Raw genomic sequence first — 119,742 nt, 5'->3', positions numbered from 1 at the left:
ATCAAAGCAAACAAAAGAAAACACTGTTGCAAGGTTTGCAAGAACACTTCGGTATGTCTGTATGTACAGTAATAATAGAAGTAATTATAATGCATAGTATTACATTATCATTAAATGAAATGTCCAAAATGTGATGAAAATCAGAATATGCAATCTCCAAAAACAAATTAAAGGTGTTTTTGTGCCCATGAGCTTGTCAAGAGATATTGTGTTGAGAAGAATACATGTCAAAATAGATGTTAAAATATTATTAGTTCTTTTAAATTTTGCAAATCTTTTACGTTGTATTCCTAGAGAAAAGGATTAGTATCAGCCATGAGCAGTAGAGACAGAAACACAGTGAAGCCCATTAGGAGGACCCGGTTTCCCCTACTTCACTTCTCTCTGTTCAAACAGAGCGTTCAGGAGGAGAAGCTTCAACTCAACATTTATGGGCTTTTGAAAGCTCATAATAAAAACATTCAGGGATTGCTGATACTGATAACCAAAGGTTTTTGCTCATGCTAAATTGCAGTGCCAGCATTATCCAGAAAAAAGATACGATGTCTGTGAGACAGTATGAGGAACATGAATCCTCTATTTGAATAAAGATCATTAGTAGTAGTATAACACTGCATGCTAGATGAAAGATAACATGTTTTATATTCTACTATATAATTATCCCCCATGACTTCAGCACCACACCCTGGGTGGGGTTGGTGAAAAGATCTTTCTGTGTGGAGTTTGCATGTTCTCCCCGTGTTCCCTTGGGTAGCTAATGTGAGCTACCCTCACAAAAACATGCAACAGTCCTGGGCTATACATGCCCCCTCTGGCCAACCGGGGAACAGATGGGTTGGGAAACCCCACCCTGTCTGGTGAAAAGAAGCGGCCTGCTCACTCCTCAGGTTAAGGAGGAGACCTGAGCTCAGTGCAGGGCCCTCCCGGGGTTGGTAGAGGATGGCAATGCCCAGGACTGTCTTAGGTAGGAGCACTGGGTGATAAAATGGGAAAAAATCAGGGATAAAAATATATAAATAATAATAAATGTATTCATATTGATATGAAAAATAATTGTTTCGAATTTTTTTAAATAAAAAAATATAAGTGTTTTTGATTAATTAAAGCTGCAAGCAGCGATGAACGGTCCTCCACCCTTGTGCACGTTCAGGCTGCAGTGGAAGTTTGTATGACTTGATGTAGATTCTTCAGACCTGGACATTTAGTGGATGACACCACCCACGACTCTCTATATCAAACCATTCAAAAGTTATTGCAGAAAGTAGGAACTATCAGACATCGACCAATCAGAAGAAGGGGCGGGGCTAATCTGCACCAATTCAGGTGAAGGAGTCAAAACCGAGTCCGATGACACCACCCACGAGATGTTCATAAACCTGGTGCTGAGGAGAGAATTAAAAAGGGATCTAGACGGAGATAAGGAACGACCAGATCTACCAGACACTCCAGACAGTTTCTTCTCAGCCGCTCGCGGCTCCAGCTGATTTTCTCATCAGCGCCGACACAAACAAATGTGTTGCGCAATCGAGTACGTCACAGCAGCTTCACCCCAACCTGCCCACTTCTCCCCTGGGTGTTTAAAAACAAACGAGGACGAGGCGCGCCGAGTCGAGGCGTGCTGAGTAGGTCCTAGTGGAAAAGTGCCATTAGAACCTCGGCAGAATAGTTACAGAAAAAGTATCTACTCGGCACACCTCCACCCGCTTCCACCCCTAGTGGAGAAGAACCAAACCGGGGCGAGGCGAATGGAGTCGGGCTGAGTAGGTTCTAGTGGAAAAGCTCCATAAAAAGAGAGTCTTGGTAGCCACCACGGAGCGCTACCGAGCCCTGCTCTCATGGAAACTACCAAGCCCCGACCTTTGACATCTCTGTTTACGCATAGCCAACCAGTCCCATTCCTGATCTGCTTGTATTGACTCTGGTGCTGATATAGGATGTATTGATGAGAGACTGGTCCAGAAACTCTCAGTCCCCTGGTCTGAACTTCAGTCCTCGGTCCAGGTAACAGCCGTGATAATCATATCATCCATTTCTGTTCTATAGGCACGCTGTTCCAGTAATCATGTCGATAAAAAAACACCAAGAAGAAATCCAGTTCCACATCATTAATTCACCTCATCTTCCATTGGTGCTTGGAGCCGCCTGGCTGAGAGGACACAACCCTTATACTGAGGGGTTTTCTGTTAAGATCCTGGGCTGAGGACCTAACTGTCTAGTTTCATATCTGCGAGATTGTAGCACCCTATAATGTAATAATTTCCTATAATGTAATAATTTCCTATAATGTAATAATTTCCTATAATGTAATAATTTCCTGAAAATGTAATAACGCATGAAAATATAATAAAATTTACACTTAACTCAATCGAAAATGTATTAAAACCCAATAATGTAATAAAATATCCTGACTGATATTGTAAAAACATTTTTACCAATAATGTAATATCTTATTTCATTATTGGGAATTTATTACATTTTCAGGTGGGTCTTTTTTTTTTCTTCCAAAACTGATAATGTAATACTTGACAAATAATGTAATATATATGTTCATTTTCAGTCCAGAGTTCTACATTTTGTGTTTTAAGTATCTAAGAATGTTATATACACTGGATTTGAAACACCAGAATGACTATTGCACTGCAAAAACTCAAAATCTTACCAGGAATATTTGTCTTATTTCTAGTTAAAATGTCAAATTTTTAGTCAAAAAATCTCATTACACTTAAAACAAGAGTCATTACCAGAAAAATAACTTGTTATTTGACAATTTCCACCTGTTTCAAGTAGATTTTCACTTGAAATAAGTAGTAAAATCTGCCAGTGGGACAAGATTTATCTTCTCATTACAAGCAAAAAAAATCTTGTTCCACTGGCAGATTTTTCTACTTATTTCAAGTGAAAATCTACTTGAAACAGGTGAAAATTGTTGTTTTTTCAAGTAATGAGTCTTGTTTTAAGTGTAATGAGATTTTCTTGGCTAAAAATGAGACATTTTAACTAGAAATAAGACAAATATTCTTGTTAAGATTTTGAGTTTTTGCAGTGTGGATTAAATTGCAGACTTTGAATACCATGTAATAAATTCCCAATAATGTAATAAGGTATTACATTATCGGTAAAAATGTTATTACAATATCAGTCAGGATATTCTATTACATTATTGGGTTTTATTACATTTTTGATTGAGTTAAGTGCAAATTTAATTACATTTTCAGGCGTTATTACATTTTCGGGAAATTATTATTATTATAGGATGAAATTATTACATTATAGGAAATGATTACATTATAGGGTGCTACATAGGTCCTCAGACCCACATAGTGTTCCCGGTAATGGGGACTTCCTGGATTTATCTTTAGGTCCAGAAGTCTATATGGACTTAAAACAGGTATTGAGTAAATCCAGAGCAACCTTCTGACCACATCACTGTTCCTACGACTGCACTATTGACCTACCTCCTGGCATTTTCTTTGTGGGGAAGCAGGACAGAGGTTTGAGGCCATGTATTGACTACCAGGGACTCAATCAGATTACAATCAAGAACAGATACCCCTTACATCTTATCTTCTCCGCTTTTAGGTTGATTCAAGGAGCCAGCATTCTCACCAAGCTTGACCTTCGGAATGCTTACCATGTGATGAATGGAAAACAGCTTTCAACACTCCCCCTGGACATTTAGGGCCCGATTTACTAAGATCCTAAATAAAGAGTACTAAATTGCGTGTGCACTGAAAAAGTTTGCACGTGCTGTTGTGTGTTTTGCGGGTGATCAACTAAGAATGCGTGCGCAATTGATAACAGGTGCAAACCGCAGTATTTAAATGAGGTGTTGCGTGTCTTACGGTTTGCGCCATGGAGAGTCTGGATGGAAAGCAGGATAGTCGCAAGCGCAAAATGAAATTTGACGAGTTGGAGTTAGAGATATTAGTGGAAGAGGCAAATAAACACATTCATGAACTACAGCAAATAAATTTAAACATTACCAAAAGAAACGCAATATGGGAGAAAATCTGCAATAGAATAAATGCAGTTGGTAAGACAAAAAGAACGGCAGATGAGGTTAAAAGAAGGTGGCAAGATATAAGGCGAAGAACTAAAGAAAAAGTGGCCTTTAATAAAACTTCGGCAAACAAGACAGGTGGAGGGCCTGCGGAAGAGATGCCTCTAACCAGCATTGAGCAGCAGCAGGTGCAGCTCACCTTCTGCGAGGAGCAGATAACTGGGATACCGGGGTATGACACGCTAGAGCCAACTGCAGAACAAGGTATAGGCGCACAATAAGAAACACTTTTTTCTCCATGAAAACACGTGGTTTATTTATTATCACTGTTGTGCCGGATTCAGCACCCCTGCCGTGAAAAGCACCCCCTCGTCGTACACACAATGACAAAAATGATATTCTCATTCCACACACTCACATGAACACATACTTAGGAGTTTATATTCAATGATAAGTAGACCAAGAAAAAAAACAACACACTGACACTTCAATATATTTATATATACACACTCACACAAACACATACTTAGGAGTTTATATTATATATATTTACAAATATTATGGAAGACAACACAGTAAGCAGGCTATTAATTAATGGCATCAATAACCATTTACCCGATTTTTGTTATCTGTGACTGTGATTGTGGGAAAGTATGACTATTGTGGAATCCATGAGCGCATTTAAACATGAATCATTAACATAAAACTGGGCGCTAAACAGTGTGTACGACGAGGGGGTGCTTTTCACGGCAGGGGTGCTGAATCCGGCACAACACCCACAAATTAAAAAAATTAATGTGCCTCCTGTGGCAACCTTTTGCTGAATAATACTCGATTTAACATTCAAATAAAACCCAGCAACTGCATAAAATCCGTGTTTGACATCATTCAGTGCGTCCCGAGTGGATGGGAACCGTATGTGCCTGCTCATCCTGCGTAACAGAGCGTTGAGGACAGTGGACAGCACACCTGAAAAACTGCTTTGGGAGAGCCCAGCAGAAATGGCTACAGTGCGCTGGAATGACCCTGATGCGAGCAAATGAAGAGTTGAGAGCAGTTTCGGCAAGGCAGGTATGGCGTTACTCCTGCTTGTGACCGGCTCCAAATCAGCCCTTAACTCATTCAACAGCTCCAAGATGGAAGCGCTAGATAGTCGATATGTTTCAACTATCTGGTTTTCATTCATTCCAAACAAATTTACACGAGTCCCAAAGACTCTCTCTCTGCGTATTCTTTGATTTTGGCGATGTCGCCTCCTTGCCACAATAACAGCAGCCATCGGTGCGTAATGCTGGGCAGATTAGCACCTTCCTTTCGAACGTATTAAATACAGACGCAATCACAATCCCCGCAAAAACTTTCAGGCTTGGTAAATCTCATTGCGCGTGGTAAATGAACCTATTTGCATTTTCCCCTCCCAGTATTTAGCGATTTCTGGCGGGTACGCCCCATATTGATTATTCATCAGAGCAAAAGTACTAAATGAATAGCGTGTGCTATTTTGCTCATTTGAGAGACGCAGTCCTCTTTGCACGCTGTTAGTAGATCAGCTTGCACATTGGTTTGCGTGGGTGATGTCAAGTTTGCACAGGTTTTTACGCACGCAAACCTTTAGTAAATCAGGCCCTTAGGGTACTTGGTGATGCCATTTGTGTTCAGTAATGCACCTGCCATCTTCCAGAACTTGGTCAATAATGTGTTGGAAGTTTGTTTTGATGACATTTTGATTTACTCCCGCTTTGAGACCAAACATGTCCAGCATGACCTGGCTGGACCTTCCGTGATCAGTCTGGATCTGTCTGGATCAGTCTGGATCAGTCTGGATCTTTCTGGTTCTGTCCGGATCTGTCTGGATCAGTCTGGATCTGTGTGGATCTGTCTGGATCTGTCTGGATCTGTGTGGAACTGTGTGGATCTGTCTGGATCAGTCTGGATCTGTCTGGATCTGTCCGGATCAGTCTGGATCTTTCTGGATCTGTCCGGATCTGTCTGGATCAGTCTGGATCTGTGTGGATCTGTCTGGATCAGTCTGGATCTGTGTGGATCAGTCTGGATCTGTCTGGATCTGTGTGGAACTGTGTGGATCTGTCTGGATCAGTCTGGATCTGTCTGGATCTGTCCGGATCTGTCTGGATCAGTCTGGATCTGTGTGGATCTGTGTGGATCTGGATCAGTCTGGATCAGTCCGGATCAGTCCGGATCAGTCTGGATCAGTCTGGATCATCTGTCTGGATCAGTCTGGATCAGTCTGGATCCGTCTGGATCCGTCTGGATCCGTCTGGATCAGTCTGGATCAGTCTGGATCAGTCTGGATCTGTCTGGATCAGTCTGGATCAGTCTGGATCAGTCTGGATCAGTCTGGATCAGTCTGGACCTATCTGGATCAGTCTGGATCAGTCTGGATCTGTCTGGATCAGTCTGGATCTGTGTGGATCTGTGTGGATCAGTCTGGATCAGTCTGGACCTATCTGGATCAGTCTGGATCTGTCTGGATCTGTCTGGATCAGTCTGGATCAGTCTGGATCAGTCTGGATCTGTGTGGATCTGTGTGGATCAGTCTGGATCAGTCTGGACCTATCTGGATCAGTCTGGATCAGTCTGGATCAGTCTGGATCAGTCTGGATTAGTCTGGATCTGTCTGTATCTGTCTGTATCTGTCTGTATCCGTCTGGATCAGTCTGGATCTGTCTGGATCTGTCTGGATCTGTCCGGATCTGTCTGGATCAGTCTGGATCTGTGTGGATCTGTGTGGATCTGGATCAGTCTGGATCAGTCCGGATCAGTCCGGATCAGTCTGGATCAGTCTGGATCATCTGTCTGGATCAGTCTGGATCAGTCTGGATCCGTCTGGATCCGTCTGGATCCGTCTGGATCAGTCTGGATCAGTCTGGATCAGTCTGGATCTGTCTGGATCAGTCTGGATCAGTCTGGATCAGTCTGGATCAGTCTGGATCAGTCTGGACCTATCTGGATCAGTCTGGATCAGTCTGGATCTGTCTGGATCAGTCTGGATCTGTGTGGATCTGTGTGGATCAGTCTGGATCAGTCTGGACCTATCTGGATCAGTCTGGATCTGTCTGGATCTGTCTGGATCAGTCTGGATCAGTCTGGATCAGTCTGGATCTGTGTGGATCTGTGTGGATCAGTCTGGATCAGTCTGGACCTATCTGGATCAGTCTGGATCAGTCTGGATCAGTCTGGATCAGTCTGGATTAGTCTGGATCTGTCTGTATCTGTCTGTATCTGTCTGTATCTGTCTGTATCTGTCTGTATCTGTCTGTATCTGTCTGTATCTGTCTGTATCTGTCTGTATCTGTCTGTATCCGTCTGGATCTGTCTGGATCTGTCTGGATCTGTCTGGATCTGTCTGGATTAGTCTGGATCTGTCTGGATCTGTCTGTATCTGTCTGGATCTGTCTGGATCAGTCTGGATCAGTCTGGATCTGTGTGGATCTGTGTGGATCAGTCTGGATCAGTCTGGACCTATCTGGATCAGTCTGGATCAGTCTGGATCAGTCTGGATCTGTGTGGATCTGTGTGGATCAGTCTGGATCAGTCTGGATCTGTGTGGATCAGTCTGGATCAGTCTGGACCTATCTGGATCAGTCTGGATCAGTCTGGATCTGTCTGGATCTGTCTGTATCTGTCTGGATCAGTCTGGATCAGTCTGGATCAGTCTGGATCTGTCTGGATCAGTCTGGATCAGTCTGGATCAGTCTGGATCAGTCTGGATCAGTCTGGATTAGTCTGGATCTGTCTGGATCTGTCTGTATCTGTCTGGATCTGTCTGGATCTGTCTGGATTAGTCTGGATCTGTCTGGATCAGTCTGGATCTGTGTGGATCTGTGTGGATCAGTCTGGATCAGTCTGGACCTATCTGGATCAGTCTGGATCTGTCTGGATCTGTCTGGATCAGTCTGGATCAGTCTGGATCAGTCTGGATCTGTGTGGATCTGTGTGGATCAGTCTGGATCAGTCTGGACCTATCTGGATCAGTCTGGATCAGTCTGGATCAGTCTGGATCAGTCTGGATCTGTCTGTATCTGTCTGTATCTGTCTGTATCTGTCTGTATCTGTCTGTATCTGTCTGTATCTGTCTGTATCTGTCTGTATCTGTCTGTATCTGTCTGTATCCGTCTGGATCTGTCTGGATCTGTCTGGATCTGTCTGGATCTGTCTGGATTAGTCTGGATCTGTCTGGATCTGTCTGTATCTGTCTGGATCTGTCTGGATCAGTCTGGATCAGTCTGGATCTGTGTGGATCTGTGTGGATCAGTCTGGATCAGTCTGGACCTATCTGGATCAGTCTGGATCAGTCTGGATCAGTCTGGATCTGTGTGGATCTGTGTGGATCAGTCTGGATCAGTCTGGATCTGTGTGGATCAGTCTGGATCAGTCTGGACCTATCTGGATCAGTCTGGATCAGTCTGGATCTGTCTGGATCTGTCTGTATCTGTCTGGATCAGTCTGGATCAGTCTGGATCAGTCTGGATCTGTCTGGATCAGTCTGGATCAGTCTGGATCAGTCTGGATCAGTCTGGATTAGTCTGGATCTGTCTGGATCTGTCTGTATCTGTCTGGATCTGTCTGGATCTGTCTGGATTAGTCTGGATCTGTCTGGATCAGTCTGGATCTGTGTGGATCTGTGTGGATCAGTCTGGATCAGTCTGGATCTGTCTGGATCAGTCTGGATCAGTCTGGATCAGTCTGGATCTGTCTGGATCAGTCCGGATCTGTCTGGATCTGTCTGGATCTGTCTGTATCAGTCTGGATCAGTCTGGATCAGTCTGGATCTGTGTGGATCAGTCTGGATCTGTCTGGATCAGTCTGGATCCGTCTGGATCAGTCTGGATCAGTCTGGATCAGTCTGGATCAGTCTGAACTTCTTGGAACCTGTCTGGATCAGTCTGGATCAGTCTGGATCAGTCTGAACTTCTTGGAACCTGTCTGGATCAGTCTGGATCAGTCTGGATCTGTCTGAACTTCTTGGAACCTGCCTGGATCTGTCCTCCCCCTCTCCTGGATTCAGCTCTCGGTCTATAAGCCACATTCATTGCTCCTCACTCCACGTCCAGCCCTGAGTACGTTATTTTCAGTCATGTTGGGTCCATTGGACCTGCTTATTTATCAGTATTTCTTACCATACCTGCCTCACTCACCTGCCAGCTCCGTCTCCTCATGTCACTAGGGTTTCTCCATCCTTCCCCCCCTGCTCCACATCTGCAGTCAGCCCTGGGCTTCTACTTAAGCACTCCACTCCCAGCCAGTCACTGACTACGTTTACATGCAGTCAAAAGTCCGGTTAAGGTCAATATTCCGTTACTGAAACATTCAGAATATTCCGTTTCCATGCGTGAGCAAGCAGGGTTATCCCTGTATACATGGTAATTGTAATCATTTGGTGGTAAGGAATAATTTGGGATATCTTGATCGTTGTGCTGCATTTGGGTCCACCACACCCCCATGTCAAACCCTACAGTCTGGCCCAGGGCTCGCCAACCCGCGGCTCTTTAGCGCCGCCCTAGTGGCTCCTGGAGCTTTTTCAAAAATGTTTGACCTTTTTTTTTTCCCTTTTTTCTTCCTTTTTTTCTTTTTTTTTTTTCTTCTTTTGTTCTCTTTTTTCTTCCTTTCTCCTTTCCTTTTTAATCTTGACATTTCGACTTTTTTCTTGCCATTTCAACTTTTTTTTTCGACATTTCAACTTTTTTTCAAGATTGTACTTCAACATTAATCTTGACATTTTGACTTTTTTCTCGAAATTTCAACTTTTTTCTCGACATTTCGACTTTTTTCTCGAAGTGCATAATGAAAGAAAAAATCTTCCCCCAGTTCTAACTAATATAGAAACATTCAGCATGTGTTGCCTTCATTCTAAGGCTTATATATAAGACTTGTTTTTTGTGTTTTTGGTCCAATATGGCTCTTTCAACATTTTGGGTTGCCAACTGTTCTGGCCTATTCCAAATATCCTCGTTACCATAGATATCTTTTAACAACCCTCACAGACAAGCAGCAAAATGATTTAAATAAAGCACAGAGGGCATACGCCAAAGAGTCTGACTACATATAGTATTTTATTTTATACTGAAGCAGAAATTTGAGCCTCTTTCCTTTCAGAGCATCACTTGTTTAACAACCCCCACTTGCAACGCTCATGTTTAATAGTGATCAGAATTCCATTAAAGATGAAACACTGTGAAGAAAATGAACACGACAGTACAGAAGTACATACAGTACAGTGTAAGATTAAACCTTATTCTTCTGTATGTTCTGGGTACGTCCCAGCACGGTAGTGATGTGGATGGAGCTCAGCAAGGCATAGAAGTGTGGAAGGTGGTTAAACTCTAGCTATTATGCCATTATTCTAAATTAGACTCCGAAGTTAATGTTTCCATTTCTGTTTTTCTTAAATGATGCATAAAACAACAAGAAAATGTATTCATTTAATTACTACTAAATATTTCTTTACCCATATAGCTCAGTATCGATGCATCTTTGCACAAAAAGGAACAAAAAAACAACTGTACGTGGATGTGCCAGAATTTTTGTCAGATAAATGAAGACAAGTCAGAAACAATAGTGTTTGGATCCAAGGAAAAAAGATTAAACATCAGCACTCGACATGTTTTAAAGTTTGAAGGTGAACATTGTGAGAGCACTAGATGGGGATTTATGACATGTTTCTCTGTGTTAGACTAACATTTTTGTTCCGGGTTCAGTTCAAGGTGCCCATTGCTTGAAATTACTCTCCATCTCATCTTTGTGGTTCTTTTCCCATCTCGCTCAAATTTGCACAACTTTTCTTTGTAAGACTTATCAAGGAGACTAACTGCCAGTACTGGAGTTGAGGGGGGATGAGGGGGGATGGCATCCCCCCCTGAAATAAAAACGGTCCAAATCATCCCCCCCGAAATAAAAACGGTCCAAATCATCCCCCCCCGAAATAAAAACGGTCCAAATCATCCCCCCTGTAAAACTGCCATCCCTCCTATCCATCCCTTATGTCATTTCATCAGTGAATGTGGTTTTACTGCTATTTCAACATTTAGAGTCATCACCAGAAAAATAACACCAGAAAAATAAGTTATTTGACAATTTTCAGCTGTTTCAAGTAAATTTTCACTTTAAATAAGTAGAAAAATCTGCCAGTGGAACAAGATTTATCTTCTTGTTACAAGCAAAAAAAGTCTTGTTCCACTGGCAGATTTTTCTACTTATTTCAAGTGAAAATCTACTTGAAACAGGTGAAAATTGTTAAAATTGTTGTTTTTTCAAGTGACGAGTCTTGTTTTAAGTGTAATGAGATTTTTTTTTTACTAAAATGAGACATCTTAACTAGAAATAAGACAAATATTCTTGTTAAGATTGTGAGTTTTTGCAGTGATCCATGTTACTTATCCTGTGAAGGACAGAGTCATATTGATAAGTTCAGAAAAGTGTTTTTTATTGTTGTGTTTTGATGTATTTGATGTAAGCCCAGTGGATATTTAAAGCTTACAGAAGGCTGCATTTAACTGCTGCTATGTCATTCCTGCAGTATTTCTGCAGCTGTTTTGGTCACTGCTATTATTTGTAATATATTATATTATTTGTAATCAGCACAAATTATCTGTCCCCATATGATCAAATCCACCATCCCCCCTGATTTTATTTTACAACAAAAGTACTGCTAACTGCTGGAACCTCAGCTCAGCCAGTCATATAAGTGTGCAAGGTGGTTTAAACTCTAGCTATTAAGCCATTATTCTAAATTAGACTCCTTGTCAAGTTCAGTTATCAAGATTGACAAATTAGTATTGGAACTCTGTTTAAGGGATTCTGGGGAAAACAAATTATGTTGAGCCTCAGTATTCAACCAAACCTCCGCTCACGTTTGATGTGTTTCTCTAAGACGTGGCATTCCGTCAAAATAAGGTCCAAATAAACTTCTTTGAAGTTAATGTTTCCATTTCTGTTTTTCTTAACTGATGCATGAAACAACAACAAAAATGAATTAATTTAATTACTACTAAATATTTTTTTACCCATATAGCTCAGTATCGATGCATCTTTGCACAAAAAGGAACAAAAAAACAACTGTACGTGGATGTGCCAGAATTTTTGTCAGATAAATGAAGACAAGTCAGAAACAATAGTGTTTGGATCCAAGAAAGAAATATTAAATGTTAGCACTGAGATTCAAGTAGTGGAGCTGAAAACTAAAAACCAAGCCAGAAATCTGGGACTGGTTCTCACTGAGACCAGAGTCTTCACTGAGACCAGGAGACCAGAGTCTTCACTGAGACCAGGAGACTGGACCATATAAGTCCAGTTCTTAGATCTCTAAACCAGTTTCCTGTCCGTCCCAGAACAGACGTTAAATCCAACTGCTGGTTCATAAATCTCTGAAAGTTCTCGGACCAAAATCCATCTGTGATCTGGTCCATGATGAACCAACCAGAACCCTCAGGTCGTCATGGTAACGCCTACATTCTGTTGCCACAGCTACGCCGTAGGGTACGCTGTTGCCTACGCCGTAGCCACGGCGTAGCCGTGGCTCTAGAGCCTGCAGCGCACCGCAGCGCACCGCAGCGCACCGCAGCGCACCGCAGCGCACCGCAGCGCACCGCAGCGCACCGCGCCGCACCGCCAGCCGCACCGCCAGCCGCACCTGCGCTCTCCACTCTCGCCGGGATGGAAACGCCGGTGGGCAGGATGCACGTTTGGGTGGGCACAGCTGCCAGGAACATAAGGCACTATCAGGTATTGCAAATAATGCAGAGCTAAGCCATTTTGGGCTTTATATGCAAGTAATACAATTTTTAATTGAATTCTGAATTTTACAGGTAGCCAATGGAGCGATGCTAACACTGGAGAGACGTGGTCTCTCCTGCTGATTCCTGTCAGCACTCGTGCTGCTGCATTCTGGATCAGCTGGAGCCTATTCAGCAAATTACTTGGACATCCTGCTAACAACACATTACAGTAATCCAGTCTAGAAGATACAAACGCATGAACTAGTTTTTCCTGCATCACTCTGCGAGAGGATTTTCCTAATCTTTGCAATATTACGGAGATGGAAAAATGCTATTTACAAACCTGATTAACATATGGTTTAAATGACAAATCCTGATCGCAAACAACACCAAGGTTTCTCACAGTTGCACTGGAAGCCATCGCAACACCATCTAATCCCTTCCTAAGATGCTCTGGACCAAGAATGATAACCTCTGTTTTATCTGAATTTAGAAGCAGGAAATTTCTGGACATCCAGTCCTTGATGTCCCTAAGACATGCCTGAAGTTTAACTAACGGTTCTGTTTCATCCGGCTTCATAGACAAATAGAGCTGTGTATCATCAGCATAACAATGAAAGTGTATGCCGTGATTCTGGATTATACTTCCCATATTATTTCAGTAATCTCCCACAATTCACTGCAACTTTTATTTCTTTCATCTCATTTTTTCTACTTATATGTGTCTGTCTTTAATTTCTGCTTTTAAAGTATTTTAATGTTTAATGTATTGTTTTAAAATATTTTTATTTAAACCACTTTGTATTGTCTTGTATATGAAATGTGCTACACAAATAAACTTGCCTTACATGTTTTAAAGTTTGAAGGTGAACATTGTGAGAGCACTAGATGGGGATTCATGACATGTTTCTCTGTGTTAGAAAAATGAAAAAGCAATAAAAAAGTAACATGCTAGAAAACAATCCCATTATCTCCAACTTTATAGAATAAGGAACTTTAAAGGAGCTTGAGGCAGGATTGAGGCAGGATTTATGAAAAAAAATCCGTATACATTTTAAGTTTTCTAGTAATAATGTCAGATGAAGCGTTCCAAATCAATAAGAATGAGCCCTCTAGTGTATCTCTCCTTTGCCTTGAACAGGCTGTGTGCTGCAAAATATGCTGCAATTCGGGCCCAAATTTCCCGCGCTGTCCTGCGGATGTGACGTCACATGATGCTGCATGCGCGTTCTCCCCGTTCTCCCGTACCGGCTTCATTGTTGGCTGCAGTACCCCCGACGGCCGTCGTGGTGAAGGGTGGCGCTATAGAGTCTCATTTCTTAAAAGGAGCCTCAAGCTCCTTTAAATTCACATAATGGAGCATAGAATAGGAGAGGAATTATTAAATGAGAATAACAAAAAACGAGCAATGTCTAGACTTATTTTACTTGCATTTTTGTTTTCTACTCTTTTGAGACATGTGAAAAAAAATCTTAAAATCGTTAATAAAACCCCGGAAGGAGGGTTTACAATTTCTCCATTTGGCACAATGAATATGGTACTTACCCAGTAACAAAATTATATTAATAATATCAGAAACAGAAAATTCAAAATCATCCATGAAGAAAATAATATGGCTTAATTCAAAAGGTGGAACATTATTCATTTTAAGATATCCAATTGTGTATGTCTGTCTAGAAACAATGAGACAAAGTATTGATTTGTAAGTGAGTTATTGATAAGTGAGTTCTTGATAAGTGAGTTGTGTGTGAACTATCATGTGAACGGACGTCTTGCGGAACCTTTGTCCTTTAGTTCCGGTCCCACCCCGGGACGTTAACGCGGACGGACTGCAGGATGACATAATGGTAAACAGAGTAAGGTGAGTCTGGATGTGTTTTTACCTCAACTGCTACGGTTCTCTGGTTTTATCACCGGAATATGGCGGTGAAGTGTCAGTGTACCATGATGGTTTGGTTTCCAGTGAAGTTGTTGTTTTAGGTTTTATTAAAACGACATTGATGAGTGATGAAGAGCCGCTAACGTTAGCCTTTAGCCGCACAGCCCCGGCTCTCATCCATCAGCTGGAGCAACACGGGCCTCATTCTGTCCGTTTATGCTCCAGAAACGCAGCTTTATGTGTCGAGGTGGTGTGGCTGTGTGTTGTGATACATAGGACACAATTATCTCACGTTGTCAGTGAATAAAAGAGCCGTCTAGGCTGACCCTGGCGTCACCTTCCCCTGTTTACTGCTGGAGGAAGGAGATGAAGTCCTGCAGCTGCAGCTGATTAAAGTCCTGCAGCTGATTAAAGTCCTGCAGCTGATCTAAAGTTCTGCAGCTGATTTAAAGCTGTGCTTGCTTTGGATAAGTACAGTGCTACACTTTTTGCAGATGATACAACTATATATTATGCATCAAATAATATGACAGAGTTAAGGAACACACTTCAATCAGAACTACAACTAATACTTCAATGGATATGTGTTTTGGGAGAAAATCTCACTTTTAAGGTTCTAGGAGTGGTCGGCTGTACCAAAATGAATCACACACACACACCTCGCTTTTGCTATAATGACATATGGATCTTTATTACCAGCAAGAAAAGCAAGCATTTTCATAGAAGACATCCACAAAACTACTCGTTTGCTAGGATCATTTGCCAAGTTATCCCCCGCAAATGGCAGAGCACACAAAATTACTCGTTTGCTAGGATAACGGGTCAAGTTATCCCCCGCAAATGGCAGAGCAATATTCCTCACACACAACTACAAAGGGTTTGAAGGCCTAACTCTTACCTCAACACGGGACTGGAGAGCCGGGGACAGTCCGGATATAGAGTAAGCCAAGGAAAAACCGCGCCGGGCATCCTGCATTGACCCACGGCAGACTCTAAAATCCGAACTTCCGGCTATCGCGTCTTTATACCTTTCCCTCAGCACCTTGCGGAGTTTAGTTTCGGCTCACACGGGACCCAAAATCCCGTGCGAACCAGGCTCTTTTTCACAGAAAAACAAGCATTTGTTATGATAAACAGCAGGTGCGTGGCTGACTAAAGACTAAAGCTGTGTTTTGGGAATCCAGGGCATTTTCAGGACACAAAATGTATTTTTTCTCCCTTCAATATGCGAGAATAAATTGGTTTTGAATGTGGCAAAGACTAAAAGCATCGTGTTTGGGGCCAAACATGCTGCTAATAATAACAATCAGTTGGTCTTATCATTCAAAGGTTCAGGTATTGAACAGGTTCAAGAGGCTAAACTGCTCGGTGTCACACGTGATGAGCAGCTGTCTTGGGAGAAACATATTGAGAATGTGGTCAAGAAAATGGGTAAAGGTGTAGCATGTATCGGAAGATGTTATGGTTTTCTTACTCCTGCCGCTAGAGTGCTGGTGATCCAAGCACTAGTGTTTTCTCACCTTGATTACTGCTCACCAGTTTGGTCGGGTGCAGCCAAAAAAGACCTCTCTAAGCTTCAAATTGCTCAGAATAAAGCTGCAAGGCTCGTATTGTGCTGTCCATCAGGTGTGAGACACAGTACTGAAAGTTTGCATGCCAGTCTCTCATGGCTCAGAGTCCAGGAGAGGTTGGCTTGCAGCTGCAGCTCAGTACCTTTACAGCTCAGCAGTTGCAGCTGCAGTTGCAACTAAACAACTCAGCACCTCAGCAGCGTCACTCGGCTCTGCGGCTCGGGAGTTGTCATCCCAGATAGCGATTATACTATATTACTCTAAATATACACCGGCTTCTTGGGAAAAGCTGTCTGACAAATGAAGTACAAACTACCTTGCGTAAGAAATGAGAACGGATAAAATATTCACATACGTAAGATTCTGGATTTTAAACAACCCAGGGCCTTTTATTAAGTCTTAAGGAGTGTCAACTTTTCTTTGGGACGAAACAGCGTGAATTGAAACAGTTTACTTGACTTTAATCACTTTTAACAGTTCATCATTCAGATTCTTGGTTAAACCGTCCTTGGAGAGCCTGGATGTTCCTGTACGATGGGGAATAATAATAATAATAATTAAAAGAAAAATCATGATCCCATAAAAGTGAACCCAGATGAGACCTGGGTCAGATATGCAGATTTTGGTCTTTTTTTTTCCATCAGGAAAGACACATTGTTGGCTTTTGAAAAACACACAATAGACCACATAAGTGTGTGTATATTTATGTCATGGCAAAAGTCCTGCTTATTTCAATGATATGGTTACATAATTATGGTAGTTGAATAAGGAATTTTGCTTGGTATCATATATTGCATTAATGCAAAATAGCTGATAACCACAAACACATTAAATGGAGTCTAAATGTCCTCCAGTTTACTTTTTGTAGGAGTCATATTATATATATATATATATATATATATATATATATATATATATATATATATATATCCTTTTACTTTGAAAATTGACTCAACTTCATGAGATCTTATTGAGAAGTCTGCGACATATTTTGGTTAAACTATAACAATGATAGTGTTTTGGCAAAAGTAAATGAAGACATTTGACTCAAGTGTAAAGGATTTGTGACATCTTTGTCTATGTATACAACTGATTACAGGTACTTTTAAAAAAAAAATTCCTCTTAAGACATTTGATCACGTCACAGTTATTTAAAAAAAAAAAATCAAAGTCAATTATTTTAAATTTCAAAAACATCAATAACAACACCTAAGTTATTCATTTTTGATCCTATGCAATAATGGACCATACTCTGTGTAATTATGGGTCATTTTATGTGTAATTTAGCATTTACAGTGTACTATCAAATAAAATATTATGTGGATATTATGTGCTCTGTGTTGGTTCCATCTTGGTCTAGCAGGAACTCCCGGGATAATTATTTCCCTCTTTGATACAAATAATTAGTCTGGTTCCTCTTGATTGGACTTTAAATGTCATTAAATGTCAGAACTGCAGCAAATGCAGTCAATAATGTGACAGTGATGATGAAATCACATAAGCAATGGCCATTAAATACTGAATATGTGAAGAAAAGTAAAAGAAGCTGAGCTATGGAAGAGAACAGAGTCAACAAGAGAGCATAAATGAGACAGAATTGTGTATGAGTTGAGTATGTGTGTTGAGTATCTGGAGTCAGCTGTTGGTCAGGCAGATAAATGGAAACCCCACCCAGGCCGGACTTATCTCTGCTCAGCCCGCTGGCGAGCAGCCGAGAGGGAAGTGGAGTGTGATTTCATCGGGACATGTAAGGGAGGACAGGCATTTGCATGTCCCTATGAAAGATGTGTGGAGAACAAAAAAAGCTCATCAAGCTTTTTTCCAACTGTTGTCTTAACAGAGCCTCTTATATACATAGAAGCACCTGGAATGATAGCAGGGTTTCTTTTTGTAGAAATGAATCACAGACTCGTGTCTGGCAGCTGTGTTTCTTTTCTTGGTGCTTGCTTGGCGTGCTTCCTCTTGACAGTTTCCTCTTTCTCTCTACTCTTCTGTTACAGTTGAAGCACAAACAGCATTCATTTGATGACCTCACTCACAGCCATTTATGTGGCGGAGCAATACAAAAAAAACCCCAAAGAAGTCTGCTGATTTCAGTCCCGGGACAACACAGATGGAGCTGAGCGTGTGTTCGGTTACGTGGTTTAGTTTTCAAGCCAACTGGATTGTATTTAAGAATCGCAGCCAGCATCGGTGCTAAGCTCTGGCATGAAGCTGCAGAGACTCTCCTTCCACCTAGAAGCTGCAGACTCTCTCCTTCCACCTAGAAGCTGCAGAGACTCTCTCCTTCCACCTAGAAGATACGAAGACTCTCCTTCCACCTAGAAGCTGCAGAGACTCTCTCCTTCCACCTAGAAGATACGAAGACTCTCCTTCCACCTAGAAGCTGCAGAGTCTCTCCTTCCACTTAGAAGTTGCACAGTCTCTCCTTCCCCCATCGCCCACAGGAGAACTCTAAAACTAGATGAAGCCTTGAAGAAGTGAAGAGCAGGACTTTGATTCGGACAACAGTTGCAGTCATTCTGAATGTTCTTAGCATTTGTCCTCATGGCTTCAAGTGTCTCTAGTTGGACATGTGGTTGCCGCTAACAAGACTTTTGTGCTTGGTTTGGGAGGGTGCAGCGTTGTGAGGATTCTTGTCCAAAGGGACCCCCCGTTCTGATCCGGAGATGGAGGGTCTGGAGCAGCTGGACATGGTCGGGGACATCAGCCCGGCCCTGGAGGCAACGGAAGATTTCATCCACTGCATGGATAGGATCCAAGGCCAGGCTCCGAGTCAGGCTCAGACGAGCAGCTGCCAGGCCTCCAGGCAGCCCAAGCAGCGTGGGGACGTGTCCAGCGCTGCGCTGGGGAAGCTGAGCTCCAGCGGGGTGTGGGGGCTGCTGGCCGGAGAGCAGCCGGAGGTGGGGCCACTGGGCCTGGCCTGGGCCGACAACTTCAGCGTGCTGGGGCTGGGCGTGGGCCCGCGGCACGGCAAGAGGAGCCGAGCGCGCTCCACCAACGACCTGGCCACGCAGAGCAAGGAGTGCACCAACAACGCCGGCAACGCCTCCTCCAAGTCTGTCTTCAAGAAGGGACACAACCGCTCTCGCTCGGACGTCAACTACCGGCCGTCCGCTTACACCGACAACGGACTGCCTGCTGTGGACGGAAACACCCTGAAGAACATGATCCTCAACCACCAGCAACTACGTGAGTTTAAATTTGATTTATTTAACCTTTATTTAACACAGGTCAGTCCCGTTGAGATACAATGACCACTTTTTCAAGGGAGGCCTGGCCAAGACAGCAGCCAGAGAAACATTAAAGTAGCACTATGTAACTTTTCCACCTTAATGTAATATTTCATCATCATCATTGTGATGGTACATCAACTTCCAACAGGTTTAATGAACCTCTGTCATGGTCTGAGGGGTCTGTATCACCTTCACTGGCACTATGTAACTTTGAGGTGCATGGTACAGTTGTGCAACAGGAGCTTAGCTGTCCAGTTATCGGAAGGTTATTAATAATCTTATTCAAGAATTATTAATAATTAATAAAGTCGACTATTTATCAAATTGAATTATCAAAATGATAATTCTCGTAGGGGCACCACCTGGGCCTTAACCAGGAAAATCATAACTTTTAACAGCAGAAAATCAGTCTCAGAAATTAGGGATTATTCTGCAGAATAGCAAATCTTACTATCACTTACAGAATAACAATTGAAGGCAATTAGTTCGGCGCTGGCTCTGTCAAACAATCAATGTGACCAAAATTGTATGAAACACAAACAACTCCTCATTAAAAATCAATCAGAATTTATTTACATACAGGTGTCAAAAAGATGGTAACGCAACACCCCAAATAAATCCTGATGGCACACTACATTAACATAAAACCACTAACTAACAAGAAAAACCACAATCAATAAAAATTAAACATAAATGCATGGAATGTAAAAGAAAACACAACAATAATTAACGCGATCCAACGGTTGTGTACGGTTCAAAACATTTAAAGAGGGCGGGGCTTCTGTGGTATTTAAAGATGGACGCGCCCTCGCAAGGCCACGTGCAATCGGATGACAAATACGGCGTTTAAAAATGTGAATAACTGGCGGAAAATGGCGCCCCAGAATAAACTAACGCAATAATGATAATGCACAGTAACGTGTATACAGTAACTTAATTAAAACACAAATGTAGCTGTGGATGCTCTAAGTGATCTGATCGCCCAAAGCACAGCCTCACGTCTCCTCTGGGTTCTGGATCTGGGCTGCGGGCTCTGTCGGTGGTGACCCGGTTCCTGCCGGGGGTTCCCGGTGTCGGAGAGTTCAGGTTCAGCTTTGATCCCACCGCCGATCGCTTCTGGCGGGGATGCTCCGAAAGCGAGCAGTTCCTCAGTCTCTGTCCTGCTCCTAACTTCAAAAAGAAAAGGGCAACAGTTGCTGCAGCGGTGCCTCACGCCGGCTCTCTGGTCCTGACCGCGGCCTCAACAACGGCCTCGTTGCGCACGGGGGGCCGGTTCCTCCCTCGGAACGTCGGCTCGTCCCATGTCTGTCGCCGGGCTGCGGGAGGGGGTGGCGGAGCAGTCGTCCTGGACGGCACGGCCCCTGGTGTGGGGAAAGTGCTCGAAGGAAGAAAGGAGTTAGCAGACAGAGAGAGTTGAGAGCGCAGCGCTCTGGTATCGGATTTTACGCCCGGCCTGTTAATGCAGGTCCTGAACGGCTCCCTCCCCGCCCCAGGCTCTCGGGGAAAAGGTGAGTAGATGCGCCAGCGGCTGCACCGTTGGCAGGAACGTCCGTTCGGTCCGCTGGCTGAGGGAGAGAGAGCGTCTTTTTGGCCGGAGTCAGATTCGTACTCCGCGGGTTGGGTGACGTCATCAGTCCCTGGCCCGTGATTGGGTGCGCGCCGCTTTTAGGCGCCGCCCCCCCACGCAAAGCACGCTGGGTCTTGTAGTTTTCAACAAGGCGGCCATTTTAGGAGGCTGGTTCAAGCTGATTTCAGGCTTGGGGTTGACCAGGGTTTCAAAGTTTGAACATACATTCACAAAATGTTCATAAACATTTATAACATGATCACTGGATGTGGTCCAGTAGGAACCCTTCCACACTAAAAAACTACACATTTTTACGGCTTTGACTGCTTTACGGCATACGTCACTTCCCCCTCCTTCCCGATTCGTAGTTGAGACGAAAGCTGGGCGGGGCGTGGAGCGCAGAGCTCAGCAGAAGCTGGTGTCATGGCCGACGCAGCGGAAAAACCCCAAAAAATAAAAGTTTTATCGGAGGAGGCGGAAAAAAGAAAGCGGGAGAGTAACAAGCTGAATGCCCGGACAAGAATAAACATTGTCCCGGCGTTCACTCGCTGGCGTGAGCTGAAAGACGAGGAGGGATGTCCGACAAGAGAGACAGAATTGTTATGATACAAATGTAAATGTAGAGTTGTATGTTCAATAAGAATCACAATTAGAATGTTTTCACATACAGGGGATTCGTCTTGGGTTCTAGTATTTTTCCTGAGAACTGTAAAATTGTGCAGGGTGATTCACTAATAAAACCAAGTTGAACTTAGTGATTTTCAACATCGTCATATTATATTGTTTAGCCAAAAATAGATACATTACCTCTTCACTATCCATCTTGCAAACAACCGCTGAAAACAGAAAAGTAGTTTTGAAAGTCCGTCCCGTCTTCTCTCATCAAAACAAATGCAGCGACGGGGACAGGAGTTTTCCGGCAGTACGCGCTGGTGCTCATGGGAAATGTAGTGTTCAGTGTTTCCCCTAGAATTTTTTTCAGGCCCGGTGGTACCCACCGAAAAAATCCTAAACAGACGAGGCGCGTGGGACGGCATATTGGACATGTAGCAATATAACAAAGTTTTACATTAAAAATCATTGTAGGCCTATATTGCTGAATGATATCACTTCAATGAAATAATAAGATTGAATCTAACCTTTAACCAAAGTGTCATGGGCCTGAAAGGTCTGACCCCATATGAGCATTGAGCACATCTTTTCTATATATTTCAGAGGGATCTCTATGAAAACCCTCTGGGATGGTCCTCTTTTAACGGCTGCTTGTGCTGACGGCATATGCCACAAAACATCCCTATTCACAATTGAGATTATATCAGTTATAAATAATTTAAACATTTGTTTTACCAGTTTGGTTATAACAGAGTTACATGCATTTGACTGGGGAAAAAATGAACCTTTAGTGGTTCTAGTGGAAAGACAATCTATTGTCTGTGTTGTTTTCATCATTATTGCTTACCAAAAAAAGAAGCTCAATCAGAACAAAAATGTAAGCTAAACAACAAATTGGAAATGTACCATGGGGAGTGTGTTACAACCAAGGGCTGTATTTATGGTTATTAAGCCATTAGGGATCCCAGCCAGATGTTTAAATGCGTTGTTTTTTACTGGGTCACCAGTCGGACCGGTGTCAGCGACGGTAAAGGCTGATTTATGGTCCGCGGTACACCAACGCAGAGCCTACGGCGTAGGGTACACGGCGACGCGCACGTACGGTGCGTGTCGCCGCGTACCCTACACCGTTGGTGTACCGCAGAACCATAAATCAGCCTAGACGCTCATACGTGGCTGGCGCTAGGACCCCGCGGACGCCTGGTGCGTCGTCGAGCTGTGTTTTCCTTAATGCTTCCCTGTAGCGTCTCATGCAAACACAAACACACGGACCTGCAGAAACATTTCTTTATATCATGTTGTCTGTCGCCCGCGATATTTTTTCTTTTTTTTTGACTAGCTACAAACTCTATACATCCCATAATATATGATAATATGCCCGCGCTCTCAGCAGCGTTACTAGGCAACGAAGCAGGTTGACTCCCGTTGCAGAACAGCTGCAGAGGCTCCTAAACGCAAATGATCATTGATTTTTTTTTTTTTTTTTTTTTTTTTTTTTTAGGCCTGGCGGGGGGTCTCGTTGGCCTGGCGGCCCCGCCAGGCCTATATAATGGTAGGGGAAACACTGGTGTTCTTTCTTTGAGCCAGGTCCTGGTCCAGGTTTCTTCCCTCCTAAAGGGGAGTTTTTCTTGCCACTGTTTGGTTTAAGGTTTTTCTCCCACTAGGGGAGTTTTTACCTGCCATTGTTTATGTAATAATTGCTCGGGGGTTCATGTTCTGGGTCTCTGGAAAGCTTCTAGAGACAACTTTTGTTGTATTAGACGCTATATAAATAAAATTGAATTGAAATTGAATTTCTGGTAAAGCACTACCGCTTTTGTCCAAAAGAGCCGCCAAACTCAACAAAAGCTGAAAGTTACATTGTGCTGCTTTAACTAGGTCAGTACCGTTGAGATACAATGACCTCTTTTTCAAGGGAGGCCTGGCCAAGACAGCTGCCAGAAAAACATTAAAAAGTGCAAAAATTAAAATCAGACACTACCAACTCACTCAATAAAATACATAAATAAAATACTCCACACTCAACAAGATAAATAAAAATGTGTGTTAGGTTAAAATTTACATTAAAACAACAACAACTGTGAAAAGTAGCTGCTGCAAGATCCTTCATACGGCTTTTAAAATTTCCAACAGTGATGATCCTTCAGATTTAGGCCACGTTTAAATAAACGGATATTTCCCCCTCTACGTTTTGAAAAATCCCATCATTTCCAGGAACCTGCATAAATATCTGTTAAGGTGCTATGAACAGCCAAACCTACAGGGGGCAGTGTAACGAGAAGATAAAGTCATGCTAGCCAATAAGAATCCTGGAAAAAAACATCAACAAATGACACGAGTAACTTCCAGTTACTTCCAAGATGAACGAGAGTCTTTCGTTTGGAGTGACTTTTAAGTGTGACGTTAGAATATAAAACAAGTAAAATACAAGAAAATATTGACGGTGGCCAAACTAATTGTAAACACAGGTGTCACTCATGACGCTGGTGACGTTTCTGTCTCATAATGTGACGTTCTGAAGCCTAAATGTCCGTTTCTCTCCGTTTACAAGCAAACGTGAAGACGGGGTTTTTGCAAATCTCCACTTTGGCCGGAGTTTTCGGAAATGATGGTTTTTGGAGACTTTGAGCTTCGTTTTCGTGTAAACGAACGGTCAAAACACATGAAAACACCACCGTTTTTGCTATGTGGAAACGGTGCCTTGGTGTCTTCTGTAGGGAGCTCCAGGCAGCAGGTGCAGAGAACTTAAAACAGTGTTTACCTTGTTCAGAATGCACCTTTGGCACATTTAGCAGATATAAATCATTGGAACATAAACCGTATTTGCTGTAGGTTCTGGAAATGTAGTTGCATAAATAATGTGGGAGTAGACCAAGGATTGCTTTCTAGATAAAACTGTACCAGTGGACGAGACGGCGCGTCGTCAGAGACAGACATTCACCTCTCTCATGTCAGGTGCAGTGGTGAGTGAGGGCTCTGCAACCAGGGATGAACCTGAAGGCACCACGGTTCACTGAATCCAGAGACTGCAAACAATTCGCCCAGGCATTCATATATAAAAGGTTGCTGTAATCAAGCATAGGGAGAAAAGTGGCAGAAACCAACTTTTTCCTGCCGGCAAAAGAAAAACAAGTTCTGTTCTGTTTTTTTTTTTTCACATATTCAGTACACCTAAACAATCTAGGTCAAATTTAATTGCATAATCCTAAAATTAATTGAAAAGGTAACACATTTAAAGTATCTGAGTACATACAGGACTGTCTCAGAAAATTAGAATATTGTGATTTTCTGTAATGCAATTACAAAAACAAAAATGTCATACATTCTGGACTCATTTCAAATCAACTGAAATATTGCAAGCCTTTTATTATTTTAATATTGCTGATCATGGCTTACAGTTTAAGAAAACTCAAATATCCTATCTCAAAAAATTTGAATATTCTGGGAATCTTAATCTTAAACTGTAAACCATAATCAGCAATATTAAAATAATAAAAGGCTTGCAATATTTCAGATGATTTGTAATGAATCCAGAATGTATGACATTTTTTTAATTGCATTACAGAAAATAAAGAACTTTATCACAATATTCAAATTTTCTGAGACAGTCCTGTAAATTGTAAAATAGCTTACTATTCACAATTATCACTTTTTTTAGAATAATATTCATTATATTTACCAGAGCATTCAGATTACACCGAGGATAATGGAAAGTTTCCTGGTTGGTGGTTTTGTAACCCTTATTTTGGCAGCGTCCTCTTGTGTTTGCTGCAGCATTTATTTATATATCTAAATTCATGTTTACACATGCAAAACCTCACCTGTGGTCATGTTTTTAGGAAAATCTTTTTTTTTAAAGTCAATAAAAAAGTATGAAACTGCATTGACAGTCAGTATTCTTCTGTAACAAGTAGACAAGTAGCTACATAAACACTATCATGTTCTCTTCATCTGCTGTGCTATTCTTATGCCAGCGTTTACACAGTTGTGCTCCTTTGCATATGTTTCCTCCTTTAACTGAACTGACCCTTTAATGACATTGAATTTGTCTAATTGGACATTGAGCTGTGTTGTTTGGCTGGATGAAGACTATGTTGTGCCCTCTGGTGACCAAGGCATTGAATTTGAATCGTCCTTAATTCTGGCCAGAAGGCTGGCCCTAACTTGCAAGAAGCATCCACTCCTCCTCCTCCTCTTCCTCCTACTCCTCCTCTGATTGACCGTCCATTCTCTGGAAAGCCGCCTGGGCTATTTGTGCTGCAGATCAGGGCGTGTGCTGTTGTTAGGCTGAAGCATTCTTGAAGAAAGCAATAATGACGGAAGATGATGATGACTTAAAATGACACAGCTGTGCTGTTGCAGTCCATATTCAGGCAGAGAGCAACTCTCTCTCTTTCTTTCTTCCTCTCTCCGTCACACACAGTGTGTTTGTTAGTGTGTTTCTGCTACCTGAAGGCCTAAGGAGATCCTCAGGGATCCCGAGGGATAATGGCTTCTAATCCTGTCAGCAAATGGCCTTAAATGAGGCAAGAGAAGAGGCAAGCCAATTACCCGGCCCCTGATACTGGCAGGATTACTTAGTATTAGCATATGTGTGAAAAGACATCAGACTGTTTAGATTGGCTTAATGTGTATTGAAAGAAGCGAGATAGGAAAAGGACTGTAATAAGCAGAAGGCAAAGTAATTTTGTGTGGCCACGCTATCGCTTCATTTATATACATTTTTTTATGTATTTATGTATTTATTTATTTTTTCTCTTGCCTGCACACATATTAATGGTTAATACCATGCTGGTAAGAACCTAAGGCATGTGCATTTTTAATATAAGATACATGTGATTTCTTTTTTTTTAATATTTCACATATATTTATCTTACATACATACATACATGCACGCACGCACGCACGCACGCACGCACGCACGCACGCACGCACGCACGCACGCACGCACGCACGCACGCACGCACGCACGCACGCACGCACGCACGCACGCACGCACGCACGCACGCACGCACGCACGCACGCACGCACGCACGCACGCACGCACGCACGCACGCACGCACACTTTCTTTTGGGGGGGTGACATCCACTGCTGATCCAGGACGCGACAACACACATGGAGGCGACGCCGAGCATTGGAAATCTTCAAAAAAAACAACAGACACGAAACGGGCACAGAACCGGTAGAAACACGAGCAGCAACCGGCCCAGGGCCCGAGACCCAATCACAACTAAGCTAAGCTACTGCGATTTAACTAACCCCAGAAACTACAGAGTGAGCATGCAGGTGAACGGGCCGGTGGGGGGGGGGGGCAACCCTGCCACCCGAGAGACCAGAGGCCGACAAGGAAGAACCTGGACCCCAGGCCACCAGCAACCCCACAGAGGGGAGAAGAGGGCGGGAGGAAACTCAACGCCAGCGAGCCCCCCCCCCCTCCCCCGGCGGCGGCCGAGGCCCCCACGACATGGGAAGAAGCAGCCAGGGATCCTGCGGCGGCGGACCGCGACCCAGGCGAACCCCGGCCACCCGGTCCGGGCCGGACACGTGGCCAGGAGGCCCTCACCCTCCAGACCAACGACCCCCACCCGGCGAGGGACCGGAGACGGGCCCGGAGAGAGGGAACCCCCCAACAGCGCGACACCCGCAGGGCGACACCCGGCGGAGGGCCCCAGACCCAGGCATCCCATTCATCCATCCGATTTCTATAATAATATAGTATAGTAACAATAATAATTCATTTATATAAATGACAACAAAGGGGCTTGTTTGCCCTTCTGTTTGTGACAGCAGCAGGGCTGGGTATTGTTAAGAACCTCACGATTCCATTCAATTTCGATTCTTTAGGTTTGGATTCGATTTCGATTCAATATTGATTTAAATGATTTGATATCGATTCAGAGGCGCTGCACGTCTACAGAGGAATACAGAGGAATACCCGCTTGGTGCCCAACTTCACATGCTTAATTCTCTCCTCAGCCACCAGGTTTATGAACATCTGCACCTCAGAGTTGGATCATGAAACAGACTTTTGCTGCCATTGCTGGTGGAATAAAATGAACAAGTCGCTCTTTCTCTGATTTCCTCCTCCTGACTCAGACGTCTGACTCCAACCCCCCGACCAATCGGTGTCCTGTAGTGTGATGATGTCAGATACAGCCGACTCAGCAGCTTAGAACCTCAGCAGAATAGATACAGAAAAGTATCTACTCGGTAGTTAGACCCCTAGTGGGAAAGAACCAAACCGAGTGGAGGAGAGTTGAGCTGAGTAGGTACTAGTGGAAAAGCGCCACTTGTGACTAGTCTGCCTTCTGGAAAACGGCATAAAAGGGAACCGAAGTAGAATGACAAAGAACTTGGTGACAAAGAGGACACTTGGTCATAACCACAGAATGATAAGTAAAAATGCTGTTTTGGTTTATTTATGACCAGAGTGTGCATCATTCTGTAGTCAGATATGAAGTGCTTGTATGTGATTGTCATTGCGGAGAGAACGATGGGATGATGAAGAAAGAGCAAGAGAAGGAAGAACCAGTGGAGAAGGTTCGAATCATTTCAATTAATATAACACCAAATCACAAGAAATGTCCTCTCAGTCACTGTCTTTTCAGTGAGAGCCGCTGGCTTTGAAAACAATTACAAAAATAACTTTGAAGGCCATCATGATTTAAAAAAAAAAAGAGACATGCTGTTTTATGAAAGCAGACACTGTACGGGCTGTTTCCATCACATTTGGTTTTTTGTAGTTGGCATAGAGCAAAACCTCAGTTATGAGTTCAGGGCACCTCTTCCCTGGTTCATGTCAGGTCATACTTGTTATATAAAAGTACTGTACTGTTAGCATCTGCTCTTCTGTGCCTTCGGTGTGAAAGCACCCTAAGTGACTTTGTTGTTCTATTAAGCAAGTTTTCAGACTGCTCCAGCAACTTTTCTTTTTCCCAAAAAGTGACTAGGAACAAATCATGTAACTTTTTTTTCAGATGTGATTACAGAGGGTTGCAAAAGTATTCACCCCCCTTGAACTTTATGACCTTTTGCCACATTTCAGGCTTCAAACATAAAGATATAAAACTGTAATTTTTTGTGAAGAATCAACATCAAGTGGGACACAATCATGAAGTGGAACGAAATGTATTGGATATTTCAAACTTCCAATCGGGCGTGCAAAATTATTCATCCCCCTTAAGTTAATACTTTGTAGCACCACCTTTTGCTGCGATTACAGCTGTAAGTCTTGGGGTTTGTCTCTATCAGTTTTGCACATCGAGAGACTGAAATTTTTGCCCATTCCTCCTTGCAAAACAGCTGGAGCTCAGTGAGGTTGGATGGAGAGCGTTTGTGAACAGCAGTTTTCAGTTGTTTCCACAAATTCTCCATTGGATTCAGGTCTGGACTTTGACTTGGCCATTCTAACCCCTGGATATATTTTTTGTGAACCATTCCATTGTAGATTTTGCTTTATATTTTGGATCATTGTCTTATTGGAAGACAAATCTCCATCCCAGTCTCAGGTCTTTTGCAGACTCCTTCAGGTTTTCTTCCAGAATAGTCCTGTATTTGCCTCCATCCATCTTCCCATCAATTTTAACCATCTTCCCTGTCCCTGCTGAAGAAAATCAGGCCCGAACCATGATGCTGCCACCACCATGTTTGACAGTGGGGATGGTGTGTTGAGGGGGATGAGCTGGGTTGCTTTTACGCCAAACATAACGTCTTGCATTGTTGCCAAAAAGTTCGATTTTGGTCTGATCTGACCAGAGCACCTTCTTCCACATGTTTGTGTCTCCCCGGTGGCTTGTGGCAAACTTTAAACAACACTTTATATGGATATCTTTAAGAAATGGCTGTCTTCTTGCCACTCTTCCATAAAGGCCAGAATTGTGCAGTACACGACTGATTGTTGTCGTATGGACAGAGTCTCCCACCTCAGCTGTAGAGCTCTGCAGTTCATCCAGAGTGATCATGGGCCTCTTGGCTGCATCTCTGATCAGTCTTCTCCTTGTATGAGCTGAAAGTGTAGAGGGACGACCAGGTCTTGGTAGATTTGCAGTGGTTTGATACTCCTTCCATTTCAATATTATCACTTGAACAGTGCTCCTTGGGATGTTTAAAGCTTGGGAAATCTTTTTGTATCCAAATCCAGCTTTAAACTTCTCCACAACAATATCTTGGACCTGCCTGGTGTGTTCCTTGTTCTTCATGATGCTCTCTGCGCTTTAAACGGACCTCTGAGACGATCACAGTGCAGGTGCATTTATACGGAGACGTGATTACACACTGGTGGATTCCATTTATCATCATTAGTCATTTAGGTCAACACTGGATCATTCAGAATCCTCACTGAACTTCTGGACAGAGTTTGCTGCACTGAAAGCAAAGGGGCTGAATCATTTTGCACACCCACTTTTTCAGTTTTTTATTTGTTAAAAAAGTTTGAAATTTCCAATACATTTCGTTCCACTTCATGATTGTGTCCCACTTGATGTTGATTATTCACAAAAAATTACAGTTTTATATCTTTATGTTTGAAGCCTGAAATGTGGCAAAAGGTCACAAAGTTCAAGGGGGGTGAATACTTTTGCAACCCTGTAAATATTGGTGTAGACCAGGGCTCTTCAACCGGGGGTCCGCGACCCCCTAGGGGGGCCGCGCAGGCAGGGCTGGGCGGTATATATCGAGATTTTAATATATATCGATATATTTTCAGACGTGATATGGTACGATCGTTATATATCGATACAGCTTATTTTGTGACAAATTGACTGTACATCAACGCTGACCCTTCGCGCTGGCAAAAAAGTACCTTTGTGTGCTGAAACAGACAGTGTTGACAGGTTAGTTTTCCTGGAACAAAATCTGTAAAATGTACAGTAGTTGACTTGTTGTAATTATTTCAGATTTGCTCAAAGAGATGCAATATCTGTTTACATGTTTTATTTGAAATTTGCACAAATGTTTTGTTATTTGCACAACTGTCAACCTCAGTGGAAAAGTCTGCCTGTTACTTTCTACATTGTATTAATTGCACAGTGTAATTTAATTTAATTGTTATGCAGGAAAGGGATATTTGTTTTATTTTATTCAAGAAGCATTTTTATTCTATATATGCAGGCAGTTTATTTTTATTTCATTTGTTTTATACATTTTTATATTGTGCAGACCTCTGTTAATAACCTGTGTGACATTTGGCACGAGGCTTTGTATTAAAACTGTTTTTTAAGGGTTTGCCTCAGAAAAAAATGAAGCTAACAGAGATGCTAACAGAGATGCTATGCTATAATGCTTTGGGGGAAACCCCAATTATGTCACAGAAAAAATATCGAGATATATATCGAGTGTCGCCATTCAGCTAGAAAATATCGAGATATGACTTTTGGTCCATATCGCCCAGCCCTACGTGGAGGAATGCAGAAATAAAGGCAATTTTAACCAAAATAATAAAAAAAAAAAAAAATAATATATATGATTGAGAAAACTCCATTAACAAGCGATAATAATTTATTTTGACAATAACTATTTAGTCTACAACTCTACATAAATGATTCCCATGACGTGAGTCATGTGACTAATGTCAACTTTAGAGTGGAGAAACGATTTAGCTAGCTGTTTAAGAGAAGAACATTTGTTGCAAAATTGACTTGGCTATTTCATATTTAACGCTAGTTAGACCTGAAGGATAAATTAGTGACAATAATGAAGCCTAAAGCTGGAGATTGTAACGTTACAGCTTGGCCTAAGATCGTCAGGCACAGAAGATCGTCGGCCGCCCCCTGCCCTCCCTAAATGACATTGCAGACTCTCAGGGGCTGAAAAGGGCAAAAAGGATTTTACAGGACCCATCTCACCCCGGGTACAGTCTTTTTGACCTGCTGCCCTCCGGCAGGAGGTACAGAGTCCTGAAGCAGCGGATAAATAGACTCAAAAACACCTACTATCCCTGGGCCATTAGACTGTTAAATAATACACAACATAGCATAACATAGCACAACAATACATAACATAACATAATACATAACACATAACGTAGCACAACAATACATAACATAACATAACATAACATAAAACATAACATAGCACAACAATACATAACATAACATAATACATAACACATAACATGTGAGGGGGTCGTCCTGGGGGTGGTTCTGGCCTGGATGGTTGTGGAGCTCTGCACCACGGCTTCACCGCTGTGGTGTGGACTCCTCTATCCGTCCGGGCCGGGATGGTCTCTGTGGGCCCCCCCCCCCTTGTAGCTGCGGGCTATGAGACCTCCTGCCGTGGACGGCTCCCTGTTACCGTTTCCTCACCTGGATCCTCTGTGCCTAGCCATGTCTACACCATGTGTCTGCGTGCGTGTCTGTGTGTGTAATTTAGGAATTTAGGTGAATTGTAGTGTGCTTTTGTCTGCGGGGAGGGGGGGGCATTAATAAGTTTTATGTTTATTTGTTTTTTCTTGTTTTTTTTTTTTTTTTCTGTTAAGCACTTTGTGTTTCATTATTTGTAGGAAAAGTGCTATATAAATAAAGTTTGATTTGATTTGAACATAGCACAACAATACATAACATAACATAATACATAACACATAACATAGCACAACAATACATAACATAACATAACATAAAACATAACAGAACAGGTGTATTTTCTGAACGATGTGGGAGTGATGTTTGGGTCACAGTTTGTTGCACTTTATCCATTCATTGTTTTTATTGCTTTTATGTTTTTATACTGTGGTTTTTATACCTATTTTGATTGCTTCCTTTGCACTTTGGTGGGAACATCCTAACCAATGTCGTTGTAACCTGAGCACAATGACAATGAAGTCTATTCTAACGTTACTCCTTCCACGTCTGACGAGGCCAAAGTTTCATCAACCATAAACGCATGTAGGCTAATAACCCAGTCAGGAACTGGTTAACAAGGTGATATAAGCAGAATAAAACGCATTCAAAAGTTATTATAAGCCAGGCTTAAAACTTGGCACATTTATAAATAAAAAAAAAAAAAAAAAGCGAAAAAATAAGTATTCCAGGCTCTGTTATTCCCTGCTCTGTTTTTCTCTCATCCAATGATCCCTGGGCTGAAAAAGCCTTGAAGCCCCCTGGTGTCGACTGTAAGGCTCACATGGCTGTCTCTTCTCAGCGAGCAGCCCGTGCTGCTGTAGGCCCCTCTTCCGTAACGAACGGCTCTTTCATTCATGAATAATTTCAATTAATGTAATTATTAAAATAGATATTCAATTGTGCTGCACTGGCCTGTAGTCAGTAAAGGAAGTTCAGTTGTAGCTCTAAACAGAGGCTCCCTTTTTATCTTTCGCACTACTTTATTCCTCTCTCCTACAGCATCCATTGCAATTATATGCAAATTTTGAAGCCACCAGCTACTTTCCCGAGGAGTTGGCAACACTGGCCGACACAAACATAGAGCAAACTTGAAGCGGGTTCTTGGCATTTCAGAAATGTCTGCAATTTGAAAATATTTCAACTTGGCCCGTGAATGCAGCGCTGCAGCTGGTTTCTCAGAAAGGACTGCTTCTCTTTTGCTTTCTTCTTTTTATGGATTTCCAATCTATCAGATCAGGACTCGGTATCGGCTAATACATATTAAACACTAAATGACAGTAACCTGAATGTAACTTATTTCATTGCCACTAGAAGCGTAAAAAGTAAGCTGTTAATTGTGGTGGAAGCGTTAGACTGTTACTCTGGGACGTCAGACCCTACCAGGTAGACATGAAGGCTAATTTAACAAAGCAGCTTTCCTCGCCACAATGCCTAATTCTAATTTCAAGCCTCCCAAGCGTGAAGACCGACAATCAGCTCGACTTGATTCCAGTTTAGCTTATTTGCATGTTCATTTGTTCCTTTAGCAAGAGGTTTGTTAACATGCAAAGTCCTTGACCTGGAGTGACACCGTGTCTGCCGCTGTTTTGATAAGATTGATGAGGCTCTGGACTCGCCACTCTCATGTTAACCAGCGCACCCAGGGATTTAGTCGCTCTTTTATTCTAGGGGAGTGATCCAGTACATTAAAGAAACCAAATTCAATTTCTGCCAATTAGGCTGCATATGGTTGGGGTTTCCAATTAAAGTTTGTTTTTTTTAGATTGGTTTAGGCGTTGACTCCAATAGTAAGATTTAAACTGACTTTTAAGTGTGTGCTTGTAGTCTCATTGTTTTTAGTCATACAGGAAATATATAACCATAGTTGATACACTGTTTTACTCCGAGTGCTGTAACTATATGTTGAAATATAAAAACACAAACATTAAACGGAAAGTGGAGATCAAACAAAGCATCACATTCTTTTGTCTTAACACAAACACAAATACAGTTCTTATTATTATATATGCAAGACAAATGAAACCACCAGCCAAACTCTGTAAGATTACTCAGAAGCTACAAATGCACATTTCCTACAACTACAACCCCAGCAGATTTGGATCCCTTTTGTTGCAACTGCAAAAGTTATTGTTCATATTATGCATTATTTTTTTTTTAAATAATGAGAGAGCCAGGGCTGGGGATCGATTTAAATGTCAAGAATCGATTCGATTCCGATTCTTAAGATTCAGAATCGATTATCAAGATTTGGTTCGATTCGATTCCGATATTGATTTGGGTTAGTGTTATTACAACTGTCTTTTTGAGCTGTTGCATGAATTATATGACTGTAGTTCTGCAACATATTAATACTAGTATTATAATGAGATTCAACAGCAAGTATTGCAGCTAATGATTCTGTAAGGACCAATCACCTCCCAGAATGCTGATAGAACTGCAAACAGAAACATTGTGGGTCAGAATTATCAAACAGATCCAGGGAGGAAACAGAGACGGATGAAATCGGTTTTACTCTTTCCCAGATTCCTCTCTTATTTTTTCCATTTTCGGTCTTTTTCGGGTTTTTAATTTTGGAGAATTTGGTTTTTAGCATTTTATGCAAATGTAACCCGAAGACAGTATATAAAGTAATGAAATATAGACAATTTATGCAATTATAACTGAAAACTTTAATGTTTTCATACCTTTTTAAACATATTTAAAGGGAAAAACATTGTGCCCAACAACACCTTTTTTGGGCGTAAACACAAAAATACCAAAAGTTGTAATGTAATGATGAAAAAAAAAAATCGATCTTTAGACATACCAATCGATTTTTAGGAATTAATATGAGAATCGATTTAGAATTGGAAAATCGATTTTTTTTCGACACAGGCCTAGAGAGAGCAGTTATTTCCAGACGGACGGCTATGTAAGCATTTACAAAATTCATACAAAGGTTACGGAGCAGTTTTTTTCTTTTTTCTCGACATTTTGACTTTTTTCTCGACATTTTGACTTTTTTCTACTTTTTTCTCGACATTTTGACTTTTTTCTCGACATTTTGACTTTTTTCTCAACTTTTTTCTCGACAATTCGACTTTTTTCTCAACATTTTGACTTTTTTCTCGACATTTTGACTTTTTCCTCGACATTGTACTTCAACATTAATCTTGACATTTCTACTTTTTTCTTGAAATTTTGACTTTGCATAATTAAAAAATAATCTCCCCCCAGTTATAACTAATATAGATACATGTGTTGCCTTGATTCTAAAGCTGATACAAGACTTTTTTTTTCATGTTTTGCGGTTCCAGACATATTTGTTTTTTGTGTTTTTGGTCCAATACGGCTCTTTCAACATTTTGGGTTGCCGACCCCTGCTCTACAGCATCCGTACCTGGCTGACCAGTGGGATTAACATAAGGTAGCACATGAATGTCTGTCTCATTGGTTGTTTTCTGTTTTCTCTACAGCTGATAAGAGCAGCAGCAGCAGCGTGGTGAAGCAGGGCGAGCTGGAGCAGCGGGAGGGGCCCCGGGGCCGCTGGACGCCCTGCTACGTGGAGCTGACGCCCTGCGAGCTGCGGCTCTACACCCTGGACAGCAGCGCCAACCGCCAGCTGGGCACGGCCTACTCCCTGTCCCACTGCCAGAGCGTCATCTCCCCGGCTCCCTGCAGCCAGTCCGCTCAGGCCGGCCAGCCCGCCGACCAGCGCACGCTGCAGGCCGTGTTCTTCAACAGCACGCGCCTCCAGCTGAGGGTCACCAACCAACGGGAGGCCGTGGAGTGGAGACAGGTGATGTGGGAGAAGGTGCAAGCAACCAGACCTGCGAGCCAGAAAAAACAGCAACGTAAGAACGGAGAAAATCAGCAGATTTCCCAGTTTCCTGCAGCCATGTCACCCTCCTCGTCTCCCTCTCCGTCAGGTCTGGACACCAGACCTGATACCGACACCCCCACGTCAGCAGAGGTGTCTAGTTCCGGGGTCCTGAGCAGGCCCACCACCTTGCCCCTGTTCACCCGCTGCACCCAGGACGTGCTCAAAGCTGGCCTTCTCCACCAGCTGGTGGACCAGAACAACTGGCGGGCCTTTACGTTTGTCCTGACCCGGTCTGCTCTGCAGGCCTTCCCCACCGAGGGCCGGGGATCCGTGACCCAGCCCGTCCTCCATTACTCCCTGGCATCCTGCGCGGCTGTGCAGCAGGACCAGGAGCCGGAGAACGGGGTCCCCTGGGCCACTAAAGGACATTTCTTTCAGGCCGTTTTTCCCAAAGAGGTGGTTAAACTGCGGGCGGATGATTCCCTCAAGGCCCAGGAGTGGGTGCAGGCTCTGCACGGGGCCATCATCGCACAGAGGCCCGCACAAGAGGAAGTGTCTGCAGAGGAACCTCAGGGAGTTTTACTGAGATCCAAACCCTCCAGGGACAGGAAGCAGAGGGAAGGACAGAGGGCCAAGCGGCAGTCCGTCACCACCAGCTTCCTCAGCATCCTCACCTGCCTGGCGGTGGAGAAAGGGCTCACTGCTCAGAGCTTCAAGTGTGCAGGTGAGTGCTCTCTGCAAACACGCAACACACACATGCAAACTTAAGGCTGAATTATGGTTCTGCGTCAAATCGACGCCGTGCCTACGCCGTCACCGTGACGCCGTCGTGAACCTTCAGACTTCTCCGTCACTCCATTTCTAAACAGTGCAGTTCCCCCCGTGACCTGTAATTCGCGATCTTTTCCGGTCACAGTGAATCAAAGAGATAAGGACAACTATTGGGCAAAAAAACAAAACAGAAAAAAAATCACACATACACGAAGAAAAGAGCGCTGAAAGTTCACGACTGCTTCAAACCAGAAACCAGAAACGCGTTGCTACCAAGCGAACCAATAACAGCTGTAATTTGCACATCTTTGAAGGCACCATTACTCTTACTATATATACTATATATACACAAGCTTGCTTCTTTCAGCAAGACTAAGCTAAACAACATTCTGTACACATTCTGCATCGGTGGCAAGGCAAGGCAAATTTATTTATATAGCACAATTCAACACAAGGTAATTCAAAGTGCTTTACATTGACATTAAAAGCGGCAAGACATAATTAGACAGTAAATAACAAATAGGTAAGAATAAGAAAAGAAGTAAAATAATAAAAAAAAGCACAAGCTGTTTAAAAATAAGGGCAATAGAGGTGCCTCACCTTGCTTGGTTCTTGTTCTTGTTCTCTTGTTCAACAAACCAGATCCAGATGAACCTCAGGCAGGGTGTCAAACTCATTTTAATGTAAGGCCATATCAAGATCATGAATGATCATGATCATGAACGATTCTGGCAGTGAGGTTGCTGCATGATGGAGAGCGGCTGCTTTGATTTGACAATTATGACTTCTAATCTCTAGAGGGCCACATAAATTGTTATGGTGAGCTGAAACCGTGAGTTTGACACATTAGGTCCTCAGGGGTCTGGGAGCTTCATAGGAACTAACAGATCAACCATGTATTTTGGTCCAAGTCCATTCAGGTCTTTGTAGACCAGCAGGAAGATTTTAAACTCTGGAAGCCAGTATAGTGATTTCATGACCGGTGTAATATGGTCCAGTTTCCTGGTGTAATGTGGTCCAGTTTCCTGGTGTAATGTGGTCCAGTTTCCTGGTGTAATTTGGTCCAGTTTCCTGGTGTAATATGGTCCAGTTTCCTGGTGTAATATGGTCCAGTTTCCTGGTGTAATATGGTCCAGTTTCCTGGTGTAATATGGTCCAGTTTCCTGGTGTAATATGGTCCAGTTTCCTGGTGTAATATGGTCCAGTTTCCTGGTGTAATATGGTCCAGTTTCCTGGTGTAATGTGGTCCAGTTTCCTGGTGTAATGTGGTCCAGTTTCCTGGTGTAATATGGTCCAGTTTCCTGGTGTAATATGGTCCAGTTTCCTGGTGTAATATGGTCCAGTTTCCTGGTGTAATATGGTCCAGTTTCCTGGTGTAATGTGGTCCAGTTTCCTGGTGTAATATGGTCCAGTTTCCTGGTGTAATATGGTCCAGTTTCCTGGTGTAATATGGTCCAGTTTCCTGGTGTAATATGGTCCAGTTTCCTGGTGTAATATGGTCCAGTTTCCTGGTGTAATGTGGTCCAGTTTCCTGGTGTAATGTGGTCCAGTTTCCTGGTGTAATATGGTCCAGTTTCCTGGTGTAATATAGTCCAGTTTCCTGGTGTAATGTGGTCCAGTTTCCTGGTGTAATATGGTCCAGTTTCCTGGTGTAATATGGTCCAGTTTCCTGGTGTAATATGGTCCAGTTTCCTGGTGTAATGTGGTGCAGTTTCCTGGTGTAATGTGGTCCAGTTTCCTGGTGTAATGTGGTCCAGTTTCCTGGTGTAATGTGGTCCAGTTTCCTGGTGTAATATGGTCCAGTTTCCTGGTGTAATATGGTCCAGTTTCCTGGTGTAATATGGTCCAGTTTCCTGGTGTAATGTGGTCCAGTTTCCTGGTGTAATATGGTCCAGTTTCCTGGTGTAATATGGTCCAGTTTCCTGGTGTAATGTGGTGCAGTTTCCTGGTGTAATGTGGTCCAGTTTCCTGGTGTAATGTGGTCCAGTTTCCTGGTGTAATGTGGTCCAGTTTCCTGGTGTAATATGGTCCAGTTTCCTGGTGTAATATGGTCCAGTTTCCTGGTGTAATATGGTCCAGTTTCCTGGTGTAATATGGTCCAGTTTCCTGGTGTAATGTGGTCCAGTTTCCTGGTGTAATATGGTCCAGTTTCCTGGTGTAATATGGTCCAGTTTCCTGGTCCAGTTTCCTGGTGTAATATGGTCCAGTTTCCTGGTGTAATATGGTCCAGTTTCCTGGTGTAATATGGTCCAGTTTCCTGGTGTATTATGGTCCAGTTTCCTGGTGTAATATGGTCCAGTTTCCTGGTGTAATATGGTCCAGTTTCCTGGTGTAATGTGGTCCAGTTTCCTGGTGTAATATGGTCCAGTTTCCTGGTCCAGTTTCCTGGTGTAATATGGTCCAGTTTCCTGGTGTAATATGGTCCAGTTTCCTGGTGTAATATGGTCCAGTTTCCTGGTGTAATATGGTCCAGTTTCCTGGTGTAATATGGTCCAGTTTCCTGGTGTAATATGGTCCAGTTTCCTGGTGTAATGTGGTCCAGTTTCCTGGTGTAATGTGGTCCAGTTCCCTGGTGTAATGTGGTCCAGTTCCCTGGTGTAATGTGGTCCAGTTTCCTGGTGTAATGTGGTCCAGTTTCCTGGTGTAATGTGGTCCAGTTTCCTGGTGTAATGTGGTCCAGTTTCCTGGTGTAATATGGTCCAGTTTCCTGGTGTAATATGGTCCAGTTTCCTGGTGTAATGTGGTCCAGTTTCCTGGTGTAATCTGGTCCAGTTTCCTGGTGTAATATGGTCCAGTTTCCTGGTGTAATATGGTCCAGTTTCCTGGTGTAATATGGTCCAGTTTCCTGGTGTAATGTGGTCCAGTTTCCTGGTGTAATGTGGTCCAGTTTCCTGGTGTAATGTGGTCCAGTTTCCTGGTGTAATGTGGTCCAGTTTCCTGGTGTAATATGGTCCAGTTTCCTGGTGTAATATGGTCCAGTTTCCTGGTGTAATATGGTCCAGTTTCCTGGTGTAATATGGTCCAGTTTCCTGGTGTAATGTGGTCCAGTTTCCTGGTGTAATATGGTCCAGTTTCCTGGTGTAATGTGGTCCAGTTTCCCGGTGTAATATGGTCCAGTTTCCCGGTGTAATATGGTCCAGTTTCCTGGTGTAATATGGTCCAGTTTCCTGGTGTAATATGGTCTAGTTTCCTGGTGTAATATGGTCCAGTTTCCTGGTGTAATGTGGTCCAGTTTCCTGGTGTAATGTGGTCCAGTTTCCTGGTGTAATATGGTCCAGTTTCCTGGTGTAATGTGGTCCAGTTTCCTGGTGTAATGTGGTCCAGTTTCCTGGTGTAATATGGTCCAGTTTCCTGGTGTAATATGGTCCAGTTTCCTGGTGTAATATGGTCCAGTTTCCTGGTGTAATGTGGTCCAGTTTCCTGGTGTAATGTGGTCCAGTTTCCTGGTGTAATGTGGTCCAGTTTCCTGGTGTAATGTGGTCCAGTTTCCTGGTGTAATGTGGTCCAGTTTCCTGGTGTAATATGGTCCAGTTTCCTGGTGTAATGTGGTCCAGTTTCCTGGTGTAATATGGTCCAGTTTCCTGGTGTTTGTAGGGACTCTCCAGCATTCTGGATCAGCTGCAGCTGCCTGATAGATTTCTTAAGGCCTGTAAAGATGCCATTGCAATAATCCAACCTACTGAAAATGAATGCATGAATAAGTTTTTCCATGTCTTGTTTAGACAGAAACCCCTTAATTCTAGCAATGTTTTCAGGTGGTAATATGCAGATTTAGTGATAAACTTTAGATGGCTGTTGAAGTTCAGGTCTGAGTCAATAATTACACCTAGATTTCTGGCTTGATTTGTAGCTGTCAATGACATGGAGCCAAGGTGAGCGCTGATCTTTTCCCTTTCATTTTTAGGGCCAAAAATGATCACCTCTGTCTTTTCTGCATTTAGCTGGAGAAAATTCTGGCACATCCACTCATTGATTTGGTGAATACAGTTACTCAGTGAGATCAGGGGACTGTAGTCATGTGGTGACACTGAAATATAAAGCTGTGTGTCATCAGCACAAGTATGGTAGGAAATGTTGTGATGTTCCATAATCTGAGCTAGGGGTAACATATAGATGTTGAATAGAAGCGGTCCGAGTATAGACCCTTGAGGAACCCCACATGTGATCTTGGTTCTCTCAGACTCATGGTTTCCAATTGACACAAAAAAGGCCCTATCTTGTAAGTTTTCAATTCAATTCAATTTTATTTATATAGCGTCTAATACAACAGAGTTGTCTCTAGACGCTTTACAGAGACCCATACCCAGAACATAAACCCCCGAGCAGTTATTACATAAACAATGGCAGGTAAAAACTCCCCTAGTGGGAGAAAAACCTTAAGCCAAACAGTGGCAAGGAAAAACTCCCCTTTAGGAGGGAAGAAACCTTGAGCAGGACCAGGCTCATAAGGGGGGACCCTCCTAAGTAAGATTTAAACCATTGAAGCACAGTGCCGGTAAGTCCCACCCACTTTTCCAATCTGCTGAGAAGAATGTTATGATCAAGCTAAAATCTGCCGTCTTACACTCTTTTCCACTACAGCTATCAGACTGTTATCTTTACTGGACGAGGTGCGAGTTCTTAAATACTGTTGGTTGTCTTTCATGAGCAGCTACAGTCAATGAAATATCTAATTCTCAATGATTGAACCCATTCTCTCTAGTTTTATTGTTGTATTTGGGTGTTTAATCGTAGCTCTTTATAGGACCAGGACCCCTGCAGCCCCTTCCTCCTTTATGAAGGTTCCTGTTCTCCTTGGAGAAGGCCGTAAACGGCAGGCGGAGCTTTTCCTCTCCCTGGGTGTGAAACATGGGCTTCCTCTCAGGAGGGCTTTGAATAATCACCCCTCACCTCCCTTTTTATTTGTAACAACTGGCTTATTAATGCAGCGCTGTTTGAAAGGACAGCTGAAACAGGAACAAGGACGGAGGCCGTCTGGGGGCAACTGATGATAATTGGTGGGCTTAGAGAGAAACAGATGAATGAATGAGAGCAAATGAAAGCAGCGCGGGGACGCTGCAGCGGTCAGCTGGGAGCGGAGTGGTTTTCCGGGGTTTCAGGGGAGAGCTGCACGGACGGGGACAGCTGGAGACGTCCATTCTCTTCCCCCGGTCCACTTCTTTCCCTCCTGTCCTCCCTTTCTCTCTTTTCCTTTCACCACTCCCTAAAACACTCACAGCCTTTTCATCCTTTTTGTCTCCGTTTCTACTGCTGTCCCTCTCATTTATTTGACAGTGTCCTTTCTTCTCATCCTCCAGGGTTAGTTTGCTGGTCCCTACCGTCTATTAAACCATCCAAATACAAAGCTGTAAATAATGTAAATAATGTACACCACGTTGCCATAAAATGACTTGGTAAAAAGGAAAGTATAGCGTTTCCAGGTTTTAATCACTTCCCTACAGCTGGTGCACTTCAAGTTTTCCACCTTTTTATATTTAAGACTCATCTTAAGTCTGAGAATGGAAAAGTAAAACTATGATTGTATTTAATTTAATACAGCAAATAAATAAATAAGACTGAAATATCCCATTCACGTAAATATTTAGGTGAAATATTGGGCCCTGACCATCACTTCAATTGAAGCGATGATTGATTGATTGATTGATTGAATTTATTTTGTACATGTAAAAGACAACAATTAAAAGAGAAGATAAGAAAACAAAACAAAAAAAAAAAACAAAAAAAAAACAAAGAATTTCATACTTTTACTTTTACTTAATATCTTAATTAACATGTGGAAAAAGGAGTAGGAAGAAGTGTGAACTTATTTAATCCTACCCCCATTCACTAATCATTTATAAGTATTTAGAATAACTAACTATAATTATACTCACAAACTTACCTATACATACACATAGGTACTACACGTATTACACATATTATATATTTGTACACACATGCCCATATAAATAGTTATATAAATATACTTATTTACACCATACGAACATACCTATACACACATATATACATATACACATTATATCAGGCCCCTAAAAGCCGCTAAACCCCCTCCTCTTTGTACCTCGTGAAAATCATGTTTTTATATTTGTTTTTAAACTGGTTAATGTTTGGACATTGTTTTAATTCTGAATCCATTCTGTTCTATAGTTTAACTCCACTGACTGATATAGAAAATCTTTTCATTGTTGTTCTACGGGTCCTAAAATTTAGAGTTAAACTATACCTCCCCTCTCTGTCATAAAACATTTCCTGTAAGTGAGATGGTAATAAGTTGTTCCTAGCTTTATACATGAATTGTGCTGTTTGGAACTCCACTATGTCAAACAATTTGATTATTTTAGAATTGAAAAATAATGAATTGGTGTGTTCACAAAAATGCACGTTTCTGCCAAGAGCAGTAGAATAAAAATCCTAGTGAGTGTTGTGCTGCAGGGACATGAAGGCCCACTGTGATCCTGTATATACCGGTGGCTTGAACAGAGTAGTGGAGTCGGGTGACTTCAACATCAACTCATTGAAGTGGCTTTTTGTCTTTTTAAAAAAAAAAAATGTATTGATTTTTAGAAAAAAGAAAGTCACATAACTAATCTTCTTTAAATATAATTTGTTGTTTTTGCTCTATTGAAAAAACAAAATAAATACAATAAATATATTTGTTATTAGTAAATCATTGAAGTTGTGAAGCTTTGGCTGTTCTGATTTCAGAATTTGATCATTTAGTGTACTTAAAGGGACCTATTATGGCATCTAATGTCTATTTTAAACAGGCCTTGAATGTCTTAAAAACAAGCTTTTGATTGTTTTTGCTAAATAAATTAGAAATTCAGCCTCTGAGCCATGTCTTTATCTTCCCATTCTCTAACCTCATTATCTATGCAGGATTCTGAGTGGGCGGGGCTATGATAATGAGACTCTGTGCTGATTGGCTGCCTGAATGATGCGATACACCGCTACGAAAAAATTGCGGAAGCTCCGGCGGGCGGAGTTAGTTGTGGGCGTGGTTTCACGCATCGGAGGACAACCTATGGAAATCGCTCAGAATCTGGTTGCTTTCCTCCTTCTCTGAGTGGGCAGGCTGAGGGGAGACCTCTTTATATATGTTAAAGCAAGAAAAAAATGTGTTTTTCATAATAGGTCCCCTTTAAAGCCACTCTATACAGCAGTACCACCACACGGGGCAGCTTATCTATCACCCCACTGGCGCGGTGGCGTGATATATATATTTTTTCCCCCATGTGGTCAGATACGGTATTGCTAAATAGAATAGCTCTAGATTAGAACAGAAATGGATTTATACATCAGCCAACAGTAAACCCCCTGAAACAAAAACCACAAGTTTGTGTTATTACTCCATATGGAGCCGGATTCCCTAGAGAGGACACAATAATATCTCTGAATGGCTGCGACTGCAGTGGCTGATGCTTAATATGCATCCTTTTCCTTTTACTGATATTTCTTTGAACTTGTTTTAAGCCCCCCCTTGCATTTGCATCTGTTACTCCTCTGTACGTCTTTAGTGATTGGTTAACATCAAAAAGCAAAATGTATTCAACAAATTACATATGGGATCTACTACATTTTGAATTTCTTTTGAAGGATGTGTGCGTGCGTGCGTGCGTGCGTGCGTGCGTGCGTGCGTGCGTGCGTGCGTGCGTGCGTGCGTGCGTGCGTGCGTGCGTGCGTGCGTGCGTGCGTGCGTGCGTGCGTGCGTGCGTGCGTGCGTGCGTGCGTGCGTGCGTGCGTGCGTGCGTGCGGTTATAGTCAATAGTCCATGGACAGATTTAAAATGACTTATACATTAATGATGGTTTACATGCCCACATTCATAAAGAAAAGACAAAAACCAAGAACTACTGAAACAATATATAAATGAATACATCAAAATTCAATATAATAAAAAATATAACCCTGCGTTTCCTATAGAGCTGATGTGTTGAATATTACATTTTCTTTATACACTTCCTGATTGGTGACTTTCAAGATATTGAATAAATTGTCCTCATAACTTAAAGAAACTGTATTTTCCTAGCAGGTTAACACTTCTCCATGGCTAGAACGTTGGAAAGACTGTTTAACTCTGGGAAGTTCAGTCTCTTCCAGGAAGTTGCTATACAGTGTGCACAAAATGACAATCTTTTTATTCACACCGGACACTCCTAACTCATCTGAAAATAGTCTGAGGATAAATACCCGTGGACAGACCGGCAGTTCGATAGAGATAATATCAGATACAGTTTGTATGACCTTTTCCCAGAATGTTTTAATTTTGGGGCAACTCCATAGGCAGTGTAATAAAGTTCCTTCTTCTTTTCTGCATTTAATACAGAAATCAGGATTATTGTTATCAAAGCGATGTAACAGGGCAGGAGTAATGTATGTGCATAATCCATTTAAAGGGGACCTATTATAAAAAACAGGTTTTCTCTTGCTTTAACATATATAAAGTGGTCTCCCCTCAGCCTGCCAACTCAGAGAAGGAGGATTTATTTAGCAAAAACAATCAAAAGCTTGTTTTTAAGACATTCAAGGCCTGTTTAAAATAGGTATTAGATGCCATAATAGGTCCCCTTTAAATTGTAATAGTTTCAATCTGGTGTTGATAGTCTGACATTGTGCATCATGACAGACGGTTTCCCAGTCAGCTTGAGAGATTTCTGCATTAAAATCGCTAGACCAAGCCAATCTTTTACTGTCCGAGGATTCTTTAGATGAATCTACAATCCTTTTATACAAAAAGGAAACCTGGCCCTGGAGATGATCTAGTATCGCCTTCTCCAGACTAGAAAGAGGAGGTTTATGAGGGATTGTTTAACTGCTGTTAGAATGTAGTTTCTAATTTGTAGGTATTTGAAGAAATGTTTTTTTAGGTATATTGTAATTCTTTTGCAAGTCCGCAAAGCTATAAAGAATATTATTGTCGTTATTATACGTATCCATAACTTTGCCAATCCCTCTAAAGCAGGGATTGTCATCCGGTGGTCCGCGGCCCTCTGGTGGTCCGTGGCGGTATTGCAGGGGGTCTGTGAAATTGTAAATGGAAAAACAATAATAATTTAAAAAATATATATTCTTTATACTCAATTTATTTTCCATTTACTATTCATTTTTGTGAATAATTTACCCATCCAAATTATGTCAAATGAGTGAGAGTGAACCTTGTAATATTATAAGCGCTCTTGGCTTCCTATTGTTCATTTTTCACTGACTATGTTTACACGCAGTCAAAATTCAGGTTATTGCTAATATTCCGGTTACTGAAACATTCAGAATATTCCGTTTTACATGGTAATTAATCATTCGGGATATCTGGATCAAACCAGCGACACACGGAGAACATCATGACGCAATTCCCGTCATTTCTGCTTCTTCTTCCTGTATCCAAATTCAAAACAAATGCTGCTTCACGCAACTTTTCTCTCACCTTCTTGTAAATCTTCTATCCCGGTACTTTCTACCGTCTACAAATGCAGAAATGTTCATATCCTTCATTATATTTATGAAGTGATTAGTCTCCTCCTGGTCTTGTGTTTATAAGAACTTCCTGGACTCAAAAGACCAGGATTCCTTGTGAACAGAGCATGTGCAGAAAACAGATTCATGTTCCGTTTGATGGGGATATTCCGTTTGGCGTTTACATGACCCAATATTCGGGTTTTAAAAACCTGAATATGAGCAAATTCGGGTTATTCAAAGGGGTTATTGGTGTTTACATGGCCGTGCAAATTCGGGTTATTGCCAATATTCGGGTTTTAAAAGGGTTATTGATGCATGTAATGTCAATGACAGTTTTTTTTTTATAGCACAAGGTGCAAATACAAATATACACTGATGCAAATAAATAGCCTATATAGGCCCATACTCTTATTTAAAAGCAAGGTGCAAAATGAAACAAACATCCCCAAAAGCAGTTGGTCCCCGAGTTGCTTCTTGGTTATAATGGTGGTCCCTGGAATAAAACCAGTTGAAAACCTCTGCTCTAAAGCCCGGGTCACCTCTGACTGGAGAACATGGATGGTCATAGTCTTAAAAAAGCACCCCCCACAACAGTCATGTGTGTTTGGGGCCGGTGGCCCCCGTTGTTAGACCGGAGCACGTTCTCAGGCCCCCGTTAGACCAGGCCGGTCCGCTGGAGGGGACGGCTGGGACTGAAGTGGCCTTTGGTAGATATGAGGGAACTGAGGAAGTAGGAGGTAAATTCACATCAAAAGATGGCCGGTTTCTCTCCATCCCTCACGCACTTCCACACAATCTTAGTCAGATTACTCAGTACTCTCTATTTGTCCACATTTCGGTTGGAGTGTTTGGTCGGTGTGAATGAGAGACATCAAAGCTCAAGCTTCTCTTGTCTTTTTTTTGTCTTAATTCAACACATGGACCTAACACACACGTGCACGCCCACCAGTGTCCTGTCAGAGGTGTTGGTCTGCACCAGCGGCGGCCAGATGAAAGCTCCAGCCCTCTTTCTGCCCTGATGTCATCCCCCTCTCCCTCCGTCCAGATCCCTACGCCTCTCTCTCGGTGCGAGCGGGTCAAAGTAAACCCTCTCCCACTACAGAGAGCCGCCGTACAAGCGGTGGACCTTTTGAGCTCCGTTTGAATTCCCATTCATCTTTTCCCCCCGTCCCTCTTTCTCTTCATCCCAGAAAGACTCATAAAAGATCAGAGAAACGGAGGATAGAGAACCCAGTTGTTGCCGCGCTGATGGGATTGAATGACAGTGTTGCTGCTGGAGCTGTAAATAGTTACTCTTGAATTGTAGGGGAAAAAAGATCTGTGAGGGTCTGAAAAATTAAACAGTAGCTGTAATACATTCTTAAAGGGATCAGCTTTGTGGTGCAATCAATTATCATCAGTGACACATTTTCTATTTTTCCCTTTCTCTTGTTTTTAAAATGTCAGAAAGCAACAGAACATTTACCTCGTTCATTTCTAGATTTAAGTGATTTGTTTAACTGAGAATTTTGACATCCCAAACCAATACGAATGATTTAAAAGGTCCACAGCTTCTGTTAACACTTGAACACTTTGTCAACACTAAGTATTGATCCAGTTTTTGTGTGTCTATTGTCAGACGTTTGTCAGCTGTTGACTTTTCCAGAACTACAACAACTGAAAGGAGATGCCTGCACAAACAGTCCTTTACATCAACTTTTTGTCCACATACAATCTCCAAATTGCCTCCGTTTGTCCGTTAGGACTTCATCCAGCTTCACTTAAGTGGAATAATATTTTTGAGTCTTGCCAGAGGCTTAGAATAGCGATTGCCATTGACGTAGGTCAGTTGTGCCAAGTGCTAATATTTATTAGCACATTTTGCTACAAAGGCATGTTCCATGTTCACACAAGACTGTTCTGATTCACATTGTTTTGGTCCCTAACAAATGTTTAAGCTCATTACCATGTACCAATAGAGCTCGAGCTGTTGTTACTTTACTCTGATTACCTTCAGTTTAACTGACTTTATGCAGATGGATAAAGACTTTAATTCCACCTATAGAGGGAATGCGCATGACGTCACAGATGAGACTTCACAGCGGGTTACGCCCACTGAGTGTCAGAAAGACCGAGTGTCAGAAAGACCGAGTGTCAGAAAGACCGAGTGTCAGAAAGACCGAGTGGCAGCGTCAGAAAAAAAATAAGCTTAAGAGAGACAAATGGATCGCTCCAATTCACAGAAACAACTGGATTCCAGGCACCGAAACGTGGATTTGTGGTTCCCATTTTGTATCAGGTAATGTTGGATTTTTGGGTAGCTAACGTTAAACGGTCAAATCATAAAGTTCAGTGTCCTCATCACTTTAATTTCTACAACAAATCCTGCCTTGAAGTCGGACCAAGCGTCCAGACTTTTGTAAGCCTTCAAGCTTTGCTTTGTGTATTTCCCCAGCGTAGAAATTAAGTACATATAAATATCAGGAAACTGGATTTGTGGCCAAATATTAATGTCCATGGACCACTGGTTCTTGGTAACTGTACCAAATATTAATGTCCATGGACCACTGGTTCTTGGTAACTGTACCAAATATTAATGTCCATGGACCACTGGTTCTTGGTAACTGTACCAAATATTAATGTCCATGGACTAGGGCTGAACGATTAATTGCATTTGCGATAATATCGCGATGTGATAAAACGAGATTTTCTAACCGCAAAGGCTGCGATTTGACCAGTCACGTGATCTGGTCACGTTGCCGGCAAGGAAAAAAAGTCAACAGTGCCGCGTGTCTGCCTGTAACCTACTGTATCTACCGTGGCCTCAGTGTTAGGGCTCGGCCAGGCAGGGCTTTATAAATATATGGGCTTTATTATTATTTAGTATTAAATATATGAGCGCGGAGTCGGCGTGGCGAGGAGCTGGGCGCGGCGCCGAGCACGAGCCGGGCGGGCAGTCGCGCTGTGAAGCCGGATTTATGGTTCCGCGTTAAATCGACGCAGTACGTTGTGCGTACCGCGTACCCTACGGCGTAGGTTCTGCGTTGGTGTAACGCTGAACCATAAATCAGCCTTAAACCACCTGCAGCCCGTCAGCTCTCCGGAGAAGTTACAGAGCGGCTGCGAGTTGCTGGTTCGTTTTGTTAACTCTGTGAGCTTTATTGGTTTGTTTGTTAGTTTGCTGGTGGTTTTTTTTCTCTCTGTGATTTTTGAGTTATTTATGAAGACGTTCTGAGTTCCCTGTGAGCAGTACTCGAGTTGAAGGGGGATGAAATAAAAAACGGTCAAAATCATCCCCTCCTGAAATAAAAACAGTCCAAATCATCCCCCCTGTAAAACTGTCATCCCCCCTTTCCATCCCTTATGTCATTTCATCAATGAATGTGGTTTTACTGCTATTTCAACATTTAGAGTCATCACCAGAAAAATAACTTATTTGACAATTTTCACCTGTTTCAAGTAAATTTTCACTTGAAATAAGTAGAAAAATCTGCCAGTGGAACAAGATTTATCTTCTTATTACAAGCAAAAAAATCTTGTTCCCCTGGCAGATTTTTCTACTTATTTCAAGTGAAAATCTACTTGAAACAGGTGACATTTTTTGTTTTTTCCAGTGATGAGTCTTGCTTTAAGTGTAATGAGATTTTATTTTTACTAAAATGAGACATTTTAACTAGAAATAAGACAAATATTCTTGTTAAGATTCTGAGTTTTTGCAGTGATCCATTTTCCTTATCCTGTGAAGGACAGAGTCATATTGATAAGTTCAGAAAAGTGTTTTTTATTGTTGTGTTTTGATGTATTTGATGTAAGCCCAGTGGATATTTAAAGCTTACAGAAGGCTGCATTTAACTGCTGCTATGTCATTCCTGCAGTATTTCTGCAGGTGTTTTGGTCACTGCTATTATTTGTTATATATTTTATTATTTGTAATCAGCACAAATTATCTGTCCCCATATGATCAAATCCACCCTCCCCCCTGATTTTTTTTTTACAACTCGAGTACTGCCTGTGAGGAAGGTTTTTTGTTCCCTGTGGGAGTTTTTCTGTGTTTTTCTATCAAACTACGCCTCGTTTTGCCTAAAGTTTAACCCGGTTTGGTGTCGTGCGATTGGGTTCAGAGAGAACGACCCATGTGTAGACGTGTTAAAGAGGTAAAGGCACAGATTTGTTTTCTTTATTATTGTAATCTGTGCTTTAAATAAATCTGGCAATGTTTATTATAAAACAGACTGATTTATTGCTTGTGTAGTTGAAAAATACATGAGAACAGGACCTTGAAAAAAATAATCGCATATTAAATCGCAATCGCAATATTGAGGAAAAAAATCGCAATAAGATTATTTTCAAAAATCGTTCAGCCCTACCATGGACCACTGGTTCTTGGGGTAACTGTATCAAATATTAATGTCCATGGACCACTGGTTCTTGGTAACTGTACCAAATATTAATGTCCATGGACCACTGGTTCTTGGTAACTGTACCAAATATTAATGTCCATGGACCACTGGTTCTTGGGGTAACTGTACGGGTCACTGTCAAGTCCAACTGACTTTAATTTAAGCTGATAATCAGCTGTTATCCCGTCTTCTCCACTAGTTGCAGCTGTTTTTACCACTCAGTGCAGTAAGGGGGCTGGTCCAGTGGGGAGGTGACATCAATGAAGACTCTCTATTAGCTGACTGCTTGAACTCAGAAATGTAGTTATTGTGATTGTCCAGTCAATGAAACTGTCATTCACACAGCTGGTTCAAAGGGGCTTTTCCCGACGACTGGGAGATGGTTCTCTTCTCTTCTCTTCTTCTCTCCTCTCTTCTAGATACAGTAACCTTTTTGCATATAAGCCCGGCATTATTAGCCGTTCAGAATGTCTCAAGCCCCAGGGATGATCGTTAACTCCAGAGCGGATATTTCATGGTTGTAGTTTGGAATCCCTGTAATAAATAGCAGCTTTTCTCAGTCATTCCCAGCCAGCTGTGCTGCAGCAGCTGGAGACATTCGCTCAGTTACTATTTCTTAATTTCTCACTCAATCTGATTAATTTATTTCATTATTTATCAGGCACCATATCTATCAATCAATCAATCCAAATTGTTAAGTTAGGTGGAAGTATTTTTCTCTCTCTTTTTAGCACCATTGTCATATTTATTTTCTTTGAATCAAAAAAGAATATGACTATCGGTGTTTGACGACAGATATTTTGTGTTATTTTATAACTTTGTTGTATTTTTGTTTGTTGTTTTTTTATTGCGTTTATTTGAAATAAAGTATTGTTTTTAATCGCGTAATTTGTAATTTTTTAATTATTACATTAATTGAAATTTGATTTCTTAGGAAAAAGGGACAGATAAAATAAGCTTATTCTTCTTTCTGTTCCCTTTCATTCAAGGAAAGAGATTTGTTGTAATTATATTGAACTGTGTTGTTTTCTTTTAATGAATGAAATAAAGAATAAAAATGAAAAGAAATATCACTAGAATATCAGTTATTGAGATATAAATTATTGGCGGAGGGTAGACGGGACGTGTAATCGGTGGCAATTTAACGGCAAAAGGCAGTTTAATGGATTTGATCAAAGTTATGTGACTGCACAAATAAAGCAAGTAGTTTACAGTTTAATCGTCATATACGGACTAACTTTGTCAGTGCTCATGACCTCCTTGCTGCAGTCTGTTCTGAGCCTGTTCTGGGGTTGTTTTGCTGCTTGTCGAGGTTTTGTTCAGCATTAGGTCATCATGTGATTCATAAACTTGGTGTTTTCCTGCCGTCCGTAAGGCCCATGTGTTTTCTGTGAAGCTGCACTGCACATTGTGCAGAGTTACAGAGCAGCTCTGCTGCGGTGGATCCAGCTCTGCCACCATCTGTTTGCGTGCGTGGGTGTGTTCTGTTCCTGCAGCCGTGATATAGAATTTGAGGTTAAGATTAAAGATTGTTTTTCAGTTTGCAAACGTTTTCAGGCTTCTTACGTATGCGTCTCCGTCCCTGCGGTTCCAGCAGAGGCCGACCAAATTGGAGGCCAGCGTTGGCTGGGAGAGCAGGCCTGGTGGTCAGCTGCTTCCTCGAAGTGACAGGGCTCCGCCGGCTGCTTCCCCTCGGCCTGGCTAACCCTAACCCTAACCGCACAACCAGCTCACTGCTGGCGTTTTGGGATTGTTTTTCTTTTTTCTTGAAAGGCCATGCACCCCAAACGATAAGAATGACTTCATTGCTGTGATTAGCTTCTGTCCCTCAGAGGTGCATGAATGTGTTTGACTGTGAGCCCCTCTGAGGCTTTTCTTGTCATAGCCGATAGTTTTAATCAAAGGAAGAGCAGATATGGTTTTTATAGGAATCCTTTTCAGATTGATGAGGATAAATGAGTGAATGCAGTATTGCATGATGCAGTGGGGAACCTTCAGGGCCTTCTATGCCTTCAGAGAAGGCCTACAAAAAATAAGAAATAATAATACATGTAATAATAATGATAATAAGTATTCAGTAAAAAGAATATATTTTTTTTTATTTCTATCTCATTTAATTTATTACAATATATTCAAAAGATCTTCTCTCTATGTTCTAAATTTAAAGGGGACCTATTATGGCATCTAATCCATATTTTAAACAGGCCTTGAATGTCTTAAAAACAAGCTTTTGATTGTTTTTGCTAAATAAATTAGAAATTCAGCCTCTAAACCATGTCTTTATCTTCCCATTCTCTAACCTCATTATCTATGCAGGATTCTGAGTGGGCGGGGCTATGATAATGAGGCTCTGTGCTCATTGGCTGCCTGAATGACGCAATACACCGCTACGGAAAAATGTTGGAAGCTCCGGCTGTTACCATTACCGTGTCATAACTGCATGGGATGCGAGGGAGCGTCAGTGACAAAATCAATTCCATTGCTTTATTTTCTATTGGATTGTCCTAACTGGACGCAGCGACGCGGCACAACGCGCCGTTTTGAGCTGAACATTTGTCGGACGCCCTGCTTCTATTTTCTTCCTGTTGCTTGCGTTGAAAGCCGGTTGAAAGCATTGTAGGAAACAGTCATGATGAGGAACGGCTGATCCAGTTAGTTGAAATGAGAAGTTATCTCTATGATTCCTCCTCATTTCACTACAAAAACCTCAATAAAGTGGCAGCTGCTGGAGGGAGATGGACAAAGAGCGTCCGATGTCACGCAGTGCTACGATAGTCGGACGCTCATGCAGTTACACGGTTTTATAGTTGTGGGCGTGGTTTGCATTTTGGTTACGTAACGACGGGAGCAGAATCTTATTGGCTCGTAGATCCACATCACACTGGACGGCTCATCCGGGCGGCTGTACAGACACTGCAGAATTTGGTTGATTTCCTTCTTCTCTGAGTTGGCAGGCTGAGGGGAGACCACTTTATATATGTTAAAGCAAGAGAAAACCTGTTTTTCATAATAGGTCCCCATGTGCTGAAAACCTGTTATCCAATCAGAATGGTCCGTCTCTATTAAGGCCCGGTTAGCTGCTCATTCATTGGTCAGGACTTCACCAATCCCGGGGAAGGCCCAGCTATGTGTTTTGGTGTGGAGAGTGACGGGCAAATCCACCAATCACGGTTTGATTTCAAGTGGGGGGGAATAAAACAAAAGATGGTAGGCCTTCATGAAGTCCCAACATCAAATCTCTGCACAGTGAAATCTTTGCACTTGTTAAACCCTTTCAATTCATTGTACTGTTGCTTTTTTCTGCGGGGATTTCTTGTCTCTGATGAGGTGAAGGCCCAGTGCAAAGTACAACGTGTGCAGCTTATATTTATTCTGATGAAATATTAGTTAAAAGGTTAATAGTTCACACAAATATTGGAACAGTTTCCCACAAAAGAAAAAGAACCAATATGAAGTTGACATTGAGGGTGAGTGACCTGTGTGACTGAGGCAGCAGTGCAGGTCATCTGTTCCATCTGCTGCAGGTAAATGAAGAGGTTAACTGAAACCACCTTTGAGCTCCAGCATGAGTGTGTTATCGTTCACTCAGATAAAGATGCTGTTCATCTCTGAATGCTGGTCAGCCTATTGTCTGCGGTGCCAGACATTGTTAGAAAAGGACCTGGACTAACTTCTCCTCATAATCCCCCTTCATCTGTCCTTGTTTGATGCCTGTCTTCTTCTCTTCCGCTCTGTTCTTTCTTTCCCCCCGTCTCACTGACTCTCTTTTTCCATTCCTTCTCCTCCTGTGTTGTTTGATGTCCTGGAGGACGGCAGACAAGCGTGCTGACACATGCCCACCGCTTCCATTTTTGCCTTGGTTTAGTAAGCCTTTTTTTTCTTTTTATTCAAAAACAGAAAACAACAGCCCCCCAGAAAACCACAGATAACCATCTTCACATTTGTCCCTGCGTTTGCTGTTTTCCTCGGGGCTGAGCCCCGTCAGATGTTGTGGATAAGAGACACCTGCTGCAGCGCTGCAGCTCAGCTGTTTGGGTGCGTGATGGCTGAGCAGGTCCGGGTGTTTGGGCAGGGACAGGACTTTAAAGGCTGGGAAGACAAAGCCGGGGAGAAGCTGAGCATGAATAGAGCTGAGGATCTGTTGGCCTTTCAGATCTGCTCACTTCCTTGTTGTTGAAGGCCGCCGTGTTGTGGCTACAAGGAAACCAAAGCTCTGTTATCTAGTGATTTCCTTCAAATGAAGTAGACGGCAATAGGATAGACGATGCATTAAGAGTGAACTGCCAGTAAAAATGTTTTGGAGTTTGGACGTCTTTGGCCACGGTTACACACTGACTACGTTTACATGCAGTCAAAACTCGTGTTATTGCTAATATTCCGGTTACTGAAACATTCGGAATATTCCGTTTACATGGTAATTTATTTCTCTTTGTCTTACCATTAAGCAGCTGAGATTTCTATGCTATTCTATTTGAAATACATTTGTTCTGAAATCCCAACCCAGGACCAAGCAGCTGCTCTATTTTGCTCTTTGAAGTTTGTTTATCACGTCTGCTGTGGCGGTAGTCAAGAGTCGACAAGATTAAAGCTTCTGTCCTCCCGAATATTAAACTGCATCTTGTTGTACATTCAATATTCAAAGTGACTGAGCTAATATCTTGGTTGAGATGGTAGACATTTCTGTGTCTGAGGTTGCAAAGCTTTCACCAAACCCAGGCAACCATCCCATAAACGGCTCCATCGGTGCTGCGCTGGATCTCAGCGGTGGGGATGGTTGTCATGGGGCTGATTTATAGCGTTTATGTACAAGGTGTTTTTCACAACCAACGTGCTGTTCTGGTGGCCATGATGAAACCGACTGGTGGGTCAGGTCTTCTCTCGAACTCATCTACCGGTTTAGTGGGACGGATCAGCGTGGTATTTAGGGTAGGGCAATAACCTGACACATATTAACAACAAGTTATTTGCTCAACAAGCCTTGTCATCTTCATCGGGGTTTTCCTTGCCTGATTCAACACATTAATACCAAGAGCTGACTTGTGCAACATTTCCAGGCTCATTTGTGCAGAACAAAAAGAAGCCTTTCCTTGACGAGGCTGAACCAGAGGGTGGTGTGGTTTCACAGACTCTCATACCCATTTGATTGTCGTGTTATATCTATTTCATTCATAAGGGGTGAGCACATATATATAGAGGTTCTGCATTGATGTCACTTCCCCACTGGACCAGTCCCCTTACTCACACTGAGTGGTTAAACATCAGCAAAAACAGCTGCAACTAGTGGAGAAGACGGGATAACAGCTGATTATGGGCTTAAATTAGCGTCAGTTGGACTTGACAGTGACCCGTACAGTTACCAAGAACCAGTGGTCCATGGACATTAATATTTGGTACAGTTACCAAGAACCAGTGGTCCATGGACATTAATATTTGGTACAGTTACCAAGAACCAGTGGTCCATGGACATTAATATTTGGTACAGTTACCAAGAACCAGTGGTCCATGGACATTAATATTTGGTACAGTTACCAAGAACCAGTGGTCCATGGACATTAATATTTGGTACAGTTACCAAGAACCAGTGGTCCATGGACATTAATATTTGGTACAGTTACCAAGAACCAGTGGTCCATGGACATTAATATTTGGCCACAAATCCAGTTTCCTGATATTTATATGGACTTAATTTCTACGCTGGGGAAATACACGAAGCAAAGCTTGAAGGCTTACAAAAGTCTTGACGCTTGGTCCGACTTCAAGGCAGGATTTGTTGTAGAAATTAAAGTGATGAGGACACCGAACTTTATGATTTGACCGTTTAACGTTAGCTACCCAAAAATCCAACATTACCTGATACAAAATGGGAACCGCAAATCCACGTTTCGGTGCCTGGAATCCAGTTGTTTCTGTGCATTGCATCTATCGCAGCGATCCATTTGTTTCTCTTAAGCTTATTTTTCAGCAGTCTGTAAAACGATAACTCAGATTTCTTGCTAAATCTATGAGTACAGTCGATCGCACAACAGCTCATTCTCATTTGAGATGTTTTCCAGTTGCTCAAACTGAATGTTTACACTGCCACTCAGTCTTTCTGCCACTCAGTCTTTCTGCCACTCAGTCTTTCTGCCACTCAGTCTTTCTGACACTCAGTCTTTCTGACACTCAGTGGGCGTAACCCGCTGTGAAGTCTCATCTGTAACGTCATGCTCATTCCCTCTAAACTCACACATATGTTTTCTCATCAGGTTGTCAGCGTCCCATCGGTCTGTCCAGAGGAAAAGCCAAAGTGTGTTACTATAGCGGCTGGTACTACTGCCAGAGCTGCCACCAGGACAACTCCTTCCTCATCCCGGCACGCCTGCTGCACAACTGGGACACCAGCAAGCACAAGGTGGGGAAACACGGACGCACGTGGAGAAACGCTCACTTTAAAGAGGATCAGCTGATCCACAGAGGCTGAAACATCAGCATCGTCCTAACAACCCTTGCTGATTGTGAATATGGTGCCACTGTTTTCCAGTAGGAGGAGGTTTTATTGGACATTTTCCTCGCTGAGTGCTGCTTGATACCTTTCATGTCAGTACTCTTATGCACTTTCATACTAGTACCTACTCAGCACAACTCCACTCGCCACGCCTTACCCTCGTTTATTTTCGATACCCAGATGAGAAGTAGGAGGTTGTAGTAAAGCTGCTTTGACATATTTGATTGTGTGATCTAAACGAAGAAGACAATTGATAGAATTTTTTGATTGAAATTCTTTATTCAGTCACATCACACTACAAACATTAAACACAAACATTATCGAACAATAGTGAGTGAAAAGGCACAGGCAGAAGCATAGTGCTTATATTAATGCCTGTCCTACATACAAACAAACAATAGCAAAATGAATATATATATATATATATATATATATGTATATATATATATATATATATATATATATATATATATATATATATATATATATATATAAATATCAGAGAACAGCAAACAAAAACAAATAAATATTAACCTTTGTAGCTTTCAAAGATTGCTCTACAAATCTTTTTTTTGTAAACCGAAAATGAGCTGCACATTCATAAATCTAGGTTAGCGTCATTCCATAGTTTAACTCCCACAACAGATATACGTCTCCTTTTAGTCTCTTTTCTAGCTTTTTGTACAACAAATTTACAAACATCACGCTAATTATATTTTGACTCATGTATTGAGAAAAACCTTTGTACACAAACAGGGAGTAACTTTAATCAGGCACAACAGCTCTAAAGCTCACAAATGAGCATGGTAAATCCTGATTGTTTAATCTGTACCAAACATCAGGCTTTTGCTTCTAATTTAATTTTATTTAACCTTTATTTAACCATGCAAGCAAATTAAGAACAAATGTCTTATTTACAAGTGCAGCCTATTACAAGTGCAGCCTACAATTTAAGAACGGTATTTACTATGTGAGCTCTCCCGTTCCCCCCAGGTGTCTAAACAGGCCAAGGAGTTCCTGGAGTTCGTGTACGAGGAGCCGCTGCTGGACATCCAGCAGCTCAACCCGTGCCTGTACCAGCACTGCGAGGGTCTGAGCAGCGTGCTGCGTCTGCGCCAGCAGCTGCAGTCGCTGCGGGCCTACCTGTTCAGCTGCAGGGCCGCCGTGGCCGAGGACCTCCGTCGCAGGTACGTACGCCGCCTCACGTCTGCACGCGTGCTCCCACTGCACGTCGTCCTCACTGCAAAAACTCTAAATCTTACCAGGAATATTTGTCTTATTTCTAGTTAAAATGTCTAATTTTTAGTCAAACAATTTCATTACACTTAAAACAAGAGTCATCACCAGAAAAATAACTTGTTTGACAATTTTCACCTGTTTCAAGTCAATTTTCACTTGAAATAAGTAGAAAAATCTGCCAGTGGGACAAGATTTATCTTCTCATTACAAGCAAAAAAATCTTGTTCCACTGGCAGATTTTTCTACTTATTTCAAGTGAAAATCTACTTGAAACAGGTGAAAATTGTTGCTTTTTCCAGAGATGAGTCTTGTTTCAGAACCAAGCAAGGTTCAGCAGCGTTCAGTTATTCTGCTCCTCACCGGTGGAACAAACTTCCTGTAGACCTGAGGTCTGGTCCAACTGTAGATCCTTTAAATCGGGCCTAAAAACATTACTGTTTACTCAAGTGTACTCTTAAATTAAACTTACCTGCTGTACTCTACTGCCCTTATTTTTAACAGCTTGTGCTTTTTATTATTTTGCTTCTTTTCTTATCATCTTATTCTAAATTTTTTCAGTCTTATTTGTTATTTACTGTCTAATTATGTCTTGCCGCTTTTAATGTCAATGTAAAGCACTTTGAATTACCTTGTGTTGAATTGTGCTATATAAATACATTTGCCTTGTTTTAAGTGTAATGAGATTTTTTTTTTTACTAAAAATGAGACTTTTTAACTAGAAATAAGACAAATATTCTTGTTAAGATTTTGAGTTTTTGTAGTGCTGCTTTTCTACATTTTTGCACTTTTGACCTCTTGAATCTGTGTCTCCTTGCAAAACACTGTCCTGAACTGCAGGCGGTGTTTTAAAGATGTTATTACTACCTTACAAAGAAAGTTAATATTCATTTCACTTACAACTAGTGTTGCCAACCGTCCCTTGAAAAACAGAATCGTCCTGTATTTCTAAACTAAAGTCCCGTATTGAGCTGAAAAGGGAAACACTTTGTCCCGTATTACTGTGAGAGTCAGAAAATAGTCATAAAATGCCAATGGAAAATGGCATTGAGCTGTTGAGTTCATAAGTTATTTTTTTCTGTTTTACTACAACTGTAGCCTACAGACATGGCCTTTGAGGCACAAATATGTTTACAAGTTTTCTACAGACTTTCTGTTTGCACTTTTGTTATTGCACTAAAAATGTGCACTATTACAGGATGGATGTTTTGCTTTCTTTCTATTGTTTTATATTCATTTATACAATTTTAAGTTAAGCAGGACAGGTTTCTGTTTAAGAAAGATACTTATTTTATTCAGTTCATTTTGTTATTTTGTATTAAAGTGAATTGCTGGATAATAATTAGTTTTCCATGTGTTCATGGCATTTAAAAATATGCATCTAATTCAATTCAGGTTTGAGTCAAATAGTTAGTGTTGAAATGTGTTGTGTGAAGATCAACCTGCGCTGGATGCCTTGGAAGATGTGAGGGATTTTGTGCATAAACTAGAAACTTAGTTGATGGTACTGTTAAATCACATGAATGTAGCATGTAAACGCGTGTTTTACGTTGCAGTTTGAAGCTGATGAGGTGAAAGTATTCAGGGTTTGACCAGCAGTGAAGTCTCGTGACTTTAGTTTGGTTTTCTCTGTGTTGTTGTGTTTTTTAGGAACATTTTGAGGGCCATGCAGGAGAAAAAATATTTGAGAGGGGAAGATTTTTTTTTTATTGTGCACTTCGAGAAAAAAGCCAAATAAGTCGAAATTTCGCCTTTTTTCTCAACATTTCAACTTTATTCACAAAATTTTGACTTTTTTTCTAAACATTTCTACTTTTTTCTCAAAGTGCATAATAAAAAAAAAAATCTTCCTCTAAAATATTATTTTTATTTTTCTCCTGCCTGGCCCTAATGCTCTTCCGTAGATTTGAGAATAATTCAGCACTTTTCATAACCTTGAAATAATTGTTATCATAAGAACTGTTAATATCTTGAGCGATGCACTTTGTCTGAGTTTATGTGCACAAATCACCTCCATTTTTATCCTCATTCAGTTGTGCCTGTGTGTGTGTATAATGTGTATAAATATGTGTCTGTGAGTGTTTACGTTGCTGCATGTGACGGTCAGGGGGGGGACTGTTTATCTTAGCGGGGTCTAGTCTCACTGATTGATGCCTCTCGTTCAGATCCAGGTCACTAATAGATTCAGGTTCAACAGAGTATTTTCAAAGCAGGATGAACAGATAGACTTGAATTTCATTTACACATCCAGAAAGGACAAAGAGGAGATGACATGAGATGTTCCTGATCAACACTTTTGATAATCAATCAACTAATGCAACTGTTTGTAACCGCAGATCAGCACCATAAAACAGTTGGTATTTCTGAGAGAAGCCCCAAACGAACATTTGAATCGTCATATATTGCGATGGAGAGCAGCATGGTGCGCTGTGTTTACTCCTGTCCCATTAGCTGTACCAGTCAGCTCCTCTCCACTTCCAAACACTGCAGGATCGATGAGGACCGTGGCTCTAAAAACTTCCCAAACTCATCACTCTGCTTTAGGGGGATCTGTCTGGAGATCTTTTGTGCGTACAGACAGAGAACTGTGGACACACACATAAACACACACGGCTCTAAAAGCTGGAAGGTTTTTTTTAACAAAGATGACCTTTGTAACAGCCAAGGAATCTTTGATCTGCTTCATATGCTGAGTAACAACTGTTGTTTTAATCTACATCCTTTATTCTGTTACCGTTGTGGCTCGTTACTCTGTGGTTTCTGGCTATTAGTGGTTGCGTTTGTGTCGCTTTTGTCTCATTAAAAGATAACAGACGGGTGTGCTCTCCCTGCCTTTAGTGTTTCATTTTGAAGAGCACTCAGGAGAATCTTTTTAAGTCAGAGTTTCTCTTTATGGTCCTCAACTTCTTATAAGTTCATGGTTTTTAAGTGATTTGACATTTTGCATCATCATACTGATCAAGAAAACCAGTACGATCATGGGTTACAGTTCAACAAGGAAGTTTCTTTCTATTGTGTAAAAAGTTATGCAAATAGAAACCATAAAAATCCGATGCGAGATGATGCTTTGGCATTTCTAACAATATCCCAGTGTACTTGAGGTTGTTTCCATTATCTGTCTCCGGGGATAAAAAAACCAACAAAAACCAGTGAATTTGTGGTCATTGAAAGCTGAACTGTTGTTGTGTGTCATCACTGAAGATGAACATGTCAGTAATGTGTCTTGTGTGTGTTGACAGGATCTTCCCCAGAGAATACCTGCTCCAGCACATCCACCTGTACTCCCTGGCCGACCTGCAGCAGGTACAAACACAACAATACCACCAACGTTTGTACAGAGCTGGACCTTGACCTGAGACGTGATGCAGAACTGCTCCCACCTCTTCAGGGGTTTGACTTTAGTACCAGGCTCAGGAGATGATGGCTCTCTGGAATCTGCTTCACATCTGGGAGTTATGAAGAATTTAAAATCAGTTTGGCATTTCCATGTGGTGTCTGATTAGGAGATCCCTACCTGTCAGAATGGTCTGTAGTTTTCACACATGCAAACAGAAAGCATTCTTGCACTTGCACTGGCATTCACATCTTCATCAGGATGCCCGTCCATCGCTGAGACCTTTGTGTATCAGCCCTGTTAGGTTAGATTAGATTAGATTAGATTAGATTAGATTGAACTTTATTGTCATTACACATGTTAAAGTACAGGGCAACGGAATGCAGTTAGCATCTAACCAGAAGTGCTTGTGCAGTGAAATAAATACAATACATATACACAAATATATAAATATGTAGGTACACAGTTCAGATGAATAAATACTGTTGTTATAAGGTGCAGGTAGACATGAATGAATGATAATATATATATTATAAACAGATGAGATGTGATTATATGATTTACAACAGATTTGAGTTACAGTATGTACATGGGTGATTGCAGCATTCCCAGTGTGGAAGTATTTACAGCAGTGCGTACGGTGGCCGACAAGGGCCAAACGCACTGCAACGGCCTAATGCGTCTCAGTTAAGGAAAACGGCTTCAAGTACAGAAATGATTCAAATTCACAAACTCAAAACGAGGTACAAAAAGAGGAACGTGGTGCAAATGAAAAAACCTGCTGCAAAAAACAAAGACAAATGCAGCATCATCAAACGCTGCAAATAGAGAAATGATGCAAAGCACAAAACGATATAAAACAAGAAACCATCTTCAAAAGAAAAACGCTTCATAACCGGTCACTACAACCGGAAGTGGATGTAGAGAGAGACCGAACAGCTGACTGTAACGTTAAAATATAATAAAGAAACGTCTCGTAATGTACAGCGTTGTACAGTGATATAAACATCTTATATAAATATAGTCAGATAAAAATCACATTACCGTTCCCGCTGTATGTTTAAACCATGAATGTAAACACTGGTTCAGTCAGCTGTTCGGTCTAAGACTATAAGATCTATAAGACAAATATTCCTGGTAAAATTTTGAGTTTTTGCAGTGTGTGACTAATGTCAAATTTAGAGCGGAAAAACGAGCTAGCTAGCTGTTTAAGAAAAGAAAATTCGTTGTGAAATTGACTTGGCTATTTCAAATTAAACCCTAGTTAGACCTGATGGATAAATTAGTGACAATAAGGAAGCCTAAAGCTGGAGATTGTAACGTTCCAGCTCGGCCTAACGTTACTCCTTCCACGTCTGACGAGGCCAAAGTTTCATCAACCGTAAACACATGTAGCTAATAACCCAGTCAGGAATATGTTAATAAGGTGATATAAGCAGAATAAAACACATTCAAAAGTTATTATAAGCCAGGCTTAAAACTTGACACATTAAAAAAAGGGAAAAAATAAGAATTCCAAGCGGGTCCTGCTCTGTTTTTCTGAAGTGTGCTGAAGGGAGTCCAGTTAAGTTTTGTCCCATTTGTTTTTTGTCTGAGACTCTGGTTCCATAGCTCCATTGTTCAATGGGACTCGTTCTTTTGTTTGTTTGAATTCTTTTTCTTTATTTAACTAGATATTGTTTCACTGGTCTGAGCAGAATGGGCTTTGACCTGCGACCAGGGCAGAGAAAAGCACCAACATCTTACACCTTTCCCTTGTTTTGTGGGATTTATGGGCAAAAACAAGTCTGATTAATTTCTCTTCAGGGATTAATGATTGAATCAATCTCCCTGAATGATTCCCTAATGACTCTTTAAGTTAGAGTAACCTCTAATCTTCTTCTCTGGCCAGGCTCCATGTCTTAATAGTGATAAGAAGAGGTGTAACCTTCCAGTAGCCTTTGAAATGGATTTAGCCCTCCTTTTGTGTTTTGATCCCGGCAAAAGAAAGTAGCCTCAATGAAAGGAATCTGTTTCTGGCTCGGCCTCCAAATTCCAGCGTTGTCATAACTTGTAATTGCACGACTTGCCGATCTCTGTACTAGTTTATTAGGAGACTTTGATTTCAAGGATTGAAACATTTTCAGCTTCATATGGAAGACCATACGTTTTGCAGTAATAGATTCTCTGCTCTCAGAGAAGTTCAGCTTCCACCCGGCAAACTGAGTTGGGGGGTCCGAGGAAAGCGACCACAAATGACTGAAAAGTTCCTTTGTTTGTCATTATGTTCATTATGTTCCAGCCTGCCCCATTTTTTTCTTTCATCCCACTGTGACTCAGGGCCCGGCTTGAAACTCTCACGGTGAAAGGGAGCGGACTCCTCCTCCTCCTCCTCCTCCTCCTCCTCCTCCTCCTCTCCCACACTCTGTGTCCCTCCGCTTCACTAATTGGTCACATTCAGAATCAACAGGCAGAAAAACAAAGCGTGACATCCCTCCATTCTTCCCCACATCCCCATGGCTTCACACACGCTCAGCGCACATGTGTCTTTGTGTGTCTCTCTCCCTGCTAAAACTCCACAACTTTAGTCCAAACCCCCCTAAAACCACAGATTTAGTACTAATTTCAACAATGGGAGTCGTTGGAAGACTCCGCTCAATCCCCTCTTCTCTTCTCCTCCCCCTCTCTCTTAGAGATTCTCCAGCACTTTGCCTCTTAATTGGTTTTCCATATTAACAAGCTTGTTTCTTTTCATTCACGTCCTGAATAAAATGACGCACTTAATCAACGTGGCTTTTTTTGTTCCAGCTCGGAGGTCAGTGGAGGCTGAGCTCCTCTGGCTTAAGCTTGGACCAAACTAGTCTTTTTACCTCCTGACAAATAGCTTCCACCCATATCCCCCATTAGGAGTCGGCTCATTTTGTTGAAGCATATGTATTTGTGTAAGGACACACTGGCCTTTTCCCTCTAAGGATGTGTTGATGTGAGGCCTGAATGAGAGGAGCATGTTTGCGTGTGCGTGCAGCATGCTTCCCACAGTGACACCCCGGCATTCCCTTTATGCCAGACATTCCTCTCCACTCACACTTGTCCAGAAGCTACAGCAGCTACCAGAGGCCTCTTCACTAAAGCCATGTTCTCAGAAGGATGTCCAGTTTCCCATGATGACCTGGAGTGAAGGAGACCTTCAAAACTTGGAGACATGACACACACAACAAAAAACGAAACAATGATGCGTATCTCTGTGTGTTATTATTTATATATATATATATATATATATATATATATATATATATATATATATATATATATATATATATATATATATATGTGTGTATATATATATATATATATATATATATATATATATATATATATATATATATATATATATATATATATATATATATACACACATATATATATATATATATATATATATATATATATATATATATATATGTGTGTGTATATATATATATATATATGTATATATGTACCGTATTTTCGCAACCATTAGGCGCGCTGTGTGGAAAGGCGCACCCTCAGTTTTGTGTGTAATTTTTGGATTTAAAACACACAAACGGCGCACTGACCGAAAAGGCGCCGTCTACAGACACATGCAACACGCACGCACACACACACACACACACACACACACACACACACACACACACACACACACACACACACACACACACACACACACACACACACACACACACACACACACAAGTGTGCGTATTTTAAAAATAGAGTCTGGCCCTCGGCAGGAGGGTCCCCCCTTATGATCCAGGTCCTGCTCAAGGTTTCTTCCCTCCTAAAGGGGAGTTTTTCTTGCCACTGTTTGGCTTAAGGTTTTTCTTCCACTATGGGAGTTTTTACCTGCCATTGTTTATATAATAATTGCTCGGGGGTTTATGTTTATGTTTATGTTTATGTTCATGTTCTGGATCTCTGGAAAGCGTCTAGAGACAACATCTGTTGTATTAGACGCTATATAAATAAATAAAATTGAATCGAAAAATTGAGCAAAACTTAGTTTGATTGTACTTATTTAAATTATTACATTAATCATACCCATCGAAATCTTCATCCTCCGTTTCTGCGTTCATCAGAGCCTGATCAGCTGCGACGGGCAGAGCCCGCAGCTCTCTGGCCGCTCTGGTCATTTTCCGTGCCGTGCGGCCCCTCGGAAATGATGCCGGCTTTTGCAAAAGTCCGAACAACAGTCCAACCCAGCAGACACGTCAGCCCACGCATCTACAATCCTTCAACAGTAAATGACGGGGCCCGCCGCTCGGTCGGCGGATCTTCCGGCCTTCCGGTCCGCCTCTGCGGCGCAGCTCCCCCGGGAGCCACGTCTCCTTCTCGGTAGGGAGGCCGAGTCTCCCCGTCCGCTCCAGGTGTCTCGCCACGGAGCCGCCGCCGGGCAATCACGGGTGATTCACGCGCCCCCCTTCCCCCTTAACTTTTCATGGTGGCCTCAATTACGTCCGCCTTATGGATCCATGTTAAGTCAACGCAGCCCTACGCCGTAGGGTACGGCGTACGGCGCGTGTCGCAGGGTCAGATCACACAAACAATCACTGTTCCCTGCTTGAGCCAAAGTGAACTTAATGGATAACAGCTGGAGGGGATTCACTTTGTAACACAAATAATGTGAAAGCCAGACTGGAACTTGTCAAAATAAATTTCTAACGAGCCACAATGCTTCTGAGAGAATGTCTTTGGAGAGGTGAGGTTATACTGGAGCTGTTTGGGACGTAGCATCAGCTCCATGTTCACAGCAGTCTCCAATGATGAGTCCACATCGCTGCACGCTGATGAAACATGGACACGACTCGGTTCTGGAGCTGCTTTGCTGCGTCTGGCACAGGATGTCTTTAATATGTGCAAGTTCAATGAAATCTCAAGACTATTCAATTTTATTTGTATATCGTCTAATACAACAGATTTTGTCTCTAGATGCTTTCCAGAGATCCAGAACATAAACATAAACATAAACCCCCGAGCAATTATTACATAAACAATGGCAGGTAAAAACTCCCATAGTGGGAGAAAAGCCTTAAGCCAAACAGTGGCAAGAAAAACTCCCCTTTAGGAGGGAAGAAACCTTGAGCAGGACCAGGCTCATAAGGGGGGGCCCTCCTGCCGAAGGCCAGACTGGGGGAGTCAGGGACGTCAGCAACACACAGCAGGCATGTGGAAGCAGCAGCGGGATGATCAGAGGGGGGGAGGGGACGTCAGCAGCACACAGCAGACATCCATGTAGGCAGGTGGAAGCAGCAACGGGATGACTGGGGATGTGGGGGGGGGACCGGGTCCGCAGGCCAGAACGCAGCTCCCGAGTCTCCGGCCTGCAAACATGCACAAAAGAGAAAAAAGGGGAGCCGGCACAAGAAACTACAGGAACGATGGACAAAAATGATGGCTATGAGATATTTATAATAAATAAAAATGGAAATGGAGAAGAGAGGAAGGGAAGAGGAGAGGAGAAGAAGGGTGAGAGGCAACACCCAGCGGATCGTGTCGGTGCCCCCCTGCAGCATAGGCCTATAGCAGCATATCTACCACGAAGCTATGTTTGAGATTAACTATTATAGTCTTGTTCTATACCTGCAGCTATGACTACTGACTCTAACACACTAGAGTTTACACTACCTAGAGATTTACCAACACCAGCTAGAGGTTTACTAAACACTAACTATAGGCTTTACTAAACAGAAAGGTTTTAAATTTAGTTTTAAAGGTGGAGGTGGTGTCAGCCTCCTTAACCCAGATTGGAAGTTGGTTCCATAGTAATGGTGCCTGATAGCAGAACGCCCGCCCTCCAAATCTACATTTGGATACTCTAGGAACTACGAGTAAACCTGCACCCTGGGAGCGGAGAGCTCTGCCAGGAACATAAGGCACTATCAGGTCTTGTAAATACTGCGGAGCTGAGCCGTTTTGGGCTTTATATGCAAGTAATGAAATTTTAAATTGGATTCTGAATTTTACGGGTAACCAATGGAGCGACGCTAACGCTGGAGAGACGTGGTCTCTCCTGCTGATTCCTGTCAGTACTCGTGCTGCTGCATTCTGGATCAGCTGGAGCCTATTCAGCAAATTACTTGGACATCCTGCTAATAACACATTACAGTAATCTAGTCTAGAAGATACAAACGCATGAACTAGTTTTTCTGCATCACTCTGCGAGAGGATTTTCCTAATCTTTGCAATATTACGGAGATGGAAAAACGCTATTTTACAAACCTGATTAACATATGGTTTAAACGACAAATCCTGATTGAAAACAACACCAAGGTTTCTCACAGTTGCAGTGGGAGCAATCTCAACACCATCTAATTCCTTCCTAAGATGCTCTGGACCAAGAATGATAACCTCTGTTTTATCTGAATTTAGAAGCAAGAAATTTCTGGACATCCAGTCCTTGATGTCCCTAAGACATGCCTGAAGTTTAACTAACGGTTCTGTCTCATCCGGCTTCATAGACAAGTAGAGCTGCGTATCATCAGCATAGCAAAGAAAGTTTATGCTGTGATTCTGGATTATACTTCCCAATGGCTGCATGTATAAACTGAACAAGATTGGCACTAGCACTGAACCCTGCGGAACACCATAACCGACCCTTGACTGTTCTGAAGAAACCTCGTGTACACGAACAAACTGGAACCTGTCAGATAGACTATTCCTCTTCTGGAGGGAAAAGTGCTGCCCAGTGTCAGAAACCTTGGTGTTAGTTGCAGGTCACGGGTCCTCCAGCAGAGTAATGACCCAAAACACACAAATAATGCCCAAGAAGGGTGAAGAACTAAACGTTGGAAGATTCTGAAGAGTCTATGAGCCTTAATCTAAGGGTGCTTTCACACCTGTCCCATTTGGAGCAGTTTTTCCGAAACAGGGAGCGTTTCCCCCTAAAGATCGGTTGGTTTGGTTTATGTGAACACAGCACTCGCACTCAGATGTGGGACAAAACAAGTGAGCCGAGATCCTAGGAGAGGTGGTCTCGGCTTGCTTCCATTCCAGACCTGGAGCGGTTCGTTTGCAGTGAGAACATGATCCACATTCATGTGTATGTGCTACCACGGCGCAAGGAGAAGAGTCTGTGCAGCCTCCACCACCTTCTCTCCATGCCGAGATGTCGTCCCAGCACGGCACGGTGAAATTAAAAAAATTTCAATTCGGGCAGGGTTTGCGCAGCGCCAAACGCCGCGGCAGACGGCCTCTCGCCCGCAGAGCGGTCCGCTCTTGTGTCGGTAGCACATAAATTAATGTGAAAGCGGGCGGCGGTCTGCGCTTTGCGCCCTCTCTGTGAAAGGGGCTTGTTGTTTTTCCCGGGGTATGGAAGAGGAAACTCTGTCCACGTTCATTTCTGACCAATGAGAGAACAGTTGGTTCATGGCATTTGTTAACAGCTTTGAATCGCTACAGACAGTTGCCTTGTGAACACAAACGCCACAAACGAGAAATGAAACAACTGTATCGATTTAGCCCCTGAATCGGAACAAAACAAACGGGCCACAGGTGTGAAAGCAGCCTAACTCCTGTTCTGTGGAATTAGCTGGACTAGGCCATCGGGAAAATACACCGGAGTACCAGAGCAGCTGGTCCATGAGGGACCAAGATACCTGTCTGCAGGTGCGGACGTCGCTCAGCTGCAGTGATCGCTTCAAAAGGCTGTGAAACAAGATATAAAGTTCAGTCAAAAAGTCAGTGAGTCGAGGTCAGCTTTACTCTCAACTCTTCACATGTAGCAGCCACACAAAAACCGAGAGGCCGTTTCTCCTTCACCCGTGATGAGCACAGGCACAACACAAGAGACATTCCCTCATACTCAACACTAAAGTACCCCCTTTCTTCTACAGCTCAGTTTCAATAGTGTTTCTTTCTTTTTTAATGATTCTTTTGAACCACAATTCAAAAGCAAAGTCTGATTTTCATTAGTCAATGTGAAGTAAACGAGTATTCTAACGTTTGCCTGTTTCAGGTTGCCCTGTCTTTAATGTCTGTGCCCAACTTTGATCGTTGGTCGCACAAATCTGTAGCGCTGATCTCAATAGAGGCACGCCCTGTCAAACGGGCGGAGCGGAGACAAATATCAGACTCCTGGTCCAGGTTTCTTCCTCCTAAAGGGGAGTTTTTCTTGCCACTGTTTGGCTTAAGGTTTTTCTCCCACTACGGGACTTTTTACCTGCCATTGTTTATGTAATAATTGCTTGAGGGTTTATGTTCTGTGTCTCTGGAAAGATCCTGGAGACTCCTGTTGTAATAGACGCTATATAAATAAAATTGAATTGAATTGAAACTCCAGCCCATGTTCCTGTCGTTGGGGCTCTTGGGGTTTTTCTCAGCTGCTTTCTGATTAGGTTGACGCCAAACCTTGGGATGTTTGTTGGATGTTTCTATCCATCCACACTCGTGTTGGAAATTTTAGATCTGTTTGTTAATTTATTGATAATAAATGGAGTCGTCTGCATTACGTTTATGTGGAGAACTTCTTAGCCTGACAGGGCAGACTGCACCGACACACGCCGACATCCGTCGTACACCAGTGTGTGTGTGTGTGTCTGAGTCTGAGTCTGAGTGAGAGGAGACTTTGTTATCCCAACAGTTCACCCTGATGTTTCCAGCCATGTAATCCCAGCTGGCTTTCTAGTGTGTGAATGGAGCTGCGGGTGTTGGTGTGTGTGTGAGGAGGCGGAGGGAGAGCCAGGGCCGGCTAGCGGCTGTTAGACAGCAGTTTTAGAGGATTAGGAGGTTTCCCAGCACAAAGACTCTGCGTGCAGCAGAGAAAGAGGTTGATCTGGCCTTGGAGGAGTTTAGGAGGATGGATGAAGGGAGAGGAGCTGGGAAGTGTGTGTGTTTGTGGAGGGCTTTGAGAGGGGAGGGGCTGCAAACAGGCTCTACGCTATTCTACACTGTTGCATTTACCACTTGATGTTGTGTTTTGGGGTATTTTGTTTTGTACTTTGTTTGTTTTTGTTTTTTTTTTTAGAAAATTTTAGTTAAATATATGTCACAATATTCCTATTTTTTTAATTTTGTTATTACTATTATTTTACTTAAAGGGGACCTATTATGGCATCTAATACCTATTTTAAACAGGCCTTGAATGTCTTAAAAACAATCTTAGGATTTTTTTTTTTGCTAAATAAATGAGAAATTCAGCCTCTGATCCCCGCCCACTGCAGGCGTCCACAGTACATGCAGCTTTCAGTGTGAATCCACCAAGCAGCGATGCAGGCGTCAGGAGATTTCTGATGCATTCAGTGTGATTCCACCTTAAGACTTTTAAACAACCAGAACCCGTTCCCTGTCCCCTCGACAATGACTGTCTCCAGTTCTGCACCAAGCACTTTGAACTCTGTATGTCCTATATCACTTTTGAGTACGCAGCGTTTTAGTTTTTATCCCAGTGTCCTTATCTTTTAGTGTTTAGATAGTGTTTTAATTGTTTTTATTGCTTGCTTTGAGCCAGTGGCAACAAAATTTAATTCCGCTTGTACTTGGACTTTTGGAATGACAATAAAGTGAACCTTGAACCTTGAACCTTAACTTAGTTGTGTGTTCTGAGCCGGTGCTGTTGATTACAGAGGGAGTGGAATGATGTGTTGTCTCAAGCAAAAACATAGTTTACCTTAAAACTTTTCAATTCTAGGATTAGTTGTGACGAGAGTCAAACCATATTCATTCATCAATTTTGTCGTTAAGTTTAGTCTGCTTATTTAAAGGAGACTTATTATGGCATCTAATACCTATTTTAAACAGGCCTTGAATGTCTTAAAAACAAGCTTTTGACTGTTTTTGCTAAATAAATTAGAAATTCAGCCTCTGATCCATGTCTTTATCTTCCCAGTCTCTAACCTCATTATCTATGCAGGATTCTGAGTGGGCGGGGCTATGATAATGAGGCTCTGTGCTGATTGGCTGCCTGAATGACGTGTCGAAAATGGCTGAAGCTCCGGCCGGCTTGAGTTAGTTGTTGTTGTTCCGGCCAGTTAGTTGTGGGCGTGGTTTCACGCATCGAAGGCCAACCGATGTAAATCGCATTTTGGTTACGTAACGACGGGAGCAGAATCTTATTGGCTCGTAGATCCACATCACACTGGACGGCTCATCCGGGCGGCTGTACAGACACTGCAGAATCTGGTTGCTTTCCTCCTTCTCTGAGTTGGCAGGCTGAGGGGAGACCACTTTATATATGTTAAAGCAGGAGAAAACCTGTTTTACATAATATATCTCCTTTAAGACCTCCAGAGTGGGAACAGGTTTATGTTGTACGACCCCGTCTGGGATCAGAAGAATTTCCACTTCTCTTCAGTTCTCAGTGGAACCAGGATCTGGAGGGATGACAATCTTCACATTTGTTAAAAATCAGAAGCATTTTACCAACTTTAATTCTAAAGTGGTGGTATTTGTAGCGGACGTTATTTAAGCTGCGCGTGAAGATGAGCTGAGAAGAGACAGTGAGCAGGACGAGCTCCTCGCTCCTTTGGGTTCCAGTTGACACAGAGCCGCCGGTACGAGCTGCTCATCACCGCGCCACCGTGTCAAGCTACAGGACACACGGATAAGACCATGAGTGCCTTTACATGGGAAGTTTAATTCCTCTTTAGTTCAGAATTAAAATTAAATCAGATTTAAAATGAGTAAAAATTACCACATAAACACCTAATTCCGAATGAAAATGGCCATTCCGAATTAAACTTAATTCTGAAGTAAGTGGCTGATTTATTCAGATTTTAAATCCCAATAGAATAAATCCTCGATCATGTTTACTCTCATTCCTCTAAATTAATTCCGGTCTTTCTTTCTGCTCGTTCCCTCCCCCGTCTGTCTCCATGACCTTATATTCCACTGGGCTGGTTTTCCTAACAAAGTTTCAAGATGCAGCAGCAGTAAACGCTGGTCAAGAGCAGAGACCATTTATTTAATAAATAGAAATCATTAAAAGAACAGATGGAAACAGGAAACATCAAAATGGTGATCTTTTCAAAGTTGTAGCGGCTAAGTTAGTTTTTCTTCCGGTAGTTTAACTTCCGGTCCCCCCCCCTATCCAATCAGAACCTTCCCAACCCCCAGACCTGGAGAGGAATTGGAGAAAGACCATCAAACGTGGTTTCCATGGAAACCTCAATTTGGAATTACTATTTCCATGTAAACTGGAAGGAAAATAGTTTAATTCTGAATTATTTAATTAATTCTGAATGAAAAGACATCATGTAGCCGTGGCCCCTGTGGCTAGGAGCTGCCGTAATGTGGCCCTTTAGACACAAAAGAGGCACTTGTAAACATGATGAATGATTCCTGCACGGCTGCAGTTAAAGCAGCTGATTGAAACCCTCATGGAGGGTTGTGTTCTTGTCTGAGAACACTGTTACGTGTAGTTGTTTATCACTCTAACAAGTGGAAGTTGAGGTGTGGCTGTAAGAGTGGAACAAAACCTCCCCAGGTCCTCATTATTTCTGTGGGTGGGTCAGACACTGGTTCCAGTCTTGCAGTATGTAGGGGACAGGAATGAGTCCGGTCGGGCCGGGCGTGAGCAGCCATTAGAGCTCTGACAGATATACTGGCCCAGACTCTCAGGACAGCCATTACTCGGCCTTGTTCTCGTCCTGTCCATGTTCCGGTGTGAAGGATCGCCCCAGCGCGACCCTCCCGCTCACCGCTCACCGCTCACCGCTACCTCTCTGAGTATTTATAGCAGCAGGAACTGCACCAGGAAAGGGATTTAATAGAAAAGACATTTTACTATTCTTGAAATGTGATTTAAAAACTAGCAGAAACACATATTTTATTACAGGACTGTCTCAGAAAATTAGAATATTGTGATTTTTCTGTAATGCAATTACAAAAACAAAAATGTCATACATTCTGGATTCATTACAAATCAACTGAAATATTGCAAGCCTTTTATTATTTTAATATTGCTGATCATGGCTTACAGTTTAAGAAAACTCAAATATCCTATCTCAAAAAATGAGAATATTCTGGGAATCTTAATCTTAAACTGTAAACCATAATCAGCAATATTAAAATAATAAAAGGCTTGCAATATTTCAGTTGATTTGTAATGAATCCAGAATGTATGACATTTTTGATTTTTTAATTGCATTACAGAAAATAAAGAACTTTATCACAATAATCTAATTTTCTGAGACAGTGCTGTACTTTCTTCTATTGGTGGGACTCGATTAAAAAAAATGTATCTAATTAATTAGAGGATTTGTAATTAATTAATCGCATATCAATACTTGACACGAGAAGCAACATTTTTCAAATTAATTGCATTTGTGTATATGACTGAATCATTGAGCTTAAACAACAAAATTGTGTTTATTTTTGATAACTTGAGTGTTAACAAGTGCAATGTGAATAATAGGAATATTATTGCATTGTCCACAAGGCACAAACTTAAATTCAAGTTAGCTATATTCAAGCTTTTTCAGGAGTTTTTGCAAACTGTCTATGTCTTAAACACATTTGTTTTTGTTTAGTAAAATTAAAAAATCCTGTTGAGTTCTGTGCATCAGTATTACGGGGAACTCATACCGGGAACTCGAGCAATGAAAAACGTTCTTCACTGTTTGGAGTGCAAAAGTAAATTGCGATTAAATGTGTTATTTTTTTTGTCGCATTATTTTTCTGTAATTAATTAATCAATCGTAATTAATGTGATAAAGTCCCAGCCCTACTTTTTTCTTTATATCACCTTTTGCCTGTTTACTTTTGCCACTCTCCATCCATCCATCATGTTTGTGTGCCTCTCCCCTCATCTCTCCAGAGGAGCATCAGCCAGCAGGGCCGTGCTGCCACTCTCTCTGCTCTCTGCCAGTCCCATTACAGTGGGCAGTAATTACTCAGCCTGTCGGCCTCCATCAGCAGGAGCATCCATCATGTGGACGGGGCTGGACCAGACGGAGAAGCTTAGGTCTGGGGTGGGTGGAGGTTTGGATGGAAATGCATCTGCCACTCTCAGAACCTGTCACTAAAAAACCCAAACGTTTGGGCCACCGATTGGTCGGGGGGTTGGAGTCAGACGTCTGAGTCAGGAGGAGGAAATCAGAGAAAGAGACTCTGACGGATTCTGGTTCTTTTCATTCAACCAGCAATGGCAGCAAAAGTCTGTTTCATGATCCAACTCTGAGGGTCAGATGTTCATAAACCTGGTGCTGAGGAGAGAATTACACTGCAAAAACTCAAAATCTTACCCAATATTTGTCTTATTTCTAGTTAGAATATATCATTTTTAGTCAAAAAATCTCATTACACTTAAAACAAGAGTCATCACCAGAAAAATAACTTATTTGACAATTTTCACCTGTTTCAAGTAATTTTTCACTTAAAATAAGTAGAAAAATCTGCCAGTGGAACAAGATTTATCTTCTCATTACAAGCAAAAAATTCTTGTTCCACTGGCAGATTTTTCTACTTATTTTAAGTGAAAATCTACTTGAAACAGGTGAAAATTGTTTTTTTTTGAGTCTTGTCTTAAGTGTGATAAGATTTTTTTTTACTAAAAATTAGACATTTTACTAGAAATAAGACAAATATTCTTGTTAAGATTTTGAGTTTTTGCAGTGTAAAAAGGGATCTAGACGGAGATAAGGAACGAACAGATCTAACAGGAGCTCTGTCTCTTCATAGCTGCTCACGGCTCCAGCTGACTTTTCAGCAGCGCAGAGATGAACTAAAAAAATTAAAAAGCGTTGTTGCTTGAAGCTTCTCTCACTCTCATTTTTTAACTTGATATCAAACACAAGCCACAGACCCAGCAGCACATCTATCATCTCCTCCAGGTTCTACAGCTTTAGTGTTGTTGTCTTCTCCGTTCAGATACACAATCAAATACGTCACAGCAGCTTCTCCAACCTCCTACTTCTGATCTGGGTGTTGAATTGTTGTGGAAAAGAAACCAGGCCGAGCTAAGTAGAGCTGAGTAGGAACTAGTGGAAAAGTGCCAACTGTGTCCTGGAGTTCCTGGAGTTCCTGGAGTTCCTGGAGTTCCTGGGAGACGTGTGCCCAGATACCAGCCTTTCTCTGCTGCGTCGGGAACATCATGGCTACATTTGACTTCCTGTTCAAGTGTTTCATTTACTTCATGCTCAGTCGACCTGAACAGGCCCTTCCAGAGGAATGTGCTGCTTCCCAACCTGACTACTCGTCTTTTGTGAGGGGATTAAACCCCATCCTGTTTTTAATGACATATTTGTCCTGAACATCCAAATACTGATCGTTCGGTGTCGTACACTGGAAGTAAACACAAACATATGAGCTGTAAATTCAGCATTCTCTGGGTAAAGTGTATCAGTCTTTGGCTCTTGGTTGTGACCAAGCAACAGCAGCGTATCTCAGAGTGCTATGTGTCATTTGTGTGAGTGGTTTCTTGCTCCTCTCTCCATCTCTCGTCCTGGTCTAAAAAGCAGCATGAAGGAGGCAGTAATTGGTGGGCCCAGAGCTCTGCCAGGTGGAACCACTCGTCTCTGAATACACAGCCTCTTGGTTCTCTCTCAAGATCTCTTGTTTATTGTATCTCCCCTCTCTTTCTCCTGCTCCGTCCTCTGTTTTTCAGCTGCTCTGTCCGTTCCGGTCCTACATGCTCCCAGCTCTGTCTGCATTGCTGGAAATGACACGATAAAGCTCTAGAAACGTGTTTTTTCTTTCTTTCTGTGCAGTCATCCAGAGTCTATTCCCAGCACTACGGCTCCACCCCCCACACGCCTGACTCTTTAGGAACTTCCCAAGCGTTGCCATTAAAAGACTCATTTACTGTCGTCCTTCCTTCCCATTTCCTCTCCTCCCGTTTTTTCCAGGACAAATACAGTTGTGTGAAAAAGTGTTTGCCCCCTTCCTGATTTCTTATTTTTTTGCATGTTTGTCACACTTAAATATTTCAGATCATCAAACGACTTTAAATATTAGACAAAGATAACACAAGTAAACACAAAATGCAGTTTTTAAATGAAGGTTTTTATTATTAAGGAAAGAAAAATCCAAACCTACATGGCCCTGTGTGAAAAAGTGATTGCCCCCCCATGTTAAAACATAAATGATCTGTGGTTTATCAAGTCTTTGGAAAGCTGAGTTCAGTTTCTCTAGCCCAGGGGTCGGCAACACAAAATATTTTTAGAGCCATATTGGACCAAAAACACAAAAATCAAATATGTCTGGAGCCGCAAAAAATGAAAAGTCTTGTATCAGCCTTAGAATGAAGGAAGCACATGCTGCATGTTTCTATATTAGTTATAACTGGGGAATTTCTTTTTTTCATTATGCACTTCAAGAAAAAAGTTGAAATGTCGAGAAAAAAGTCGAAATTTCAAGAAAAAAGTCGAAATGTCGAGAAAAAAGTTAAAATGCTGAGATTAATGTTGAAGTACAATCTCAAGAAAAAAGTCAAAATGGCGAGAAAAAAGTCGAAATGTCGAGATTAAAAAGGAAAGGAAAAAGGAAGGGAAAAAAAGAAGAAAAAGGAAATAAAGAAAAAAAAGAGAAAAAAAGGAATAAAAGAGGAAAAAAAAGGGGGAAAAAAGAAAAAAAAGATTTTTATTACTATAGCGAAAATAGAGTTTTTATCAGCTACACCTTTTAGATTGGGCCGTGAAAATATTGTCAGACATTAAACCGGTCCGCGGTACAGAAAAGGTTGGGGACCAGTGTTTTAGAGTCCAACAGCTGTATGGGACTTTCTCAAATATCAGAAAAATTAGTTTTTAACCACTTAGGGGTATCCTTTTTTATTGTTATTATTTAGCAGAATGTGAGAAGAGCCCCATCATGCCTGGTTGGAATGCAAATCCTGGTCTGTCACGAGCTGCTTGAGCAGCAGAGGTTTCACCTGTCCTTCCCTTCCCTCCCTCCAGGTGATCGATGGGAAGCTGGCCCCCTTCCTCTCCAAGGTGATCAAGTTCGCCAGCTCCCACGTGTTCAGCTGCAGCTTGTGTCGGGAGAAAGGCTTCATCTGTGAGCTCTGCCAGAACGGACAGGTCCTGTACCCCTTCCAGGAGAACACCACCCGCAGGTACAGACCAGCACACGTACCGTTACCCACACGGAAACATCAGTAAGGCTAATGGAGGGGATGCATGGACCTGCAGCTAGGAGGGAAAACTGGAGAAGATGGGATAAGAGCTGATTATCAGCTTAAATTAAAGTCAGTTGGACTTGACAGTGACCCGTACAGTTACCTGAAGAACCAGTGGTCCATGGACATTAATATTTGGTACAGTTACCAAGAACCAGTGGTCCATGGGCATTAATATTTGGTACAGTTACCCCAAGAACCAGTGGTCCATGGACATTAATATTTGGTACAGTTACCTGAAGAACCAGTGGTCCATGGACATTAATATTTGGTACAGTTACCAAGAACCAGTGGTCCATGGACATTAATATTTGGTACAGTTACCAAGAACCAGTGGTCCATGGACATTAATATTTGGTACAGTTACCAAGAACCAGTGGTCCATGGACATTAATATTTGGTACAGTTACCCCAAGAACCAGTGGTCCATGGACATTAATATTTGGTACAGTTACCAAGAACCAGTGGTCCATGGACATTAATATTTGGTACAGTTACCAAGAACCAGTGGTCCATGGACATTAATATTTGGTACAGTTACCAAGAACCAGTGGTCCATGGACATTAATATTTGGTACAGTTACCAAGAACCAGTGGTCCATGGACATTAATATTTGGTACAGTTACCAAGAACCAGTGGTCCATGGACATTAATATTTGGTACAGTTACCCCAAGAACCAGTGGTCCATGGACATTAATATTTGGTACAGTTACCAAGAACCAGTGGTCCATGGACATTAATATTTGGTACAGTTACCAAGAACCAGTGGTCCATGGACATTAATATTTGGTACAGTTACCCCAAGAACCAGTGGTCCATGGACATTAATATTTGGTACAGTTACCCCAAGAACCAGTGGTCCATGGACATTAATATTTGGTACAGTTACCAAGAACCAGTGGTCCATGGACATTAATATTTGGTACAGTTACCAAGAACCAGTGGTCCATGGACATTAATATTTGGTACAGTTACCAAGAACCAGTGGTCCATGGACATTAATATTTGGTACAGTTACCAAGAACCAGTGGTCCATGGACATTAATATTTGGTACAGTTACCAAGAACCAGTGGTCCATGGACATTAATATTTGGTACAGTTACCAAGAACCAGTGGTCCATGGACATTAATATTTGGTACAGTTACCCCAAGAACCAGTGGTCCATGGACATTAATATTTGGTACAGTTACCAAGAACCAGTGGTCCATGGACATTAATATTTGGTACAGTTACCAAGAACCAGTGGTCCATGGACATTAATATTTGGTACAGTTACCAAGAACCAGTGGTCCATGGACATTAATATTTGGTACAGTTACCCCAAGAACCAGTGGTCCATGGACATTAATATTTGGTACAGTTACCAAGAACCAGTGGTCCATGGACATTAATATTTGGTACAGTTACCAAGAACCAGTGGTCCATGGACATTAATATTTGGTACAGTTACCAAGAACCAGTGGTCCATGGACATTAATATTTGGTACAGTTACCAAGAACCAGTGGTCCATGGGCATTAATATTTGGTACAGTTACCCCAAGAACCAGTGGTCCATGGACATTAATATTTGGTACAGTTACCTGAAGAACCAGTGGTCCATGGACATTAATATTTGGTACAGTTACCAAGAACCAGTGGTCCATGGACATTAATATTTGGTACAGTTACCAAGAACCAGTGGTCCATGGACATTAATATTTGGTACAGTTACCAAGAACCAGTGGTCCATGGACATTAATATTTGGTACAGTTACCAAGAACCAGTGGTCCATGGACATTAATATTTGGTACAGTTACCCCAAGAACCAGTGGTCCATGGACATTAATATTTGGTACAGTTACCAAGAACCAGTGGTCCATGGACATTAATATTTGGTACAGTTACCAAGAACCAGTGGTCCATGGACATTAATATTTGGTACAGTTACCAAGAACCAGTGGTCCATGGACATTAATATTTGGTACAGTTACCAAGAACCAGTGGTCCATGGACATTAATATTTGGTACAGTTACCAAGAACCAGTGGTCCATGGACATTAATATTTGGTACAGTTACCCCAAGAACCAGTGGTCCATGGACATTAATATTTGGTACAGTTACCAAGAACCAGTGGTCCATGGACATTAATATTTGGTACAGTTACCAAGAACCAGTGGTCCATGGACATTAATATTTGGTACAGTTACCAAGAACCAGTGGTCCATGGACATTAATATTTGGTACAGTTACCCCAAGAACCAGTGGTCCATGGACATTAATATTTGGTACAGTTACCAAGAACCAGTGGTCCATGGACATTAATATTTGGTACAGTTACCAAGAACCAGTGGTCCATGGACATTAATATTTGGTACAGTTACCAAGAACCAGTGGTCCATGGACATTAATATTTGGTACAGTTACCAAGAACCAGTGGTCCATGGACATTAATATTTGGTACAGTTACCAAGAACCAGTGGTCCATGGACATTAATATTTGGTACAGTTACCCCAAGAACCAGTGGTCCATGGACATTAATATTTGGTACAGTTACCAAGAACCAGTGGTCCATGGACATTAATATTTGGTACAGTTACCCCAAGAACCAGTGGTCCATGGACATTAATATTTGGTACAGTTACCAAGAACCAGTGGTCCATGGACATTAATATTTGGTACAGTTACCCCAAGAACCAGTGGTCCATGGACATTAATATTTGGTACAGTTACCAAGAACCAGTGGTCCATGGACATTAATATTTGGTACAGTTACCAAGAACCAGTGGTCCATGGACCTTAATATTTGGTACAGTTACCAAGAACCAGTGGTCCATGGGCATTAATATTTGGTACAGTTACCAAGAACCAGTGGTCCATGGGCATTAATATTTGGTACAGTTACCCCAAGAACCAGTGGTCCATGGACATTAATATTTGGTACAGTTACCTGAAGAACCAGTGGTCCATGGACATTAATATTTGGTACAGTTACCAAGAACCAGTGGTCCATGGACATTAATATTTGGTACAGTTACCCCAAGAACCAGTGGTCCATGGACATTAATATTTGGTACAGTTACCAAGAACCAGTGGTCCATGACATTAATATTTGGTACAGTTACCAAGACCCAGTGGTCCATGGACATTAATATTTGGTACAGTTACCAAGAACCAGTGGTCCATGGACATTAATATTTGGCCATGAATCCAGTTTCATGATATTTATATGTACTTAATTTGTACGCCGGGGAAGTACACGAAGCAAAGCTTGAAGGAATACAAAAGTCTTGACGCTTGGTCCGACTTCAAGGCAGGATTTGTTGGTGAAATTAAAGTGATGAGGACACTGAACTTTATGATTTGACCGTTTAACGTTAGCTACCCAAAAATCCAACATTACCTGATACAAAATGGGAACCACAAATCCACGTTTCGGTGCCTGGAATCCAGTTGTTTCTGTGAATTGGAGCGATCCATTTGTCTCTCTTAAACTTATTTTTCTGAAGTCTGTAAAACAATAACTCTGATTTCTTGCCTAATCTATGAGTACAGTCGAACTGTTGGCTAGTGTTTATCCATTGTTGTGATTTTAGTGAAGGTGCGATCACATTTTATGGCAAAGTGGGGCATTAAAAAAAGTTAATTTGAATACAGGGTCCATACTTTTTTGTTGATGTGTCACAAAGATGAGCTCTGATAAACCACTTTTATGATCTAGAAATTAGTGTATCTAACACTTTACGCAGCAGGAATGAGCCTGGTGTTTGCTGCTAACACTGTGGTGTGTGTGTGTGTGTGGGTGTATTTGCTTCACACAGTCCAGAACCTGGTTCTTGTCACCTAAACCCAGAATGAGCGACAGCAGAGCGATAAGAGCTGTGATCTGCAACACGCACCCAGTTGTTGAGCTGTTTTCTGACGTGTGAAGCAAGTGTTAAGTGATAACGGCTGTATCTGCTGGACTCTGGACATCGTTGACTCAGTCACCCAGACAGTAAAGGTGCAGGAGACGAGCAGAAACTGGACTGGTCCATCACGCTGACTTTATTACAGTCATGTTTAAATAAAACCTATTACGTTTGTAGATTGGACTATTAAACCCATCACACACAGACGATGACACATCTGTTTGTATCTCCTCCTGCTTGCAGCCTGACTGGGCTCACACACAAACTATATACACACAAAACACAGCTAAGGCCTAACGCGCATGAATCCTGGTTTGAAGATCAACTGAGGGAGGAAACGGCAGTGCAAACCGTTTGTTAATGATTTGTTCAGAAAGAGAAAAGACATCAAACATGGCTAAAGTCTAATGTCCAGGGCATTTGTCTAACCTCAGTATGAACTATGTATTTTGAATCTCTTATCTGTGCATAGGTGACCATGTTCTGACCTTCTTTTTTTTTTCTTGCAATTTTAGTCCATCTTATTTTTGCTGCGTTTTTTAACTTGTTTTTATTGTAACACTTTGAGATTTGATTCAAATATAAAGTGCGTTATAAATAAAATGTTTTATTACTATTAATTTATTAAAGAAATGAATTGGCACATGCAGGTTGTCTGTGCTGCAGAACACGGAGGGTCTGAATGGAAGTTAGTTTGTGATGGAGGAAGTGGTCACTTTTAATCAGCTTTGTTTGCAAACCTGCCTGGAGTTCCTGTGCAGAGCTTGACTTGTTGCATGGAGAACCCTGGAGACCAAAGCATGTTTGCATTTGCAGGTGTTCAGTTCAATTTTATTTCTATAGCCTCTATTCCAACAGAAGTTGTCTCTAGGATCCTTCCAGAGACCAGAACATAAACCCCCAGGCAATTATTACATAAACAATGGCAGGTAAAAACTCCCCTAGTGGGAGAAAAACCTTAAGCCAAACAGCTCCTCATCTAAACATTAATAAACTGTGAAGTTGACTTTGCAGGAAATGCTCGTGTCAAAATGTTTCCTCTGGTTATGGCACGAAAATAGGAGCATAAAAATGTACTTAAAAAAAACAAAGACTATATAAGAAAAACTGGACAAACTCCCACAGCTTTTAGCAGAAGTGCTGTTGAAGCCTCTTTTTTAATAATACTAATAATACATTTTATTTATAACGCACTTTATATTTAGTAATCTCAAAGTGCTACAGAGCAGAAAAATAAAACATGAAAAATCTTTAAAATATATTTAAAAAACGCATTTAAAAGATTTTTCCCATTGCCTTGTTGCAGCTGGGCGGGACAAACAGGGCTGTAACACACCCCCCTTATATCAGTCATAAGGCAAGCCTTTTAATATTTAACAGCTAGACTGGATATGTGTTGCAGATATCTGCAGTTCAATTCTTCCTAGTCAAAAAGAGCATTTCAGATCTCTACAATTACATTCTTCCTATCCACAATTGTCATTTCAGATTTCCACAATGTCATTCTGCCCAGGACAAATTACCTTACTTTTGCCATTCATGTGTGTGGGGTTTCTAATTATCTACAATTCAGTTGCAGATATCCACAATGTGAATGACGGATATCTGCAACTGAATTACGACTAGCTGTAATTCCAGTTTCAGATATCTACAATTTAATTCTGACTAGTCCGAATTCCAGTTCAAGATATCTTTAATTCCCCTCCATTCAAGATATCTACATCTTCCTTTTTAGATATCTTAAATTAGGTTTTGACTAGTCAGAACGAAGTTGTAGATATCTTGGACTATGACTTTGAACTTTGAACTTTGAACTTGAATGCTGAAAAACAATATAAATCCCCCCTCACAAAAATAAGAATGTTATTTGTTTTCTGAAAAATGGTTCACATGTTATTTTGTTACATTTTAAATTTGTTTTGTTGTTGATAAAATGTGTTTCTCTATTTTCTTATTTTTGTGAGGGGGGATATATATTGTTTTTCTGCACTACCTTGTTCTCTATAGCTGATATAACATCAATAACTCCTATGTGGGATCAATAAAGTTCTTATTTTTGCCATCTAAGAAAATTAAATATATTATATTTGGTGCTTAACTGTTTCCAAGTATATTAGTGTGTGTGTGAATGAATAAATGAGACGTAAAACGTAAATGTCTTTTGTAGAAAGGCGCTTTATGAAAATAAGTCCATTTATTTGTATTAGTTTACAGCGCAGTCTTGAACATCCAATATGGCGGCGACGCTGACGTATCGCAGCAGCTCCATGGGGCGTCTACGTTTATATGTCTATGATTTCAAGAGCGACTCTGGGCTTGAAACCTTCTCTCCCTCCGTTGTTTTAATTTTCAGGTGTGACATCTGCGGCGCGGTTTTCCACGCGGAGTGTCGTCAGAAAGCCCAGCCGTGCCCGCGCTGCGTCCGCAGGGAGCTGCACCACAAGAGGCCGTCGTCCTTCTGGTCCCCCGAGGACGACAGCCCCGGCTGCTTTCACCTGCCCTACCAGGACACCTGAGACCCCTGCAGGGACCGGGGACACGCCGGGGACACAAACTGCTAACGCTCGTGACTCTCACTGCAGGTTAGAGGGTTTTTACAGCTTTGACGGCGGATGGATGCGGAGCGTCGGCTGCTCCTCCAGCACACACCTGAGCTGGAAACAGCAGGGAGGGAACCAGCTGCTGCACCAGATCTGCTTTAGAGACTCAACGTTCCCTGTTTTGTAGTCAAGTATCTCATCCCCAGTTCCACCACACCCCTACCTTCACTTATCTCCTACTGCACAGGTCAGACAGGAAAACCACAGCTGACGCCTGGATCAATTCAAATTGATAGTTAAAAAATAGTGCAACCTATTTGGATCAGTTTGGCATTTTATCAATCAGAAAGCACAAGATTTGCCACTTTTCTTATGTTTGTATTGGTAAAGTGGAAATGCTTCATAGGTTTTGTTTGTATACATAGGATTGCAAGGTGAAAAAGGGAAGAAAAAAAGTTATTTCCAACCACACCTGTTTGCAGCTTCTACAAACCATTCAGGAATGAATCTCTGGCACATGTAGCCTTGAAAAGGTTTGTAGTTTTCCTCCGGCTGTTCTTCAGCTGCGTTCACTCCTCATCCGTCTGGAAACATCAGTCAGGTGCTCTTGTGTTTCATGAAGGTTCTGCTGGCTGGAAACGGTGCAGGATCAATATGCAGGAGTATTAAAAAAAAAATCAAGTCCTCCTGAGTGGCTGCTGCAGTTTGGGTCAAAGCAAAAGGAGATCTTTTTTATGTATAATATTTCCCCTATGTTGGATGTGTCTCATCTGTGTGGATGCAGCACATCCACATCCGTTCATGATGGGAAGTCAGAGGACGAGGGGCGTCACCCTGACAGTAACCGGTAGAGACTGATCCTGATTAAACCTGAGAGACTTGAGCCACACGAGGAGAGGCCCAGAACGCTTCCAGGTCCAAACACACATTCACACTATTCATCCTTTTACGAGTATCATTGCAGAAAGGACAAGTAGGGGCAAGAAACACGTCTCTATGTGAGCAGGTGATCACTCCATTCTCACGGCATCTGCAAACCTGCATGGAACCGCAAGAGCTCATGCATCCAGCCGACCTGCTGCCAACGAGCAGACCTGAGGCCCAGCCAGGCGGGCCTGGAGGGGTGGGGAGGACGGAGCAAGAGCCAGGCCGGACCGGCCAGACCACACTGCAAAAACTAAAAATCTTACCAGGAATATTTGTCTTATTTCTAGTAAAAATGTCTCATTTTTAGTCAAAAAATCTCATTACACTTAAAACAAGAGTCATTACCAGAAAAATAACTTTTTATTTAACAATTTTCACCTGTTTCAAGTAAATTTTCACTTGAAATAAGTAGAAAAATCTGTCAGTGGGACAAGATTTATCTTCTCATTACAAGCAAAAAATCTTGTTCCACTGGCAGATTTTTCTACTTATTTTAAGTGAAAATCTACTTGAAACAGGGGAAAATTGTAGTTTTTTTTTTCCAGTGATGAGTTTTGTTTTAAGTGTAAGGACATTTTTTTGACTAAAAATGAGAGATTTTAACTAGAAATAAGACACATATTCCTGGTAAGATTTAGAGTTTTTGCAGGGCACGGCCCTCCAGCTGCAGGCCCAGCCTGACAGGAGGATACATGTCAACCCGTCAGGATAAAGTCATGATATATTACAAGACTAAAGCTGCAAAAGTCTGACATTAGAGATACAAAGAAGAAACCAGAATACATTATTTTGCACAGTATTTCTGATGTACATTCATTTCAAGGTCCTGATTCTTATGAAGTGTGTTGCAGATGCATCGAAGGATAAAGTACTTCCTTTATTTGTGGGTGAATTACAGCTGAATAAGGTGCTCCACATCCCTTAATTTAAACACACTTTACACCTTTGTCTTCATTAAAGGACCGTTCTGTCCTTATTATGTACATTATGACTTGCAGAATAGTTTTTTTTTCTCTCCTCAATGTGACTTGTCCAACAGTCGGTATCCAAAACAACCCAACTAACAGATCTCCTGATGTTGAACCTGCTTTAGAAAAGTACGGTGGCCGAGACCTGCCATTGCTGAAAATAAAAGTAACGCTGCAAACAGAAACAAACGCCGCTGCAAATAAAATAAACGCTTAGCAAATAAACTAAATTCTGCAAATATAAATAAACCCCGCTGCAAATAAAATAAAAAAACGACGCAAATAAAAAAGCCACAACGGAAGTGAATTACCGGGGACTATTTTTGCGGATGCACTGGTGTTGCACATTAAAAATTACACGTAGCGACGTTGAACACTAACCTTTTCACTTATTTTCTCGTTCGTTGTTCTTCTTATTCCTCGCTCTTCTTATTTCTTCCTTTTCACTTACGTCCTCTTCGTCTTCTTCTTCTCCTCTCACGTAAAAAACACCGGTTCATCAGCAAAAATAGTCCCCGGTAATTCACTTTTATTGTGGCTTTTTTATTTGCGTTGTTTTTTTTTTAATTTGCAGCGGCGTTTATTTTATTTGCAGCGGGGTTTCTTTATATTTGCAGCGTTTTATTTTATTTGCAGCGGCGTTTGTTTCTGTTTGCAGCGTTACTTTTATTTGCAGCAATGGCGGGTCTCGGCCACCGTAGGAAAGTCTTTAGTACGTAAGCACAGGTCTGATTACAGCAAGCACAAAACCATCCACCACAACGGCCTCACAGCAGCCGTTAGCCAGAACCAGCCCTTCAGCACAAGCCCACCGTGGTCCCAACACTAGCCCATCGTGGTCCCAACACTAGCCCACCGTGGTCCCAACACTAGCCCACCGTGGTCCCAACACTAGCCCACCGTGGTCCAAACACTAGCCCACCGTGGTCCAAACACTAACCCACCGTGGTCCCAACAGTAGCCGCGATGCTCCCGGCCGTCCTGGTTCATTGGGAGACGTTTCAGTCCCGCCAGCACAGAGACCAATATCTGACTCAAAGAAAAGGGAAACCAACGTCTCTTATCACATCCTTCTCCTTCTCTTCAAACCTATTTATTGTGTGGATGTGGAGTTAAAGATGTTCACTGGTTTCCTCAGTGTTTCCCACGTGTAAATGTGAAGTGCAGGCCCGGATCTGCCTGGACACACGTCCGTCCGTCCTTCCCTCCATCAACCCCAGTGTGAGATTAAAAAGGGCAATAATATACTGGAACTGTTCTCTCGTTGTTGCCTTACCCGTCTCTCCTCTGTGATTCTACTTCCTGTTGTGCTTTATTCACGCCCACTCTCTCAGACATGACAGCAGCTTAGCTTTTAGTATCTCTATGCAACCTAGACAGCCTTTATAACCCACTGCTTTCATGTGTAACGTTTCCTACGTGCTGTTGCATCAGCTGCATCTCCATGCCTGCTGCTTCTCCCATGGCTATTTTCACACATATTTCAGTTAGATTATGCTTTATTTCTCAGTATTTTCTATCAAACTCCATTGATAATTTAGGCTTACATCCAAACCTTTGAAGATGCAAACGCAACCTAGGTGATTTATTTACTCTTTTTACAGTGGAAAGAAAGTAAAATCTATGGAAGAGTATTAGGGCCAGGCAGGAGAAAAAGGTTGAAATGTCGAGATTAATTTTGAAATACAATTTCGTCAATAAAGTTGAAATTTCGTCAATAAAGTCGAAATTTCGCCTTTTTTCTCAACATTTCAACTTTATTCACGAAATTTCAACTTTCAACTTTTCAACTTTCTCAAAATTTTGACTTTTTTCTCGAAATTGTACTTCAACATAAGTCTCGACATTTCGACTTTTTTCTCAACATTTCGATTTTTTTCTCGACATTTCGACTTTTTTCTCAACATTTCAATTTTTTTCTCGACATTTCAACTTTTTTCTCAAAATTGTACTTCAACATTAGTCTCGACATTTCGACTTTTTTCTCAACATTTCGATTTTTTTCTCGACATTTCGACTTTTTTCTCGAAGTACATAATGAAAAAAAAATCTTCCTCCTCTAAAATATTATTTTTATTTTCCTCGTAATAAATACTCTTCCGTATAAAATGTGATGTGGAGCGCTGACGGGGGCTTGAGCTGAGCGTTGGGGCCGGACTGGAAACAACCAGCCCAACTAAGACAGAGATGTTGGTGGAATCTGCACCAATGTGCGTGAAAACAGCAGTAAACCTGCAGCCCCTGCTATCTGTTGCAGAGTTTGCAGAGTTTCCCAACACCCCCCTCAGCCATCCAGCTCCTTCATGGAGGCCAGTTTTTTTTTTGGGCTCTAGTGGCCCTTTATTGGAGATGCAGACTGGAAAGGGGTAGATAGAGAGAATGGGGATGACACGCAGCAAAGGTGCGCAGGCCGGGATTGGAACCTGCGACCGCTGCAGGAGGACTGTAGCCTCAGTATATGAGCCGCTGCTTAACCCACTGCGCCGCCGAGCGGCCCGATGGAGTCCAGGTTTAAACTGGAAAATGTATAGAACGGATGGAAACGCAGCTGCTGCTTCTTCCAGCTTCACATTTCCTTTTCTATAAAAACAGAGCTTCAGTGTGGCCTGACTGATTTAATCTGAACTGCTCTCTCTTCTGTCCACTCCCGTTGTCTTTGAGCCATATAAAGTATGTTAACTCTGAAGTTAATTATTGTCGGATCAGCTGCTGCTTTTATTCAGGAAGATGTATTTTCTGAGACAGCGATGTGTCTGAGGCTTTTGTTAACCAGGTACTGGACTGATGTAGTTGAAAATATGGCGGGAAAAGTGCACTGATGTTTCAACTTGTTGTGTTTTTATTTAGTTTTGAGAGTGGTACCTGACGTTTGCTCTTACTGCTGCTGCAGACGAGCCGTTTCTGTGAAGTTAACTTGTGCTGTGGAGCCCGGCAGGTCTCTGGGAACATTCCTTTTGTTTTAGTGCCTAAATCACACCAAAGTCCTGTGGCAGAGAATTTATGAATAGAATATTAAATTATATTAATTGTATTTCTTCAGTCAGTCACATTTCTTTAAGGGTGTGGACATCGTCTCATCTGTAGATGGTAAAGAAAAAATCTGAGAATTGAACTTTGTTCAAAACAAGGTACGTGATTGGACGAAGGTCGGCCAGTTTTCCTCGGGGGTGGACGTCCTTCCCAGCTTCTGTTTCTGTCAGAACTGGAACGCTGAGCCAGAGCCAGACCAATAGGATCAGCAAAAGTTTGAGGGACTAATTACATTTTTGACAATGACAAGTTTAGATATCCAGTCATTCATGCTGGAGCCGGAACTGGAACAAGAGGAACCACAACGACGATGATCCCAACGTTTCTGATTATGGCAGTTGGGTGAGATGGTTTTCTGAAGCCCTCCGGCCAAAGCTGGAGAGTCTGTACATGCAAACACACTAAGGGCCAATCCCAATGTTCACCCAGTTTATCCAAATAACGCCTGTTAAGAAATTTGCTCCGATGTTTTCAGGGGATGTGAAGAGCCGCCAGCTCGGGAACCGATTTATGGTTCCACGTTAAATCAACGCAGAGCGTACGGTGTAGGGTACAGGGTACGGCGTACGGCGCGCGTCGTCGCACACCGTACCGTCGCCGCTGCGTTGGTGTAACGCGGAACTATAATTCAGCTTTATTCTGGCGAGATCTGAAAATAATTGCAACAACAAGCAAGTGAGTGATTATGTACATTCACTGAGTGAATATTATGGAAGTAAAATATATATTTCTCGCTAGAAATGTAATCAAAACGCATTTTTATGCAGAAACTAAGTCAAAATATTGATTTTATTCACTAAAAATGAGAAATGTCCACCATGTTTTTTTGTTTGATTCAGTCTGCAAATGATGACGTAAAGCATTCTGGGAATCTTCTCTAGCCCTCGGTCGGTGAGTCAGTATCTGAAATCCCTCGCTCTGAATGGCTAGATTCATACACACTAGCCCTCGTTATGTCCACTAGCCCTCGTTATGTCCACTAGCCCTCGTTATGTCCACTAGCCCTCGTTATGTCCACTAGCCCTCGTTATGTCCACTAGCCCTCGTTATGTCCACTAGCCCTCGTTATGTCCACTAGCCCTCGTTATGTCCACTAGCCCTCGTTATGTCCACTAGCCCTCGTTATGTCCACTAGCCCTTGTTATGTCCACTAGCCCTCGTTATGTCCCCTAGCCCTCGTTATGTCCACTAGCCCTACATGCAGAGAGGAATTGGGACACCACTACCCTCACGGGAACGCGCAACATTTAGGGGTAGAGATGAAAAGTAGGACTGGGGGGGATTGGGACTGGGCCTTAGATATCATGGAAACAAACGAGGAGCTGATCCGTCCTAGTTTCCCTGGAGGAGTCGGGCCCCCCGGGTCCATCATGATGCCAAACCAGGATCTGTCCTCGTCCTCAGGACAGACGTAGCCGACGTCCTAACGTCTCGCAAACCTTCCATACACTGTGTTAATATTATAAATAAACCTCGTACATCCATGTTTTTGATCTTACAATGACGTCTCAGGCCTTCATTGTTGCAATACTTTACAATGGTTTATATAAGCCCCAAAACATGGAAAAAGTATGTCGACTTTAAAGGGACAAAAAAACAAATACAAGTCAATTTCATCCAAAAATAAAGGGGTTTAAATTTGAAAGCTGGCTCCTCCGTAATGAGGAGACATTTGTCATCAAACTGATGCACATTTGATAATAAAAGTTCTGGTAGATCAGTAACAGCCAGGAACCTGCCGGGCTCTGCAGTTCACCTGTTTGTAGCTAAACATTGATTTGTGTGTCTGATCGCTACACAACTTCATTTACATTTGTTTTTTTGTTTTGTTTTTGGTGTCTCTTTGTTTGCTGTTTGTTTATTCAAGCAACTTGAAAATGAAGTTTATTTTTTTAATGTTTATTTGAATTTACAATATAATCTGCGAATGTGTGTTGTGTCCAATGTGACTGTAAAAACATTCGTTTTTGCTTTTCAAAAATCCATCCGATTTTATTTATAATTTAACAACCGTAACTTGAGATTCTTCTCATTTTACAACTTTAAATTACCTTTGTGTTGCTGCAGACAAAATATATTGTACAGTATTTAAGCAGCATAAATGAACTGAAATTGTTGTCTTATTTGCACTTTTTAAATTATTTTTTATCATTGTTTATTTTTCATTGCAGCCAAACCTTTATGCAAATACACAGAGTTGATTTTCTTTTCTATAAATCTAATCAGCTCTTCATTTTGTCTGCTTTTGTTCAGATTGTTCTGCTAGCAACTGATGCCAATAAAGACAAACGTATACACTGTGAAAGTGTCTGTTTGCTAATATTTGGGTCCATTTCTAATTTCTGTGGGTTCTGAATTCCTTTGTGAAGGTGATTCTGAATAATTATGAAGCCAAACTACCAAACAGGCAGGAATATTACACTGGTGATAAAACCGCATCCTTTCGGCATCTTTTCTGTCACGCCATCCAAACGTATCTCCTCTTTCACTCCATCCAGACATCTCTCTGGTCTCCTGACCAGCTCCTTCTACTAATCTGTAAGGTGTCCATCTTCATCTAACCTCTCTTATCTCCAACACGTCCAGTCCTGTTCCACTAATAAGCACGTTCTTAATCCAAGTGATGGATGGAATCATTAGGGATGGGAATCGAGAATCGGTTCTTGTTCAGAACCGGTTCCCAGTGTTTCAATTCCTTGGAATCGTTTGGAAATTTTGTAAACGATTCAATTCAATTCAGTTTTATTTGTATAGCGTCTAATACAACAAAAGTTGTCTCTAGATGCTTTCCAGAGACCAGAATATGAACCCCCGAGCAATTATTACATAAACAATGGCAGGTAAAAACTCCCCTAGTGGGAGAAAAACCTTAAGCCAAACAGTGGCAAGAAAAACTCCCCTTTAGGAGGAAGAAACCTGGACCAGGACCTGGATCATAAGGGGGGTAGAAACCTGGACCAGGACCTGGATCATAAGGGGGGTAGAAACCTGGACCAGGACCTGGATCATAAGGGGGAAGAAACCTGGACCAGGACCTGGATCATAAGGGGGTAGAAACCTGGACCAGGACCTGGATCATAAGGGGGTAGAAACCTGGACCAGGACCTGGATCATAAGGGGGTAGAAACCTGGACCAGGACCTGGATCATAAGGGGGGAACCTCCTGCCGAAGGCCAGACTGGGGGGGGTCAGGGACGTGAGCAGCACAGCAGGCAGGTGGAAGCAGCAGCGGGATGACCAGAGGGGGGGGGGGGGGCGTGGGCGTGGACCAGCAGGCAGCTCCTGAAGCTCCAGCCTGCAAACATGCACGAAAGAGAAAAAAAAAAGGGGGGGCCGGCACAAGAAACTACAGGAATGATGGACAAGAATGATAGCTATGAGATACTTATAATAAATAAAAATGGAGAAGGAGAAGAGAGGAAGGGAAGAGATGAAGAAGGATGAGAGGAACCGCCCAGTGGATCATGTCAGTGCCCCCCTGCAGCAGAGGCCTATAGCAGCATATGTACCACCAATCCCTTTTCAATTCCCGTGGGAATGAACAACGTCATCACGAACGTTGCATGAGTCAGCAGTCAATAGTAAACCTGGCACCCAAGTGATCAAACGCTCGACAGTCCGGAAACATTTCAGTAGAAAAGACGACAACAAGACAACTTGTGATACTTGCCAAGTGAATATTTTGCCAAAGGAAGGAAATACTACCAACATGCAAAAACACAGCATGCAATCACAATCAATGAATGTGGTGTTTTCAATCCGCTCCGGACCAACGTCAGTAATTTTCAACCCAGCAGCAGCAACAGGTAACTAATTACCTAACAAACACTGACTATCATATTAGCACCATTTACCTCGTTGTTGTCCTTTTTTCCCCAAATGAGAATCGATAAAGAACCAAATCGTTAAGTAGAATCGAAAATGGAATTGGAATCGTAAAAATCAGGATCATAAACCTCTACTTCATCTCGACATTTCGACTTTTTTCTCGACATTTCGACTTAAGTGCACAATAAAAAAAAAAAATCTTCCCCTCTCAAATATAATACTCTTCCGTATAAAGGTGAGTAAACACTTCATAGAAACGGCCCCTGAAAGTAATGACATGGTCTGAGACAGACCCAATTTAAAATGTAGTCAGGCTCAACGGAGCCAGAGGAAATATCAGTGGCAGAAACGTGATGCTGCCGGTCGTCACCTCTCCATCTCCATCATCAAGAACCAACATTCATCCAGCTACTCAGCGTGTTGTCTCCACCAGATTGAAATGCCTCTGTTATCTGACTCCAGTCTTCTGGAAGATGAGGGACATGACAGCATCATAGTCAAAGGACGAGCTCCGTCAGCTGGTGGAGCTTTGGAGTGGTTGAGTTGATCAGAAACAACATAAAAACCTAATGCTACACTGCAAAAACTCCAAATCTTACCAGGAATATTTGTCTTATTTCTAGTTAAAATGTCTCATTTTTAGTCAAAAAACTCTCATTACACTTAAAACAAGACTCATTACCAGAAAAATAACTTATTTGACAATTTTGACCTGTTTCAAGTAAATTTTCACTTGAAATAAGTAGAAAAATCTGCCAGTGGAACAAGATTTATCTTCTTATTACAAGCAAAAAAATCTTGTTCCACTGGCAGATTTTTCTACTTATTTCAAGTGAAAATCTACTTGAAACACGTGAAAATTGTTGTTTTTTCCGGTGATGAATCTTGTTTTAAGTGTAATTAGTTGTTTTTTTCTTGAATAAAAATGAGACATTTAAATAGAAATAAGACAAATATTCTTGTTAAGATGTTGAGTTTTTGCAGTGTATAAACCCAGTTGGGTGTTGGATGGTTCTGTGTTTTACTCCCAGATATGAGATGGACATGTTGGGTTTACTCACTTGTGTCACATTACAACAGTTTTCTAGGTGTGTGACGTCACACTGTTGCAACACCTTAGCAGGGACACGAGGTTGCAAGAACCAGCCGAGCCAAGATTTCCAAAAAGTATTCAAACGTTGCACATCGTTGCAATATTCCATTCACCGAGCTCCTTTTTTCTGTTTGCATAAACGTCTTTACCTGTAAGGGTTTCAAGACGAAACAGCTCCTACGTTGTGACACATGTTGATAATCTACCACCTGTAGAACATCAGCCAACCATGAACATGTTTTATTGAATCTATAATCTCTTTTAGCTTATGCTGGTTTGGCAACTTATCCCTAAAGAATACAAACTCAACCACAACTCAACTCTCTCCTCTTTACTGTGCAGCTACAGAGACTGAGTCAATCTCAGATGAAACATCTCATCCTCTACACGGGGAATTCCAGTATCTCCTTCTGGCCGGAGGTTTAAAATGCCTTTGTGCAAAACTAAAAGGTATAAATGTAGTTTTGTCCTCTCAGCTATTAATGCCCTAAATAGGACATGATTTCCCATCCTCCATCTAGGTCTATTTATGTATTTATCTATTGTATTGCTTATTGAGTCTGGAGCATTAGTTTTGTTTGTCCGTCGAAGTTTTGTTCTGTTATTTGTCTTGTGTCACTGTCTCTGCACTGTATGGTGTTGTAAGTTTCTACTTTTTACCTGCAAACAAATCTACCTTCAGGTATCAATAAAGTACCTTACCTTTCCTCCATGAAGACCTCGCCAACCTGCTCTCAATGTGGTTCTGGGTCCAGGGTCACAAATAGGGTCAACAACTCCCTGTAAAATAAATAAGGGACACCTCATGGACCAGATTGCCTTCACCTTTCCTGGCGGGGTGAATTTTTTTATTGATGACACGGTGTGGGACCTTAAGCCTGATTTACGGTTCTGCGTTAAATCGACGTGTACCCTACGCCGTAGGCTCTGCGTTGGTGAAACGCGGAACCATAAATCAGCCTTTAGTTACCTGAAGAGGGAACGGGTCACCTCGTCTTCACACTAACTCACACAGGAAGATTTAATTGAATTCTAAACAGTTACACCACAGTAATTTACTCCCATTCCTTCTTTTTTTTAGCCCCTTTTTTTGCGAGTGAAACGATTTTTTAACTATTCGACTCAAACCTGAATTGAATTAGATGCATATTTTTGAATGTCATGAACACATGGAAAAAAAGCAATTCACTTTAATACAAAATAACAAAATCAACTCAATAAATTAAGTATCTTTCTTAAACAGAAACCTGTCCTGCTTAACTTAAAATTGTATAAATGAATATTTAAAAAATAGAAAGAAAGCAGAACATCCATCCTGTAATATTGCACATTTTTAGTGCAATAACCAAAGTGCAAACAGAAAGTGTAGAAAACTTGTAAACATATTTGTGCCTCAAAGGCCATGTCTGTAGCTACAGTTGGAGTAAAACCAAAGATACTCTATACAGTTTATTGAACGTCTCTGGTAAAACACAATAACTTATCAACTCAACAGCTCAATGCCATTTTCCATTGGCATTTTATGACTATTTTTTGACTCTCACAGTAATACGGAAAAGTAAAGTAAAGTAAAGTGCGTCCCTTTTCAGCTCAATACGGGGCGTACTTTAGTTTAGAAATACGGGAAGATTCCGTTTTTCAAGGGACGGTTGGAAACACTAGTCACAAATGAGCTGCTAAAGGAGTTGTGGGTTTGGTGACATGACGAACGCCACCGTGTCAGTTTGTCGTTTGTGAGCTGATGATGAGGGGGAGACAGATCTGTGGGAGTGAAGGTGCATGTGGACCGGCCTAGGTCAACATGGACTCTGTCTGCAGGAGCAACGGGCCCACGGACCCGGCCGGGTTCTGTCTGCAGGAGCAACGGCTCACGGACCCGACCGGGTTCTGTTGGGCTGCAAATCGAAGCTGAGTGTTGACCACGCTTAATTGTCATCGCCAATTAGTGCATTGTGGGACGGCCACAATAGCTCAACTGTAGCGAGCAGAACGGAGTCCTTTGTGCTTCTCCAGTGGCCTGCGAGCTCGTCAGGACTCATTTAAGGCCCCGGCGATGACGGGGCAGAAATGCCAACGTAAGTGAAAACAAAGGACAGTTTAAGGAGGAAAGAGAAGAGGAGGGAAGAGAAAGCGTGGAGGAAGGTGGAGGGGGACAACGGTCACAGAGGAGGGAAGAAGTGGCCTCCACACACACACACACACACACACACGGTGCTGCACAGAGCTGGCAGGGCCCCAGTGATCCCAGTGTTCCCAGTGATCCCAGTGACCTGCTTGTTCAGAGCTTTCAGCAGCTCTTACACCAGCAGCTTGTGTTTCGCTTTTCATCGCTGAAAAACTTCCTCACTGCACTTGAACACATATGCACTTTTCTTTACGAGATATTTTCCTCAGAAGGAAATGTTCCTGAGCACTTTAGGACACACTTTGCTACAAACTCTCCATTTCATTCTCACTCAACTCGGCAGGCCCTCGCCCTCGCCTAAATGTCTGGAATCTAGAAGACCATTTATTTTAGGTATAGAGGTGTCAAAGTCTGGAATAGTTGGTACCAGATTGCAAACAATTGTAGGTCCCTATCCATCTTCAAAAGTCACTCAAGAGAACATTTAATTCAACAGTGTAGCCAAGAAAGCTCTTGCTTTTCCCACTGTTAATGTTTCTTTTGTACTTCATATTCTGTGTTGCCACTTGTTCAGCATAATATTCATATTTTCATGATCATGTCTTTATAGGTCAACAGTCATTTTTATTTTCATTCATGTTCTGCATACAATTTTTATGATTGTATTCATTTTTATGATTTATGATATTATTTTTTATTTTATTTTATATTTTGTATCCTCATAACTATATTGTTAAATGTTATTAGGTGGCTGCTCCTCATAAGCCTACTGGCTTGCTCGCTCCTCCCTGCACAGTTTATTTTAACTGCACTTATTTGTGTGATGTTATTTTTAATGTATGTGCTAAATAAAAGCTAAAAACTAAACTAAACACAACCCAAGCCTGAAATCACAGCTTCATTTACAAAGTTATACAGTTTACTTTAGTGTCACAACTTGGAGCCAGAAATATACAATAAATCACAGCTATGTCATTTCACTATTCACTATTCACTTTTAAGTTAAAGCCCCATAAGACTGGAACAACTTACCCATTAATATAAGAAAACCTAATTAATTACACCTTTTAAAAACTCACTATATTCCAACCTCAACAAACCATGTACAGGATTGTCTCAGAAAATTAGAATATTGTGATAAAGTTCTTTATTTTCTGTAATGCAATTAAAAAAACAAAAATGTCATCCATTCTGGATTCATTACAAATCAACTGAAATATTGCAAGCCTTTTATTATTTTAATATTGCTGATTATGGCTTACAGTTTAAGATTAAGATTCCCAGAATATTCTAATTTTTTGAGATAGGATATTTGAGTTTGTAAGCCATGATCAGCAATATTAAAATAATAAAAGGCTTGCAATACTTCAGTTGATTTGTAATGAATCCAGAATGTATGACATTTTTGCATTACAGAAAATAAAGGTGTTGTGTTGTATGTTTTTTGTTGGACCCCCTCGAAAACGAGATGATTCATCTCAAGGGGCTATCCATTAATAAATTTACTTTCTATATTTTTTCAATGAATCTACTATATTTCAATGTTTAAAGATAAATAAATATGCTATGATTCCCACTGGTGTCCCCGTTAGAACCCTCCTGCAGAACCATGGCTGTAGTCAGACGTTAGTGGAGCTGATGGGAGGAGGCGGAGCCACACGTCGCTATGACAACAGACCTGAAGTTTGTTCTCGGTGACAAATCACTTCATTCAAACAAGTCCGTGCGTGTTTTCCTGCAGCGCTGACATCGACGTGGGAGGGAGAGCGTGATCTTCAGAAGTTTGAAAGTATGCAGTGAAGGTGTGTTCAGATCAAACACCAGCCCAGTGTATTTGCTCCATGATTGCATTAAGTCAACAGAGCCAGGGCTGGAAACGTCAGTTAGGAAACCAATGGTTGATTGATTAAATCTGTGACTTTCATATCCTCTGCAGCGCAGACCTCCAGCAGTAACAGTCCCAGCTCACGTGTCCCGCTCTGCAGACCGTCTCTATGCTTTTATCAAACTAAACTTCTTTTTTTAAAGCTGTTTAGTTCTTCTTCTTGGAAGTGGGTCATATGGAGAACAACAGGCTGGGGATCAGAGATGCATGATGGGAAAGGATGACCCTTAACCCACTCACTTTTCAGCATCTAAAATCACTCACATTTAAAGGTGACATATATATATATATATATATATATATATATATATATATATATATTTCTAAAAGTAAATAAAATGTCTGTGGTTTAGAGCAGGGGTCTTCAACCTTTTTTAGCCCAGGGACCCTTGGATGAGAGAAAAACAGAGCAGGGACCCCCTGGAATTCTTATTTTTAATGTGTCAAGTTTAAAGCCTGGTTTATAATAACTTTTGAATGTGTTTTATTCTGCTTATATCACCTTATTAACCAGTTCCTGACTGGGTTATTAGCTACATGTGTTTACTGTTGATGAAACTTTGGCCTCGTCAGACGTGGAAGGAGTAACGTTAGGCCGAGCTGTAACGTTGTTGTATAAATATGTATATATGTGTATATATGTGTATATACTGTACATTGTATTTATTTCACTGCATAAGCACTTCTGGTTAGAACTGCATTCCGTTGCCATGAACTTTTGACATGTGCAATAAAGTTGAATCTAATCTAATCTAATCTAACGTTACAATCTCCAGCTTTAGGCTTCATTATTGTCACAGATTTATCCATCAGGTCTAACTGGTGTTAAATATGAAATAGCCAATTCAATTTCGCAAAACAAATAAAGTTGATATTAGTCACATGACTCACGTCATTGGAATCATTTATGTAGTTGTAGACTAAATAGTTATTGTCAAAACTAGATTATTTTCACCTGTTAATGGACAATCATATGTATATATATATATATATATATATATATATATATATATATATATATATATATATATATATATATATATATATACATATATATATATATATATACATATATATATATATATATATACATATATATATATATATATATATATATATATATATATATATATATATATATATATATATATGTGTGTGTGTTTTTTTAACTCTCACAAACTAAAATTGCCTTTATTTCTTTTTAAGTTGGAGGACCCCCTGCATTCCTCTGCGGCCCCCCTCGGGGTCGCGGACCCTTGGTTGAAGAGCCCTGATTTAGAGGATTTATTTGGTTGTGTGATGTTCTTCCCAAATCAAAAACATTCATTACACAACCGTGTCAGTGAAAACACTCGCTGGGCTGTTCATATCTGCAGGTTCCTGAGACTTTACTTTGAGTCAAAGTATCTATCCTCATGTCATCTTTTATTCACCCAACTTCCCATTGTACATGATTTGTCATTTATCAGAGGGGAGTTGTCTGATTTCAGAAGCTGTAAGCTCCAAGTAAGTGAATGAATGAATGAATTAGTAGACTCTAGTATTTGGCAAATTATGTTTAAAGCTCATAAAAAAAACTTTACCAATCAACATTCAGAAAAGATTTAGAAAAAGAGAAAGCAAGTATAACTTAAAAGGAACAGAGATTTAAAAAAAAAAACAAGATTCAGGACTAAATTGATGGAACGTTGTGTTTCTGTGAAAGGAATCAGTTTATGGAACAATCTGAATAAAGAAAACAAAGAATCCAAATCAAACATTACATTCAAAAGAACAATTAAAGCCTGTATGTTAAGTAAATATAATGAAATATGTTAGTTTAGTTTAATTGACATACCCATAGACGGCGGTAATTTTATTTTATTTTAGTTTTTTATTTACTTAGTTGTTTTTAAAATTTTAAAATTTTGTGAATTTATTTCTTGGGAAAAAGGGGCAGATTAGATAAGATTCTTCTTCTTTCTGATCCCTTTTCATTCACAATTTATGAATTGAATTGAATTGTTTGTTTTATTTTTGAATGAAATAAAGAATAAAAATGAAATGAAAATGAAAAGTGTCGGATGCAAACGTGGTGAAATGTAAAAATCCACAACACAAGATGTGCTCAGACTGCTGTGGAATGAGTGATGTTGACAGGTTGAAAACGTCTGACCCAAGTCTGCTGAAACAATAACAACACATCCCTTTAAGGAGGAAATAATACATTCCAGTCAATATAAAGCCAGTGTTGTGCATTTGCTGTTGATTGTGGGTTTTCTGCTTCAGTCGTGTTCCAGAGCATTGAAGGATAAAGTAGCTCTTGAATTGCAGATATTGAAGCAGAGACCCCAACTTCCCCCCAACATTTACGTGACTGTAACCAGTACTCGAGTTGTAAAAAACAATCAGGGGGGATGGTGGATTTGATCATATGGGGACAGATAATTTGTGCTGATTACAAATAATATAATATATTACAAATAATAGCAGTGACCAAAACAGCTGCAGAAATACTGCAGGAATGACATAGCAGCAGTTAAATGCAGCCTTCTGTAAGCTTTAAATATCCACTGGGCTTACATCAAATACATCAAAACACAACAATAAAAAACACTTTTCTGAACTTATCAATATGACTCTGTCCTTCACAGGATAAGTAAAATGGATCACTGCAAAAACTCTAAATCTTAACAACAATATTTGTCTTATTTCTAGTTAAAATGTCTCATTTTAGTAAAAAATATCTCATTACACTTAAAACAAGACTCATCACTGGAAAAAACAACAATTTTCACCTGTTTCAAGTAGATTTTCACTTGAAATAAGTAGAAAAATCTGCCAGTGGGACGAGATTTATCTTCTCATTACAAGCAAAAAAATCTTGTTCCACTGGCAGATTTTTCTACTTATTTCAAGTGAAAATGTACTTGAAACAGGTGAAAATTGTCAAATAAGTAATTTTTCTGGTGATGACTCTAAATGTTGAAATAGCAGTAAAACCACATTCATTGATGAAATGACATAAGGGATGGAAAGGGGGGATGGCAGTTTTACAGGGGGGATGATTTGGCCCGTTTTTATTTCAGGGGGGATGCCGTCCCCCCTCATCCCCCCTCATCCCCCCTCATCCCCCCTCATCCTCCTCAACTCCAGTACTGACTGTAACAGTTCTGGACCAGTTCAGTCCTCACGCTGCACCAGCCGGTTAGTTCACTGTTTACCTTCAGTTAAGCTTCACCACTCATGCAAACTTTACATTCTTTGCAAAGATGTTCAAGCTAATTACTGTGATTTATAGAATTCTGTTTTTCACCAACTCTTTAGAAAACACATAAAGAATCCCACATCAGCATGACCTGTGGATCTATGACAGCCCTTATTTGAAAATAATGAGGCAATCCAGAATGATCCCCGAGGGTACGGTGACTGGGCTGAGGGGAAGGACTGGACTAGCTCCAGTTAGGACGGGTGTGTGTCTGTGTGTGTCCAGCCAATCACAGGTCCTCATTTACTCTCACAAGCCCGGCACCTGGCTGGAGAAAAACCCCCTCCAGTAAGCGGATGTGCAGACATGGGTGTGTAGGTGCAGAGAAGATACGGCCACGCTTTCCGCACAACTCCTCACTGTTTGCTTTGTAGCAGAGTAACCTCAGCCCAACAAAGCCTCTCCTGGCTGATACGCTGAGCACACACACCCTCACTAGGAAAACACACACGCCTGTTGAGACCTTTGTCCCCACACACCACTTTATGATCTTTATGATCTTTGTCCCACGTGGCTCCGTAACGCAGCCAGAGGACAGTCGGTAGATCATTCGCCAGAGAAAGCAGTTTCTCTTCCATTAGTTGGAATTGAAAAGCATTATAATTAAAAGTACCTGACTCACACTGACTCACACACACACACCCAGTTTTAGTGTGTGTGTGTAGACGTAGGGCAGGCCTGTGGCGGAGCGCCGAGGGAGGAGCCGTGGTCATGAGGAAGTGAGGAGCAGCAGAAGAGCGTGCTGGAGCCTACAGGCCTCACCAGACCAGTAGGTGTAACAGGTGGGTTTCAGGTGGAAGTGGGACCACATCACATCCTTATGGCCCGTTCTGTCTGGCCATGGTTTGATGATTTGATTTGATTTGAAGATTTTATTTCGAACATGCAGACCTCACGGATCCACCAACATGTTCCAAACGGAGTAGGAATGAAGTAAACACTTAGTCCTACCCCTGAATCTACATACATTCTTACATATAACTAGAGTTTCAATAAACTTACTTATAAAACACACATAACCAAACACCCCTACTTTAATAACTGTTCTATATAGTGATATAATACTAAATTATATGTATATATAAATATAGCCAAAAACAAAACCAATCAAAGCAAACTAAAGAAAACAAAACAAACTCCCAGCATTTAGTTGTGCTACAATTCAATTCAATTCAATTAAATTCAATTCAATTCAATTCAATTCAATTCAATTCAATTCAATTCAATTCAGTTCAATTCAATTCTATTTGTATAGCGTCTAATACTGCAAAAGTTGTCTCTAGATGTTTTCCAGAGAACAATAAACATAAACCCCGGAGCAATTATTACATAAACAGTGGCAAGAAAAACTCCCCTTTAGGAGGAAGAAACCTGGACCAGGACCTGGATCATAAGGGGGGACCCTCCTGCCGACTATGTATGTATGTAATAATAGAAGTAATTATAATATCATTACTTTACTATAATACTACAATATAATAGAGAACAATAGACAGCAATGATATAACAATATACTAGAATAACTATATAAGAGTAGATATGCTATATATACTGGTTCATATATTTATCCCCAATTATATCCATAAAAATATTGGTAAAGGACAGGAGTCTCCATGACATGTGCATATGAGGACATTGTGATCTGCAGTGAGAGGAGGAAGCAGGGGGAAGAGAAATCTGGAGAGGCGGAGAAATGTGCTAGAGGGAGGAAAAATGGAGGTTACAGATTGTGTCTTTCTGTAGTACAAGCAAACAAGTGAAGCTGTGAGGATACAAGGAACAGGGGTGTAGAAGGTAAGTAAAGCAATAGGACGTTTGGAAAAGAGGTGAAGAAGAGACTGAAAGCAGGGTGGAGTGGATAAAGAGGAGAGTGGGTGATGAGAATGGACAGAGACAAAGACAAAGAGGTTTGATTGAAATGGTTTGGACACGTAAAGACGAGGGATTTGGATACACTGGTAGAAGGATGGGAGGGAGCTGCCTGGCAGGAGGAAAGAGGGAAGATCCTCTGGATGTGGGGAAAGAGGAGATGCAGTCGCTTGGTCAGTTTTTCAACTCTGTTTGGTTGGGTTTGTGCTTTACCTGAACCCTGATGATGGGTGAACCTCGTCAGGCCGGCCACTTCCAGCCAAACAGCAGTGCCATCTCAACCCTTAAGAAACTCATCATTTAATGGATTTCTGATGCATCTGATACGAGAGTAACATCAATATTAATGAACAGAATGACCTTACATGATCAATTACCTGTCCATCTGTGGAACGATTTCAACCTTCAAATGGTTCTGGTTCAAGAGAATTTACTGAAGATGGAGAGAATACTTTGAAAACCTGATGAAGGAGGAAAATGAAAGAGAACAAAGGGTGGAAGAAGTGAGCATTGTGGATCTGGAGGTAGCAAAGTGTGAAGGGAAGAGAGCAGTGAAGGGGACGGTGAGTTGAACCCGATGAGTGAGAGGACGCCTGAAGGGTGGAGAAGGGTTCTGCTGCTGCTGCGTTGGAGGAACCACGGAGACGGGCAGAGCTGTGGCCACGACACACCAGTAAAGCTGAGACAGCAGAGGTGGATGTAGGTGCGGCGGAAGACAGGGATCAGGTGGAGGAGGCATGCTCTGGTTGGCAGCAGCAACGCAGCGCACGTGTGAATGAAGGCTGAGTCATGGTTCTGCGTCAAAACGACGCTGTGCCTACGGCGTGTGGTACGCGTCGACGCAGACCACACGCCGTCACTGACGTGCACCTTCCAAAAAGTGTAACTACGCGTCGAAGCGACGCAGAACAACCGCAGACGGAGAGGGCTGTGATTGGTTCGCTTGGTAGCAACGCATTTCCAGTTTCTGGTTTGAAGCAGTCGTGAACTTTCAGCGCTCTTTTCTTCGTGTATGTGTGATTCTTTTTGTTTTGTTTTTTTGCAGAATAGTTGTCCTTATCTCTTTGATTCACTGTGACCGGAAAAAGTCGGATAAACCATTCAGGAAAAGATCGCTAAATAGCGGTCACGGGGGGTACTGCACCGTGGAGAAATGGAGTGACGGAGAAGTCCGAAGGGTTCACGACGGCGTCGCGGTGACGGCGTAGGCACGCCGTTGATTTGACGCGGAACCATAAATCCGCCTTGAGAGGGAGCCACGCTGAGCACCGAGGTGCAGGGAGCAGAGGATTTAAGAATCAACAGTCCAGAGCAACGGAGAACGAGGAAAAGAAGTGAAGTGGCGTGTGAAGGCAGAGGGGAACGAGTGAAAAGAGTGTCCGAGGTATGAAAGAAAGGTGTAGAAGATGGTGGTGAGAGCCGTGTGTTTCAGAGGCGTCTCTGAGGGGAGACAGGAGCAGAGGAAGTGTTGAGCTTCTCTCTGAGGGGGAGACAGGAGCAGAGGAAGTGTTGAGCTTCTCTCTGAGGGGAGACAGGAGCAGAGGAAGTGTTGAGCTTCTCTCTGAGGGGAGACAGGAGCAGAGGAAGTGTTGAGCTTCTCTCTCAGGGGGAGACAGGAGCAGAGGAAGTGTTGAGCTTCTCTCTGAGGGGAGACAGGAGCAGGGGAAGTGTTGAGCTTCTCTCAGGGGGAGACAGGAGCAGGGGAAGTGTTGAACTTCTCTCTGAGGGGAGACAGGAGCAGAGGAAGTGTTGAGCTTCTCTCTGAGGGGAGACAGGAGCAGAGGAAGTGTTGAGCTTCTCTCTGAGGGGAGACAGGAGCAGGGGAAGTGTTGAGCTTCTCTCTCAGGGGGAAATAGGAGCAGAGGAAGTGTTGAGCTTCTCTCTGAGGGGGAGACAGGAGAAGGGGAAGTGTTGAGCTTCTCTCTCAGGGGGAGACAGGAGCAGAGGAAGTGTTGAGCTTCTCTCTGAGGGGAGACAGGAGCAGAGGAAGTGTTGAGCTTCTCTCTGAGGGGAGACAGGAGCAGAGGAAGTGTTGAGCTTCTCTCTGAGGGGGAGACAGGAGCAGAGGAAGTGTTGAGCTTCTCTCTCAGGGGGAGACAGGAGCAGAGGAAGTGTTGAGCTTCTCTCTGAGGGGAGACAGGAGCAGAGGAAGTGTTGAGCTTCTCTCTAAGGGGGAGACAGGAGCAGAGGAAGTGTTGAGCTTCTCTCTGAGGGGAGACAGGAGCAGAGGAAGTGTTGAGCTTCTCTCTGAGGGGAGACAGGAGCAGAGGAAGTGTTGAGCTTCTCTCTGAGGGGAGACAGGAGCAGAGGAAGTGTTGAGCTTCTCTCTGAGGGGAGACAGGAGCAGAGGAAGTGTTGAGCTTCTCTCTGAGGGGGAGACAGGAGCAGAGGAAGTGTTGAGCTTCTCTCAGGGGGAGACAGGAGCAGAGGAAGTGTTGAGCTTCTCTCTGAGGGGAGACGGGAGCAGAGGAAGTGTTGAGCTTCTCTCTGAGGGGAGACAGGAGCAGAGGAAGTGTTGAGCTTCTCTCTGAGGGGGAGACAGGAGCAGAGGAAGTGTTGAGCTTCTCTCTGAGGGGAGACAGGAGCAGGGGAAGTGTTGAGCTTCTCTCTCAGGGGGAGACAGGAGCAGAGGAAGTGTTGAGCTTCTCTCTGAGGGGAGACAGGAGCAGAGGAAGTGTTGAGCTTCTCTCTGAGGGGGAGACAGGAGCAGAGGAAGTGTTGAGCTTCTCTCTGAGGGGAGACAGGAGCAGGGGAAGTGTTGAACTTCTCTCTGAGTAACCAGGATCAGGGAGGATGGGAGGATGGGAGGATGGGAGGATGGGGAGGTTAGAGACGCTAGTGGGGACACCTGAGGAAGAGCAGAGAGGAGGAGGACATGACTTCAGAACCTGCCTGAGGAGTGGAGCACAAGTTATGGACATAATATGAAGCTGTTTGTGTGTGTCTGTGTGATCTAATGGCGCTTTTCCACTAGAACCTACTCAGCCCGACTCACCTCAGTTTGGTTCTTTTCCACCAAGGGTCTAACGTGTCGAGTAGATACTTTTCTGTAACTATTCTACCGAGGTTCTAAGCTGCTGAGTCAGCTGTATCTGACATCATCACAGTACAGGACACCGATTGGTCGGGGGGTTGGAGTCAGACGTCTGAGTCAGGAGGAGGAAATCAGAGAAAGAGACTCTGACGGATTCTTGTTCATTTTATTCAACCAGCAACGGCAGCAAAAGTCTGTTTCATGATCCAACTCTGAGGTGCAGATGTTCATAAACCTGGTGCTGAGGAGAGAATTAAAAAGATCTAGACGGAGATAAGGAACGACCAAATCTACCAGGAACTCTGTCTCTTCATAGCTGCTCACGGCTCCAGCTGACTTTTCAACTAAAAAAAAAATTAAAAAGCGTTGCTGCTTGAAGTTTCTCTCACTCTCATTTTTTAACTTGGTATCAAACACAAGCCACAGATCCAGCAGCACATCTATCATCTCCTCCAGGTTCTACATCTTTAGTGTTGTTGTCTTCTTTATTTAGATACACAATCAAATACGTCACAGCAGCTTCTCCAACCTCCTACTTCTCTGGATGCTGAATTGTTATGGAAAAGAAGGCAGAGTTGAGTTGAGCTGAGTAGGTGCTGGTGGAAAAGCGTCATAATACCTGAGTCTGGTGCTGACCTTTACCTTGTAATGCAGGACAGGAAGTCATAAATACAAACCACTGATGCATTCAGGTGCTGCAGGAAATTAGAAGTCATCCAAGCTCGAAGTCTCTTGTCAACACGAGGATGAAGTCCCCTTTAAGGCATTAGGCTTCATGCAGCCGCAAAATAAGAAGGAAAGAAAAAACAGTCAGTGTTTAAAGACCAACATGTGTGGGTCCTGCTCAAAATATGTTTGTAAGTGGCAAATCCAGATTAAGACCGAGTTTGAAGGATTATAGCTGAGACCAAAGGTTGGAGGGAATTGCAGAATTTAAAGAAGCAGTGAGGTTTTATTTAACTTAATGCATAAAAAGTTACTGATAGACACTTTCACACTGAAGTAAAACAACAAATGTTTTTTTAGCAGCAAAATACACTGAAATCATCCATTTCATGATTCACCCACAAGTTTCTTTTAAGGTGATTTTTTATTTGCATTATACTATCAATAAATTGATGCCTGTGTGTGACCTAAAATAAACACACACACACACACACACACACACACACACACACACACACACACACACACACACACGCATATGCGTCTGTTATACTTGAAAATATGTTAGACATTTACCTGAACTATAGTAAATTGACAATTTCCTGACTTTAAGTCTTCCAAAGTTATAAAACAGCATAAATCAAACAAAAAACCTCAGTGATGCAAATAGAATATGGGTTCGTATTCAACTTTAGTTTGATAATGATTTGCAATAAATAAACTGTCACATTGGACAGAGCAAGATCCCTGTATTTTCTGCTGTTATGTACTGTACACATTATTTAAATGTGTGCATCATTTTGATCTGTTTCATTGATCTGTGAATGTTTGTCATTGTCCCTTTACTTGTGTTTTTTTAAACAATATTTTTATTATTTTTTCACTTTTACAAGTAAAGGATGGATACATAATACGATCCACAGAAATAACAAGCAAAACAGGCAAACAAACAGAATAAAAAAACAAAACTAAAACAGCAGCTCAGATCCATATAGATAATACCGCTGGTTACAGTAAAAATTTACAGAATGACCAGTCAAATCCTGCACCATATTAGAGACATCACGCTCTACATAGTTAAAGTAGAGCTCCAAAACTTTATAGAATCGGTCTGTTTTTGAATGTAATTTACATGTAAGGTTCTCTAATGGCACCAGATCAAACACCGCTCTTTAACAGCCTTTAACAGTTGGTACTTTTTCATTGATCCACTGCAATAAAATATTCTTCCTCGCTGCATAAATAAGAATACAAAACAGCCTCCGATTATGATGATGAAGTAGTTTATTGGGTTGATCAGTTTCCATTGATAAATACATTGCATTTCCTTTCCTTTTGTAGGAAAGAAATAATAAAAAAAGAAGTAAGGAATAAACCGACCAAAAGGTGTAGCTGAAGCCTAAGATTATTGTGCCGACCCTTTTTAACTTTTAAACTTCATAGTACTACTACTGTACTAATACAACAAGGACAAACAATCTACAACAACAACAACAAAAAAACAGCAAAGTAAACACACATGCAAAACAAGAAGGAAGACAAATGTAAATATGAAAATCAAGTAAAAAAACAAACAGAAGACGGATCTCAGAAAAATTATGTTTGGATGTTAAGTGTTGTGCTCAATACAATAAATACAGGGCCCATCTCCAGTTTTAAACCCAATATCTTTTCTATTTCAGATAACACATTAGACCAATACACCTGCAGTTTACAACATGAGCAAAAACAATGAGTTAGGTACTAATTTATATCCTGCATTTAAGGCACATGTGTGGGTGAGAGAGTAGGACTGGAGTGATGTGCATTCTGTGTATAATTTCTAACTGTATTGCTTGGACGCGATTGCAAACTGAAATTGAATAATAAATCCTTGTTTAGGGAACCCGGAATACTCGAGTCCCTGATCTTCCCACTCCCCCCCTTCCCCCCTCCCAGTTAGGGAGAGCGCTCCTAAGTGGGTGCTGACATTTCCTGCGGGCCGTGAACGCAGCAGCAGCAGCGCTGTGAAGGTGCAGAGAACAGCGGACTTTACTCCGTCAGCCCGCGGGCAGCACACACAAGCGGCTCCGCAGCTCCGCGTCTACAACTTTCTCAGCAAGTCTCTGGCGATTGTTGCTCATCTTCTCTGGCCCCGCACCCAGCAGAGAGAAATCAGGGAAGCCTCTCTCACAGAATCAGGGGACCCTCGCGGAGCCCCGGAGCCCCGGAGCGCACCGAGCGCACGGAGCGCACGGAGGAACGGACCACAGGAGACGCGTGAGGTTGATTATCCGGGCTGGACTTCTGCTCCGCTTTGCTCCACATTTCCACTGACTGCTTCAGATTCAGGGTCCTTCCCTTGGACAGCTTTGGGCCCCCGAGGAGCCCCCGAGGAGCCCCGACCATGCTGGATTCTGGTCGTGGAGCTGCTGGACGCGCTGGTTCCTGCGGATGTGATGGTCCTCTGTGCAGCCCTGCTCCATGAGTGACAGCAGGGCCGGAGCTGCAGGAGCCCCAGGAGCCCCAGGAGCCTCAGGAGCCCCAGGAGCCCCAGGAGCCCCAGGAGCCCCAGGAGCCTCAGGAGCTGGTTCCCTCCACAGTCCCCCCCCCAATAGGAACTGGTCCCCGGAGCGTCCAGGATCTTCCAGCCGTCGACTGTGAGTAAGGGACGTTTACTTCTCCCATGGCACCAGCAGTGAGGCCCCCACGGCCCCTGCTGGGGGGGCCCCTGGGGCCCCTGCTGCTGCTGCTGCTGCTGCTGCTGCTGCTCTGCGGCCCCCAGCGGGCCGGCGCAGCCTCCAAGGAGCTGGTGTGCGAGCCCATCACCGTGCCCATGTGCAAGAGCATCGGCTACAACCTGACCTACATGCCCAACCAGTTCAACCACGACACGCAGGAGGAGGTGGGGCTGGAGGTGCACCAGTTCTGGCCCCTGGTGCGCATCCGCTGCTCCCCGGACCTGCTCTTCTTCCTGTGCAGCATGTACACGCCGCTGTGCCTGCCGGACTACCGCAAGCCCATCCCGCCGTGCCGCTCGGTGTGCGAGCGGGCCAAGCGCGGCTGCTCCCCCCTCATGAGCCAGTACGGCTTCGAGTGGCCGGAGCGGATGAGCTGCGAGCGGCTGCCCCAGGCGGGCGACGAGCAGGTGTGCATGGACCAGAACAGCAGCGAGACCACCACCCTGGCCCCGCCCTTCCCCAAGTCCACCCCCAGGGTCCGGAGCCGGCCCCCCAGCGCCCCGCAGTGCGACGGGGAGTGCCGCTGCCGGGAGCCCCTGGTCCCCATCCGGCGGGAGTCCCAGGCCCTGTACGGCCGGGTCAGCACCGGCCCGCTGCCCAACTGCGCCCAGCCCTGCCACCTGGCCTACTTCTCCCCCGAGGAGCGGGCCTTCACCAGCTTCTGGGTGGGGCTGTGGTCGCTGCTGTGCTTCGCCTCCACCCTCACCACCGTGGCCACCTTCCTCATCGACATGGAGCGCTTCAAGTACCCGGAGAGGCCCATCATCTTCCTGGCCGCCTGCTACCTGTTCGTGTCGCTGGGCTACATCATCCGGCTGGTGGCGGGCCACGAGCGGGTGGCGTGCGGCGCCGCCCCCGGCGGTGGAGCCACTAACGGCGGCCAGCTGCACGTCCTCTACGACGCCACCGGCCCCGCACTCTGCACCCTGGTCTTCCTGCTCATCTACTTCTTCGGCATGGCCAGCTCCATCTGGTGGGTGGTGCTGTCCTTCACCTGGTTCCTGGCGGCGGGGATGAAGTGGGGCAGCGAGGCCATCGCCGGATACTCGCAGTACTTCCACCTGGCCGCCTGGCTGCTGCCCAGCGTCAAGTCCATCGTGGTGCTGGCGCTCAGCTCGGTGGACGGCGACCCGGTGGCCGGGATCTGCTACGTGGGGAACCAGAGCCTGGAGAACCTGCGGGGGTTCGTGTTGGCGCCCCTGGTGGTCTACCTCTTCACCGGCTCCCTGTTCCTGCTGGCCGGGTTCGTGTCCCTGTTCCGCATCCGCAGCATCATCAAGCAGGGCGGCACCAAGACGGACAAGCTGGAGCGGCTGATGATCCGCATCGGGCTGTTCACCGTGCTGTACACGGTGCCGGCCACCGTGGTGGTGGCCTGCCTGGTGTACGAGCAGCACCGCCGGCCCGGCTGGGAGCGGGCGCTGGCCTGCTCCTGCCCGGCCGAGCGCCAGGGCCAGCGCGGCCAGGGCCCGGACTACGCCGTCTTCATGCTCAAGTACTTCATGTACCTGGTGGTGGGCATCACGTCCGGGGTCTGGATCTGGTCCGGGAAGACCGTGGAGTCCTGGAGGAGTTTTGTGGCGCGGTGCTGCCCCTGCTGGCCGCACAAGGCCGCCGCGCCGCCCTCCATGTACAGCGAGGCCAGCACGGCGCTGACGGGACACACGGGGACCGGCCTGACGTCAGGGATGTATCACAAAGCTCCTCCGTCACACATATGAGCCCGCTGGGACAGAAACTCTGCATGCTGCCCTGAAGAGCTCCAACAAAAACCACCACCATGAACATAATGGATTAAAATATTCCGATCATGAAAGGGAATTGCAAATAAAATCAGAATGTCATGTTTACGGCTAGATGAGCAGAACTGCAGCTCCATCAGACCTGATTATCTGGGTACGTAACGGATCCCTCCAGCCAATCTGAGCACTGAGAGAGAAAAATCCTATTTATTGATGTATATAGTGTTCATGTTTGTTGTAAAGAAACTGCTGTGTTTAATTTGTAAAAACCACCGGTAAGTGGAAGACACCAGGGACACGAGTCCTGTCCGCCTGTTTGAGTCGTCTGTGTTGTGTAGAAAACTCTGAAGTTTTGCTCTCATTTTGGACGTTGGTTCCTTCAGTGTTGACGATGCCTTGGACCTGAGCGTGCAGCTCTGTGACGGGGCAGAGTGAGTCTTTACCCCCCTCTGCTGGCCCACGCTGGGACCGTCTCCACCGCGGGGACATGACCACGGATCTGACACGCTGTCCAACCTCTGGGCCAGCAGAGAAAAACACGGCTGGAAGATTCTCTTTTTAACTCTGTGATAGAAGTTGTGGTTTCCTGCCAAGAACTTGTGGAGCTCTGCTGATGTCACCACACTTTCAGCTTCAACAGTTATCTGCTTAATTTATATACTTAAAACCAGTACTCGAGTTGAGGGGGGATGAGGGGGGATGAGGGTGATGGCATCCTCCCCTGAAATAAAAACGGTCCAAATCATCCCCCCTGTAAAACTGTCATCCCTCCTTTCCATCCCTTATGTCATTTCATCAATGAATGTGGTTTTACTGCTATTTCAACATTTAGAGTCATCACCAGAAAAATAACTTATTTGACAATTTTCACCTGTTTCAAGTAAATTTTCACTTGAAATAAGTAGGAAAATCTGTCAGTGGAACAAGATTTATCTTCTCATTACAAGCAAAAAAATCTTGTTCCACTGGCAGATTTTTCTACTTATTTCAAGTGAAAATCTACTTGAAACAGGTGAAAATTGTTGTTTTTTCCAGTGATGAGTCTTGTTTTAAGTGTAATGAGATTTTTTTTACTAAAATGAGACATTTTAACTAGAAATAAGACAAATATTCTTGTTAAGATTGTGAGTTTTTGCAGTGATCCATGTTACTTATCCTGTGAAGGACAGAGTCATATTGATAAGTTCAGAAAAGTGTTTTTTATTGTTGTGTTTTGATGTATTTGATGTAAGCCCAGTGGATATTTAAAGCTTACAGAAGGCTGCATTTAACTGCTGCTATGTCATTCCTGCAGTATTTCTGCAGCTGTTTTGGTCACTGCTATTATTTGTAATATATTATATTATTTGTAATCAGCACAAATTATCTGTCCCCATATGATAAAATCCACCATCCCCCCTGATTTCTTTTTACAACTCGAGTACTGCTTAAAACTAATAAACAACCGTCAATAACTGACTCATTACAGGAACCTTTTTTTTAAACGGATTCTGAAATGTACGTTTTTTTGTTGTTTTTTTTTTAACTAAAATTTGTAATTGAGTGGTTGATTGGAAAAGTGATTTGAGGAACGTATCCTGGTTTCTGGTAAGATGTCGGGTATTCTTTTTTAAAAAAATACTGATTTGTAATTGGGGGGGGGGGGGGCTGCTCACTGAAGTGCTGCTGATTTAAAGGAGTGTATAATATATAATGTAATAATTTCCTGAAAGTGTAATAACGCCCTAAAATGTAATAAAATGTACACTTAACTCAATCTAAAATGTAATAAAACCCTATAATGTAATAACTTCACCAATAATGTAATAAAATATCCTGACTGATATTGTAATAACATTTTTACCGATAATGTAATACATTATTACATTATTGGGAATTTATTACATGGTACTCAAAGTCTGCAATTTAACCCAATAGTCATTCTGGTGTTTCAAATCCAGTGTATTTAACATTATTAGATACTTAAAACACAAAATGTAGAACTCTGGACTGAAAATGAACATATATATTATATTATTTGTCAAGTATTACATTATCAGTTTTGGAAGAAAAAAAGAAGACCCACCTGAAAATGTAATAAATTCCCAATAATGTAATAAGGTATTACATTATCGGTAAGAATGTTATTACAATATCAGTCAGGATGTTTTATTACATTATTGGTCAAGTTATTACATTATTGGGTTTTATTACATTTTCGATTGATTTAAGTGCAAATGTTATTACATTTTCAGGCATTATTACATTATAGGGTGCTACAAGGAGCAACTGGAAAGACAAAGCTCCAGCTTGCCACGATGACCAGCTGATTTCTGCTTTTGGTCCTCCAGAGTTCACCTCAAAATTACAAACGGGGGGGGGGGTTCCTGTAATTTATGTGCATGAAATGTGATTGTATGAGTAACGATGGATGCCAAAACGTGCTGGCGAGAGCTAACATTTACCTGTGTTCAAGTGTAAATCTGCATTCATGTTTATAAAAGTACTTAAAGTATAAGAAAAAGACAAAAAAAAAGACTCCTAGATTGTCAGATGGAAACGGAGCTGATCTCAGGTCTGCTGCATGTCTTCATTCATGAGTCCACATTCATGTTTACCTTGTTAGGAAGAACGTTTTTACATTCTGGTGTGGATGCTTGAAGTGGAAAATAAAAATGGCCCCAACGGCTGCGTGGATGTTTGAACTGCATGTTTCTGTTCTTGAAAAAAGAAATGAAATGACTGCTAACAGTTTCATTTGCCAGAACAAAACTGCAGGCTGTCCTTCAGCTGCAGCACCGGTTTAAGGTGGAAACACACAAACATGCACAGATCCATGACTGCAGACATTAATGACACGTAACTGAGGTGGATAGCAGGCGGGAGCCGCAGCGTATATATATATATATATATATATATATATATATATATATATATATATATATATATATATATATATATATATATATATATACATATATATATACATATATATATATATATATATATACATATATATATATATATATATATATATATATATATATATATATATATATATATATATCCACTACCCCAAACCACACAACCCTGAACGGGCAGTAGGGCATGGCCATATCAACATTTCCCTGAGATGTTTTTGTTGTTATTAATATAAATTAATAATTAATCATAATAATTATTATTATTATTATTATTATTATTATTGTTATTATTATTATTATTATTACTATTATTATTATTATTATTATTATTATTATTATTATTATTATTATTATTATTATTATTAAAGCAGCTAGAGTCAAGCAGAGATAAATAACTATTTTTTATTAAAACAAATTTGTACTTTAAAGTGAAGCATATAGATTAATAATGGTATATTGTTAAAGCCCTGTGCTCATGATTAGACTAACAGATTTTCATAATTAGGCCAGCTAGGAGGGTTTTGCAGTGGTAGAGGCAGGAACATAGGTCTAACCATGCCCTGTCTCAAGAGTTGAGGGATGTATTGAGTCAGGTATGACCTGATTAAGGTGAGGTAGGACAGGGAGACAGATGCACAGAGAAAGATAACTGGTCATCAATCTTGACACCCAGATGTTTTTGAACCGTGGCAACATGTTCATATTCTGGTACATAGAAGATGGGCAGTGATGAATGGGATGTCAGTCTAAGACAAGTGTTAGATAACAGTTGGTGTGGATGAAATACACGACACAAAGTACTGCAGAAGTAAGCGTATTCTACGAAACTAGGAGTGGGCCGGCCTGCCATCTTCCACTGTTCAATGTTAGCGTCACCTCCTAAACACTTCCCATGAACTTCTAACGGAGTCATACACTGAGCTGTACAAAGAACAAATCCAGCGTTTTAGCTGGAAATGAGCAAGAGATCATGTATTTACTTGTCCAGGCCACTGACTAAATCCTGGCTGGAACAAAAAGATGTTTTGCAGTTCTAGATATTCTGACAGAGAAGCGAACGCATAATTAACCAGATCAGATTTATCTCAAGCCAGAGTCTCAAGTCTTAAAGCCTTTTTATTTATTTTTTACTTAAAGAGCATATTGCAGGTTGGAGACCCCTGTGAATCAATGTGTAGGAAAATAATGTAGGAACTGAATTTTCATTGAAATACGCATAAATATATACTACAGTGACCTCCGGAGTTGTTTTTGTGAGACTATTTTACTTCCGCATCTGAAAAAGCTGAACCGGAAGTGACGTAGCGGGAGGGAGCGCGGTGAATTCAACAATAGGAAAAATAATGGATCTTAATGTTAGTTGTGACACTGAAGAGGTTGTGAATGTGTATTCACACCAATATGACAGGCCACAGCCTTATAATTACCAACCCGTTAGGGCCCCCACGTTCTTTTGATTGACAGCTGAAACTCGTTTTTTAAAAGGCTGATTTATGGGTCCGCGTTACACCAACGCAGACCCTACGGCGTAGGTTACGCAGCGACGCACAGAACGCTGCATGCGCCGCGTACCCTACACCGTAGGCTACGCCGTCGATTTTACGCGGAACCATAAATCCGCCTTTATTCACTGCAGCACTCCTGCTCCGTGCTCCTGAAAGAAACTCTGAAAATAACTCCTAAAAGATGGGTGAGTACTTGTAATCTCTCTACGTTTGTACTTTCTAAACAGAAAACAGGCTTATTATCTTCTCTTTTTTCTGAAATCCGAAATCCGAAATAGCCGGGTATTTTTAAAAGCGAATATTTCCCCGCCTTCGTTTATAAAATAATTTGTATCCACATTACATCGTTGTTAAAAAAAAAACCCTCCACGAAGATATGCATTTTCGACCACATTCATAAGCATTCCAAATCTGTAGATCAATCTGTAGATCATCTGTTCTTCTCCCTGTGTCCCACCACGGAGCTGCCACGTTAAATCGACGCAGCCCTACGCCGTAGCCTACGCCGTAGGGTACGCCGTAGCCTACGCCGTAGGGTACAGCGTAGGGTGCGCGTCACTGCGTACCCTACGGCGTAGGCTCTGCGTAACGCAGTAAACGGTGGTCAAGAGCAGAGACCATTTATTTAATAAATAGCTTGGAGGACAGATGGTGGATCATGTAGTTCTGTAGTAAACAAAGGTTGCACGTTAGACGTTAGAATCAGAGCAGATTTGTTGTTGTTTTGGAGCATAATGTGACATTCGAAAACGCAAAACTCCGGTTGTCTCTGTCTACACGCATCTGTGAGGAACCAGAGCGGCCTCCCCACGTACAAGGGGACAAGGCAAAACTGGACCTGGGTGATGAGGTGTAAAAAGAACCTTGCAGAGCGTAGAATGCCAAAAAATAAGGCTTTTTATTCCAGGTAAAAAAGCACAAACATACAGGCGGAAGCAAAAACAGTCTTCAGACAAGAATGGCACATTGGGCATAGCCTCTCACCAAGCTACATCCATTCAGCAGCCTCCTCTTCCGGTATGCAGCTGCTGTTTATAAACCCTGGTTGGGAGGAGAGGTTGATTGGACACAGGTGGGCCCCAATTAGAAGAACCAGGCACACCTGTGTGCTGCTCCCCCGCAGACCACGCCCAATCCTCCACTCTGACACACACATTAAAAAAATGTCCGGTGAGGGTGAGAAGGGGAGGGGTTGCTCACTTTCTCACAGCATCTACATAAACAGAGTTTTCAAAAATCTTCACTTTGCCCGGAGTTTTTTTAAACATTCGTTTATTTGCGTTTTCATGTGGATGACAGGTCCAAATGTAGGAAAATATCTTGGGTTTAGCAGATACCCGGCTACGTGTGTACGGGGTCTGCACAGTCAGATGGGGCAGAGCTGTGGAGACGTCTCCCTCCTGCTGCATCATATGACGCGGTGTTCGGAAAAAAAAGCGTTTTTAGGAGCTTTGCTAAAATCAGCCACTTTTTCCTCTGATTACGTGCCCTTATGTCTTGTAAAACATATTAAATCCTACATTAACTTCTCACATAGTCATTTTCACATAAGGTCAGGTATAATTTTTGAAAATACCCTAACCTGCAATATGCTCTTTAAGTCTTTTTTCAGCTGGTAACCATGAACCAATCTGGACTAGTATGGAGAGATACATTTGTTTTGGTGTCCAGATAAAGGCACAATACTGCTGTTTGTAGAAGTGAGTATGTCTCATTCTCCTCTAATAACCACAGCTTCTAAGCAGCGGCCATTACCCCCCCAGGCCAAATCCACTGACAGGGGACAACAAAAACCTGCTTGTGCCTCAGGAGTCCATCCTCTCCTCTATGCTGCCGCTCGCTGCTCCAACAACCCTGCCGATAATTTTCAATGAAAATCCATTGCTTTTTCTGGTCTCCAGCACAAACACACTTGAAACCACTGAAGTTCAATGGCGCCATCTACTGGCAGAAAACCATATGAAAGTACATACATTTCACAGAAATAAAAAGCATACTCAACAAGCAAGGTAGTTAATAATTGATCATGGAAACAATCTCACATATTTTCCCTTGGAGAACTGGATTAATCTTTATGCCAACACTGGATAAAGTCTGTTCTCTGGCAACATATTTTATCCGAAAAACCTGCTATTCTTAATTGTTTTAATGAACACTTTGTCTCTTCAGGTTCCCTATTCGAGTCCCTACATCTACATCAACCAAATGTGCAGGGGGATTGCCCTCATTCACCAATCAGTGCTACGGCTCCACGTTTTGATTGGACTCCTTTTGAAGTAACCAAAGTCCACAGAGCGTTACAGCCATTAGATCTTAATCAATCTGCTGGACCTGATAATCTTGAGCCCTTCTTTCTGAGTCAGCAGCAGACTTTATTGCAGAACCCTTGTGTCATATTTTTACTCTTACCATTTCTGAAAATGAGATTCCGAGTATATGAATCTGCTTATGTTCTTCCTCTGCTAAAAGGTGGGGATCCCTCTGTAGTTAATAACTACAGGCCAATCTCTAAATTGTGTGTTCTATCCAAGGTTCTTGAAAAGTTGGTCAGTGAACAACTTAAATCATTTTTAAATGCTAATGGTCTTCTTTCACATCATCAGTCAGGTTTTCGCAAACAGCACAGTACAATAACTTCTGCTATTAAAGTGGTAAATTATATCATAGAGGCACTAGATGGCCGAAAATATTGTGCAGCTCTCTTTATCGACTTATCAAAGGCATTTGACACTGTGGATCATGTTATCCTGGCAGACAGACTCCACATGATTGGCTTATCTGACCAGGCTGTAAACTGGTTCTCAAATTATTTATCAGGTAGAACACAGTGTGTGCAGGCCGCTGGATCTTCTTCTTCCTTTCTTCCTGTTCTAAAGGGCGTACCTCAAGGCTCTATACTAGGGCCGTTGCTGTTCACAATTTATGTTAATAATCTTTGTGATAATCTGGCTGGTGCTGTGTCTCATTTCTATGCGGACGATACAGTTATTTATTGTTCATCTTCGTCAGTGTTACAATCCCTTGAGTTCTGGCAAACTACCTTTGATGCTGTTCAATCCCGTCTGACTCAGCTTAAACTAGTATTAAACGCAGATAAATCCAAGACCATGCTTTTTTCAAATGGCAAGCAGCTTCCATCTCACCTTCCAAGGTTGTTAACTGTTCAGGGGATTGAAATTGAATTGGTCAGTTCTTATAAATATCTTATAAATCTTATAAATATCTCTGACAACTTGTCTTTTAAATCTCATATTGACAACCTTGTTTCTAAACTGAAATTAAAATTAGGTTTCTTTTTTAGGAACAAATCATGTTTCTCATTTCGGGTCCGGAAACATTTGATTACAACAACTTTTTTACCCTTGTTGGACTATGGCGATCTGCTTTTTATGAACGCTCCTGAGCAGTAATTAAAGAAATTAGATACTGTGTATCATTGTGCTCTGCGTTTTATTGTTGCAGCTTGCAGCTTTCAGGTACATCACTGTTTTTTGTTGCTGCTGCCAATTGTCCTTCTTTGCCCGTCTGTAGACTCTCCCACTGGCTGACTTTTATTTATAAATCCATTTTGGGATGTCGCCCTACATATTTGTGCGTGCACCTGCGTTCTTGTGACTGCCCCGTTGTGCAAATTGTACTATTGTTTCCCCGGAATGTGTGACTGACTGTCTGTGTTTGTATGTATTGTTGTATTGTTTTTATGCTGCCATTTTGGCCAGGTCACTCTTGAAAAAGAGGTTTTAATCTCAATGAGTTTTTTACCTGGTTAAATAAAGGATAACAGACAATGGCAGCCAGGGCCGGCCCAAGCCTCCATGGGGCCCTAAGCTAAATGTGATTTTGGGGCCCTCTATTACTGCTGATGTTACAGCAGACATGGAGGGGAAGGTGGGCACAGCAGTGGAGGGGGTTGAGAGACAGAGCTCTACAGAGGATGAGGATGGGGATGGACCTAAGATGAAAACAACAACAAATAGTTGCATTAGATGTCGTATTACACTTGAAAATGATGCTGCTTATCTTTTAAATTATTCCAGTGTGGTTTTGCTTGTAATAAGAAAAAAATCTGCCAGTGGAACAACTGAAAATTGCTTGAGAATTTTTTAAATAATATGCATTTGTCTAAAAACAAGTCCCTTGTCATATGGTTATGTCCAGAGATGGGGGGTGTTTCAATTACATGTAATTAAAATACATATTTTAATGACTTAAGGTGCATCTTTTGAACACCGTAGCCTGACCTGCACCTCCCAAAAAATGTAACTATGCGTGGCGGCGACGCAGACCCAACGCAGACCG

At 42.1% G+C, this 119,742-nt stretch overlaps 2 protein-coding genes across 3 annotated transcripts; both read left to right on the top strand.

Moving 5' to 3' along the window:
* Nucleotides 1-14,542: 14,542 nt before the first annotated feature.
* Nucleotides 14,543-85,110, top strand: plekhm3 (pleckstrin homology domain containing, family M, member 3). Of its 2 annotated transcripts, XM_061724334.1 has the most exons (9): nt 14,543-14,596; nt 18,186-19,377; nt 35,394-35,771; nt 35,847-36,464; nt 56,589-56,734; nt 57,821-58,014; nt 61,303-61,366; nt 77,246-77,403; nt 83,715-85,110. In XM_061724334.1, exons 2-9 carry the CDS (start codon nt 18,855-18,857, stop codon nt 83,875-83,877), a joined length of 2,244 nt encoding a protein of 747 aa, XP_061580318.1. In that variant the 5' UTR covers nt 14,543-14,596; nt 18,186-18,854; the 3' UTR covers nt 83,878-85,110. The 2 variants fall into 2 exon arrangements, with proteins under 2 accessions (XP_061580318.1, XP_061580317.1); XM_061724333.1 differs by having other exon boundaries at nt 35,394-36,464.
* A 24,118-nt stretch (nt 85,111-109,228) lies between these two features.
* On the top strand, nt 109,229-111,972 carry LOC133445698 (frizzled-5-like). Its single transcript, XM_061723057.1, has one exon. The coding sequence runs from the start codon at nt 109,239-109,241 to the stop codon at nt 111,012-111,014; it is 1,776 nt and encodes a 591-aa protein (XP_061579041.1). The 5' UTR covers nt 109,229-109,238; the 3' UTR covers nt 111,015-111,972.
* Nucleotides 111,973-119,742: the final 7,770 nt, after the last annotated feature.

This window comes from Cololabis saira, chromosome 6 (genome assembly GCF_033807715.1).
Source record: "Cololabis saira isolate AMF1-May2022 chromosome 6, fColSai1.1, whole genome shotgun sequence".
Classification (NCBI taxonomy): domain Eukaryota; kingdom Metazoa; phylum Chordata; class Actinopteri; order Beloniformes; family Belonidae; genus Cololabis; species Cololabis saira.
Note: the sequence above shows the minus strand (reverse complement) of the source record. Positions and strands in the feature narration are given on the sequence as shown.

Bases quoted from the DNA above. Each gene is read 5' to 3' on its own strand.
- LOC133445698 (XM_061723057.1), top strand. From the start codon at position 109,239: ATGGCACCAGCAGTGAGGCCCCCACGGCCCCTGCTGGGGGGGCCCCTG.
- plekhm3 (XM_061724333.1), top strand. From the start codon at position 18,855: ATGGAGGGTCTGGAGCAGCTGGACATGGTCGGGGACATCAGCCCGGCC. The intron at 36,465-56,588 runs GTGAGTGCTCTC...TTTTCTCATCAG, and splicing joins TCAGAGCTTCAAGTGTGCAG to GTTGTCAGCGTCCCATCGGT. The intron at 56,735-57,820 runs GTGGGGAAACAC...CGTTCCCCCCAG, and splicing joins GGGACACCAGCAAGCACAAG to GTGTCTAAACAGGCCAAGGA.